Raw genomic sequence first — 135,189 nt, 5'->3', positions numbered from 1 at the left:
CTGTAGAACCCCTTCAAATTAATACGAGCTCCAAACAATCACCTATGGTTTAACTCCATCTTCATTCCTTGCCACTCGAGTTTTGACAGCAACTGGCTTTGGACTCGAAGAACAAATGGGATCTTGCTACTTCAGCGGTGCAGGAAGATTTCTACATGGACGACTTTTTATCCGGAGCTGATTCTGTATCCGAAGCTATCGAACTTCAAGAAGAAGTGCAAACACTGATGTCGCAAGGAGGTCTCGAGTTGCGGAAATGGTGCTCCAACAAGGTGGAAGTTCTGCGTAAGATTCCCAAGGAACTGTTGGGAGGAGAGGCAACATTGCACTTCGACGATCTACAAAAAATAAAAACGTTAGGAGTAGGTTGGGAGACCGGACCAGACCAGTTTTGCATCGAGGTTCAACCACCCACACACGAGGGCTGTTTAACGAAACGCAAAATTTTCTCGACGATTGCAAAGCTGTACGACCCGCTTGGTTTGGTGTCACCAGTCGTGGCATGGGCAAAAATTCGTATGCAGCAGCTTTGGATTGCGAATTCTGGATGGGACGATCAAGTACCGAATGACGTTATGGTGAAATGGGAGGAATTTTCTTCACAATTACAATGCCTGGAAGAATACAAGGTTCCGAGATACCTTTTCTTGCTGGGATCATCATCGATTGAATTTCACGTGTTCACGGATGCATCAGAAGCAGGATATGGTGCATATATCTACGCACGCTCGGAAGACCAGGAAGGAAATACAAAGATTCAACTAATTGCGGCCAAATCCAGAGTTGCACCACTAAAACGCATTAGTTTACCGCGACTCGAACTTTGTGCTGCTTTACTTGGGGCTAGGTTGTACGCTCGAGTATCGAAAGCTTTGCGCATGGAAGGTACTCGATGCTGATTTTGGACAGACCCGACTGTAACTCTGCACTGGATTCAAGCAACACCAAATTCATGGCAAAATTTCATCGGCAACCGTACGGCAGAAATCCAGCAACTAACGCATGGCCATTCATGGAACCACGTGAGCGGAAACGAAAATCCAGCGGACCACGTTTCGCGGGGAATGCTTCCCAAGCTAATTGATCGGAAACACTATTTGGGGGAGTGGACCATCATGGCTATCACGAGGAAAAAACGACTGGCCTAAGAAGTCAAACGTAGTTCCATCCGAAGATCTTCTGGAGCGACGAAAATCGGTTTTTGTGGCACAAACAGGATCGGACCATAATTTTCTGTTCTACCGATACTCTTCCTTCCAAAGACTGGTTAGAATAACAGCTCTACTTCTTCGCTTCAAAAACCAATGTCAACGAAAATTCGCTCCTAGTCCTAATACATTCGTATCAGTCCATGAATTGGAACAGGCCAAGGAAGTCCTTTCAAGGGTTGCACAACAGGAGGTTTTTACGGAAGAGCTCAAGGATTTGGCTAAAATCGACCGGTTTCTAAACGATCACCACTACGCCTGCTTCATCCATTCCTAGACAAGAATAGCCTGATTCGTCTGCGTGGGCGTCTGGATCACTCTTCTGAAAAATACCAAACAAAGCACCCTATCATCCTTCAAAGCATCACCCTCTCACATACCTAATCACCGAATACTACCACAAACTCTATAAGCACTCTGGGCCTCGCATGACACTTGCCTCTATGCACCAAGAATTTTGGCCTGTAAACGGCAAACTAGTCGCCAACTCTGTGTTCCGTAAGTGTTTGCAATGCTTTCGTCAAAACCCTACCCCTATCGTTCAACCCGTTGGCCAATTACCGAAGCAACGCACCGCACCAAATAGAGCTTTCGCTGTGACCGGAGTGGATTTTTGTGGCCCTGTCTACTTGAAGCCTGTACACCGACGAGCTGCGGCACGAAAAAGCCTTCATTGCGGTTTTTGTATGCTTTGCATCAAAGGCCGTACATCTGGAGCTAGTATGCGATCTGTCAACAGAAGCCTTTATCGCCGCACTACGCCGCTTCATCGCCCGGCGCGGCATGCCAACGGAAATACACTCCGACAATGGTACAAACTTTAGAGGAGCAAATAACACCCTGGTTGAACTGCACCGTCTTTTGGAGAACAAGCGCACGAGAGAAGCAATCAACAACGAATGCAGCCTGAAGCGAATTCAATGGTATTTCATACCACCGCGAGCACCTTCATTCGACGGATTGTGGGAGGCGGCCGTCAAAACAGCTAAAACGTCTTTGGTGAAAACACTCGGAAGCACTCAACTGTCCTATGAAGATTTCGCGACCATCCTGACCCAAATCGAAGCCAACATGAATAGTCGCCCGCTCACATCATTGTCCGGGTGATCCTGGGGAGCTAGACGTTCTCACACCTGGCCATTTCCTAGTCGGTACGTCGCTACAAAGTCTGCCGGAGCCAGACTACACCAGGTATCCCCTAGCAACCGATTGCAACATTACCACGAACTGCAGAAGCTGGTCCAACAACACTGGGATCGATGGCGTAAGGAGTACCTCTACGAGCAGAACCATCAAAGGAAGAAGGCTGGAATAGCGACGAACATCCAAGTTGGGCAAATTGTGTTGGTACAAGATGAAGGAAAACCGTCTATATCATGGCCGCTACTTTGAATTGTGCAAATGCACCCTGGAGATGATGGCGTAGTTCGCGTTGACGACACTACGAACTTTGAGTGGAACCTACAAACGTTCAATCTCGCGTATCTACCCATTACCATGCGACCAACAACACAACACTGCTGAGATCTCGACACCTGCCAGCTAAAGTCCTAAAATAAGCAAATATTAGTGTATAATTATAGAAAATAAGTCATTCCTAGTGGTACAACGATGATGCTATGTCTGTTTTCTTGTTTTGCTTGTAAATTTGAAACGTCAAATTTAGGTGGCCGGCTATGTAGATGTTATAGTCGACAAACGCTACTACGGGAGAATGTAGCATGTAGCTTAGATAATATTCATTTGGTAGTGTAGTTTGCAATGCCCAAAATTGCTCGAATGAAAAGCTTTTCCGAGACACACGATTGGTGTCCGAATATCAGCCGAAACGGTTTGAATAGAGCCCGAACAGAAATATTTAGCGCGCGCAATTTTTGAATTTATTTTCGTTATTCGTAATTGGGTCCTTTCCGAGCGCGGTCAGCTACTAAATTGTTAACCTGTATCCGTAGTTTTTAAATAAAGTTAGAATAAGCAATAAAGTGGTTATTGAATAAAACGGAGTGTTTCGAACAAACGGAAGTGTCTTGTGCGTCTTATTTTGGGATCTGATCACTACACCGGAAGGGTCACAACAAACACCTTCACGTCTCAAATTGCTCAATAGCTTTTTGACGTAGAACTACGTCTGTCTTTTCTATATTGGGGTACACTTTACGATTGCAAAAAATCGAAAAACGTCACGAAAATATGATAGACTTTGCTCGTTAATATCTCAGCCGTTTCTCGATGGATTTTAAATTTTCTTGGGCCATTCGATCAAGGAAGAGTCAACGCTCCATACCCGATGTACACTGAAGTCATTTTTTACGCGGTTATTTTTACAGGCATCGCTTTTTATGCAATTTTTTTCACTCGAATTTCGGGATTTCCGCGGTTCATTCAGACATATTTTGGGATTTACGCGGTTTTTTACGTTGTTTTTCTTTACGCGCCCCATATCATCCGCGTAAAAACCAGTGTGTTACAATATTTATGTATGATAATATTTACTATTGTAAACTTTCTAAAAGTTTAGCACTCGGTTTCGGTAAATCAGTTAATCTCGTAAGTGCATCGTAAGCTTCTTCTTCCATAGCACTACATTCCAACTGGAACTTGGGCTACTTTTCAACTTAGTAATCTATAAGCATTTCTTTAGTTATTACTGTTCCAGAGAAAACTTTCCTCTTTCCGGTTCAATTTTCAAACTACAGCAGCTGACACTTCATACTTTTTCTCTGCTGTTTGGCATGGCATTCTTCGATGAGAACGCCAAATAATAAATTTTTGTTTCAGTGTATTGAAGATTTTCAGGTTTACGGTAGAACTTTGACAGCTGCGGAAGAACATTGCGGAATCCGCAAAATAGAAAATTTTAAAAAGATCCGCAATATTAATTGAAAGCTTTCTATGGCCGTCTTTGCATTAGTATGTATCTTGTGTAGCAAAGTCAGTGGATACACTATAACCTGTGTGTCGAGAATGTTCCCCACCCGAAAACACCCTAGATCGGATCAAGAATCGATCTCGCCATCTCCGGATTCTGCGCCTTTGTTCGCAAGGATATCTGGAGACCTCAAGCCAGTATTGAGGTTATAATAATGCAACTTACAAGACTTTGAGCTGGTGCAGTTCGTGTCTGCTAACTTACACGCGTAGAGGTGAGCCAGCCAAGGGCTGAAAACCTCTTTAATAAAGACGATGATAATAATAACCTATACGCGGGTATTTTTTGCTTGGGGGCGTTTGACAGCAGCTTCTCGCTATTGATGCCTGTAGAGTAGGGTGCCAATGAAAATGAAATGTTTTAATTTAAAAAAAAACGACATTGTTCCCAAGTTTCATTACCCCAAAACATGATTCCATGCAAAATTTGAGCTCAATCGGACATGATTTAGGGGTGCCTAAAATTCATCAAAGTTTTGAAATTTTTCTCATGAAAATTTTCCCAAGGGGGGGGGGGGTAAGGTGAAGGTGGGTTGAGTACCAAAACAAAGCTTTGAAAGTATTGGTATAATGAAATCTGTCATATACTGTAGTAGTATTAGTGTCGTATTTATAAAAAAACAAAGAATATTAGTAGGGTGGTTCAAAAACGACCCAGCTCCACCACGCTCAATCGATTCCGTCCCATGCTTCGAGTGTCCTCCAAAAACCGTTTTGAACAAAAACTGGTTGAACACTAGCCGGTTCATGTTTATATGAAAACTAGTATGAGAAACTAAACTTTTCATTACACTGGCTACAGCGCCTTCCCTCCAAACGCGTGTGAAAAGAGAATCCACATAGCTTAAAGCAACATTCCGGAGACTTCACTGAACGAAAACCGCACCGCAGGAAAGATCCATTGATTATGTAACGCAAAAAATAAGCCTAATTATCATGCTAAAGATTCGCAACCTCGATTAAAATCGACTCCCAACCATTGAAACCACCATTCAATGTCCATTGTCTATGGAATTAAAGCTCTTGAATATTTCATCCAGTCATATGGTCTCCCCCTCGCCAGCGCCCAATGACGAAGTGCCACAATCAAAATAATGTAAAATTCAACCTCGCCATATCAACTGTCATACAAACCTGAAACCACCATCTATTCAAACCCACCAAACCATCGGCTGACAAACAAATTATGAATCATAATCGACTGAGCGCGGCGGAGCAAAATAATTTTTTGAACCACCCTAAGTATTAGTTTGCTGCTGCCGCTGCCGGTGTTTACATTCGCTCCGCGGTCAGTTTTTAATCGTTTTTTCGGGCAAAAATAGCAGTTTATATTAGGTTTTCGGTTCAAACGAGTGACTGATTTCAAAAAGTGATGTTTAATTTGCATTCTATCAACATTTCGGGCTGCTCATGTGCGGAGAAGTGAGTAAAACTTGATTTTTTCGAAGCCTTTTGAGAAGAAGTGAAGTGCAGTGATAAGCCCACCGAATCGCGAACGGCTTATAAATTGGCACGAAACTGCTGATTTACGATACAATTCGAGCCGAAATTCATAGGACTCTTTGAAGAAACATATGTTCATTATCACTGGAAGTGAATAAATATGCTGTGAACAGGTTAGTAATTTGAATATTATACTTTTGTTCGATGCTGTTCGATGCATTCGAATGTTGGTGGGAGAGGAGTGCGGGAGGTGTGGGGTTGACCCGTGGAAGTTCCGGTGCCATATTGACTGCCATCGTGGTACTCCTCCAACTATGTCCTTAAGGAAAATTCGAAAATCGAATTTTGTTTTTGATGCCAAATTACTTAAAATGCATGAAACGTCGAGATCTGATGTTACTTCAATTTTTTTTTTTAAATCGGTTTTTTCTCTTAGAACATTTTTGGGACATTTTTTTTAATCGAATTTTAACACCGGACGATACGAAAACGTTTTCGTAGCCAAAAAATATCCCCCTATGCAAAATTTTAGCTCAATCGGACATGATTTAGGGGTGGCTAAAATTCATCAAAGTTTTGAAATTTTTACCCATGAAAATGCAAGAAGTGTAAACCGGAGAACAAGTTGGAGTCCTTCGGCATAAAAAAAAATTATTTTAAAGTAACATTAGATCTCGACGTTTCATGCATTTCTAAGTCATTTGTCATCAAAAGCAAAAATTCGATTTTCGACTTTTCTTTTGGTCGCCCTTTGGAAAAATTTTCATGGGTAAAAATTTTGAAACTTTGATGAATTTTAGGCACCCTTAAATCATGTCTGATTGAGCTCAAATTTTGCATGGGGTCATATTTTGGGGTAATGAACGATTCCAAGCAACAGCATCAAAATTTAAGAAAGTTTTTAATTCATGATTTTCTATTGAGTTGAAACTTTGCACAGTTTTTCAATTTCATCTCATCATCATTTCATTTCATCAAATCTTCATACTGAGTCACGACTAACTTTTCAAAATGGTGTTTGTGAATATGGTTCAAAAATATTTAAAAAGCTGCACAACAAGAACGAAATGTTCGATTGTTATGATTTTTTCAGAAAAGTTGGACAACTAAATTGCGATTCTTAAGAAAATGTACAAAGCAAAAAAAATTTTTTTTTTCCTGCTTTTAAAAATATCATTTTTGTCACAAAAACTCAAATATCTCAAAACCCTATCTTTTTTCGAACGTAATTTTTTTAGGGAAAACGGTCCATTATATTAGCTATCTACCATAAAAATTTGGTGATGGTAAACTAATAAACAAAAAAGTTATGACATTTCAAACATTTCACAATTTTCACATATAGTAAACAAAAAAAAATTTCCGTTTATTTTTTGCCTTTCTCGTATACTAAGTATACGGTAAAGGCTATATGATCGCTCCAAAAACAAACTTTTATAGAAGGCAGGAGACCCATAGTTTTATATACCAATCGACTCAGTTCTACGAATCGAGGTGATGTGTGTGTGTGTGTGTGTGTGTGTGTGTGTGTGTGTGTGTGTGTGTGTGTGTGTGTGTGTGTGTGTGTGTGTGTGTGTGTGTGTGTGTGTATGTGTGTGTGTGTGTGTGCAAAACTACTCATCAAAATGTCACTCATTTTTCGGGCACTTATCCTCAACCGATTTGCTCGCAATAAGTTGCATTCGACGCAGAATCCTGTCCCATTGATTCCTATTTCAAATTGGCCAGATCGGACTATGGGATCAAAAGTTATGGCCAAAATACAAAATCATACGAAAAAATCGCGTAAAAATGTCACTCATTTTTCGGGCACTTATCCTCAACCGATTTGCTCGCAACAAGTTGCATTCGACGCAAAATCCTGTCCCATTGTTTCCTATTTGAAATTGGCCAGATCGGACTATGGGATCGAAAGTTATGACCAAAATACAAAATCCTACGAAAAAATCGCGTAAAAAATGTCACTCATTTTTCGGGCACTTATCCTCAACCGATTTGCTCGCAACAAGTCGCATTCGACGCAGAATCCTGTCCCATTGTTTCCTATTTGAAATTGACCAGATCGGACTATGGGGTCGAAAGTTATGGCCAAAATACAAAATCCTACGAAAAAATCGCGTAAAAAATGTCACTCATTTTTCGAGCACTTATCCTCAACCGATTTGCTCGCAACAAGTTGCATTCGACGCAAAATCCTGTCCCATTGTTTCCTATTTGAAATTGGCCAGATCGGACTATGGGATCGAAGATTATGACCAAAATACAAAATCCTACGAAAAAATCACGTAAAAAATGTCACTCATTTTTCGGGCACTTATCCTCAACCGATTTGCTCGCAACAAGTTGCATTCGACGCAGAATCCTGTCTCATTGTTTCCTATTTGAAATTGGCCAGATCGGACTATGGGATCGAAAATTATGGCCAAAATACAAAATCATACGAAAAAATCGCGTAAAAAATGTCACTCATTTTCGGACACTTATCCTCAACTGCATTCGACGCAAAATCCTGTCCCATTGTTTCCTATTTGAAATTGGCCAGATCGGACTATGGGATCGAAAGTTATGGCCAAAATACAAAATCCTACGAAAAAATCACGTAAAAAATGTCACTCATTTTTCGGGCACTTATCCTCAACCGATTTGCTCGCAACAAGTTGCATTCGACGCAGAATCCTGTCCCGTTGTTTCCTATTTGAAATTGGCCAGATCGGACTATGGGATCAAAAGTTATGGCCAAAATACAAAATCATACAAAAAAATCGCGTAAAAAATGTCACTCATTTTCGGACACTTATCCTCAACTGATTTGCTCGCAACAAGTTGCATTCGACGCAGAATCCTGTCCCATTATTTCCTATTTGAAATTGGCCAGATCGGACTATGGGATCGAGAGCTATGGCCAAAATACCTTTTTTCATGAAAATCACAAAAAATGTCACCTATTTTTCGGCCACCTAACCTTAATCGATTCACACGCAACAAGTTGCATTCGACGCAGAATCCTGTCCCATTGTTTCCTATTGAAAATTGGCTAGATCGGACTATGGCAGTGGTGCTCAGCACTTTGGGCGTTTTTTTTTTCCCTTAATTTACTTCTCACACCATAAAAATGAGCTTAACCCATACAAATTAGCACTTGGTCGAAAGCTTTCAAATATATCTATCTGCTGAGGGTAATAAAACGGATGTTGGTGTTAAATTCACTCCGTACGAAACGATCAAAGCAAAACAAAGCTGCTGCCCGCGGGCTGCAGGTAATTACTTTGATCAAGTCGTACAGGAATGATTTTACCACCAATATTCGTTTTAATATCCTCTGCTGATAGATATATTTGAAAGCTTTCGTCAAGTACTAACTTTCAAGATGAAAGCTCATTTTATTGTGTGATAAGCAAATTAAGGCAAAAACTACACAAAATGCTGAGCACCACTGAACTATGGGATCGGAAGTTATGGCCGAAACACCATTTTAGCCTTTTTATACGAAAAGGCTGTATGTTCGCTCAAAAACCAAACTTTTACAGAAGGCCTGAGACCCATAGTGTTATATACCAATCGATTCAGCTCGACGAACTGAGATGATGTCTCTGTCTCTCCCACTTCATACGGGAGTTTGGCAGAAAGACGGTCATGAGATTTATATCATAACAATTATTGCCCTCCGCTCGCGTGATGGGAATGACATTTTCGTTTTCTTTTTGTGTAGTCGGAGCTTCAGTTCAACTAACATCCAAAAGTGATATCCTTAAAATATATGACTGGGTGAAATAAAACAGGGTTATGTACGTCAAAAAGATTGGAAAAGGAAACAAAAATGTCGAAATTCTTATTAGCATATTGTAGATGTAGATCAAGCTGAAAACCGAACCTAGGTCCCGCGAAATCGCATTTTCTCGCATTTCCGGATGTTGCAACTGCATCGCGAGTAGTGCGCAACTGTGCCATAGTCGGGCACCACTCGCAATGCAGTTGCGACATCCGGAAATGGGACAAAATATGATTTTCGGTTTTCAACTGGATCTACAATATCTTTGCCATAAATAACCTGATTTTCATAGAACGGACAAAGAAATTTGTCTTTTTTACTCCTAGCCACTAGCTCATCTTTTTTCAAGCACACACATTTTACGAAGGTTGAGAAAGGCACCATCACCGCTAGGTGGATTAATCTGGGTTTTTTTTTTTCAAGAATCGCAGTTTGATGCTGATTTTATTGTTAAGGGCCTTGCGTGAGTTAAACAAGTTGTTTGTATGATATTCCATATTTATGTATTCATCGATATTATGTATATTATATGTATAAATATTATATGTAAAATAAATAAAAATGAATTAATATTATCCTAAGTATTAAATTAAATGTGGCAGTTACACAATGTTGTTATAGAAACTCTAAGAGTTTTGGGTTTGAGTTTTGGTATGGGTTATGATATCATGAAAACAGTTTATTAATACTTATTTTTTATTTATTTTTATTCAAATTTTTTAAAATATCGAACACTTTTGAATTATTATCAGCACAGTTTGAGTATAGTTTTGCTTTAATTTTATTTTCCGACAATGGAATGAAACAGTGAAATTTTGGGTTCATTGGATCGTTTTCGCGTTATTAAATTGCTCGCTGAGCTCTGAAGCCTTTATTTCGTACTCTTCAGTAGTAGTAAAACAAAATGATAATTTGGTTAAATCTTTTTCTTTTCTACGATTTGCCCAATTAAAAGTTCTTTCGCAGTTTTAATTGGATGCTCACGTTCTTTGGCCAAACTTGCTCTTGTGGCCATGCGCTTTATTGTTCCTCCAATAGCATCACAAGGACCTTTGCCATGTGATGTAGCAAAAAATGCCATTCTGCATCAATTCCGTACATTGATTTAAATTGACATAGGCTCGAAAAATTCTTACGATTTTTGTACTGCGACGCTGCTCCATCAGACATGAAATATATCTTTTTGACTTCTTTATGCTTATCAACGCGTAAAAGTTAATCATTTTTCAATGAACAAGTTTACGGATACTGAATCGTGTCTTAAATCTTCGGAAATTATAATAAAACTTAAGTGTTCAATTTGCGTACTTCCATTAAAATAAATAACGAATGGATGAATTGTAGCTTGTTGTACGTTCCAGTGATGGGACTGCACTTCATCTTGCAATACAAAGCTGTAATTTTCAGAAAAATCACAAATGACTAAAAATTCACCATTTTGTAATGTATTTTTCGTATTTTTAAAAAGCTGGATTGTTCTGTTTTAATGAAATCGTGAGGATTAAACTTTCTAATTTCAAGCAAAAATATGACACAAACTCATCTACAGGTTTTACAATAGTTTCTATGTCACTCCTATCAGTGGTCACCCATTGCTCAAATTATAACTGATCAATATATTATTCTTCAAACTCAGCGAATAAAGTATTTTCCAATGATGAAGAATCTGGACAATCCTAACAAGATCGTAGATAGCAATTTGATGTTGTATTTTCACACAAAAGACTACCAGTTAACATTTTAATATCCTTTGTTAAATTGATTCTTTTCAAACTATGTAAAATAAGATTAATATTCTCATGGGTTGTGCACACACACACATTATGTGTTCCTGAATTGGAAAGAAGCTTACATTGCCTTGGCCGAAGGCTTGCAAATGAGGAAAAATCTATTTTAATATTATCGTGAATTTCCTTGAAGCGTGTGTACGCTTCTTTCAAAGTCGTCATCATTAATCGTTTTTGGATTGCTTGACGCTTTCCATCTTTTTACTGATACATAATCTTTTGACCAGGCATAGCTCGACTTACTTCATCATCTTCAAAATATTGAACTACTATTTCTTTTGTCTCATCTGTTAATGCAGTACTAGACCTAGTATTTTTGGTTGAAAGACAGTTATTCTTCAATTGTTTTGCCTCTTTTATTGTATTTCTATTGGTTTGAACTCATCAATGGCATCCTGAATAGACCACGAACTTGGCAGCATCGACAAAATCAATAATTTTTCTTTCCTTGTCGTGGCTGCATTCGAGAACCTTTCCTTCATATTTATAATTACCTCATCGTAGTCTGTATTTTCCACATCATCAGGTCCTAATTTGAAGAGGTTCCTTCGTACAGCTTCGTTTATTTCACGGTATTTTTTCTCCGGGTAATAAACGTAGTCCATCTTACTCCATTTAATCGGAGTCACTTTTATCCCAGCTATGCCCTCGTTAAAGCGTTCGATGTTGACCTTTTGGATACACTCATCTTCCGATTGATTTGTTGAAACAGATTTCGCTGATGGTACGGTGGCAAGGCTCTCAGCACTTAATACTTCTGGTAATTCCTCAGTTGTTGTCGATACATCTGGCAATTCCTCAGTTGCTGTCGTTTTCGAACTTCCTGCGCTCTGCTCAACCGATGATATACAGATTGCTCTTTTGTCAACGTTTAGACGGCAGGACGTGCAAATGCGTAAATTTGTATTCAATGTGGACATTGGAGCATAACCAGTCGCTTTCAGTTTATCTATGGTGCTTTCGGTGAGATTTCGTAACTCTTTTGAACACTTATAACCATCAAACTGCCTACAACAGTTGAGAAAGCGGCTACTCATGTTGTTCGTAATATTTCAATAAACAAAATCACTTTTAAGTTTTTACTGACTAGTTTGGTGTCATTTGCTTGACTGAAGAAAAAAATTACTATAAGATCTTTAACAACCTTAGTAGTAGTAATTTTTTGCTTTTCGTGAAACATTGTCATGGTATGTACCTATCATGCATTTGTTGTTGTTGAAGATACCCGTTTCCTCCCGATCATAAAGTCTATTCTCTAAGAGGTATATTTTTGCAGGTAAACTATAGACGTACACGTGTATATAAATCTTTGATTTTGCAGCTTTTGTCTTAAAAATAACATTTCTGATATGTTTCTATCAACGTTATTATCAACAGGTTTCAACACTATTAAAAGAATTTTTCGCCAGTCACGTGCAATGAAAATTATGACACTATCAATACTTTTGATCACAACACTGGATCGTGTCTAAGTTTCTTATAGATGCTATGAATAATTAAATCAAAATATCATGAAAACAACTTGTTTAAATCACGTCCCTTAACAATAAAATCTGCATCAAACTGCAATTCTCGAAATAACTTACACAGAAAAAAATTTTTTTTTCTATATGTGAAAATTGTGAAATGTTTGAAATGTCATAACTTTTTTGTTTATTAGTTTACCATCACCAAATTTTTATGGTAGATAGCTAATATAATGGACCGTTTTCCCTAAAAAAATTACGTTCGAAAAAGATAGGGTTTTGAGATATTTGAGTTTTTGTGACAAAAATGATATTTTTAAAGGCAAAAAAAATTTTTTTTTACTGTGCACATTTTCTTAAGAATCACCATTTAGTTGTCTAACTTTGCTGAAAAAATCATAACAATCGAACATTCCGTTTTTGCTGTGCAGCTTTTTAAACATACACCTTTTGAAAAGTTAGTCGTGACTCAATATGAAGATTTGATATCGAAAAATGACGATTTAGATGAAATTGAAAAACTGTGCAGAGTTTCAAATATTTTCGAAATGGTCGCTCAGGATCGACTGACATGCCCCCGTGGAATGCCTCTAATGAAACTTGTTAGCTTCTTCGCTGTTGCAGTGGATGCGTTCTGGGAAACTTTCTCCAGCTCGTTCTCGCTGATTCCTATGTGTCTGCTGGAGTAAACGCAAAGTCCGACGCAACTCACGTGAAGGAATAATAATTATTATCAATAAGCTTTCAAACTGCATTGTCGTGTCTACTCTGACTTCCTTCATAGGATGATTACCAAACACCGTTGGCAGTCCAGCTTTTACGATGGGCTTTACTGTAATAGGCTACCGGGGTCTTGAACTGACTTAGTGGGGGTGTTTAGTCTCTGCTCCAGTTTGCGTCGGTAATGGTTGTAGCGGTACACTATCAGCCAGGGTTGTGCTGAACCATTCTCATACGATAATTATTGGAAATATCATTTGATAACTTCTCAGGTACGAGACGAGCCAGCCTTGGGCTGAAAGTCTCTTTAATAAAGATATATAAAACTTCTCAGGTGTAAAAGTAGGCGAGTTGTCATCGACGATAACTTTTCAAATTTTGGAATTGTTTGATAATTAACACAAAATTATCCAAGAAATTATCATTTTAATGTAAACCTAACTAATACCAATTTATTGTCAACAATGAAGTTCAATCGGATGTTTGGCATTGTGTTTTGGTGTTATATATGAAAATAAGTTCAATAGTAGTATTTACCAATGATTCCAATCGAGATACAATTATCGAACAATTCTTACTCTTATTTATTCTTAATTCAAATGTGGTTTGAAAATTATATACATCATCAGGGCTCGTAATGTTCACTCAATCTCAGGAGCACAGGATAAACAACGAAAGCTGATTCACACTGGGCTTGAAAAACGCTTGCTTTGGTCTCGTCGCACAGAAAAGTCGAAAACCTGTACATTACATACAGCTACGTAGTTCAACGTCACCTTTGCGTACAACCCGTTTGGGCTGCACCTTTGAGTTTTTGCAGGTAGGTTGTGGTCAAAGTGTTGCTCGGCGTAGCTTTTTTTGGCCTCAAAGTCCCTAGCTTGGAAATCCGCTTGTAACCGCAGGAGATTGATGGCTTGCAAATTTCTAACTCGAATGGTTTGTGGTATAGGCCGTGGTATTCTAACGTTGGTCAGAAGGTAGATCACTTAATCACCGACTCAGGAGAGTCCGTTATGAGCAAGTACGGATTGTAGAAAGCTACAACGCAGATGTTAATTTCGTTTATCATAGCTTGAACAGCAAGGAACTCAGTACGCGATCCAATAGGGATTCCAGGATCTAGAGTTGATTTTACAATGGGTGTGGCTTTTATTCCTTTTTGTACGTAGATCCCAACTCCACCACAGGTTTTGGTTCCGCGTCCTCTACCGGAAGGTAAGAAATGTCTTATGAGGTTGTATGCAGGGATACGAATGGGGCCAATAGGGGATGACGATTTTAGTTTTGTCTCTGTCACGGCAAAAAAGTGATAACGAGTTCTGTCCAGCAGAAGCTTGACGCCGTCGATATGGCGTTCGAGCCCTCTGACATTAAGATGTCCGATTCGAAGGTTTTATAGATTGTTTGGGGGCATTTTGGATGCTCAAACAAAGCGTCGAAGAATACAGAGGAAGAATCGTGGGCTGATTGTGTGACTTTTTGTTCGACCAGTTCGAGAAGTTGGGCAGTACAAGCAATTGGAGTATACCGTTTCTAGCCAGGAAGCAGGACGTTTCATCCGAATGGCGAGATTGCGTATCCGGAAGGTTTGCGGGGACAATACTTCGTTCAGGGTGAACCGATACTCCAGTACGGGGGCATGTTTCAGATGATACAATTTTGCTTGTTGGTGTCTCTCGAAATACCTTTTGAGGACGGTGTCACGGAATTCCCGGTTGTCAAAGATGACAATGATGGTAGGGGTTATCGTTCGATCAGTCCATTTCGACGGCTTTACCTGCAGACAGAAGCAATTAGAGACGTTGCCTATCATATCTTGAACGTCGAGAAAACGCAGGATATCCTGGACGATCACCCGCACGTTCTCGCCTTGGTAGAAAGGGATCTTGTTAATGGCGAGCCGAGATATATTCACCCTTTGAGCGCAAATATTTGCTAGCTTTGCGCCTTCCTCGATGATTTGGAGCTTTTCCTCAACGTTATGGACAAAAGAATCTGACATACCACGTTTGCAATCCGTTTGTTCCGCCTTGTTTATTCTGTTCAGCATTCGATCCAACTGCTTCTTACTGGCGCACCGGACACTGTCCACCTCTGTCTGCAACTTTTTTAACTCAGCTGATAGATCTTGAACAGTCTTCTGTAGTTGCAAAAGCTCATCACTAAAAGGGTTAACGTTCGCCGGTTTCATTAAAAGGTTGCCACGGATGACGTAGTTTTCACAGAATGGGTACTGCAGGATGTCGTTGCATAGGGCGTCGCTAATCCGCACACACACGAGGTGAAACCAAACATTACAACTGTCACAACAAATCCAACGGATATTTTGAGTTTTCTTCGCAGACTTTTTCCCCTTGGTTGGTGGACTGCAAGATTTGCATAGACCACACTTGTCTTCTTCTTTGCTCATGGTGGTAGAAAACCACTACGCGTACAATTCACACGAAAATCAATAATACATTGGCACTAACAAACAGCATACACTTTGAGGTTAGGTCGGGCAGCCTATTTTCCTGCTAGGGGCACTCGCGAATCAAACGACGATTTTTAGAAAAGTAGGGTCTTTTCCTTAGAAACTTCACTAGCTACAGGTGCACGGCGCAAGGGAGGCAACTTAAGTTACCGGCACTCCAGCGGCCACCGGATAATTCGGAAAATTAGAAAAAAAAAATTAATAATATTCACGGAGACGAAAGAAACCGCGTCACGAGGCAGTGCTGCCGATGAATTCGATGGTAATCTAATGTGGACACCGTTTCGACTGCACACGGACAATCTGTTGCTTTCCTCAGTCAAGATCCCCGCTGCTGGAGCCTCAACAAGAGACAACATTGTGTCCCAGCGAGCCGATCCACTATAAGACCCTTCCGATAATCTTTTGTGGATATCGGTTCGCCTTGCACATGGATTGCATGTTGGTCTATGGCCTGTTGAGTGTTACCCAGTTTCAAAATTTTGACTGCAACCCCGGAAGAAAGATTCCGTTTCCCGTTCCAGTTTTTGACGTTGTGCACCGCACAGGTTGTAACAAACAAACGTAACAAGTCTCCAAAAGTAACGGACTCACGAACTTAGCGTTTTCGACAAACGTTTTTAGGAGTACTTTTGCTACAACTTTTGTGAAGACACAAACATGATAAATTGAAAAAAAAAATCATTTCACTATAAGGGGGACTGATCATTAAGCTTTAAGATACTCACAGCGAGAACTGCATACCGGATATGTATAATAAAAAAAAACGAAAAAAGTCATGATCGCTAGTAATATTGCATTACAATATTTCAAAAATATTTAATTTTTACTTTGCAGTTATGTACAAAAAAAAACCTAACTACTATTATACTTACCTGTTTAGATCTTTCCTTTGAACGACCTATACTTTCGGAAACCTTTGACTATCTCGGTATATACGTTCTTCGAAGCTTCGTCACACGTCCTCAGCAGATAGCTGGACGAGTGTTTGTCGTAAATTTCAATCAACCCATAACAGATGTTGTACACAAAAGATATTTTAGTTACTAGATAAAGATTGTCGCTGTCGTCGCTGTCCGGAACATCTTTTGCTGGTGAGGATAGGGGAGCTAAATGTCAAAGAAGGAAAATCCATACGATTTGACAGGTATGTACCACACATGTTTCGGACAGCAGAACAAAGGGAACAGTAGCGACAATCTTTATCTAGTAACTAAAATATCTTTTTTGTACACAGTACGACAAATCTTCTCGTGCAGGGTCGCCGGTCGTTAACTTTGAATGATAAAATGGATAACCTGCGCCAACACGTACGGTGCCATGATGCGCAGATCCTTGTCGACCTTCTTGGCAGCGTGACTCATGATCCTAAAATGATGAACTATGTGTTGGTTTCAAAATTCTTATCACGAGGAAATAAACTTACTTTTCCAATGGTAACAACAGATCGGACAGTGTGAGAATCTCGAAGCTATTCAAAGGCTTCTCAAGTGGGTGGTCCTCTTTGTAGCATATAACGGATGCGATCAATCCGTTGAAAACATAAAAGTACTGCGGAAGACGATTTGCGACGTAGTTGGGTCTAATGATCATCATCAAATATAGAACGTCACTGATTAACCGATGCAGCTGGTAGAATGCTTTCTCGTCCTCATCCTTAACCGTACACTTTTTTATGTTGATGCTACTAAGGAACTCCAGCATGTTGTCCATGATAGATGGAACCAACGTCAACTGAAATAAAAATTACTGTTTAGAAATTGGTGAATTTGCTTTTTGTAAACATTTATCAGACCTTAGGATTGCCAACTACTGCTGCGAAGCAGCTGAGGATTTCTTCCAAAAAACTCCGATCGTCAAAGAACTTTTTCATTACACAAAGGGGAACAACTTCGTTGGCCACAACCGTTCCAAACGACCGTACGAATACTTTGTCGACTTCTTTAGAAACACCGGAAGCAAAAGCATTCTTTGCCAGTGCGGAGTACACTCGCAAGAGCAACTGTTTCGAGCGATAGCTCCGATCAGTAGCAACTTTTTTCTCGAGCTGCTCGAAGCGCTCCGTGAGTTGCTGCGCCGTTTGATGATGAGTGAGAAAAGCGGCGAAAACTTCAACATTGTTCATCTGCATGTTGGTAGCTTCAACGTTTGAGGATGAATAGTTGATAAACCAATGATATTTATTCGAGATATTAAGAGAGGATTAATTATAAGGACATTTATCGTCTGCTATGCTCTATTTTAAATTTTCCTTATTCAACTTTTGAAAAGAATTAATTTCACTTAAATCGCTATTTTAGACAACCGAGATTTAGAATTGTATAGTCACTAAATTTGTATTATGCGCAATTATTGTTCAACTAAGTAATAATTTAGGACATTTAGGTATGCACTTTCCATCGTTAAAACTATCAATAACTGTTGATGCAAAATATCGTAGCCCAAACTCTAATGAAACTCACGAACTACTTTGCTTATATCGATTTGTGTCAACAAATAATCTTGACCAAATTTGTTTTTAAATTTTTATGTTAGCTATGTATACAAGTCACTCCTGGTCGTTCTACCGTTATGCTGTAATTTTGTCAACATGAAAGCCTTTTCCTGTTCATCTTTCCAACAATAGGCAAAGCATGCATGTTTTTGTAATGCTCTTCTCATACCCAGTGGAAAAACACAGAGCAACAATTGTTTTACAAGCTATAGTCCGAGTGTCCCCTTTGGGTTCACACCAGCCGATTTGCATTTCCAGTCCCTCTTTTTTCGTTGAACAAGGTACTGTCATTTTTTTTGCGCATTTTTTTACGTGAATCACGTTGAACACGCTGTTGAGTGGCTTCCGAAGGGACATCAACCAGACCATCATCAATAGACCCGTACTTCATGAGGGCCTGCCGGGAGGCCGAAACCAAACCATCCCACATGGTCCCCACACTGGCAGTCAGCACTGGCAGTGCTGATGAATGATGGAAACAAAGGAAAGCGTGCACAACGGTAAGCTCAATGGGATAGAACTGTGCTCTGCTGCACCGGTGGTTACCAAACAGCGATCCTTAAAAAGTTTTTTTTGCAGTCTAAATTGTGTAAGCAAATGTAGACACACAAATAAAAGGCCTTCCTTGGCCTAGTGATATGTGGCGCAGGTACAATGCAAGACCATGGTGGTTGACTAGATTTGAAATTTTCAGATTGTACATTTTTTTCATTTTAAGTAGTTTATCAACGTGTTACTCTCAGGATACGAATGCAAAAATAAAAACCTAACCTGGAGGTGTTTGTTGAATGTTGAGCTGCGAGGCAGCAATGTTCCAGTGGTGGATGTAATACCAACAAATAGAGAGGAACCACATAATCACTCTGGTACTCTAACGAATAGCGAAAAATATCGAACCATAAACAGTGATATTCTGTTCACACAAAATACGGTAAAAAATGGAACAAAAAGTGATTGATGGAATGGGATATGTTTTCGTGCCAAGCATGAATGGCCGGGCCTGCCTGTGTAGTTAGTTATGAGCAATTTAAATCAATTTTCGCCACAGATTGAAGGTAAGATAATCATTTTAAATGAGTTAGCCTTTGGGGTTTACCGCAAAGGTCACAGTTAAAATGGGCACAAGAAACCACTCATCAGCTGAGCATTGTAGAAGCAGAAAGCATTTTACTCATTGAATAAATTAAACGACATTCTGAGGTTAAGTGGAGATCCTAGAGAAAGCAAATATTTTTTCGTAATTAGAACCAGGAAAAAAATTGGAACGATTTACCTAGAAATCATGCGAAAGAAGTTTTTCTTTATTTAAGCGCAATCTAAATGTCTTATTCAGTATGTAGTTATTGAAAATCAATATGTGATTATTTATGTTGCTATATGGTAATTGTTAATAAATAAATAAAAAAAGAAAGAAAGAAAGATCACATGGTTTACAGATACGTATTTTAAACTCGACAGTAGCAAGTCGTCTTCATTATTTCGTACACTTAGTTCCTACTTCACTAAGTCGAGTCAAGTACGAGGTGTGATTAAAGTTAAATTCAACAAATGCTTATAATGACTCTCCGCTTCATTGCGTGTGACCTAGTTGTCAAAGATACTCTCAAGACAAATATAATGTTTTCGTCCCATTACCCATCAATATCTTTTTGCCTTTCTCGTACACTAAGTGTACGTAAAGGCTATAATACTGCTTCAAAAACAAAATTTTGATAGGAGGCCCGGAGGGCCGATTCTTATATACCGATCGACTCAGCTCGACGAATTGAGGTGATGTCTGTATGTGTGGATGTATGTGTGTGTGTGTGTATGTGTGTATGTGTGTATGTGTGTATGTGTGTATGTGTACAAATTTTGTAGACACACTTTTTTGAACTTCCCATTGTCCGATTTGCTCGCAACAAGTTGCAGGCGACGCGGAATTCAGTCCCATTGTTTGCTATTGAAAATTAGATCAATAGCTCATCGCAATCTGGAGTTATGGCCAAAAAACGGTTTTTGCGTATAAAAAAACAGCAAAATATTCTGCACTAAATTTTCCTAGATTCGAACTGCTGACCTTTGGGGTGGAAAGCGCTTACTATACCACAAAACCATCGGGAGACACATGGTACGAATAAATATAAGTTGTACAGTATTCATCAAATTGGTATACGTTCATTTCTTTTCAAAGCCACAGAGTTCACTCTGCTAGGGTAACGGTACCAATACTGGAAGTGTTATTGAATCAATGAAAGAAAATATATTTGATAAAATCAATAGTGGTTCTAAATTGATAGTTTTAATGCATTAACTGATAGACAAACTTTGAATTTGCTAGACATGAAATTGGATTCATTTCGCCTTGATAATTAATCTAAATTTCTTGGAGGTAAAATGAGCCGTCGCAAGCATAATCGTCCAATATTGATTTTGCATGGAAGAAAATATGGAACAGTTACGCTTGCGGCGGCAGTATATAGGTAGGAAAGCCATTTTGTTGGGGAAATTATTGTTTTCAATTAGTATTCATAATGGCATAATTACAACGTGTCGTATCAGTTAAGAAATGCAATGATGGACAATATTATTAAGAACCCATTGTCTTCACTGAAGGCATGATCGCCCTATAAGTGTTTATTTGGGTAACCTCTAACGAAGAGAAAACTGTTCAATAATTAATAACGTTTCTCTTTACTAAACGTAATCAGGCCCATTTTTCCTATTATTTTGCTATCATGCGCTCGCATACCCTATATACGAGTGAACTTCTCACGTGGCAGCTATTTTTGTGGCGTTCAATCAGTGTGTGGGAGCGCAGCTGGTGTACGTGAGGACGCTATGCAAGCACATTTCGGCGGGAGCGAACGGCACTGCATTCGCTTCAGTCGCTTGCCGTCGGATGAATATCGCAGAAGGAAGCATCACCAACACACCGCTTTGGCCCTGACGGAAGCGAGTAAACAAAATGGGGGCCGGGTGATGCTTTTTTATTTCACCCGGTAAGGGATATAAGGCGTCAATTTTAAAATAATTGTTAAAACGTTAAAACACATTTTAGCCGAAAATAGCTAGATTTTTCGAGTTCGAAATTTAATTTACTTTTAGATTGGCAACATGAAAATCTAATTATTTCGATTAAAAACATGTGTAAATATGTAGCCTAACATTTAGGTGAAGATTTCGGCTATCTGTTGCTGGTGTTGGATTGCGTGGGAGTGCTCTCGGCTCTCAGATTTGACAAATCGATGTTTTAACCTTTAACGCAGAGAAGTCGTTTTAAAAATTTGGTATTGAGTTATATAGAAAAGAAAAATTGTTTATAAATATGTTTTCGAAAAAAAAAGAGAACCGAACGAGCGTCGAACATAGACTCTCTGAGTGAGAGCCTAGAACGATACCCCTCAGCTATCTTTACTTCTTGGAAGAGCGGTGATCGAAGTATAAGAGCTTATACGCAATTTGCACTGATCATCGTCTGCTTGTGCATTCGTGTGGCAACGCACCGGATGCTGTGTTTAGGTTCCGTGGCATATTTAAATCATCTGACGTTGAAAAACATATACGATTGAGTCTACGTTATGTGCTTTTGTGTCAATTCATTCAGATATGTCACCTAATATTCATAGTGTTTTGATGTGCAGGGAAGCAACATCAATTTCAACGTTTAATTTGAATCCTCTGTAATGCAGTCTTCCTGGCGTTACAGCAAATAATCTATATTGGCACAGTATATGTAGAAAATATGTAGAAACAATTTATTTTAGTAAATGGTTTTGATTTTCTACAAATATTAACTTACTATATTCCTACCTTTTCGCTTGCATATCTTCTGTGTTGTTGTGATAGTTAATTAATTCATGCTATACATAAGTCCTAAATCTTGGACTTCGCTAGACCAATTAATTGGAACCCCATTCATAGTGATAACATACATATATGTTTGAAGTTTTCAAATATCACTCGGATTATGTGGGAGAAGCTGAGTTTCGGAAAGATTCGGAGAAAATGTTCCATTCTTGCAAGTCAACGGAAAATATATCCAAACTTTTCTACAATCCAAGCATGTTTTGGATCATGTAGTAATCTCAGTTCGATCATTTAGTTTGTCGATGACTCATCCCGGAGGTTAAATTTCAAAACGTGTTTTATGGTGGACTTCTGGTGCGAAAATTTTTCGACAGCTCTGCCCTACAGTTATTTGTTTTAATTTAACTAATAATCGATTTAAAGCACTAGTTTGTAATAACTTATACTGAATGATAACAATTTTTTTTTATTAGTTATTATTAGTCAGTATAGGTTACTGCAACCAGCGCTATCATTTTGTTATTAGTGCAAAAGAAACAACAATAAGGCAGAGTTGAATAAACCTTCGCACTAGAAATGGTGGACATCTCGTTTGAAATTCAACTTTTGGAATGAGTTATTGACAAACTACTAAATGTACAGGTTTGATAATTAATAAATTAATTAAGTATAATATTAGGTATGCAATCAGTATGATATAAAGTATTACACATTATTGGCCCGACTATGCTGATTTAGGTAACACCAGCTCTGTCACGAGTAATCTATCAGATTGTGTACATGGATAGTTTACCTGTATGGAGTGAACTGATAAATAATTGTGGATCTTTTAGATTTTGGATACAAAAGCAAATTAAAATTAATTAGTTCTAATTCAACCTTCGTACCATCACTGTGAAATGCTCTCCATATGAAAAAAAAGCAACCATAGTAGAATTATCTTCAGATTTTTTAAGGTCGGATCTAATTCGTGAATTTTAGTTGAAAAGTGGTTGAATGTCAATGACAAAAACGAAGCTGCTATCAGCAAAAAATGAATTCTTACCAATATGAAAAGTAGTATTCAAAACAATAATTAAAAGGCTAGCTTATTGATTGGGTGACAGAAGCCTAAGCTGGATTCTGACTTCAAACTGGGAAGCACTCGAATGTTTGCCAACTGGAAACATTTTTTGTTCTATATCCCGGGATGTTTTTGTAATACTAAAATAAATGCTAATACTAAAATAAAACGTCACTGCATTCGCTTCAGTCGCTTGCCTTTGGATGAATATTGCAGAAGGAAGCATCACCAACACGCCCCATTGGCCCATCACCCCGGCAAGGGTGAAGGGCGTCAATTTTGAAATGATTGTTAAAATGTTAAAACACATTTTAGCCGAAAATAGTTAGATTTTTCGGGTTTGAAATTTAATTTTCTTTTAGATTGGCAACATGAAAGTCTAATTATTTCGATTAAAAGACATGTTATACATATGTTATACTTCGGCTACCTAAATACTTCGGCTACCTGTTGGTGGTGTTGGTGTTGCGTGGGAGTGCTCTCGCCTCTCAGATTTGACGAATCGATGTTTTAATCTTAGTTTACAAACGCAGAGAAGTAGTTTTAAAAATGTGGTATTGAGTTATAGAAAATAAAAATTGTTTATAAATATGTTTTTGAAAAAAAAATGAGAACCGAACGAGCGTCGAACACAGATTCTCTGAGTGAGAGGCTAGAACGTTAAGGTTCCCCCAAACACACGCGATGCGACAGTCGCGACGCGATTCTAGCGCTTGGCGACAGCGATTCTGTCGCCGTTGGTATGGAAGCGTTAATAGAACATTGCCTGCAGCGACCCAACGGTAGAATCGCGGCGACTAGTTGTCGCCGTCGCGGCGATAAAATCACTTAGGTCTGGGGGAGCCTTTACCCCTCAGCTATCTTTACTTCTTGGATGAGTGGTGATCGAAATATAACACGTTATACGCAATTTGCACTTATCATCGGCTGCTTGTGCATTCGTGCGGCAACGCACCGGATGCTGTGTTTGAAGATTTCAAATAGCACTCGGATTTTGTGGGAGAAGCTGAGATTCGGTAGGATTTGAAGAAAATTTTTCTTTTTGGCAAGTCAATAAAAAATGTATCCAAACTTTTCTACAATCCAAGCATGTTTTGGATCATGTAGCAATCTAAGTTCGATCATTTAGTTTGTCGATTACTCATACCAGAAGTTAAATTTTAAACGTGTTTTGTGGTGGACTTCTGGTGCGAATATTTTTCGACATTTATCCTCTGGAATGAGTTATTGACAAACTACTAAAAAAAACATCCTTGCTATAATCCATAACAAATTACTCTAAGGCAATCAACGATTTTTGATTTCCTGATAGAATAATATCAGGTATGCAATCAGTATGATATAAAGTATTACACATTATTGGCCCAAGTATGCTGATTTCGGTAACACCAGCTCTGTCACGAGTTATCTATCAGATTTTTTGCAGTGATAGTTTACCTGTGCAGAGTGATCTGATAAATAATTTTAGATCGGTTCATTATAATATATACAAAACAAATTAATATGAATCAATTTTAATAAAACCTTCGGTTAATCACTCCGAAATGCTCTCCATATGAAGAAAAGCAACCATAGTAGAATTCCCTTCAAATTTTATTAAGTCGGATCAAATTCGTAAATCTTAGTTAAAAGTGGTTGAATGTTAATGACAAAAACGGAACTGCTATCAGCAAAAAATTAATTCTTATCTATATGAAGAATCATACTATTCAAAACAATAATTTTAAAAAGGCTAACTTATTGATGGGTGCCAGAAGCCTAAGCTGGATTCTGACTTCAAAACAAGAAACACTCGAAAGTTTGTCAAATGACCAACATTATGGATCATATATCCAAAACTATGGACCATATTACCGAATTGGATCATAATCACGATCATAATCAAAAAGAATAATTGAATTCTTCATGATACTTCTGGATACGCCTGAGCTATTTAATGGATTTAAAGTAGCGTTTTATGGAACATTCAGATGTTTATGGATCGTTTTTCATTTTTTATGGATCGTTTTTGTGCATTTAACGGTACAAAGTAAGGCTGCCATAAACAAATGTGAAAAATATGTTTGTCAACCCTTTTGAACGAGCGAGAAAGGCATCATCACCGCTAGGTGGATTACTCAGGGTTTTTTTTAATTAAATCAATCTTCATCATGTTCGTTTAACTGACCTCTCATTAAATCATCATAAATTCCCACTCAAATTGTCAACATCGACTTCCAAATCTACTCTCGTTAAAATATTCACTTTATTGGGTCCAATGCTGACAACAATCCAGCCACAAATAAGTGCCGTCCTCGACGACAGCGGATTCCGATCAGCGTTCACCACCCCAACTCCCACCTCTGTCTGCCGGTCAGAACTTTGCACATAGAAAAAGGCATGATGTCTCTGTTTGTTTTTCCTCATTCAATTTCCGTCCCGGGCTCAACAGTACATTAGATACCCTCACTTCGGCCACAAGAATGCGTGACAACCTCAGTCACAGCCGAAGTCACTATAGGACGAGAGAAAAAAAAATCACATAACAATTCCTTATTTGCTACCATAAGCACTCTGCAAGAAGTGGTCGGGAATATGAAACAGCAGCAGCTGACGACAGACGGGCATCGTGGTCCACCCGAAGCACGAGGCGATATATTTTGAAACTACGTGAAAATAAAAGGAAAATCAATTTAAAAGCTTCCCATTAGGCAAGATATTTATGAACGCTCCTCGGCGCGATTACGTGCCGGAGTTTATCCATTTTTGATCGTCCATCGTCGGAACGAGCTTGTTTGTCCACGTTCGGAATGCGACAGTCAGTGTGGAGTGTGCTTTTTGTTTAGCTCGTGATCATCGGAATAGACAAACCACAATCTTATAGGATTTATTAATATTATACATTTGCTGCCAGTTCCGAAATACTGGAACTGGAGGTTATAATATATGTAACTATAATTATGTATAACATTTATGTCGAGACATTTTTTAACATTAATTGTTCATTGCTATGCCTGAATCTCGATTTGTACATATGTACAACATGTGAATGATTTAGTTCGAAAAAATATATTGGAGGTAACCACTTTCTTCAATAGGATTGGACCTCAAATAGACCCGCCCTTTTAGGGTTACAATTAAAACCGCTTGGTTCTTGGACCAATTTAGTTCAGACCCCGAAAAACAATTTCGCTTATTTTGTGCTTGTTTTCTGTGCCTAATTTGTATATAATCAGCCCAAAAACTACGCGGGAAGCTAGTCAACCGAAGTTAACCAATCTCTCTCAGGAACACGACTACACTTAAACGATCCGAACAAATCAGGCTATCGTAAACGAGGCTGTTGTAGAGCCCACCCCAAGTGGACACCGTAGCTAGACCACTGTCCAGAGGTGTAGCCAGGGGTCCATCTGACTCTTGCGGTCAGTAAAATAGTTTCACTGGCGCCGAACGCAAAAGAAAAAATGGATTACTCATCAAAAAAAGTAATTCCCTTTTTCAATCGGTTCAGGGGAGAGATTTCCATTGATTTCAATCAAAGTCGATTCACGCGTGGTCATTAGATCATCTGAACTGAGTTGATCCTACAAAGGATATAGAAATGTGTGCCAAACGATGTTCCGAATTGAGAGGTCTGTAAGATGGGGAAAAAGATGATGCAAATAAATGTGTTTTGTAGTACCGTCTCATACACTATGGTGCGTATGTCGTGCGATTTTTGTCTGAATCGCGGGGTTCACCCAATCCACAGGGAATTATTGTTGGTATGGTTGATGCTCTGGAGCAGTTTCAGAATGGTTCTGGAACGCAGACCACAGGTGATGGTGTCGCTGTGGTAATCAGCGAAATACGAGTTGATGAGCAGGAAGAGAGAATGTACGTGAGGAATTGGCCGAGAGACGAGTTAGATTGGATTCACCTACTGGAAGCACGATTGGTAGGTCTAGAGCAAGAACTGGTTGCTAGTAAGGCAGGGGTAGAAATAGCCGTACAGACCGAACCGATCGATTTATTAATGCTTGATTCATCCCAGAATCCCAACACGATTGCAGTAACTTTTCCCATCATTTTTCTTAAAATCCGTTCCGATCTGCAAGAAGTTCCTGTAATTTTCCTGGAATCAATCATTCGGAACAGCAATCCCACCCACAGTCCAATCCGCTTTCCATCGTTGCAGCTTCAGAATTGTATTCTTCGCGAGTACCGTTCAGCCGTACACATACTCTGCCTGCCGTGAATATGTTTTCGAATTTCCAACAGTCACAAAATCCACCGTATCCACGATCTGCATACCTAGCTAGTAAACCATATCCCTTTCAGAATCAATCGCAACAGGTTCAGTATCAAGCTCCGTATCAATTCCGTCATACTTTTCCAGTCTCCTAATGGAATACTAGCAAGTACAGTGACTTTGAACCCAGCCAAGTGCAGACCAATAACGTGCCTTTCGAGTATGTACAAAGTGCTGTCATCGGTGATAGCGAGGAGGGTGCAGAACCATTGTGACGTCAACAACCTGATGACCTGATGACCGATAAACGAAAAGGTTGTCGACGCAACACTCGAGGCTGCAAGGATCAGGTCATCATTGATGCAGTCGTTGTTGGGCAGGCCACCCACAAGCGAAGAAACCTGAGCATGGCGTATACTTGATACTTGATGGGCTACAGCTCTGCGATGAACCTATGCCGAATGGAGTATCCTTCTCCACTGGTCTCGATCCTGGGCCAATTGCTTCTAGTCGCCCTGAACGTTGAGCGCCCTCAGGTTCTCTTCAACTGCAGAAAGCCATCGTGTACGCGGCCTTCCACGAAGCCTGCGGCATCTTTCGGGTTCTCTACTAAATATTATCTTCGTTTGACGTTCTTCTGCGAACAACGTGACCAGCCCACCGAAGTCTGCCGTGTACAATTCATGATTCATGCGACGCCGCCAGATACCGTTCTCCTGTTTACCGCCGAGTATTGTCCGTAGCACCTTACGCTCGAACACTCCGAAAGCTCTTCGATCAGCCTTCTTTAACGTCCATGTTTCATGGCCGTATAAAGCCACCGGAAGAATCAGAGTAGTATAAAGCGCGAGTTTTGTTTTCGTTTGCAGACTACGGGACTTAAGTTGGTTACAAAGTCCGTAATAAGCCCTATTTGCAGCTGCAATACGCCTTTTCACCTCGCGGGTAACATCATTATCGCACGTCACTAATGTTCCAAGAAACACAAATTCTTCTACTACTTCAAATTTTTCACCACCACCACTAATGAACCCACGTTGATTGCCAGCGACCATGTACTTTGTTTTGCTGGTATTGATCGTGAATCCAATCATCGCTGTCTCCCTCTTAAAAGGCACAAAAGTCTCTTCCACGGCACGGCGATCAATCCCGATAATATCGATATCGTCCGCAAATCCCAGGAGCATATCCGATCTTGTGATAATGTTACCTCCTATGTTGCTCTCCTAATCGCTCCCTCGAGCGCTATATTGAACAGTAGATTCGAGAGTGCCTTACCCTGCTTTAATCCATCTAAGGTAACAAATGACGTCGATATTTCATCCGCAACCCTTACACTTGATTCCGATCCGTCCAACGTTATACGAATCAGTCGTATCAGTTTCGCCGGAAAACCATGTTCAAGCATAATTTGCCATAATTCATTCCGTTTCACTGAATCGTACGCCGCCTTGAAATCAATAAACAGATTATGTGTCCGCAAGTTGTACTCCCGGAATTTATCAAGGATTTGTCTCAGGGTAAATATTTGATCCGTCGTTGATCGGCCCTCACGAAAACCATCTTGGTATTCGCCTACGAAGGAATCTTCACACGGTCTCAATCTGTTGGACAGCATACGGGACATAATTTTGTACGCCGAATTAAGGAGGTTATTCCTCGGTTATTCCCACAGACTCCAGTCTGTGCCCCTTCTTAAAGAGAGGGCAAATGAGGCCGTCCAACCAGCTAGCAGGCATTTCCTCGTCTTCCCATATTTTCGACATAATATGGTGCAGAACTTCATAAAGCTGCTCACTGCCATGTTTGAGAAGTTCAGCCGGGAGCTGGTCCTTCCCCGCAGCCTTATTGTTTTTCAGCTCTTTAACAGCTTTTTTAACCTCATCTAGTGTTGGCGACTCCACAGCTTGTCCATCGTCGCTAATATTTATTCTATTCACCGATGCACCGTCACTTCCACTATTCAACAAAGTCTCGAAGTGTTGCTTCCACCTGGCATACGACTAGTACCTTCTTAAGGTACTGCAGTTGTATAAGATAGACGATAACGTCATCAGGCTAATGCATCACGCTATGGGGATGCGGAGCACATCCCTACACATTACCGATGGAGAAGAGGTGTTACGGTCCAGGACTCTCAGCATCAGGAGGAGCATATTGCAAGGCGATACCTTTAGTTCTCTATGACTTTGCCTTGCCATGAATCCTCCTAGCAGAGCACTCAACCAACACAACCATGGCTATGGCTTGAAGAGTGGGGAAAGAAAGTACATTATCCACACCTTCTTTATGGACGACTTGAAGCTGTTTGCAGAATCTGTGGAGAAGCTGTAGCAATTTCTGCGGCTTGTAACGGTATTCCCCAAGTAGCACACGCAACGTCTTCCTAAAAGCACCTTGTTTCTATTCAGTTTCATTAAAGGCATTGGAAAAACATCAAAGCACGAAAAAGTTGCATCAAGATGTCAAAAACTTTCGAGTTGTGATCAATGTTTCATCAAAATTGCAATGCAGTACGTGTTTGACATTTGGAAACAAACAAACAAAGAATACTGCACTTCATGTTGCAAACACGAAACAAAATCATTAAGTTGCATATTGTGTACCATGTAACTTCAATGCGTCTTTCAAAATGTAATTGTTTGTTTCAATCAAGTTGCAGATAAGTTGAATGTTTCTTCTTGTTTAATTTCGCATCGTTTAACGTTTTGACAACTCACATTTTTTTCTGTGATGGTGCAATTAAGTAACAGGAAACCCGAGTACAAAACTTCATTATCTTATGGTTTTTATGGTGAGTCAACTTGCAGTCCCTTCAAAGTGTTGAATGGTGCTGTGGTAGAGTGAAGGACTGTCAATCACAAGATCCATAAATCAAATCCAGTTTTATATTTTTATTTTATTTTTTTCCGCTGTAGTATTTTGCAACATAATTGCAATTTTACTGCATTCGAAGGATGTTTCTGTAAGCTCCACCTCTTGCGCTTTTTAGATTGCATAAGAGAGTTATATTGGAGGCACATACGCAAAGATTGTTTCTTTCCGAATGTTGCAATACAGAGAAATGTTCAGTAGTGAAACAATTTGTGCTGCTTGGGTCAGCAACGACATCCGGATAGAGTTTGGTATCGATAAATGTCGATCCATACATTTACGCCGGGGTCACCTGGTGGATGCCGACATTTTCCACATCAATGAACAGGAGGAGATCGAAACAACTGGAAGGAATTCGCCATACGATGATCAAGCGAGAGCTGCAGGAAAAGTTCTTGCATCGTGTCAACGGTATTTTGAAGAGCCTCTTGTCGGCCGGCAACAAGGTGAAGGCGATAAACACGTTTGCCGTGCCCTTATTGACATACAGTTTCGGGGTGGTGAAGTAGAACGAGCAGTACGAGTGGCGTTCACTAAGCATCGCATGTGCCATCCAAAATCGTCCATTGAGAAAGTCACCCTCACGTACAGTAGGAGGAAGAGGCGTCACCGATATACAAACACTATGTGTTTCCCAGATCCAGCAGTTCCGAAGATACTTCGTGGAAAGCCAGAACCACCACGAAATCTATCGTGCTGTGTGGAAAGCTGACCACGGATTCAGCTGAATTGCAACATCAAATCTGTCGACGAGATGATCGCATCGTGGAAGCAGAAGGAGTTGCATGGGACGCACCCCCATCAACTGGAGCTGGAATATATCGACACAGCGGCGTCTATGGGGCCCTCCTTAGCCGTGCTGTAGGACGCGCGGCTACAAAGCAAGACCATGCTGAGGGTGGCTGGGTTCGATTCCCGGTGCCGGTCCAGGCAATTTTCAGATTGGAAATTGTCTCGACTTCCCTGGGCATAAAAGTATCATCGTGTTAGCCTCATGATATACGAATGCAAAAATGGTAACCTGGCTTAGAAACCTCGCAGTTAATAACTGTGGAAGTGCTTAATGAACACTAAGCTGCGAGGCGGCTCAGTCCCAGTGTGGGGATGTAATGCCAATAAGAAGAAGAAGAAGGCGTCGAAGTGGCTGGTGCGGGGTGAACTCTTTTCAGAAACAGAAGGAGTTTGTCGCCTACTACAAATATGTGCCTATCCCGGTTCTGTGAATAGTTTCGTGAAGCTGTACTGGGATCGCGAGATCATAACGGGTGTCCTCATTCGTGCCATCGGCCCGATATTATGTTCTACGAAAAAAGGATGAAGTGGGTAGCCCTCATCGACATTGCTGTACCGCTAGATCATAGTGTCCAAACAACATTCTCCAACAAGATAACGAAGTACCACGACTTGGCGGAGGAGTTGAAGCAGATGTGGAGGACGTGCGGATAGCATCCAAAAGACAGTGATTCTTGGAACTTGCAGTATTGTGAGAAGGTTCCTGAACCACCATAACTAATACATCCGGCGAAAAGTAAGTAAGTCATGTAAGTCAACCGGCGAATGAGATCCACAGAGCCTAATCCCCTTTGGCATTCAGATTGCCCGGGGTAGGTGAAAATTCCCAGCACGCTTGCTGAGGAAGTGCCAAAACTCAATACAGTCCCCTCTCCGCATCTCGATATTGAAGGGACCATCGGGATAAGGAGAGATCGAGGAATGGAAGGAAAATTGAAATGAGTATTAGATTGAAAAATGCTCGTTGCTATGAAAAACGACAACAAAACAAATGTCATCTCTTGTTGTTTATGTGTTTGTTATTGTCTAAAAATGGTCTAGTAGCCTAGAAATTCGAATATATCGACATAGGGAGAGAAAATTCTTAGCCAAATATGACCAGAACACATCGAGATAGAGAGATATTGAGATAGGGAGGTTATCGAGATAGGGTAAGACGGTATAATACGCCCCCCCTAAGGCAACACCTATGATAACTTTTTACTTTTCAACAAAATTTAAGGAAACATTGTGTTATTTGGTAGTCCAAAAAGTCGCAAATGCATTGCCTGTGAGTAGTCATATTAAAATATTACTGAGAACACGTAGGGTAATTGATCCGATAGTCGTGGGTGTTCCTATAGTTGCGGTTGTGTAGTTTATATCAAATATACGCAAATAACGCAGCAACCCACATTGTTTATCAATTAGTTGACCTGTCATTAAGTGAAAGAGTTGAAAACTGTTTTGGATTTACTAAAAAATCGGTAAAATATCACTGAAATACTGTATTTTATTCTCTGCCTTGTACCAATAGTTGCGGTAGTGTTCCGATAGTTGCGAGTCCCGTATGAACACAATGGGATTCGCAACTATAGGAACACGAATTAGAAAATATCGCAACTATTGGAACATTGCACCAATAATTGGAGGATTCATTTTAGGTAATAATGACAGGAGCTGCTGCCATCGGAATACTTTCTACTAAAAATATAAAAGAGGAGCTTTCGGATGCACAATTTAGGTAAGCGAAATAAATTATAGCTTCTGTGCATGCGAACAAACAGTGGTGGAACGTGCTTAGTTCCTCCACTATTGGGTCATTTACCCTAATAAAGCTTTTTTGAAAAGTCGTGAAATAATGGATTTCAAAAAGTGCCTGGGCAATACGCCCCACCTTAGCCAGAGACGTTTCATAGCCCTCCATTAATATTTTTTCTATCCCATAATAAAAAGGTTACAAATCCTTATGTGCTTGACATTAAAAAAACAACATAAGTCCATTCAAGCAGGTGTGAATTACATTTTAATATTTTCCATATAATTTGGAAGCAACTGCTGCAGGCTCGCTGCGCTTGTGTCCAGTTAGTAAGGGCATACCGTCCTGCCTACACTGGGGCGTTTTGACCAGTGAAACATATTTTCGAAATCCTTTACATTTTTGAAGATGGAAGCAATTTTTTATTACATTAATCACTGAGAAAAGTTATTTTGTTGCCCAACTGAGTGTTCCAGTGCAAATTTTGCGGACAATATGCTAGCATCGCTCCAGAATATTGAGCAAACAAACAATAAAAGTTACATCAAAACTGTCACTTTTTGTATTTTGCTATTATTTTCATTATGTGATACAAAAATACTTCCACATTCACATAGTATGATGGTTTTACAAATATTTAAAGGTACCAACTGATTTTTACCCTTACTTAGTTTTAGTTCTCTAGAAATCAAAGAGGGGCGTTTTGGCCAGGTGGGGCGCATTATACCGTCTTACCCTAATGCCCAATTGTATGTAGCTTCTACTTTTCACCACTGCTGAAGGAATTTTGTCCGAACCAACAGAGAAGGACAATTTCAGGTTGAAACGGCGAAGTTGAGAAAATGGGCCGCAGCATTTTAAGCAACACCGTTGACCAGGAACAATCCGATATCATTCCTCTTAATATTTGTGAAATAAAAATGGCTGTTTATCTAAAGAAATTTGCTTAAAATGTTCTAAAGTTGTGAGAGGTATCTTCTTCTTCTTCTTCTTATTGGCATTACATCCCCACACTGGGAGAGCCGCCTTGCAGCTTAGTGTTCATTAAGCACTTCCACAGTTATTAACTGCGAGGTTTCTAAGCCAGGTTACCATTTTTGCATTCGTATATCATGAGGCTAGCACGATAATACTTTTATGCCCAGGGAAGTCGAGACAATTTCCAAACCGAAAATTTCCTAGACCGGCACCGGGAATCGAACCCAGTCACCCTCAGCATGGTTTTACTTTGTAGCCGCGGCTTACCGCACGGCTAAGGAGGGCCGTGTAGGAGAGGTATACGCAAATTAATTTCAGTCACAAATTTGCATGCCACAAGTTTTCAATCAAAACTATCATTTCATAGTTTTTGAGATACCTCTCGTATAATCCAGTTACGACTATCCTGATACAGTTTATGTACCTTACCCTGTATCTAGACACTATCTAATCAGACCAGGATGTTGAATTTCTACCGATGGAGAACAAAAACGAGCTCAAACCACTTTGGAACATGTGTTTACGACTGAATCGTTGAAAAACTAAAGCTACAACAGACAGTTCTAGATTGCAATGTGGATATTGCTTCTCTTAATTCCGTTCGCGATTTTGGTCTGAAGATGGTCGATCTGCGATGGCAAGAACAATATTTTTCTTTTTAAAAGTTGAGGCGCCTTAAATGATTTTCCAAAGCTGTCAGTCCAGTAATATGCCAGTTACTTCAAGCTACCCTCGAAGCATTCGATTTAATTGCTTTTGCAATCGCAACACATGCACCTGGCTCACACGTTATGGGTACACATGGCCAATCTACTAACTACAGTAATTTTCACCACGTTAGCAGTGGAAGGTCTCGTTATGTGCCGACACACACGTGCCTACACCTGGTGCATAATGCACTGTTTATCGATTTCTTCAGTGGCATCATAGAGTGAACCCCACCGAAGGATGAGGTGGAAATCGTTTCACATCCGCTACCAGTGACACCCTTCGATCATAATTGCACTCAGGCAGTCCATTACCCGCATAGCTGCCAGCTATCGTGACAGAAGCTCATAAATCGTCGCACCTTTAAACAGATTTACCTTCCAGTTCCGATGACGTTCGTTAAACTGATGCTATAGATTGGTGTTGTGTTACAGGTATTAATGGCAATAAAAATATGCTGTGGTTTTTGAGGAGTGTGCAGAGTTGACGTAACTCTTCGCACATTTTCGCATACAAAAAAAACCTTAATGCTACATTTTGACAGGGCAAGTCAATTGAACAACTCAGTTGAATTCAATCGACTTGCCAAAAGTTGAACATGTTCAACTTTCTTTTCGTTCAAGTGAATTGAATTAAGATGTTTACACGTTCCATTCGCGTTCGATTCAAGCGACTTGCTCAATTCACTTGCCTTATCTAAATGTAGCATAATTGAAAGGAAAAAAGAGTCAAAAGGACTTGCTTCCCCTTTTCCTTCTTCCTTTTCTTTCACATTTTGTCTTTTCGTCCTTTTGTCCTTTTCAACCTTTTGTCCTTTAGACCATCTGTCCCTTTCGACGCTTTTTTTCGATCTTTTGTCCTTTCGACCTTTTGTCTTTTGACCTTTTTTCATAGATTCACTACGTTTTATTTTGGAATTACTTCCTTGATACCCCAGTCTTCACGTTTTTTAACACAAAAGGCTCATTATTGGCCTCGTCTCATCTCAACACGTTTCCATCATGATTGCATGAGGCAAGATAAGATCGAAATAGAATTGGTAGAATCTTTGAATTCATTCAGAAATTAAAAGTATTTTTCGATGGCGAGTCCAATCCTGGATCAAGCTTAGAATGTTTTCGAATGCATAAAAAAAAGCAAGTCAAAAAAAGGTCAAGTTCCACTAGAAGTCAGAGCCGAGAAAAAAAGAAAGTCCTCGACTCCTGAACAAAACTTCACGTTAAGGGTCTGTTCACAAATTTCGTTACGGGATAGGTACTACCAAATGTTACGGATAACGCGAATAAAATTCATTCGAAACGTTTGTTTTATCACTGATTGAAGGAATTGCTGACATGCCTAGTTTCAAGACGATGAATACGCATCTACCTATCCTCTTCACCATCACACTACCCATAATTGTCTTTGTAGTTTTTTACTTGTTATCAAAGGGCCTGCTTTCATGTATTTTATTTTTGAAAATTCTAAAAGACAGCGAGTTTTGTTCGAAAAGTTGTTGCAAAATTTCGAGGCATTTTTAGCTCACGATGAATTTTTACGATTTCTTCAGATTAATTTATATACACGGAAACGATGCTTTTATTGGTATTGTATTTCATGAATAGATCTTTCAAACCAAGCCAAAGTTAATAAAGGTAACCTAGAGAGTTTTCATTCTAAGCAATTGCATTTTAGCTCAACCACTTCATTCTTGATATCCGTGTTTTTTGACCATGTGCCATTCCTATTTTAACAAAGTTGAAAAAAAACCAAAACCCACATGTATCAGGAAGGAAAAAAAAATCTGCCTTTAAAATTACGCGTTATATGGGGAAGAGAGGGGGTACCAAAAATGTTACTCTTTGTTACGAGGGGGTCAAAAACTAGGATTTTGCGTTACGTAATTTGTGAACAGACCCTAACGTAAATTGAGAATCTTGTGATTTGATCGGGATTCTTAAACCATGGAGGTTTCGTAGCTTGGCGATACGACTTTAAAATATGTACAAATCAATCCAAGAAGATACTGTAGAATAATCAATGCCATTGAATGTTCATAATTGCTTAATTGTAAGCGTTGCCGAAATAAAACGTGGTTAGAAATGAGATAGATAATTTTTACTCCTACGCAACTACAACACAAACTCATGACGACCAAAAAAACATCTGGCGTTAAATTAGCATAGAAACAAATAAGCAGAAAGAACATTTTCACAGACGTGCGCTTCCAACTGGGGCACAAACAAACGTCTTGTTTAACGCTATTTGCGTCATTCCACTTTTTACTGATTGATAGAAATAGTTTATGTATTAAGCACCAAACAATTGGTGTAATCGAATAGGATTGTACTAAATCGCCTGGTGACGTGCAATCACTAACTAGCATCTGCAATCGCTGAATTTTTATTTGCATCGCTGCTTTCACATTTCACATCTGTTGATCTGTGTCCCCATCCACGGTTCGTTGTTTTTCAAATCCTAATGTTATTGCGACCACGGGATTTCCGATCGTTACTGTTTTGGAGACATTCTTTTGTTCAAATATCACAGTCGGCAAATTTCTTTTGCTAATCAAATTGCAGTCGGAATGTTAATTATGTACACTACCAACCAGAAGCGTGGAAGTGCTAAAATAAGTATGGCAACACCTCCCGAAACAATTTAGCATCACTTTGAAGCTTTCTTATTCGTGATGTTGTATGATTAGATATTTCTCACAGAGAATGATGAAACCTTCTACAAAATTGCGCATGCAAACAAGTGCATTGAGAACAGGTCCACAAGATTGTTGAAGGAAGGTGTTAGACTTTGTCTATAGGGTAAATGATATATTTTGGACATGTACATATTTTGGACAAGCATGAGCTTCTTCGATCAATTTTAAATATAGTGCAGGGGAAATTTTATCGAAAGTATGATCACTTGATACTTTTACCTCGACTCTAGCGGCTCGTGATGAGAATTCACTAACCAACTATTATTTATCTTGAAAATAATCTAAAATGTTAAACTTTCTATCGAAGCGCCTGCTGAACCCAGGTATGCAGGAGAACATGCATTACAGGACTCTTCGTAACATGCACGTGAAACACGTTAAAGTTATTCGAGACTAGAGACTAGAGACTAGAGACGGAGTGACTAAAATATAATGATGCTTTTATGGATCAGACATTTATTAGTCATCCCATGAATGGTACACTACATGTATGCACCATTATTGGCCAACTTTCAGATTGTTTTCGATGATATCGACAAGATTGTGAAAAATGTAAATATTTTATAAAAATATGTCAATTAAGTAAATAAATGCACTTAAATGAATGTGGATACCATAATTTCCATGTCGAAATTATATATTTGATGTCCAAAACCAAATATTCCATTTCGCAGTATATCACAGTTTACACATAGTAAAAGTTATTTACTCCATTGGGTATTATGGAGACACAAGACCAATCATACTTTATGTATTTGGATGAGTTTGTGGCTTCCAATTATTTTATTCTCTTCAATCTCGATATTTTTTCTAATGAATGTCCTGCGCTTGTCCAAGATACATTTTTTACCCTAAGTAACTTCCTACTTGAGTAGGAAGACGATTTTTAATTGATGAATGAAAAGTGTATTTTTCATGAGTTCTGGCACTAATGACTAATAACATGTACGTAAAATAATGTTTTCCTATCCGCCTGTTGCATTTTTTGAAGGAAAAAACTCAAAAGTGCAGCCCAATCGGGTTGTACGCAAAGGTGACGTAGGACTACGTAGCTATTCGAAATTGATGGTATATGCCATGATTATTTGTGTCTTTTCATTAACAAACTACTCGGAGGACAACTGAATCGAGAAGTCGAATAGTTGCTCCCAGTTAGATAGACTTTGAGTCTCCAACCGTGGAATTAACATAACTCATCGGCCTCATCGCTGCTGAAGCCACTCGACTGGTTTTCATTGGAGGACATCACATCCCTAGAGAACACCATCTTCAAAAATGTCCGGAATAAAGGAGAAATAAATTAAATCAAAAGTAGCGTCAAACCAAATCCAAATATAATATTTGAAACTTTTTGTTTTCGCCCGCAATGGAAGCGTACGTGACAAAATGGGGAGAACTTCAAGAATTAATTACAGACAGTCCTCGATGATTTTTCGCTAAGCCTCCACCACTTGGAATAAATTTTTCAGCATTGCCACTACTACCCACGCCTTTGTACTGCTGTGTCCTGTGTCCGCTCCGCAGCATCAAATTTTGTCGAACCGCTCTTTGCGAAATCCCGACCAAAATGGGATTCCGCAGACAACGGATCGTTCGGAGAATAACAAATTATAAGAACCCTATGAAATTTTCTCGCAATATTCTTAATTTGGTTATGAGCTGTTGGTTATCTAAAATGCATATTGTTGGAAAAATAACAACAGAAATTTGACTCAAGACGATTTTTCTTCATACAACAAAACATTATCTCTCGGCATCTGTCTGTCCGAGCGACCTTCGCCGAGGGGTGGTTGCTGTAGATGGTTTCCACTGAGGTGGCTTCTTCATCGATTTTATACAAAAGAAGCTGGATCCGACTATCCGAAACAAACTTTCTTCAAAGTGCAAAACTCAATCGTAAATAGCGAATTCAATAGCGCGTCGGAGGGAGATGATGCAGTAAATTTGAATGGATGGGATCACTAACAGCAACCAAGCTACCACGCCAAACCCGATGCCACCGGAACAGTCCATTTTGCAATTAACTCTTTCTTTCCATAAATTGTTGGTCCTGAGAAGAACGATTTTAAGTGGAGTCTCGTTTTGACCGTCCTCCAGTGCGGTTGGTTTAGCGCTCTACTTTTGTGCGGTGATTCGCACAAAAATAGAACAATAGAACCAGTGCAGTGACCGCGGTCGAAATAAATGTAGTGAAATAAAATTACTTGAAAAGTGCTACAGCTGCTGGAGACGCGCATGTTCGTGCATGCCAGGGTTGATCAATTGTTATCAAGGGCAATGCCCTTGCTAATATTTCGATCAAGCCTATGTAAATGCTCAAACATGTTCAGCGTTAGAATAATTGAGGAGAAGAGGTAAGACTTTACTAAAAAGTAAATATATTTAAACACGCACTCACACAAACGCACACACATTCACATATACACATACACATATACATACATACACTGATGGCCATAGGTATTCGTCATATTTTCATTGTAATCTACATGACAAATACTTTTGTCTATCAGTGTACTCACATACACACATATATACATATATACATACATACTCATATACATGCATACATAAACACGTACATAATTTTTATTATATAATTAGGTATCTATATTATTGAAAGCGTTTGTTTTGGAGGTCCACGCTTTCTTCCTTTCCCCTCGATTCCAAGTTATTGAGTGACTCCAGGTATTCCTTAAGCCGCTCCTTAAGTCATCTTTGCGGTACATACTGCGTAGTTGGCCTGGCCATATGAAAAGAAAAATGACGGAATTCAGAAACCGTCATTTTCCAAGATGCTTTCAAGTATTGGCTACGTAAGTATGAGATTAGATTAGATTAGATAAATTGTTGGTCCTGAGAAGAACCAATTTTTTTTCCCAATACTCCTTTCCAACTAACTGACACCACAATTTGTAATAAATTTTCAGCATCGGCACTGGCGGTGCGGGATCGCCACAGTGCTATTTTTATGGTCAACCCTTCCTTCATATGAAATGCTGGTTCGTTTAGGTTGATGATCTGCAGCAACACATCGAACACCACCACCAATGCGATTGATTTCCGACAATGTTACCAGCGCGTGATGCTGTGTCCGCTCTGCTGCGATCGCTTTGATGCGTCCGCTCTGCGTGAAATATTGTTCAAATTGATGATTAGATCCAAACCCGCAAGTGATTAATTTTTTATGTCTGTGCTAGTGATGCATGTACGTGATTGGTTAGTTTACCTATTTCTAAACTTTTTAACAATTATCAATAATAAATAGTCAAAAAATAGTATCTTCATATGAATACAAAGAAGCGTTGACTCATCCTTGATCGAATGGTCCAAAAAAATTGAAAATCCATCGAGAAACGACTGAGATATTAAAGTCTATAACATTTTCGTGACGGTCCCCGATTTTCGCAATCGTAAAGTGTACCCCATTATAGAAAAGACAGACGTAGTCCTACGTCAAAAACACACGCTTATTCCGTATTTTTGACCAGACCCCGATGTTTGTCATTACTAGTATTCAGCAATGGTATACCGCCGACTACATCAGAGTTGTACCCCCAGACAAAAATCGCCCAAATTCCCCGGAGCTGCGCTTAATCGGAAGGTGTTGGACATAACCTGAAAAAATATCTAATTGGCGTTCAGCATCAAATAAAATTGATAAAACAGTTGTACAAAATCTGAATACCCTGTTTCTTTTAATTCAACACTATTTTCACAACTGAAATAGCGTTGAATTAAGTTGAATTAGTTTCTGAATATAAAGTTACGAAAAGATCATCTGCGTACTACTGTTTCGAAATGATGGTCTTGTAATTATTTTGACAACTTTCATTTTTGTTCAACCCGGTGTAAGGCGAATCGAGGAGATAATGTCTTATTTGAATGATCGAGTTTGCTCGGTATAAGGCAAAAGGAAGAGGTTACACCCAGAGTCTATTATATATAGAGTTGCGCAAAGAGTGAAGCCAAATCTACCTATTGAACTGTCAAACCGTCTACTTATCGAAAACAAATCTCGCGTGATTTTTGAAAACGTCGTATGTCCAATTAAGAGACTATCTTTCATTACGCTCTCTTTCACTAATATCGAAGCTAGTTTTGCATTTATTGCAATATTTCCACCTCTGCACGCTAGACAAAGCTATGTTCTTCAGATCTCTGTTGAAACATCCGATCTAAATGTTAGTATGGCTTCGTAATAATCGAAAGAGAAAGTAAACAAAGAGAGCCTCTCTTTTGGACTTACGACGTTTTCAAAAATCACGCGAGAAATGCTTGTTGGTAAGGCGGAAGTATTGTTATCGCCTAATGATTATTATGGCGAATTGAAACGCAAGAATTGAAATATATTATATTTGTTCTAGAAACAACACTTCAATACACTTCCTAATAAACTAGCAACAAGAAACTCACATGTTTGCACTCTGTGGGTGAATTGATTATAGAATTAAAAAGTTTTAGAAGTGAACACTCCCGTGGAGTCACTGAAAGGGTTGAACAAAAATGAAAGTTGCCAACATAATAACAAGAGCATCATTCAGAATAAGTGTAAGAAGATCCTCTTTGTGCAACTTCATAATCAGAAACATTGGTTATGACTTCTTCGAATCATCGCATCTGACCGGTATAGAACGAAGAGATGCCTCTTAATGTTCATGCCAGTTATTCGGCGTGTAGAACATGACTCCTTCTTTGAAAGAATTCGATTACCGTTGCAAGGATATAGAATATATGATATATTCCTAGAATAACGCGTTTTCTAGCAAAAAACCCAAATTAATCCACCTAGCGGTGACGATGCCTTTCTCGATTAAATCAGGATATACTGAAGGTGGTAACTTCGTTTTTTTTCCAATTCCTATCTACCAAAAATGTTGGCAATTTTGTTTTTCTGTAAAATAAGCATAATACATTATGTTATAATCAAGTTATGACGATCGACACCCCCAGCCCCCTTCGCCAAGGCCCCGATGCCATTTTGAACGATTCCCAAATATAAATAGAAGACAAACAAAACCGCATACATAATGTAATATGGAAATAAGGAGATGTATAAAACGAAAGCTATATTCAAACTTGCCCTTGAAATCACCCAAACTTCACCATAACTCCACACCACCCATCATACCACCCAAACCAAACAGCATGTTGAAGCATCAATGAAACCCCTCTTTTTCCCCTTCCAATGTATGCACTCTAACTTTCACTTACTCAGAGACTGAGTAAAATTGTATTGCCATCTCTTTTTTTCTCATGGAAATTTTACTCAGTTTCCGTCAAAAGCGGGACTACTCATAGCTATGAGTTGTCCTGCTTTTGGCGGAAACTGAGTAAAATTTCCGTGAGAAGAAAAGAGAGGGCAATACAATTTTACTCAGTCACTGAGTAAGTGAAAGTTAGCGTGTGCACTGCACTCTAACTTTCACTTACTCAGAGACTGAGTAAAATTGTATTGCCCTCTCTTTTCTTCTCACGGAAATTTTACCCAATTGGAAATTTCGCCGAATAGGTAATTTAAAATGTGAGATATGAGGTGTGACAAGCGAGCACACTACTTATTACCCACTTCTCACTGTGAAAAGTGAGTAGTGCGAAGTGAGACGTCTCAGGTGGTGCGAATTCTCAATCTCAGTGACTGAATTTTGTAGGAAATTGATACCATTGCCTCTTCACACTCACTTCCTAGCAGTGAAAACTGAAAATGGTTAGCAGCAACAATCAAAGATAAAGTAAACAAAAGACCCCTTTTCTCATTGCACACGCAGCCCGCAGTGACAGTCCATTCAGTTCACTCGCTACTGCGTGAATGTGACGGCTCTATATAAATGCATGGGTGAATACTATCACTTGAAAGACAAAGACAGGAAAGTTGTGCCGAATGATCATCAGCTTCAGCCCGCTGTTGGCAAACCGAGTTGGCTAAGCTACTCCTGCTTTGTCTTTCTGACTGAAAGGCACCGTCATAGGCAAAGAGGAGCAGAGAAAAATACAAAACAAAAGAATCACACTCAGCAGGCATTGTTGATAAATTGCACCAGCTCTCATCACAATGAGAAATACGAAAAAAGAAGTGAGAAGTATTGCGTCTCAATTCTCACTCCTCTTTTCTCACTGTAAAAAGTAAGAAGCGCGAAGTGAGTAGTGAGATGTCTCACTACCCACTTCGCACTACTCACTTTTCACAGTGAGAAGTACGAAATGAGGAGTGAGAAGTGAGACATCTCACTGTGAAAAGTGAGTAGTGCGATGTGAGAAGTGATAACCCTCACTACTCACTTCTTCGTCGGCTTCTCACTTCTCACTTTTTTACAGTGAGCAGTGAGAAATTAGAAATGAGTAGTGAGACGTCTCACTTCTCTTTCCTCATTTCTCACCTCTTGCTGTAAAAATCAGAAGCGCAAAGTAATGAGATGTCTAACTACTCACTTTTTGATGTTAGAAATAAGAAATAAGGGGTGATAATTGAGACGTCTCACTTCTTACTCCTTATTTCTCACTTCTCACTATGAAAATGGAAAAGTGCGAAGTGAGAAGTAAGACGTCTCACTACTCACATTTCACAGTGAAAAGTGAAAAATGAGAAGTGAGAAATGAGATGTCTCGTTTCTCACTCCTCATATCTCACTTCTCACTGTAGAAAGTGAGACGTCTCACTACACATTTTGCCCTACTCACTTATTACAGTAAAAAGTGAGAAATCAGGAGTGAGAATTTAGACATCTCACTTCTCTTTGTGAGAAGATAGAAGTAGAGTGAGTAGTGAGACGTTTCACTTCTCACTTCGGTCAAATGACCTATTAGCCAAATGATCTGTTCGGCCGGTTTCGACCTAATGGTTTGTTCGGCCTAGTGGCATTAGGCCAAATGGGTTTCGGCCAAACGACATGGTCAATACCCTAATAATCTGCGCCGTAAACGCAGAGTTGCCTTCTGAGACCCCCACTCGGAAAGATATGCATTTAAAGAGTAGGAATTGGACATTAGACGACACATATTTCGAATGAAGTCTCGTCCCATACTCAATTTTTCGAACTTCGACAACTGCGGACGAATTATATAGTTATCTCCCCGTTTGTTCATTTCTGCTGCCAGCTGAACAAGGTTTACTGACGAACAAATGTAAAAAAATCATCGAAAGTGATTTGTCGATCGAAAATATCACCTCACGCCCACCTTAGTCAAAGAGTCTGCTTTCTCATTTCCCGGAGTCCAGCAATGTGACGAGACCCAAGTCATGGTTATTATGTAAGACCGTTTTGAAAAAGCACTCAGTGCTTTCCGTATCCTGTTCAGAAAATACGCTGAGTGCTTAGCCGGTTTCATCGACCGAACAGCCTCCAGGGAACTTAGACGGTCGGTAAATAAGAAAAAGTGTTCAGGAGGCAGTGATGCGATTTGTTCGAGTGAATAGTGTATAGCTAATGCTACTATCTCTGTAATATGTATACACGGAACTTAAAGTAGACGCTATGCAAACGCTTAAAATAACCAAACCAGTAGTGAAGTCATCCGTTTTTTGACCCATTTGTGAAAAAGCTTCCCTCCTCCTTGTAAACAATGCCCGTATTTGCTTGTAAACAATGGAGGTATGACCTCCTTTCGCAGGAAACCTGCTATTCCATGAACATCAGCTTCATGGACATATAAAAATAACAGAAGAACTGAAGAAGTTAGCACGATTGTTGTCAAACGAATATGGGCTTACCTGCAGCGTCATGTACCAATGGTAAATAATCATGAAACGAGTTTGAGGGTGTCATTCGAGCACCTTTTCGAAGTTTGACCAATGGATTGAAAACCTCACATCGGATGAGGAACCGGAGCGATAATGGCAAAACATACTTTTGCATATAAACGATGAAGACGGATCCATGAAAAATGAAAAACGATCCGTAAATAACATCCAAATGTTCCAGAAAACGCTACCATAAATCCATAAAATAGTTCATAAGATTCCATAAAGAATAATTTTTCAACCCATGATGATGATGATGATGATGATACTACCATCTATTGTAGCAAGGCACCTGCCGATAGCACTGGTCATATCTGACAAACGATTTGATCATGATTATACTACTGTTTGTATTTCATCATCTGTATGAAGGGCCAAAAATGGGTGGGGTGGTTCCATAAGCAGAGACACTTATGCGAATCCACGGGACGAATAGAGAATCTCCTTCCAGAAGAAAGTTCGTACATACAATAATATAATTTAGCCTTCGTTTCCCAGATTGACCCAATAGATGGGGAGAAGAGCCCGCCCTTTATCCACGAAATGTTAACAATAGGAAGTTGGCGATTCCACTCTTCCTATCCAAATCGCTTCAATCGGGTGCCCTGATGTTTTTTTATATGTATAATAATATAGTTTCATATAGTTTTAATGCAAATTAATTATACATAGAATGGAATTCTCTCACCAAATTTCCTTTTGAAAGTCCTGGACGGATAAGATCTTTTCCACGCCGGTATGTTTAGAAATGAATTGAATTGCTGTCTTCAGAGATGAAAAAACTAGGCATCCGTCGGAGATTATTCTGGTTCAAATCAGGGACTATGTTTCGATTTGATTGAAATTTGGAGGATAGAATTCTTGAATCCTAAAAGATAAGATAAAAAGATGCAGCAGTATCAAACAGAGTAACATAACGTGACAGAAAACACTTTTTAGATAGAGAGGTAACCAATATCTTTCAAGATATGGTTTTGTTTCAGTATTGCGTGATTATGATTAGGTATATGTTCAATTGTTCATCCATCGTGAGGATAAACAATCAATCGCTCAAAATGAACGATTGTTCATAAGAATTTTGATGATGCGTCAACACCATCATTTCATCAACGCGAATAAAGAATAAAAGACAGGACTTGGGATCAAAGGCACAGAGAGATATTATTCTGTGTATGAAACAGGAAAAACAGAAAACCTAGAAATAAATTATATAACATGCTTATTTGAAAAGAACCCGTAAACTGATAATGACTTTTAAGTCTCAACTTTTTGTTTCTTTATTAGAGTGAATTTCAATTAGTAAACTAGTGCTTCACTAATAAGTCGCAGTTTTATATCGTATAAGAACGAGTATTTAAATCATTTCTAGTTCTAGCATACCTAGAATAAATGGAAAATTTCACACTGCTCATACTACTAGAAAAGCTAAAAAAAGCCAAATGTTTAGCGAAAGATTAAATTTAACATGAATAGACGATGAAGAAATATAGAACTCGAGGGAGTACATAATGATACAAATCTTAGTTCGTGATACATTCCAGTATTGGCTTTGCTCTATATTGTTTGAACCTAACAAAAAAAAGAATCAAATTATTGCCCTTGGTAAAACATAATCAAAGTTTCAGATGCAATCACAGAACATTTGCTTTGGTAAATCCATATATAAAAAAAGAAAATTTTTATTGAGTAGATTTATTTCAAATATATCATTCAAACACTTCTGTGCATAACACTGTTTTAAGTATGATGAAAAAAAATAATGGAAAGCTGATTTTCTTTTCTAGCGTTCGATCAATTTTAGTGATTTTTCCAACCATCGGTATATTTATTAATTTTTTAACTCAAATTTGAAAATGAGAAAATTGTTCACTCGCAGCAGGAAGTCACACGTGCGCAGTTATCTTAGAAGGTAATTGAAGCTATATCGATTTTGTTTCATTAGAATAGTAGAATAAGCGAAACAAAACATATTCTCACAAAGATGCTTTAATGTCAACGATATGTGTGCAAGAGAGGTCAACCAATCTAAGTGCTGCCTTACCGAAAAGATGGTTGCGGACATATTTACTTATAGCCATTAAGACCAACAAAGATCAACGTGATTTCGATAAATTTCGGGCTTGCCAAGAAGCGTGCAGGATTCAGTGACTTAATCGATGAGTATTAGAGTCAGACACTAATTACACAACATGTAAAACACCTTGTAGTGCAATCACTACGAGTTTTTAATATTAAGGAAACATAATTGATTCGATTCTATTTGATGCAGATTTGGATAGTTCGCTATGATTCTATCATGCCTAGGAAACTGTTATTGTCTTTGGTGTCAATTGGAATATATAATTTTTAATACAATACTATGAACATTCTTACCTGGGCGACTGTATAAAGATTATGAACAGTCAACTTACTTCACCTCAATAGACACGATCTGATCTTAATAGTGAATTTTCATAGCTTCCCGTACAGTCATTTTTTGATGCATTCTGATTTCTACATTGTTTTCAAAATATATGAGAAATGGACTGCGAGGGCGAGGGAACGAGTTTACTTCTATACGAGCTTCCTGGTGTGGAAGTCGCGCCATTGTTGGTTGCAGTTGTCGCGTGATTTTTGATCTAGATAATTTTTAACAGATTCCAGTCTCCGGAACAGAACATTCCAGCCGTATTTTAGATGGATCTTCAATATCGTTGGATAACGCGTGCTTTGCATTTCATGAATGGAAGCTTGAAATTTTATGGAATTCGTCTTGGATTTGATGGTTTTTCAGACAAATTTCAGCTTTGTGGGAAAAAAATGACACGTTGAAATTTTTTTTTTTTTTTTTTTCAATTTTTCGACCCATAACTAAGCTAAAATTTAGTAGACGAGCTAGCTCGGTGGTCTAGTGGCTACCGCTTCTACCTTATAAGCAGGAGGTCGTGGTTTCAATTCCAGGTCGTCCCTTTCCTACTTTGTATTTCTATCTAAGTTCTTTCTGTGTTTCATGTTCTACCAGAACGGTTCCTACTGTTAAACCTTCAACACTAACAATCCAAAAACCTCCCGTGGCACCTATGAGAGGTCGTAGAGTTCTCTGCATCTTTCTTAAGTAGGTGTCCAACTAACCATCCCTCCCCTTTCTCAGCATTCGCAAGGATGTGGCCAGGACAGATTTTACGCTGTTGTAGTTCCCGTCATTTTTTCAGTTGTCGAATTTTTTCCTCAAGATGAACCGTTAAAAGTTATGAAATGTTCAAGAAAAGCGAAAGGACAGCGTTTGCCGCAGACCAAGCATTATTTTTCATTGGCCGGTGCGAAGATCTACATACAGAAGGAATGTTAAATTTATCACTGCTAGCCTGCTAGTGAGGAACAAACGAAGATGGCAATCTACAGGTTAAGGATCGACCTTTGGGTGAGGATGAGCGCTGGATGAAAATATCGAACTATTGCGGGGGCGGTAAACTCGGCGCCACCCTCAAAAGGCATACGAAGGAAAATGCCTCGAAGTGAAACCTAGAAACGAATTTGTCAAGTCTAGACACGCAGGGCTCCAGCCTCCATTTCCAGCTATCAGTTTTGGTGAGATCAAACCTTTATATACTTCTTAATGATTAGTATTTTAAATTTTATCAATTATATTTCTACTAGCACTTTGTTGCGCATGATAGGTCACACAGTCGATACTGTTATTCGTATTATTGACTTATGCATAGATCTTCTTATATGTATAAACATGTATTGAATAGTTCGTCATCAATGTTAGCGACGAACCATAGAAAATTATGCTTCATTCATTTGATTTGGGATAAGATGAATCCTTGATAATGATATGGAGACAAAAATATTCTCACATATATACTTCATATGCTTATATGGAAGAATCAATCTAACAACCACAAGTAACCATCTGCACAGTCTTCAGAACAAAAAACAATTTCGATTTCAATAATTATTCAATAAGACATATAATTGTTGACAGTTTTATTCAAAGTAAATCAAATATAATATAATATGATAATATAAAATATAATTTTCAGTTCAAAGACACGGTGTCTCTATGGAAAGATATTATTTTTCGGAAGTCAGTATTAGAGATGGTCGGGTTTCACATTTTGTGAACCCGAACCCGACCCGAACCCGATTTATAAATTCCTTTCAAACCCGGACCCGACCCGAACCCGGAATGAAAAATCTTATCAAAACCCGAACCCGACCCGTACCCGACAATTTTTGCAGTCCTAAACCCGAGCTGGACCCGAACCAATTTTTTGGCGGAAAACTCACACTAGATAGTTTATATTTCTCTTTACACTCAAAAACCTAAAACAACAAAAGCCTAAACAACGAACAAGTCTTAAGATCACTCCTGACGGAATCCAGGTTTCAAACTGCTCGCGTTTTCGGGGGCACGCCACTCGATTCAGAGGCGGCGCACAACTGTCATTTTTATTTTTTCACGCATGCTGCGACGCAGTAAAACTAAAACAACAAAAATGACAATTGTGCGTTGCTTCCGTATCGAGTGGTGTGCCCCCGAAAGCGCGAGCACTTTGAAGCTTGGATTCCGTCAGGAGTGACCTTAAAATAACCAGAAATGAATAAAAAAATATTCAATGTTTTACTTCGTAAACTCGTACCCGACCCAGACCCGACATTTTATCATCTCACAAACCCGTACCTGACCCAAACCCGTACCTGACCCAAACCCGACATTGCTCTAATTTTCCAAACCGAACCCGACCCGAACCCGTCAGGTTCAGGTTCGGGTCGGGTTTCGGGTATGAAAACCCGAAACCCGACCATCTCTAGTCAGTATCTCTGAAGCGCCCGCCACGCGAGTGTGTGTGCTCTCCTCTTTCATATAGTGGGTAAACCAAAATGTTCTATCGGGGATCTGGAACAATTTTTTTTCGCTATTTTTGGTGCGAACTCCATATAGAAATCTCTAATGATAGCTGATTTAACCCCCCTAAAAATGTATGGAAAATGACCCCCGATATAACATTTAAAAAATGCACCTACGTGAAATAGGAGAGCCTATACTTTCGTGTGGTGGGTGTTTTAGAGATATTTTAGAGATATTGATTTTTAGAAAGTAAGCCTTGTCGGACAATGACACCGTGGAGAGGCATCCAGGACCTACGCGGAATTCAATCTCGTTAGATTTCTTTACAGCTCTATATCTTTACGTTCAGTGAAACTGCGGGATATTAAAGGCATTTATCACTGGAAGTCCTTTAGATTATTATCAAAAAAATCTTTTGAAATTTCCCGATAAAATTCTCAGGTGCGAGTACGTAATCAGAAAGTGAAAATTAAATTCGCGTCAAGAAGTGTTCCTTAGTAGGCAGAACGATCGGTCGATCTCGGAATTTTTGTTCTCCATAGTGCGGTAAGCAGAACGATCGGCCGGTCGCCGAAATTTTGTTCTGCTTTGTGCGGGTAAAAAAAATGAAAATTAATTTCGCGTCCAGACACCTTCAGTAAGCAGAACGATCGGCCGGTCATCGAAATATTATTCTGCTTTGTGCGTCGGTAATTAAAATAATTAGTGTTCGTTTGATTGTGTTTTTGTTCTAAATCGTTTAAACTACACGCTTTACACGGCATACCGTTTACCAAAACGAACCCTGCCATACTCCCTACCCCATGTATCCAACATCCCAGTGATTTATCGTGGAAGTGCAGATGACTCGTCGGCTTCTATCAAAGCGAGTATCATGTCAACATTTCCTACCTATTCCTTAATTGACCTGCATTCGGACACGACCGGCGCTGGTATTGCTTATTTTTAGGTCACCAGTTCTTACACATTGAAGATGATGTTAATCCCAAACTTCATCTGTTGGTTCTCTGTGTAATTACAGCTGACCTGGCAATAACGGAGGAGCAACCGTGGGCGGTCAATCATGCTCATGCTCATTCGCAAGGATGTGGCCAGGACAGATCTCGACTATTGGAGAGTGCATTGCTTCCATCTAAGAGATATAGTGATTAGTCCCAAATCAATATCTGTGGTAACGGATGGAAAGTGTTGCTACTCTCATACAATAGTCTTGGCTTGTACCACTTACCAATGAATTTAAAAGCGAAATGCTCAATGCTAATACTAATGCTAATGCTAATAACTAAGCTAAAATTTAGTAATAATTTCAGTAATTCATTCATTTATTTAGTTTACGCACGCTCGCCAAGTCGTTTTGCACCTGGTCTGCCCATCTAGCTCGCTGCTTCAGCAGGTCACTTAGTAGTCATCCATGGTCAACTAGTGGTCCTTGCAAGGATATTGCTTTAACAATGCTACAACAAACGATTTGAAAGAAATTGCTGCATGTTGGATCGCATCGTGGATTTTCATTGTTTTGGCGCTTCCGAATAACCATCCGAGGTCAATTAATGCTTTTTAAAATGATTTTTATCCCACAACAAGTGATATAAGAAAAGTTGCAGATTACTTAATCATATTTCAAGAGTTGACAACTTTTTTCCAATATTGCGGAACTACCAAAGAACCACTCAGATACCACTCGTGGTCAATAGAAGGTCCTTACAATGATTTTACTTTCACATTGTTACAACAATCGGTTTGAAAAGAGTCGCATCTTTCTGGAATGAATTCTGGAACATCCGGAGAACCGCTCAGATACCATCCGTGGTCATCGGATGGTCTTGCAATGAATTTGATCTAATATTGCTACATCAGTCCTCTTTAGTCTTGCCTTGACCAAATCACCTAAAGCTCACCTAGCTACACGCAAAAAAAAGTGTTCATGAATTCGTGAACTACCGAGTTTACGGTGTATTTTTTCGTGAACATCAGTCACGGATTCGGGAATACAGTCACGTTTTCTGGAACGTTCTGGAAAACGTGACTGGTGTTCCCGAATTCATGAATTAAATCACGGTGTATTTTTGCTGGTTCACGAATTCGGGAACGCATTTTTTTGCGTGTAGTTTTTACTTTGATTACCCCTTCTACATCGTTGATTGGTCTAGTCGGCCATGAAGCATCGACGTTCAAGCGGGGCAGACAACACGGAGTGTACGACCATCGTACACCGAAAAAATTCTTTATATTGAATATATTTGTCGCACACATAATTTTTTGCAATTTGGCGACCCAAATATATGCAATTTGTACCCACACATAAATTCAATAACTGCATATTAGAGACCACACATACATTTTATTTGATTATAAATTATATTTGTACTTCGCGTGGAGAGTGGTTATGTGTGCACTAATTAGAATCATGAATTAAATTAATGGATTTTTGCCAATAGAAATGTGTGGAATTTTTGTAGTGTAAGAATCCCTAACGTTCATTATGTCAAATATTCTCAGTACGCAAGTTTCAGTGACTCAAACGTTCAAATGATTAACAACGGCGTTGGTTTTCTTTAGAACTATGCTCAAATTTGGCTTGTAGAGTCTCTTCGTATCGAAGATTTTTGTAGCCAAATTTCAGAATGTTTGAACTTGAAAATTATCCCTGAAACTTTAAATTTTCCGATCCGGCGATTTATTCGCTTCAGCACTGGTCGAAATTTCCGAATTTATCTTCAGAGGTTTATTGAGAAAAATATAATCAGAGCTAATAACCGGTCATTGTATGGCTTATGAGTTACTGATTCACCAATCATGTGGAACTTTTTGTGTTCATACTATTGTGGATTAACATAATTAAACGATACAAGCATATACGTATACGTAACAATGTTTGTATTTTGTGTTTGACAATTTGTTTCAATCTTTAAGACACTGAATAATTAAAAAAAAACTATTCCAAATGACCATGCATCCTATGCATAATTGAATCAGAACGTATCCATTTTTCGTTCGAAGTACAGTCTTCTCATGTTTGCCTCCCAAACAAACTTCCATCATTGGTTTTCCCAACAAATTTCATTGTCCCACCGTATGTGATTAGTTCCAAAACTGCATTCCACCTGATACGCGCACGTTGCCTAGTCCGATTATGCTTCCGTGGCTACGTGCAGCGGCTTGCATCATGGTTGAACTTCACTGGAATTCCAGTGCAATGGAGCGAACATCCTCCTAGCCCCGAAGGGAGTAAACCGAACAACAAATATCCACCCAGCGCCAATAAAACTACTCTAATCGGCTTAAATCGAACGAGTGTACGGTATATAAACCGTGCTTAATCGACCTAAAAGTGCGATCGATACCTTCCAGCCTTCTATTGTCTTCTCTGCTGGGCGGAACACCTCCGTAGCACGGCCGAACTGACAACAACGGTTGGAGGTGGTAAATGTACCAGAGTCGCATTTCACTGGCTGATGGACAGTTTCATTCAAGAATAATGACCACACACTGCTGCTGGTCTTACGGTGAGCTGTGGAAGATTGCATTTTGCAGTGATATGTTCTCAATTTAGCAGCCCAGACACAAGCAACACTGACTGGAGTACAACAACCGAGCGAATGATGCTCGGATGCTTGGAACTGGATGCTGAAGTGTAGATGACTGTTGCCTTCGACTGAGGGAACCATATGAACGGTATGCCGAGAGAAAGAAATTTTGATGATTTGAAAAAATATCAGTCATATTCCCGTACATTAAAAAGTAACTATGTATATATTTATTTTTAAAGGGTTATATACAGTTTTTCTTCTTCTTGTTGGCATTACAACGGATATCCGACCCAGACCCAGATATCCGAAACCTTGGGAAGATGTCGTTTCTGAGAACATACAAATGAGTCTAACATGTTTTAATCCTTAATCACACTCAGGCAAGCTGAGCCATCCTGAATGTTATACCTGATGCTCAAGGTACTCCAAAAGGTTCTCGAGTTCAGCCCACGGTAACTACTGGACAAACCAAGGTTTTTGGAATGTCGATATACACCCAATCTGTTTCAATAGGCATCATACAAATCCAATTTTCTTGAATACGGGACTCTCAAGATACTCCAAAACGTTCTGAAACTCATTGAATAATGATTGAGTCTTTTCAACTCATTGGACCTACTGGGATATCATATCATACACCATTCATAGGTTGGTTCACATGATCCGAGCTCCAAAAATGTTCTATAAAACAGTCGATCTTCTATGAGTCGCTAATGAAAGAACTATTGACTCAAGCATACATTGGTCCCGTAACACGGTAGATCACTTTGACGTAGTGTGTTGCGGTGTAAGATGTACCAAACAGAGCCCTACCTTAATCCATTTTTCTAGCAATAAGTTGTGATAATTAGGGATTCATCGTATTTAGTCCTCGCTACCAACAGCAGTATCAGAAATAAAACATAATTAATGTTACCTTGCAGACAGTTGAAAGACTCGAATTCCTTTTGTTTGAGGCTAAACTGTATGCAGCGGAAACAGCTTTTCAAGCAATTAGTTAAAAAACCTCGGTACCCGGTCCTAGGCTGAACTAACTGCTGGAAAAATCGAGTTAGGGGTTTAAATACGTACTGACTCTTCATGAACTGGTGAAAAATGGTAGTGAGAGGAACACACGGAAATTCTTATTACTGAACAAATTCTCTTGCTTGAAATGGTCTTGTAGACAGAGCTAAATCCCGAGTTTTAAGAGTTTCACTGGTGATATTCTAGAAGCAAGACAAGGATGTGGCTAGGGCTCCGATGCATAGCCAAAAACAGTATTACTGTTCTGTTTTCTCAAGAAAGGATTAATTTCCTATTAATAAGGGGCGCGCCTTCAATTGGATTGCTCTATATGAAGGGTCTAAATAGCGGGACCTTGTCATGGTGGTCTTGAGAAAACAAAACAACAGCTGTATCGAAACCGATACTGCATTGCTTCTCAATAGCATTGGAGTAATTCGACATGCACTTAAACACTAAGGATACGGGTAACGCTACAATAGATCTAATAATTGGTCGCGGTGGCACACCCGAACAAGAAAAAAAAGCATACATTGACATGTGGAATGGAAGTTCCTTGGGAATTTTCTCGAAAGAACCATCAGAGTACACTAAAATAGGTTACGTTCATTCAAAAGTCGATAATTTCATGTCTTATGATCACATAGATATTTTTGGACATATTCTCAGCTTTAGACATTTTGTCTCTAGAGATTTTTTCTGATGCTTTCGAGGATATGTACTCCAGAACAGTTTGGACGGCCTAGGACACCCGAAAAAAAATTGTCAACACCTTTTAGTTAGTTTCTAAGACGGGACTTGCAAAGAGAAAAAAATGTAACTTCAGCTGCTGCCAGTCAACTGCTGTCAAAAACTGTCAGGTGCAGCCAGCAGCTTTTTGTGTGAAAGTATTGGTATCCCAAATAAAATATCCCGCATGATTTTTGTTTTATGAAGACTTTTTCACTTTAACGAGTATTAAGAATATGCGGTATTTCGAAAAATTTCGTTTTAAGGCATTCGAAACGAAATTCCGCGGAATTTCGCGGAATTTTAGTGTGGCGAAATCTGATTTTCTGATTTCGTTTCGTATCGTTTAATTTCAAAAATTTCGATATAAAAATCATACTTTTAACGAAATTAAACGGAATTTCGCGGAATTTCGAAATGATTTTAAATATTTCAAATTTTCATATAAAAAAAATTTGGCTGCTCCGCTGAATAAAGCCATTCAAACTCTTTTCAAATTGTATACATATAAATTCCTTCACCAAATCCCACCACGTAACACAATTCTGTATCTTCAACAGAAACCAATTTAGCTTTCCAGGGTTGTTACGGAGATCCTGAAATATCACAATTAACATCTAAGCAAATACACGTGAAATCTCAATTTTGATATCACAATTTACTGATCATATTCTCTCAAAGTTCTTTTTCATAATATTACTGATTTCAAATATTATTTTAAACTGCAACTTTACATAGATAAAGCCCAGGTTATTAAGAAAATGGGCACTTTTAAATGTGTATATTTTTCAAAGTTTTCGTTTAATCGAAAAACTTTCTAAAAATGGAACAAAGCTTATATTATTTTATTCCATATAATAAATAACTGAATTAAATCATACATCGAAGAAATACACGCCATTTTCTATTGATGCCGCTTGTCAGCTGGCGCACACCTTATTTAGTCACGATTTTGCCTAACTGTTTCCACTAATTCTTGATTCTTGAATTGATCTTGAATTGTTGAATCTTGAATTCTTGCATTCATTTGATCAATGTCTATAACTGTTCCTTTGGTCTTTCTGTTTCTGGTTAATTATCGCCCAAAATTTCTCTATTGGATGGAACTGAGGACAATTTAATGGATTCAAATTTTTTGGGAAAAGTGCCCCATTTCTAAATGATCTAGCAGTTGATACAAAAGTATAAGATAGCTAATGTCGTTCCCAAGATGAATACACCACTGTACTGTACACAGGATTTTGTTTTTACACGATTTTTTTTCGCTCGTATTTTTGTTCGTGTGACTTCAATTTGCCACCAAAACCTTCGCAACATGTTTCAAAAAATCCTAAATAATTCAAAGAAAAATCACATGGTAATTAATATGCGTTAAGCATTTAGGATGGAAGAAAAATTAAGAAAGTGTAAATGAGCATGAGCATGAGCATGATTGACCGCCCACGGTTGCTACTCCGTTATTGCCAGGTCAGCTGTAATTACACAGAGAACCAACAGATGAAGTTTGGGACTAACATCATCTTCAATGTGTAAGAACTGGTGACCCAAATATAAGCAATACCAGCGCCGGCCGTGTCCGAATGCAGGTCAATTAGGGAATAGGTAGGAAATTGTTGACGTGATACTCGCTTTGATAGAAGCCGACGAGTCATCTGCACTTCCACGAGAAATCACTGGGATGTTGGATATATGGGGTAGGGAGTGTGGCAGGGTTCGTTTTGGTAAACGGTATGCCGTGTATAGCGTGTAGTTTGATCGATGAAAACAAAACTTATATTTTTTATTAAAGGCCGCACAAAGCAGAACAAAATTTCGGTGATCGGCTGATCGTTCTGCTTCCCGCACAAAGCAGAACAAAACTTTGATGACCGGCCGATCGTTCTGCTTACTGAAGAAAACATGTCTGGACGCGATTTACACTTTTACTTTCTTACTTTACTCACATGCACGAAGCAGAACAAAATTTCGGTTACCGGCCGATCGTTCTGCTTACCGCACAAAGCAGAACAAAATTTCGATGACCGGCCGATCATTCTGCTTACTGAAAAAACACGTCTGGACGCGATCTCCGTTCTTTTTCCAATAAAAAACACGGACAAATCTGTAATGAACGGATTGTTTCACTATCCAATTTACATCACTATGGGTCTCCGATCTCACCAAAAAATCGAAGTTTGGGTCATTTAATAATGACGCCACATGTTTTATGGGGAGAGGGGGGCTACTATTTTGTGACAGTACATATTTTAGGCATACAAGAAAGCATTAGGGGGGTTAGAAATCTCAAAAAGTAGCGGACGGCATATTTGAATCGCCCCTAACGTGATAAAATCGTTCATCACGTCAAAGTTTTAAAAGCTATTTAGATGGCTCGATTAAGACATATTTAAACATAGTTTCATTTTTTAAAACTACATTTTTTGTAAAGTTACTATAAAAGATTTATAATGATCAAAAAGAGATGAATAAATTTTGATTTATTCTTTGCTAACGAAACTAAATAGAGTTAAATCAGCAAAAATATCTAGTTATACACAATATATTCATACAAAGCAAATGATTTGTAAGTAGTAAAAATAATAAAAATATAAGTTCAATTAAAATCTTTTTTTTTTTAGTTTTATTTAATGATCAATCGAAACTAGTAAAATAATTTGGAAAGAACTCACGGGGTTCCGTTGGCGATGATTTCCCGTGCATTTTTGTATCTTCTGTTTCTTCTGCAATCGCAAACAGCAAATTTATCCGTCTTTCATGATGTCTACACATGGATTGTCAAAAATTTGGAAAGCACAAGTTCTGCACACAACGCACAACAAATCTATCTATCTGAAGACTTAATTATCACATTTTAGGTTTAATATTTTTCAAGCTTTTAACAGGACATTTTAGAATGTGTGTGTGTGTGTGGGTCATCCTCTATCCCTCACCCATCTGGGGGCGTTGGTCAAGTAGTTATACGAATAATCTGATCAGATCTCATGCTCCGTAATGGTGCCCTTTTTGTTACGAAGACTAGTACTACAAAAAGGATGCACATCTGAAGCAAGAAAGGTTTCTACAGGTAGTGCAGCAGGGGATGGGATGTACTAGTGGTTCATAACAGGTACAGCAAAACTTCACAAGGACGCCCTTATTCGTACTAACTACTCAGGGAGTAGAAGGTCAAGAAGAGCCACCGTTACTAACTAAAGCGTGAACCGGATATCTGGGATTCCCACAATATCCGCGGCTATAGCAGCAAACGATGCCCTGTACGTATTTAGTGTTAGATTTTATGAAACTCAAATCGATGAATCAATGATAGAAATAAAGGAAAAGTAATGGAACGTGCTCACCAATTAAGTTCGTCCACGTTCGTCCAAGCACTTCAATTTCGAACTGGAAGGATCAGTGATATCTATAAAAGACCGCATAATTTTCTGGAGTTTTGCATTTCTCATCCTCCTTTGCTTCTATATGGAGTATTTACAATTCCTAATTGCGACAGATTTGGCAGCCGCGAAAGTATTCGTGGGGTTCGCAGCTGTGGAACATCTGGTAGCTATTAGTATCATGGCTGCTACTGTGATGGCTCAGTAAAATGCGTTCAAATCTAGTCACTCTTGGGTGAAAATGGACTATCCTGAATAACGCTTGTTAACGAGCTCCACCAGGTATATCCATATACACGGGGCAAGAAAACTCCATTTACATCCCGTAGTAATGCACTATCGAAATCTTCTCACTGTATGTTGAAGTGTGATTATGTCGACTCCACCGATTCTTCTATGTATCAGGTCAGTTGCCGTGGTAGCACCAGAAGCTGCCACTAAGGAGGACTGGGAACTGCTTCCGGATTTGCTGCCAACTGCTGCTACCGAGTTCTTAGTTAAAGATGACGAAACTGCTATAGTATCCATTGCTGACGGTGAGATGACTCTGGCCAAGAAATATCGAACTAATATCGAATATTTTCTAGCTTTCTTATTCCATATTTTTGGGAGATTTGAATATGGATTTGACGGGAGGATTTTTTCCACGTCCATCAGCTACCACAGCACACTACGATCCATTTTAACGGGACATTTTAGAGAAAAGAAAAATGAAAACTGAAAAAATGACACAACGAGAAAAAAGCGCTTCTGGTTTCAGCCATGGCACACTCCAATCCAGGATGGATGAAAAATTAAGAAAGTGTAAATCGTGTAAAAACAAAATCCAGTGTACTATATTCATCTTGGTCGTTCCTGTTCGCGTGACTAACATCTAGATCACTTTGATCTGGCAGCCAAAGTACCGGTACTACAAGTGTCAAACTAATGTCGGTGATAAAGTAAAACATGCATTACAACATGATGCATAATAAACTGCCAAGTTAGGCTTGTGAAAGCATATTTTGGCAAAATACTTTTAATCAGAGCGTTAATGAATAAAGCTTCCAATGAATGATTAAATTTGTTATGATTAAATCATTCAACTCTATGATTAAAGATTATGAATAATGATTTATTCGTTTTTGACAATGATTAATGATTATGATTAACGATTAAATTAATTTTTGACAATGATTAACGATTATGTTTAATGAATAAAACGTTTGGAGTGTGATTAACGATTACTAATCATGATTAAATGTTGACACAATATGTATATGATTTATGATTAACGATCGAAATGATTAATGATTAATGATTATGAATAATCAAATTTAATGATTTGCATAATGATCAAAAAGCAAGTAACCGTTCTTCCAAATTGGATATAAAAATTATATGATTATGATTAAAGATTAATGAATAAAAGCGATGTATCCAATGATTAAAATTGACGATTAATGAATAAACTCAAAACAATTATGAATATGATTAGAGATTAATGATTAAATGTAAAACTCTATGATTAACGATTAGTGATTAATGATTAAATCGTATTTTTTGTATGATTATGATTAATGAATAATGATTAAATAACCCATTATTCATTAATCATGATTAAATCTATGATTAATCACTAATGCTCTGCTTTTAATGAATACAGCGCCACTAGCGTTCTAGTACTTATGCTTTTACTGATCTAGCCTTTATGTTTGTTCCAAATTGAAAATAGAACTAAGAAAACTTCTATTCTGCACTAGAAGTAATGAAACTAAATGAACAAGAGCTAAACAGCCATCACTAAGTAGTTAAAAAAGTATTGCTTTTACATGAGATGATGGTTTTGGCATTTTTTGTTCTGTTATTGTAAGTTGATTTTTTATTGATCGAACTTTATACAATTAGGCAGAAAATGCACTAATATACAAAGAATGTTTAGGCCAGATTTTATCAGAATTGATTACAGATAAACTTTGCAAATAATAAAAAAATGGCCAAATCAGCAACTTCTTCTGAAGTAACAAATCTAGACCAACATTTGAAAAGGGCATAACAGCCAAAATTTATTCCTTCTGATTTCTCGTCTACATATATAGCAATATAAGTAGACGAGGAATCAGAAGGAATAAATTTTGGCTGTTACGCCCTTTTCAAATGTTGCTCTAGAAATTGGGTGACTTTTTTGTAATTATTGATTACAAACAACCTGCGGAAAATCTTCAGAGCCTACTTGCAGAAATCCTTTAATGAATTCCTGCGGCAATCGCTTTAGAAATTGTTGCAGAAATTGATTTGTGACTTCCTGCGGAAAAACTCCCGGGGACTGAGTTTGAGGACTCTGACTCTCTACAGAAATTCTTGTGCTCATCACCATAACCGGATAACCTTCCTGAAATTATTCTGTAAATTTAAGGCGACTTTCTTGCAGATTTGTTACAGCCATTCCTGTGGTCAACGTTCCAAGAAATACCGCGGAATTTTTTTTCAAAAATTTCATTATAAATTTTCGAATTTTAAATGCTGCAGAAATTCTCTTTAGGCTGAGGAAATTTATTTACAATGAATTTATGCAAGGAGATCCTGATCTGTTGGTTATCCTGTAAAAGAACCATCGGTATCCAAAAATATCGAAAACAAAAGCTTCAAACAATTTTTTTTTGGGAATCATTTTCTAATTTTTGAACGAGTTCTGTGAAAGTTCTTAATATAATGAGGCATTAAATCAAAGAACATTTTTTATGATTTCAATCGTTGTATAACCCCTATTTCGTCCTAGATGAATGTTTCATAGCATATAAATATAAAATATAAATAACTCGATACGGAAGCAACGCACAACTGTCATTTTTATTTTTTCACGCATGCTGCGACGCAGCAAAGCTGCAAAGCAGCATGCGTGCTGAAAGCAATGCTGCATCAATGCCCCCGAAAACGCGAGCACTTTGAAACTTGGATTCTTTCAGGAGTGACCTTAATAGCCTTCAAATGTAACATTTGTTCTCAACAACATTTCTTGTTAAAAATAAATCCCATCTAGGTACTTAAAAATAATTTTCTAATTATTATTTTATAAAAATAATTTTCTTTTCGCATTTTATTTATTAAATTTTCACCTAAAACTAAATCCGCGCCAAATCCGCGCGAAACCCGAAAATCGTTATGTAAATCCGCGAAAATTGCGAAATCCTCGTAGTCGTAACAACCCTCCACTTGTCTACTGAGTTTTTCCACTTTCCGTTGTCTTTTGAAAGTATTCGGTTTGAACAACCATTAATTAGAAACAGTGAAATGGAGATGGTGATGTTTCAGTCTTTGTCAGATATTCAGATCTTTGCAGATTTAAGAATGCTCACGATTTGGAGCATTCTCATTTATTTCAAATTCTGGAACTGTTTCAGATCCTAGAACCTGCAGATCCAGATAAGAGTTCGTACACTAATTACGTAAGCACTTATGGGGGGAGAGGAGGGACCTCCAATTTCTCACGTTCCATATAAATAAAAAATGATTTAATAAGAAAATTATTTTGAGCTTTTTAGTGGAATGTCTTCACTTCCACAGTTATTAACCGCGAGGTTTCTAAGCCAGGTTACCATTTTTGCATTCGTATATCATGAGGCTAGCACGATGATACTTTTATGCCCAGGGAAGTCGAGAAAATTTTCAATCCGAAAATTGCCTAGACCGGCACCGGGAATCGAACCCAGCCACCCTCAGCATGGTCTTACTTTGTAGCCGCGCGTCTTACCGCACGGCTAAGGAGTTCATATCCCACTTACGATGATTATCTTGTTGCATTGTACGAACTGCGATTTGCTCGTTCCACTTGGCCGTTCCACCTCGGTGACCCGACTGCCACCAAACTATGAAGAATTTGGTAGTCCTCACAAAATTTCCGAAAATTCCTAGCCGTAAATGCTGTACCCCGGTCGGTAATGATCCTTTGAGGAGTTCCAAACATCGCCATTACGTCACGCATTATCTTCGCCACATGATCGGAGCGTGTTGTTCACACTGCTTGTAGAAAAACAAACTTTGAGAATCCGTCTATTATTACCAACACGTGTACATTTCTGTTGATAAATGACGGAAACGGACCTACATGATCCAAATGTAGGGTCTGGAACGGAACAGGACTCTTTGGAACCGGATTCAACTTGCCTTCCAACTACCCTTGCTTTTGCCATATAGTATGCACATTTCGGAAAAATTAATAAATTTCTTTAACATAATGCCGCACCTCTTAAACCAAAACTTCTACCGCAGGTTTTCAACACTTTATCCTCCGGCATATGTCCCATGTAGTCGTGATAAGCTTTGAGTATTCTCCATCGCACTCGCTCGGGTGCGCTACTTCAGCTCACCCCCAACTCGTCGCATCAATCGGTTACGAACCAACGTATAATCGTGTCGCATTTTCTGGTCGGTGTCCATTTTCGAATTGGCCTGTTCAACGAATTCACAATCTTCCTGAACTTCGGGTCTTGACGCTGCATAGTGACAAGGAAATCACCTTCATCGATCTCGAGTTGCATAATATGAAACATTACGGGCACTTGATCCTCTGGTTCTCTGTGGGATTTCGGCTAAGTGAGTCGACATGCCGCATTTTGGTTCATGCTCGATGCTCTATTTTGAGATTGAACTCTTGCTATTTCAAAATCCATCTGGCAACACGTCGACAAATATCTTTTTTCGCCAATGTCTGCGTTACGGCACTGCAGTCAGTTATCACTTTGAACGTCTCTACGCTGGAGACGATAGCTAATACCTCTAGCTCGTAGCTGAAATACTTTTGTTCCTGATCACTCGTTTTCCTGCTGAAAAAGCTGACTGGTTTCCAGCCTTCGACATTTAACTGCAGCAAAATACCCCCTAATCCAACCGCTGATGCATCAGTATGCAGTTCTACGTCCCTGGAACCATCGTACAGTGCTAGAACCGGTGGCGAAACAAATGCTGATTTCAAATCTTCAAACAATTCCGCTTGCTCTGCATTCCACACAAACTCTTGATCCTGCTTCAAAAGTTTCACCATTACACTCGCTCGCAATCCATAGTTCTCCACAAATCATTTAGAATATCCTGACAAACCCAGGAATTGCTGCACTTCCAGGCTGTTTTTGGGTACCGGAAACATCATCACCGCCTCTAATTTTCGTTGACCGGGTTTCACGCCTTCCTTCGATGCTTCGAAACCAAGAAACTCTACCGAGTGCTTGAAAAATTGACTTTTCTTCAGGTTAACAGTGAACCCATGCACCAGGCCAAAATGTATTCTAACAAAGTGGCTGTCCATTGTTGAGATTGCCGTTAACTGTTTGCTGCTTTCAGCCTCCTGTATTTTATAGTAGCCGCTGTATAAATCAATTGTAATGAACACCACTCCACCGGATACTCCATTGGTATTGATTAGCAACCCTATAGCCAGAGACCGGCGGAGTGAAAAACTGTCGAAATGGCAACGTATGAAAATTCATGACATCGAGAAAATAATACTGGCAACACTTGAACTTTTTGCTTGCTTCTTATGGATGCAAAAAGTAACCAAGTTTCAACTGTTTTCTTGACTGTTTCACCAAAGCTCCGGGTGAACTCTTCGGAGCCCACTAAAAGTGCATCCAAATCACGAATTAGTAAATTCATTTTCATAAGGATGTTTATTCCGGGAACAAAGCACACATCTATAACTGATTATCAATGAGCTAAACGGATGATTCGGAATACTCGTTAAGGGTATGCGATAACACCTTTTTTCCTGACGAAACGAAACGAAATTAGAAATGGTATTGCTGGTTCGAAACGAAACGAAACGAAATTCTGATTTACTTCCGAAACTTCGAAACGAAACGAAATCGAGGTCCAAATGATTCGAAATTTTACGAAACGAAACGAAATATAAACAAAATCATGGAATTTTATTGAATTGTTTTTTTCAGATGTACTTTTATCGATGTTGCACATTTGTTTTTTTATCTGAACAATTCTCACATGTTTCAACAAAGCTTAAATGTAATTGTTTAATCCATTTATTTGTTTTAAATTTTATTTTTCAGGTCTCTGTACTGACTCGATTGAGTCGAGTCAAGGCTAATGAGACACTGAAGACGGCCTTACTGTTGAGGTCGAAATACGTATCTGTCAAGATACAATTAAGTGGTGGAATTCAATGGGATGGTATAAACTCGTCTTATGACAAGTGAATGATTTAATGTAAATGTGTGCGTTCGAGTTTGTTGGCATAAAATTAGTTTACATTTAATAGCTAAAGGCTTATACATTGTTCTCAAGGTCTGCAAAGATTAATAATTGTTTATTTTAAGCATTATATTCATTTTTTGTCATTTTTTCATCTAACAGCTATATTTTTTTCGAGTGAAATCTTTTGTGTTTGTAATGTTCGCTTCTCTTACATAAATAATGGATAAAAATTAAGATTAACATCGAGTTATGAAACATATTGTATGGAAGATTCTGTACCAAATTAATTTGGTTACACTGGCGACCATCTCGTCAGAGCGTCTCAGGTCAGAGCTAACGACTGAATAGTTAAAAGGCAGTCTCGATTGAATTGTCACATCTTTCAGCAAACACGTACCTATTTTTTATTGCTGAAACACAGCAAATAGTTTATTGGAAATCAGCAAATAACCGTATTTTTGTACGGAGATCTGTTGTTTATTATGCTGAGCTGCAGAAATAAAAACTGACTGTGTATTTTTTATATTGCAAAAGTTGTTTAGATACTCAAAATTACCTCCATCCTATAACTTCAGTACACCCACAAGACTCTCAGCTTCGGTAGGCTCAAGTTCCCTATATTCTCTTAATTATTCAGATCTGTTATAGATTTCTTAACATTCATTCATTACACACATTCTATACATTACAATGGTTTGAATCTCCAGGCTACATGATAGCGTAATAGTGTTGCTAGAGTAAGCGCATTCCACGGCTGTTATTGTTAAGGATCGACTCCCATTCGGGCTCTCCTTAGCCGTGCGGTAAGATGTGCGGTTACAAAGCAAGACCATCCTGAGGAAACCATTATTCAAGGTGTTGATTAAGGGTGGCACTTTGAATCTGTAATACTTTTCAAAATGGTGATCAGATCCAATCAACATGAAATCTGTTGATTGTAGTTAAACAATCGGCATTTTTATTGTTACTGAGGTCTGTTGGAAATATTAGGGTAACGGCTGTATTTTGGACCGGGCTCATATTTTGGACCACCTAGCTGAATTTTGCATTTATTTCACACAAAACTAAATAAAACATGCAATATTTAAGTTTTATTGCAAAAAGAAACTATCCATACGGTATCTCCTACATTTGTTTCTTATAAAATATAGCCATTATTAAGAATATTTTCACGTATTTACCCATTCCGGCTAGATTAGACCAAAACCAAGACGACATTGTAAAATGGAATTCAACTTTAAAAATCTGTAAGTTTATTTGTACATAGATTTAAAACATATGAATGATGTTGTTGACCTATTAGAACCTAATTGAAGCAGTTTCAGATCTGGGGCAAACCATTCCAAATTTAAAAACAGTATTCTGAGGCATGTCCAAAATAGGTTAATTTTTCATTGAACCGAACATATTTTCGACATATCTTCTTTTTGAGTTCTAGATCTTATAAACTTTTTCTTTCTTGCTACTAGAGGTGAGCCAGCCAAGAGCTGAAAGCCTCTTAAATGAAAAATAATAATAATAATAAAACTTTCGTATTTATCAATCATTTATTTCGCTAGTATCAAACCATTAATAAATTACCGTTCATACCGAAACTATAAATTACCGTTCATTGATGTAAGTCCTTGAAAATGTCTATAAACCAACATGTAACTGTTATCATTATTTCCATACAAAAATAGTTAAGAAAGCTCCATGACAAAACCAATCTTTGCTAGAGCTTTCCGCCCATGTTGTTTGCCAATGGAACAGAGTTCCGTGTTCTACGATTCTACGAGCAAGGAAGAACCGAGCAACCCACTACTATCAAGGAAGCAAATGGAACAGATCGGTAAACTACATAAAAAATATGGCAGAGTAGGAGTGACTAGGTGCATACATCACGACCATGGGTAATGCACGTTTGTTTTGCTTTGAAGATGCTGTACTGAGTGGTATTGAAATTGATTAGTTCAATACCCTTAGCTATTGGTATTGTTCTAAGCTTTTGAGTACTTATAAAATGTATTGCTTAACAAAGACTTTAAGGATGAAACATCAAAAATACTAAGGATAACTAATTAAATCTAATAGTAACATAACTTTGCAAGCAATTCAAAATTATTCGAGTGGTCCAAAATATGTTAAATAGGTGGTCCAAAATTAAATCTTACATATCTTCAGAATTTTTGATATTTTGGTTCTCTCAGTGGGATTTACAAACATTTTTACCTACAAATCCTACCTAGCATTCATCACTTTTTAGTTCCGTAGGGAATTGATCAAGAATTATTGCAACATCTAACTTTTATTCGAAAAATTGTTTGTCCATCTCCTAAAGTGGTCCAAAATACCTCCCTTACCCTACGTGATGAATATTTTTAAGTTGTTTATGGTAAGGGGTATACTCTTAAAAATGGTGAACAGGTACAAAACTGATCTGTTACTTATGTCCTTTTGTAAAATTAAGCTAGATTCTCCCTATGGCATTTGGGTAACAATATTTTACTTTAAAAATATTAAACAAAATTAATTTTCTTTTATTCGTATTCTTTTTTCTTCGTTTTTTGCATCATGCATATAATGCAAAAAAAAATCAATAAAAATTCCGCGGAATTTGTTTATATTTCGTTTCGTTTCGTAAAATTTCAAATCATATGGACCTCGATTTCGTTTCGTTTCGAAGTTTCGGAAGTAAATCAGAATTTCGTTTCGTTTCGACCCAGCAATACCATTTCTAATTTCGTTTCGTTTCGTTTCGTCAGGAAAAAATGTGTTATCGCATACCCTTAACGAGTATTCCGAATCATCCGTTTAGCTCATTAATAATCAGTTATAAACGTGTGTTTTGTTCCCGGTATAAAAATCCTTATGAAAATGAATTTACTAATTCGTGATTTGGATACACTTTTAGTGGGCTCCGAAGAGTTCACCCGGAGCTTTGGTGAAACAGTCAAGGAAACAGTTGAAACTTGTTTACTTTTTGCATCCATAAGAAGCAAGCAAAAAGTTCAAGTGTTGCCAGTATTATTTTCTCGATGTCATGAATTTTCATACGTTGCCATTTCGACAGTTTTTCGCTCCGCCGGTCTCTGGTTTTAGGGTTGCTAATGATTACCAATGGAGTATCCGGTGGAATGGTGTTCATTACAATTGATTTATACAGCGGCTACTATAAAATACGGGTGGCTGAAAGCAGCAAACAGTTAACGGCATTCTCAACAATGGACAGCCTTGGGTGCATGGGTTCACTGTTAACCTGAAGAAAAGTCAATTTTTCAAGCACTCGGTAGAGTTTCTTGGTTTCGAAGTGTCGAAGGAAGGAATGACACCCGGTCAACGAAAAATATAGGCGGTGAAGATGTTTCCTGTACCCGAAATCCGACTGGAAGTGCAGTAATTCCTGGGTTCGTCAAGATATTCTAAATGATTTGTGGAGAACTATGGATTGCGAGCGAGTGCAATGGTGAAACTTTTGAAGCAGGATCAAGAGTTTGTGTGGAATGCAGAGCAAGCGGAATTGTTTGAAGATTTGAAATCAGCATTTGTTTCGCAACCGGTTCTAGCACTGTACGATGGTTCCAGGGACGTAGAACTGCATACTGATGCATCAGCGGTTGGATTAGGGGGTATTTTGCTGCAGTTGAATGTCGAAGGCTGGAAACCAGTCAGCTTTTTCAGCAGAAAAACGAGTGATCAGGAACAAAAGTATTTCAGCTACGAACTAGAGGTATTAGCTTTCGTCTCCAGCGTAGAGACGTTCAAAGCAGTGACGGGAAATGTCATATCGATGTCATGGGACTAACTTGCTAATAACTTTTCTCACAAGTCATTTACAATTATGTTTTCCATATAAACATGTAGCCCTCAAATGACACGAAAACTTTTTCTAATAGGTAATTTCTCTAAATATGATATTGGAGGCGTGAGAGCCGAATTAGTGTCAGATCACATTAATGTCATGACATTCCGTGACCTTTTTTTCAATCTCGCTCTCATGGCTCACACTTTGTATTTAGAACAATGATCTGTTCGACAAAGTTCTAGGACCCTTTAAGTACTACATGTTAATCAAAAAATCCGAACTGTAGATGACTTTTGGAAAAAGTTATTACGAAATTAGTAATAGCAATGCCATGACATTTTTTTGACATTTCCCATCACTGGTTCAAAGTGATAACTGACTGCAGTGCCGTAACGCAGCCATTGGCGAAAAAAGATATTTGTCGACGTGTTGCCAGATGGATTTTGAAATAGCAAGAGTTCAATCTGTCATAAGACGAGTTTGAACAATCCCATTGAATTCCACCACTTAATTGTATCCTGACAGATACGTCTTCGACCTCAGCTTGATTTTGACTCGACTCGTGTCGAGTCAAGTACAAGACACTGAAGACGGCCTTACTGTTGAGGTCGAAATACGTATCTGTCAGGATACAATTAAGTGGTGGAATTCAATGGGATTGTTCAAACTCGTCTTATGACAGGTGAAAACATTCCACTAAAAAGCTCAAAATAATTTTCTTATCAAGAGTTCAATCTCAAAATAGAGCATCGAGCATGAACCAAAATGCGGCATGTCGACTCACTTAGCCGAAATGCCACAGAGAACCAGAGGATCAAGTGCCCGTAATGTTTCATATTATGCAACTCGAGATCGATGAAGGTGATTTCCTTGTCACTATGCAGCGTCAAGACCCGAAGTTGAGGGAGATTGTGGATTCGTTGAACAGGCCAATTCAGAATAACACCGACCAGAAAATGCGACACGATTATACGTTGGTTCGTAACCGATTGATGCGACGAGTTGGGGGTGAGCTGAAGTGGCACCCGAGCGAGTGCGATGGAGAATACTCAAAGCTTATCACGACTACATGGGACATATGCCGGAGGATAAAGTATTGGAAAACCTGCGGTAGAAGTTTTGGTTTAAGAGAGTGCGGCATTATGTAAAGAAATTTATTAAGGTTTTTCCGAAATGTGCATACTATATGGCAAAGGGAGGGCAGTTGGAAGGCAAGTTGAATCCGGTTCCAAAGAGTCCTGTTCCGTTCCAGACCCTACATTTGGATCATGTAGGTCCGTTTCCGTCATTTATCAACAGAAATGTACACGTGTTGGTAATAATAGACGGATTCTCAAAGTTTGTTTTTCTACAAGCAGTGTGAACAACACGCTCCGATCATGTGGCGAAGATAATGCGTGACGTAATGGCGATGTTTGGAACTCCTCAAAGGATCATTACCGACCGTGGTACAGCATTTACGGCTAGGAATTTTCGGAAATTTTGTGAGGACTACCAAATTCTTCATATTTTGGTAGCAGTCGGGTCACCGAGAGCGAACGGCCAAGTGGAACGAGCAAATCGCAGTTCGTACAATGCTACAAGATAATCATCGTAAGTGGGATATGAACTTGCCTGTAGTACAATGGGCCTTAAACAGTACGCCTAATACCACTACTGGAGTATCTCCAAGCCAGCTGGTTCTAACTAACAATCCGAGAGATTTTGAAATAGTACTACCGATTTATGGTGAATCAGATAAACCGTGTGGAGAATATCGACGAACTGAAACTACGAGCAAACGACAACATCAGGACCAAGGAGAAGCAACAGAAGGGTTATTACGATGCAAGAAGGCGAGAAGCGAAGAAGTATATGTTGGGCGACATGGTCTTGGCTGAAAAGGCGAATTGATAGCTATTGGCGGCAGCCGAAAATTGGGGCCGAAATTTGACGGACCATACATGGTAGCTGAAGCATTTGGCCATGATCGTTATCGAATCCATGATGCTCCAGGGGCACAGCGAAAACAACGGATGATTGTGAAGTGAAATGGATTAATTCTATGCTTCATTATTGAAATATTTGTGATTTTTTCACTTACCCCACTGTACCTTAGTCATAATAATAACACAAAAATGTGTATGTGTGTGTTTTATTAGAAATTTTAATCATTCGAGGGTTCAAATTTTCCGAAAAGAACCAGCGCCAGAATACTAATGGCGCATTTTTCGCCATAAACAGCCGCACAATTGGAATTTTCATGTCTCATCGCTTTGCTGTAGTCATCTTGAAGGTCATCCTTTAATGGAACACTGCAAATATACAACACATTCGAACCATTAAGTCTTCCATCAATCGCAGAACTGAACCATGACCAACCTGAACACAAGCCTGACTATATCCACCATCATGGACTTTCCTTGTGGAAGAAGTAGATTCGCGCTTCACATATGGCTCGCAAAACACACGATTTCATCTGCAAACGGTGGCTGAAAATCGACGGTTCGATTGTATTAGTAAGACGGTTTACAGTCACCGCCACATAATACTACATACCTGTGCCCTAAAATGTGTTCAATTGTATGATACAAATCTCGCCTTTCGCGGTAGTGATAAAAATTTTCCCAATCGCGATGTTGACTGATGTTAAACCTGTCTTCCTCTTCTATAAAATCGTTACCATTTGAATCGTCCACAGCTGCCGCTTTGCGATTGAAATTTGTCTGATCGCGTCGTTTGTTAGACTCATAAATCGGGCTTATGCCTGGTTGCTGATATGGATTGTAGGAGTTTGGTGCGAACCAGTCCGATCTATCTTTGCCATATCCCGGAGGTACCCATGTTTCCGGATGATCTTTCAGATACGATTGTAGCTCCATTTCCGATACTTCATGCCCGAGGTGATGTTCATGCTGTGAATATTTCAACGGAACTGCGGGTGCGGGTGGTTTCGATGTCGTTGTTTGCTTTGGAGCCGTCGGGGGAGGTAACACTGGCCCTTTTGCCTTCACAAATATTTCACCAAGTTTAAATTGCGAAATGCGGTTAGTATAGTCTGGAAGAGGGTATAACAAATCCCACTCTATAAGACCAAAAGACGTCGCTGGATAACGAAATATTAGAATTTTCGCTGCCGCAATGGTCACCTGTAAATAAGTTAATAAAATTAAAATAATTTCGAGAATAACAATTTGTTTCAAACTCACAAGTGCTAAAGCACTTTTTGGGAATAGCAGAAACCTCTTTGCCCTTGACAATGTCTTCTCAGCGTTAGTTGCATTCTGACTATACACAACGGAATCATTTGCTTCATTAATTGTAAAACTAGCGACCTCATAGGTTGCTATTAAAACTAAGAAAAGGATCAGCTTCATCGTTGATACGAATGCTTTATCTCACTGACTAGTCGATCAATACTTTTGAAGCTTATAACAACATATATTTAAAGCAAACCAGCGAGATGTGGGCAAGGCTCTAAACAGTACTTAATCAATTAAACTGTAACACCGCGCAACAACAATTTTATTATCGTTTATTTCTTCTCACAGATGTGCTAAAAACTATTTCATAGACGCTCGAAAATGAGATGCAGTCAATATTCCAAAAGATGGTCTAGTTTCTCCTATGAAGTGCATACAAGACAAATACCGTCAACAGGGGTAACAATGGGACAAGTTGGGGGTGCGAATGGGCTGCTTTTTCAATTACTATGAATGTCTTTATAATTGAAAAATTGTTCCTTTTTTCCATCTCACTGAACAGATATTCATCTTAGTGCGAAACAATGAAATATAGCACCAATCAGTCGCTTCTTTTTGCTACCATACGTACTCATATGCGTGATATTTATGAAAGGTGGCCCAGGATCCGTAACCCTGCATATCTGAGGAAAAGAAAACTAAAATATGAGACACCTATTTGAACGATTCAGATATCCGACCTATACAATGTTCATAAAAGCTATGACCCAATGTCACACCTGTTGACGGTATTCTGATATCTTCTAAACCACTCGCACATGAATGATGATGACGGTGAGGACAGTTTGATTGTCTCAGTGTGGTGGCACTGCTGTATCGAAGCGTCGGAACAACCTGGCTGCAAAATAGATTCATCGACATCCTTTCATTGCAGGACAGATGCTCTCGCAGGAGAATCGCATGTTGTCGTGCTTCTCGTGACGAGTGATTCCTTAACTTTGAAGAATAATTACATTGGAAACAACCGTGATATGACGGAAAGAAACAATAAAATATAGACCAGACGCTGTTTTGGAAGGGTTTTGTTTATTCTAGATTATGTACAGTGAAATGTTTCCAAAACGGTAATTTGGCCTGGTGTGATGATCGTTTGATAAAAGCAAAGCAGCATTGCAGAAACTACAGTCGTGAGAAAAAACGGTGAGTATTGAAATCCGCCCTAATAAAATCAGATGTGTGATAAAATCCACTTGCACAAAGTGCAGCACGTGAAGAATACCGCTCAAAAATGGCGTGTACCTAATGGAAACCGCTGATTGAAGAGAACGGTACGTAAAGAAGACCACCGCACAGTGGCTAAAACCGTGTTTAAAGCTCGATTATTCAAAGATAACCTTCATTATGCAATTCAGCGTAGTGGTGTCTTCGAGACGTTTTATCAGTAAGTTTATGCGCTTCTGTGGAGGTATTCAACTAACTGTTGAATCCTCTAAAAATGAGATGAAAAATTTATTTTTTCCACTTCACAACATATAAGGTTTGATTCTTCATAAAAACTATTTTATGGGGGTGGTGAGCATAAAACGTAACAAATCTCCACAAGTAAACGAAATACGAACTTGTTGTCTTCGACAAAGTTTTCTAGGAGAACTTTTGCTACAACTCTTACGAAGACATATGAACCGTTTGTTTGAAAAACTGCATATGTGGCATTTTTGGCCAAAAATACGTATTCTGGCAAAAAAAAAGGAAAAAAAAATTTTGTTCAGGAATGTATGAAAAAAATTTCGTTTGTTTGAGAAACTACATATGTCCACGTACTTTCAAGAGCAATTGTGGAGAAAAGTCGATACTGCAGCGAACCGCCAGGTGGTCGCTGTGAGTGTAGCCATCATCTACCCTCCAGTTCGAACTACTCCTTTGGCCAGGGCTCCAGAACGTAACGTCGATAATCGACTCGGCCCCGTTCCAGCTGTAGGTACTTTTGGTACCGATATTGGCCAGATCCATATCCAACATGGCCAGTGATTCCAGCAGGATCTTCCCGGTTGATTCGTGGAACGGCTTCCCCACTCCATGGCCCAAGCGTTGAAGTCCCCCGCTATCACCACCGGCCTACGCCCCATTCAGGTAGCCGTAAAACAATCCAGCATACGACCCAACTGCTCGATCGACTATCGAAGAGCCGCATAGCAGCTGCAGAAGAAGACCCCGTTGATTTTGGCAATGACGAAGCCCTCGTCTGTCGAAGACACCAACTGTTGAACTGAATATTTCCCCGGTGTCCATATCGCCGCCATTTTAGACCCATCGGTGACCCAATTACCGTTCCTGGCGGGTACCCGGTAAGGATCTATGATGGCAATATCCGTCCCCCATTCAGCAACTGTCTGACACAGCAGTTGCTGGGCTGCATCACAGTGGTTCAGGTTTAGCTGCGTTACCTGCACTGTGATTTTGCAGCACGCTTAAACGCCGGGCACTTCGAACCCCCCATGGGGTGCTTGCTGTTCACAGCTTTGCTGGAACAAATCAAACAATTGGGAGGGTTCGTGCAGCATTGTGCCTTATGTCCCTCCAATCCGCAGCGTCAGCAGAGCGTACGGGGCTGCGGTGGGCGTCTCCACTTCACACTGTCGCCGCAGTGCCGTGACGAGCTCTTCGACTTGATCTCGTCCAGGTCTTTAACCCTTAGATTCACCTCCGTCGTGAGTGCCCTCACCTTGACCATCTCGACTAGGACTTCCTCCGCCAACTTCTTGTAGGCGTCGCCCTTTTGCGAGACGCCCTGCTTCAGCTCGAGGATTCTCGCCCATCCGGGTATGTCTCATTCGACGTACGTCGGCGCCGAGTTCACCGAGCTTGACGTCACTCCTCATCGCCTTCAAGACGCCTGAGTACTTAGCGTTGTCCGTCTTGAAGACTAGGGCATCGCCCCTGGAGCGATTGGCGCCTACCCTAGGTAATCTGCTCAACAGACATCCTGGGTTGTCCAGGAAGTGCGGGGTTAGGGACCACCTTCAACAGCAAACGAGGGAGGCAGGGCTGCGTCCCCGACCCGCTAAACCGTTTCTATTGCCGCCAAGCCCATCGTCCCTTCGGGACAACCAGAAAGTAATGCTTCAAAGGGGGGCCAGTGCATAACGCACCCTCGAGGTTAGCTACGTGTCCTTGCAACGTCGAACATCGTGACTCGCTTTTTTAGAAGAACACCATGGTATCGTGCCAGCGCATTGCCGGCTTTCCAGGTGGCCTTACCACGCCCTCGGAAGGTGGGAAGGGTCGACTTCGCGCCTGCTTCCCTCTGCATGACTGGTATCAAGAATGATGATGCCGCGTGCACCCCAAATTGACCTCTCTGCGATAGGGCCTATTCGCCAGCACACAGAGGGACTTGCCGACGCGGTGCTTTCGCCTGCCCCAGTCTTGACGAGGACCCCTTTCCGTCCTCGGGCTCGGAACCCGCCCGGTTGACCGACGCCGCGAAAGCGACGATACCATGTTGTTCTTTGCGCGGCCACTTATTCGATAAAAGGATCGAGTTCGACCACAGGGCACCGGTATGACCCATGAAGCCGACTCCGAACCCTTGGACCACCTCTTATTTGCGCCTGAACTAGCCATTCCTCGAGTCCACGCGCCACCTTCTGTGTCGCTCCTAAACGATTTGGACGATAGCCAATAAAACGGCGTTCCAACTTCATCTTTACACATCCTCCGGACTAGGTTGTCCGGGCTAGTGTCCAGACCACATGTGGTAAGCATGTGGTCACGCATTGTGCGAAAACGCGGACACACGAACAACACGTGTTCCGCCGTTTCCTCTAAACCTGCGCACACCGGACACTCGGGCAAGGCCGAGTGTCCGAACCGGTGTAGGTACTGTCTGAAGCAACCATGGCCTGTAAGGACCTGTGTCAGGTGGAAAGTGATTTCCCCATAGCGCCTCTTGACCGCCTATCTCCGGTATCTACCTATGTGTCCATGTACCCTTAGTGGAACTGTCCCACGCACACTGCCATTTGACCATTGAGGCCAACCTGACAGTCCAACGGATGCCTGTCGTGTCGCGCATTTCGAAGCACTCTACACAGTATAAACATGTTACAGCATATATGATGTAACAAAAAGGCTCCGTTCGATTCGACTCAATTTTCCATCACTTTTTAAAATTATAGGTCCTCTTTACTATAGAGCTTGTATTCAATATTGCATACAAGAAAAGGTTGGATGTAAAACTAGAGGCTATTGAACACAAAAACAAGCTTTTAAATATTTCCATGGCATGTAATTTTCAGAATTTTTAACTGTGTATGTCTTCACCGATAACGATGTCAATAGGCATCATACCGGTGATGACGCAAAGTGCATCGTGCGACACGGTACGGTACGCGCTCGCAACTCTTAGGCACATGAGCCTATACGTACTTTCTAACTTCGTTCTGTAGCAGTTAATACGCAGGGCCGTGCCCCAAGCTGGCCCCCCATACCTCAGTATGGACAGAGCAACGCTAGCCAGAAGCTTGCGCTTGCTGGCATAAACCGCAGAGCTATTGGACATCATCCGGGACAATGCCACTATAGCTGTGGAGGCACCCTTGCAGGAGTAATTGACGTAACTACCAAAGGTGAGCTTATCGTCGATCATTACCCCCAAGAGTTTGATGGACCGTTCAGAGGTGACCGTGCAGTTGCCTGCCCTTATCACCGCATGTTGCTCCGACTTTCGGTTGTTAACAACAACCACCTCAGTCTTGTGGTGAGCCAGTTCTAACTTCCTGGAACTCATCCACTCCTCCACAATTGCGATCGAGTGGGCTGCAGTCAACTCCACCTCTTTGATCGATTCGCCGTAGACCTCCAGCGTAATATCGTCAGCAAAGCCGACGATTACCACGCCCACCGGGAACTTCAACCTCAAGACACCGTCGTACATGACGTTCCATAACACCGGACCCAGTATGGAACCTTGCGGAACCCCTAGGGTTATGTTAAAGCACTTCCGACCCGCCTCCGTGTCGTATACCAGTACTCGATTCTGGAAGTAACTTCCGAGAATCTTGTACAGGTACTCGGGAATTCCAAGACGCAGGAGCGCATCTGCAATAGCTGCCCAACTGGCACTATTGAAAGCATTCCTCACGTCGAGAGTCACTACTGCACAATAGTGAACTCCCCTCCTCTTACGCTGGATAGCTATCTTCGCGGATTTGGTAACCGACAAGATAGCGTCTACGGTCGTCTTACCCTTTCGGAAGCCAAACTGGTTACTCGATAGACCATCCTCACCCTCCGTGCGTATCAACAACCTGTTGAGGATGATCTTCTCGAGCACCTTTCCCGCCGTATCAAGCAGGCATATTGGTCTATATGCCGACGGATCCCCCGGTGGTTTTCCGGCCTTTGGCAATAGGAGCAAGCCATAGTGATAAACTCTAGCCTTTTAGAAAAATCACTTTAATAAAGTCATTAAAAAAATAGGGCCAAGCTCTGCCTTTTCCATGCTTCAGGGAAGACTCCCTCGTCCAGGCATCTCTGCATGACAGATCTGAACATCTCGGGAGCCTCAGCAATGTCCGCTTTGATGACCAGGTTCGGAATACCATCCGGTCCTGGCGCCTTACCTACACTAAGGGACTGTGCAATCTCCGCAAGTTCCGCCACAGCTACTCTTCCCTCGTCAGCCACCCTGGCAGCTCCACAAAGGGAGGCCAGGGACTTGGGTCGTGACGTGGGAAGAGCCCCGCGATGATCCTCTCCAGCATCTCTGGAGACCGCTCTGTAGGGGCCATCGCCCCACGTGTCTTGGCCATTACGACCCTATAGGCGTCACCCCATGGATTCGCGTTGGCACTTTGACACAGGCCCTCGAAGCAGGCTTTTTTACTTGATCTAATCTCAGTCTTCAGAGCGGCTCTAGCAGCCACGAACGCCACTTGTGATCGCTGCATCCGCCTCCTTGCCCGTAGGCAGGCGCGGCGCAGGTTCGCAATTGCTTGAGTCCACCAGTAAGCCGGTGGTCTCCCATTCCTAGGGTGGACTTTCCTAGGCATGGTGGCATCGCATGCACGCGAGAGTACTGTTACCAGCTGCTCGCTGCTCAGACCGAGAGTATTGTGCTCGCGGCGGAGCGCTTCCTTAAGCACCTCGTCGTCGAAGTATGATGTCTTCCACATACGAGGGCTAGGCCTCGCCCCTTCTTCCGTCCGCTGAATGCTGGTCGTATAGTCGATACTGTAGCGAACCGCCAGGTGGTCGCTGTGAGTGTAGCTATCATCTACCCTCCAGTTCGAACTACTCGTTTGGCCAGGGCTCCAGAACGTAACGTCGATAATCGACTCGGCCCCACATTGGAACAACTCAGAAAAAAGACGGTCAAAACCTCATTGTGGCGTTTAATACAGATTTAGATCCATGATTTGTTCATAGAATGTGTTCAAAAAGCTGCCCGACAAAATCTAGAGCGTGAAATCCACTATTATGTTTTAATGCGATACCCGAGCAAAAAAAAAATTTTCACCAATTTTTTTTTGTTCGGGTTTTTGACAATGTTTTAGAATATTGTGTTATGAGAAATTTTGCAACGATACTGTATGTTTTCTTCCTAATTTTAAAGATTGAATCGTTGTTTTTCGATACTGCAGTCCAAAACTCATATAAAAATCGATTTTCAGTATTTTTAAAATAAATATACAACATATCAACACGTTTTATATCACAAAATAAAAATGGCACTAATATACGATCGTTTTCAGATAATACGGTCTTTCTGATTGGAATTTCAGTCAAATAGAACGGTTTTATTGAAAAAAATAGGCTATTTTATTGATTAAATATCAGCCTTATAGGCACATTTTGGCAGCTAGATTTCCGTTATTCTGAAAGCTGATTTTGTATAAAAGAAGCCAATGGCTTAAGCTCAGTTGGGTCTGATGAGGCTCTCTGATTTTTGTTCCAATTTTTATAGTGTAGTTTTCGATAAATATTTCTCTTTCTCATCATATACTCATTTCATCGGCCTTATTGTGGATTTATTTAATATTTCTATAAGTAGGGTGAGCGTACCCTTTGCTTATAATTCAGTGCCTAATTTAGCCAACTTTTGAAAAACATTGTTTTCAAACAAAATCGATTGGTTTTAGAAGTAAATTTGGTTAAATAATAAGTGTATCTTTATGAAAGCTAAAACATCGGCAAAACTTCTAAAATATGTTTAATAAATGCTCGAATATGGAGATATGGCCAAAAATCGGTACTGTACCCGTATAATACCTTATTGGTTGAGAAACTTGCACCTTAACGTTAATCGATAATGTGGCAATAACTGCTTCTTAATCAATTAAAGGCAAATTAAATTGAAACAAGAAAATCAGTATGCTTATATTTTACTTACTTATCATGTTCAAGCGCATATTTCTATCTTCCAGATCTTCAATACTCTTTGTGAGCGGGAGCTATAGCATTTTTTAGTACTATTTTAGTACAAACTGGATACAGGTGAAACAAAACCTTTTTTTTGTCGAAAATAGCACTTTAAGAATTGGAACAAAAATCAATTAGCCTCATCAGACCCAACTGATCTTTAGCCACTGGCTTCTTCTATATAAAATTGGCTTTCTGAATATCGTAAATCTAGCTGCCAAAGTGTGCCAATAAGGGTGACATTTTTTCATGAAATTGACCTATTTTTCCGATAAATGTTTTCCATTTGATAGAAATGTCAATAAGAAAATGCCATATTATCTTCAGATTAGCGTATGTCAGTGCTATTCAATGTTTTGTGATACAAAACGGGTCAAAACGTTGTATATTTAGTTTCGAAATATTGAAAATCGATTTTTATATTAATTTAAGACTGCAATATCGAAGAACAACGATTCAACACTTAAAATTAGGAGAAAAACATACAGTATCTTCAGCAAAATTTTTCAAAACACAATATTCTAAAACATTGTCAAAAACCCGAACAAAAAAAAAATGTGGAAAAAAATTTTTTTTGCTCGGGTATCGCATTGAACCATAATAGTGGATTTCACGGTCTAGATTTTGTCGGGCAGCTTTTTGAACACATTCTATGAACAAATCATGGATCTAAATCTGTATTAAACGCCACAATGAGGTTTTGACCGTCTTTTTTCTGAGTTGTTCCAATGTGGGCCCCGTTCCAGCTGTAGGTACTTTTGGTACCGACATTAGCCAAGTCCACATCCAATAAGGTTTCTAGCCGTGTGGTGTCGGCAGCTGGTTATCTGGCTAAGAATAACATTACGGATTGCCTGTTCCAGTGGTAAAAGTCCACCATACAGGTGACCCCTAATTCTCGGTGTGATGCGGCTTTATGCTTACCGTGCCTACGAATGAATGGTTAGGGGGGTCTAATAAGAACCTAACAGCAAACGGAGCCTGTGAAGCACCAGGGCCCCCTTCACAGTATTTTAGCCCTCGCTGCGCTAACCGGAGATATGGCGTAGTTGACTCTTTACTTCTCCGAGATAATCGGCTACTCTTATTCAACCTCATCGTGAGGTTAAATAAGAGTAGGGTTATGAATATGTGTTTTAATTAGTTTTCAACAAATTGTTACCTATATGGATTCGCATTATGCGTTTTTTACAATGTGCTTTGTGTATGTTACCTATATGGATTCGCATTATGCGTTTTTTTCACAGTGTACTCTGTGTTTCGTCTTTGACGTTCGGCTTCAGCTACTCTTGTTTAATCTCAACTTGAGTTTGAATAAGGGTGGGATTATGAATGTTTTTTACTTAGTTTTTCAACAAATTTTCACCTATATGGATTCGCATTATGCGTTTTTTTTTTACAATGTACTTTGTGTTTGTCACCTATATGGATTCGTATTATACGTTTTTCAAAGTGTAATCTGTGTTTCGTCTTTGATGTTTGGCTTCAGCTACTCTTGTTTAATCTCACCTTGAGGTTGAATAAGGGTGGGGTTATGAAAATGGTTTTTTTTACTTAGTTTTTTTTTAACAAATTGTCACCTATATGGATTCGCATTATGCGTTTTTTTTACAATCTACTTTGTGTATGTTACCTTTATGGATTCGCATTATGCGTTTTTCACAGTGTACTGTGTGTCTCGTCCTTGACATTCGGCTTCGGTTACTCTTGTTCAATCTCAACGTGAGATTAAATAAGAGTGGGGTTATGAATATGTGTTTTACTTAGTTTTCAACAAATTGTCACCTATATGGATTCGCATTATGCATTTTTTTTACAATGTACTTTGTGTATGTTACCTTTATGGATTCGCATTATGCGTTTTTCACAGTGTACTGTGTGTCTCGTCCTTGACGTTCGTCTTTGGCTACTCTTGTTCAATCTCAACGTGAGGTTAAATAAGAGTGGGGTTATGGATATGTATTTTACTTAGTTTTCAACAAATTGTCACCTATATGGATTCGCATTATGCGTTTTTTTACAATGTACTTTGTGTATGTTACCTATATGGATTCGCATTATGCGTTTTTTCACAGTGTACTCTGTGTTTCGTTCTTGACGTTCGGGTTCGGCTACTCTTGTTCAATCTCAAGGTGAGGTTCAATAAGAATTGGGTTATGAATATGTGTTTTACTTAGTTTTCAACAAATTGCCACCTATATGGATTCGCATTATGCGATTTTTACAATGTACTTTGTAATTGTCACCTATATGGATTCGCATTATGCGTTTTTACAGTGCACTCTGTGTTACGTCTTTGACGTTCGTCCATTGTTACGTCCTCTGTGTTTTTGTGACACCTCTCTTTAGTCCCTAGCTGAATGCGCCTACATAATTGGCTTTCCTATAAATGGTTCCATTCTCCTTTCCAACTTCACTTCCTCTTCCTTTCCCCTTTTCACTTCCTTTTCCGTCAGGTAAATGATGAGAAAGGCCAGTGAAGGCGATGGCACAAATCTCCCAAATTGAGGGGAACGTGCCTCCTGAGCCGACGTTCTGATACCTGATACCTGATACATTAGCCAAGTCCACATCCAACATGGCCAGTGATTCCAGCAGGATCTGCCCCCGTTGATTCGTGGATCGGCTTCCCCATTCCACGGCCCAAGCGTTGAAGTCCCCCGCTATCATCACCGGCCTACGCCCCATCAAATTAGCCGTCAAAAAATCTAGCATTCGACCGAACTGCTCGATCGACCATCGAGGAGGCGCATAGCAGCTGCAGAAGAAGACCCCGCTGATTTTGGCAATGACGAAGCCCTCGTGTGTCGAAGACACCAACTCTTGGACTGGGTATTTCCCCGTTGTCCATATCGCCGCCATTTTAGACCCATCGGTGACCCAATTACCGTTCCTGGCGGGTACCCGGTGAGAATCTATCCGTCCCCCATTCAGTAACTGTCTGACACAGCATCACAGTGGTTCAGGTTTAGCTGCGTTACCTGCACTGTGATTTTGCAGCACGCTTAAACGCCGGGCACTTCGAACCCTTCATGGGGTGCTTGCTGTTCGCAGCTTTGCTGGAACAGATCAAACAGTTGGAAGGGTTCGTGCAGCATTGTGCCTAATGTACCCCAATCCGCAGCGTCGACAGAGCTTGCTTCTGTCAGGGCCTTTGCAGTCCATTACTTGTGCCCCGGTTCCAGGCACTTGAAGCAAACTTCGGGTTGCTCATATATGCCCACAGGGATACCGACCACCCACCTTCACGCTCCCTAACTGACTACCTTTGCGTCCGCTGCAGATATCCGAACCAATGCTACCTGTGTCCCTGCCGAACCTTTCCGTAGCCGAACGGCTGCGGTGGACGCCTCCACTTCACACTGTCGCCGTAGTGCAGTGACGAGCTCTTCGACTTCGGTGATCTCGTCCAGGTCTTTAATCCTTAGATTCACCTCCATCGTGAGTGCCCTCACCTTGACCGTCTCGCTTAGGACTTCCTCCGCCAACTTCTTGTTGGATCATCTCGGGTACGTCTTATTCGACGTACGTCGGCGCCGAGTTCACCGAGCTTGACGTCACCCAAGCAACACCTCTTGTTTCTCAGTGAGTAACAACAACTGTGGTGTGACTTACTAAAGGTCTGACTTATGCACAACGCGTCGTATTTGGAACTCCTTTGTGACACAAAAAGCGCAAGAGGTGGAGCCTATTTGCAACATCTTGCGGCTACAATGAAAATAAAAACATAAAAACCAACCGGGAATTGAACCATTCCCGGTTGGTTTTTGTGTTTTTATTTTCATTGTCTTTTAGATTTACAACCTGCTACTGTAACTATCACACCATCAATTTTATTTGAAGATTCTGCTATAAGTGCACTACATAAACAACAAAGTCATTGGCAGCCCTTACTTTGCACCGTTCAATGTGGAAAAACGATCCATAAAAGAATGAAAAACGATTCATAAATAACATCTGAACAGTCTTCAAGGTGCAACATGTGTGAGATGTTCACCTAAGTTTGTGCACCCAATCAAACATTGCTTGCTATGTTCGAACTTGCACATAGCAATCTGAACACGAGCCTGAACTCCGATACACCCAGGCGCAATGTACAATGTTCAAACATCGAGTTTAAACTTGGGTTCAAACACGTGCCGCAAACATGTGCGCTTGAACACAAGAAAGGCTTCGTTTCGGTAAATGAATGGGTTGCTAGGGAAACTATTGTTGATTCTTCACGTTTCCCAGCCTTGTTATTCATATCTCGAATAAGAGAATTTAACCAAACTTCAATGAAGGTATGATTGAAAAATTGAAACATGTTGTGCACATTTTTCGCACTTGCATAACGAAGCGTTTATAGAGGTGAGGTCTGATTCAGGCCTTTCATTCATGACGTTTTAGGTTCGAATCTATTCTGAGCGAAGCTTTTTGTTCTATTTTCGAGGTTCTGAAAGCAATTTTTCTTAGTATTTCAGGATTCTGCAACCAACAAAAAACTGATTAGTGCATATTTCTAAAATTTTGGGATAAGATTTTCCTGACACGTTTATATGGGGATAATTCATTCTACTTACTTTGCGATAGTACTTGATAAATATACCGAGAATCTGAAGCGAAGTTCTGGGTTGCATAGAGATTTCTTTATTCCAGGGAGAGGGTTTTCGACCTTTTTGAAGAACCTTATGATCAACGGGGCTTTAATTCCAGTTTCGTATTTTTTTAGATTGTCATAATTGGAGATTTTATCTTTTATGAGAGCCATGTAGTTTATAAGACTTTTATGTTTAAGGATTTGTGGGCTCATTTCTGACCATCTCCATCGTTTTTGGTTAACAACCTCCCTCCCCCACTAAAAGTGTGTCTTAGAAATTTTTGGAATCAAAATCTCTATTTTATTCACGATATGCAAATCCCATCGTATCTAATAAAACAAAATGCATGCTTGCATATGCAACGGATATAAAATAATTAGGGGCTACATTTTAGACAGACGAACAGAGACTTATGTATTTTACCTCGTTTATAACATAAACGCAAGGACACTTTAATTAATCATTACATAGGAGGCTGCCGATTGTCTTACTGGGAAAATACACATAATATTCGGTTGTTATGAACATTAAGAATCTGAAAATTGTATGCAAAATGTTGAGTAAACAAATTGTTGTGATATTGAGATATCGGACTAAGTGCAAACCACCTGACACCACCACCACCACCAGTGGCACTATGACACTATTCATGTGCCATTCCTAAAAAAAATCCAAAGACAAGGATTCAAACACTAGTGCCCTGAGTGAACGCCAAACGAGTTACCACTAGGCTATCACCGCTACTCAAGTAGAGAAACCACTTGACCAATATGAACAGATGAACGGCATGCTGTGTGTAAACTGATGTTTAAACTTCCATGTTCAAACCCGTGTGTTTGAACTTGGGCGCACACTCGTGTTCAAACCGGGTGCGATTTTGGTTCGGTTTATGATGAACTCGGTTTGGATCTAGTATGCATGTTTGAGTGCGAACTTGCACACGGGAAAACTGCACTTGTTTAAACGCGGTTCATGTTTTCGTGAAGACTGCATCTGAATGTTCCATAACACGCTACCATAAATCCATAAAATAGTTCGAGAGATTCCATAAAGAATATTTTTATGATCCATAAATCCATTGAAAAATGATCCATAAAAACTATAAATTGATCCATAAAATTTTAAATTTGCGCTATTTATATCTTGATGATGATCCATGATTTCAGCCATATGATCCATAATTTTGGTCATATGATCCATAATTTTGATAATGTGATCCATAATGCTTGGAAAGAAGGCCAATGAAACTACATTAATTGATCCACACATTTTATAAAATCTATGGATCATTTATCAAAATTTATGGATCATATCACCAAAACTATGGATCATTTGAACAAAGTTATGGATCAAATGGCCAGAATTATGGATCATATGACTAAAATTATGGATCATATTACTGAAATTATGGATAATCATCCCGATAAAAATTGCGCAAATTTGAAGTTTTATGGATCAAAATACAGTTTTTATGGACCATTTTCCAAAAATTTATTTGCCATATGTTCATGAGAAAATAGCAAGAATTTAATTATTTTTCTTGACCATGTTATTGGAACATATTTCCCAATTAATTGCTAAATTTTAGCTTAGTTATGGATCGAAAAATTATTCTTTATGGAATCTCATTACATATTTTATGGATTTATGGTAGCATTTTAAGGAACATTCAGATGTTATTTATGGATCGTTTTCCAGTTTTTTATGGATCCGTCTTTATCGTTTATATGCAAAAGTATGTTTTGCCAAAGTCATTTGTAACTTCATTGTACCTTATACGGAACATGCAGGGGACTGTCAAAAATAAAATACTGATCAGCCGAGCTCAAAGTGTTTTGCAACATATCAGAAACATTGTCGTAACAGCAATGAACCGAAGTGTTATTAATTCTGCAACTTATCTGTTTTGTTTCTGATATGAAACACATCGAATTTAAACCACCCAAGAAGTCAGATGGGTAGAATATTGCGACGCCACTTAAACGGAAATCAAACATTGTGTTTTTGTGAAACTAGGAAGTGACTTTAATGTGACTCGATGTATTGCCAGTGTCTTCAATGCAATTTATTAGGAACAAACACCTATTTGAAAGATGTTGCGCGTGCTGCTTGGGCACTCCTCATCGCCTTCAAGACGTCCGAGTACTTAGCCTCGTCCGTCTTGATGACTAGGGCATCGCCCCTGGAGCGATTGGCGCCTACCCTAGACTTCTTGCTACCCTCATTCGCCTGGGCCTTCTTTTCGGCCCTTGACGTCTTCGGTTTCCTCTTGTTCTTGACCAAGGTCCAGGAGGCGTCATCCTCCTCTATTTCCCTGGTCTGGTGCGGCTGAGAGCTCTCAGCCTGCCGTAACCCCTTACCACCGTCTTTCCTGGGTGGACGGACCTTTCCAGGTCCTTCCTCCTCGGCTGCACACTGAGCTGTCGACTATTGCCTCTGGCCTCCTAGGCGGAGACCTGACCCAAGTAACACAATCTCGACCGATTTGGTTGCAACAACTTATATATGACTGGTTTTGGTCGTATATAAGTGACAGCAACTCGTTTATGACAATTGTGCTGCTTGGGGAACAACCCACCTCTTGCGAAGGGGTTGTCGCCTACACTACTACCACTAATTGAAAAATTGACTTGGTTTTCCATTTTGGTCCCACGAGTTGCTTGGGAAAAGAGGTCCACCACGCCAGAGCCCAGCATGACGCGGTAAGGGACAATTACTGTGGAGGGTGCCCAGGTACCCCACAGGCTCCGTTAAAGGCCTGGCCCATTATTTCACCCCCTGGCCATGCATCCCCTCGGCACGGGTCGCTTAACGCCTTGGGATTAGGATTACTTATTTTATTTTACTTTGTTTTTAATGCGCGAGAAAGGCATCACCAACGCTTTTTTAGATTTCATAATTTCCAATCTTCTAAAATGCAAATAATATAGATAAATTCAAAATAACATCATCTGATCGTAACGAACACATTTTTATTGATATTTTGTTTCTTTTGGTGTCTAGGTGGTAACGAAACTTGTAGAGTTTTTAGACATTCTGCAGAATACACGGTTATTTTTAGGTACTTTTTTTTTCTCTTGCATCTCCCTCCCTCTTCCTTTTGTCATAAAATGAAGAGCAAAACCATTCAACAAGGGCATTAAAGTGTGGGAACCCAACGTTGAGTAATCTCATGTTTACAAAAGTTGAGTGAAATTTATCTAACTTTTGGTTAGTTTCTAATTAAAATTGAGTTCATTAAATTTTACTTAATATTAAGTGAATTTTACTTAATTTCTAGAAAAAAATACTTAATTTTGGGCTCCTCCTACACTGAACCCCTGATTTTAGTGAAAAGTACCTAATATTAGGTAATTTTTTGAAACCTTGTACATATTTACATACAGAGCATCCGCGATTATGAAGAAGAAGTCGAAGGATGATATTTGAAAAAAAAAAATGCTCGTGGAAGCATACAGAAAAATTGAGGAAATTTTTGGTTTCCCGTTTCAGATCATCGAATCACGCATAAAAGTTTCGCTAGTTTCAACAGATTGTACCTAATGCTTGCTATATTTTTACTTTTTTGTATTACGGATGTCTCGTAAATTAAAAAAATCGAAATCCGATAACAGCTACAAAAAATCTATACGGTCAAATATCGAACATAAAAAAATCGATTCAAAATATCGATTAATCGGAGCGATAATATCGATTCCACATATATCGTATCGGTATCGCCCATTACTAGTTTTCAATATTTTATCAAAACAATCACTCAATCATGGAGCAATGTAACGATGTCGTATGATTGAGATACCTGCTCGATTACAGCGACTCGAAAAAGAATTTATTTGCAGTAACTAACCGAAAAAATATGTTTGCGATTGCGCCCTAACACCGGTTCTAAGCTTAGATGCAGAGTACAGAGCTTTGTTCGCCAATGCACTATGGGGCGGCTCCATACAAGTAGGTGGCCGAAAATATTTTCATTTCATTTCTGCAATATTTCACATTTATATCGTAGATTATTGTCTAAAAGATGTGAAATACTTGTTTTGCAGGTCGTTATTACTTCTAAGGTCTCCAAACTCCCTGGAATACAGACCTTTGATCTCTATGGAATATATCCCTTTTATCTACGAATGTCTCATGTACACAGCAGTCTATAGATGTGTATTTTATTGCAGCGCAGACCTGTAGAGTTCAAACTAGAAAATTGTATACTGTTTTTATGTGAATTGAGTTGTACAGATGTTCTAAGTTGCACAAGGAGTGTCAAATACAGGCCATTGCATCTACATACGTAACAGGTTGTCTTTGTAGGATTTTTCAGATTGGTTCAGGCTCTTAACCCGTAAAACAAGTAAAGGGAATACAATATAAAGCTCTATTAAAGCTAAACGAACTCCATGCAATAAAAGCTTCAAGATATATAAGTATACTGCAACAACATTTATTTATTCATTATGTACATGAACATCCTCAACAAAATCATCATTTATTTCTTCAAGATCGATTAAAATATCTGCTATGGTATATTTTTCTGTACTCGAATCTGTTGTATTGCAAGAAGTTTCAGTCACTAAAAAACTTTGAACATCTTCTGGATATTCCAGATTAGATTTATTTTGAAGTCGCTTACCTAAGTTGAGGGAGCTTATCAAAGGATCCGACGAGTTCATAGCACGAATGAAAACGTCATGTAAATTTTCTTCTCTTGAGGCTTTCCTGGCATGATGATTTCGACTTTTTTTTAAGTGCTTGTGTTGACGCTCAGCTGCTTCTTCAGCCAACATTACAAGTGATTCTGGTGAATGAGTTATTATATTCCCGGCATGGGCAACGACTTTATGCAACGTAGCAGAAATTTTATACCAATCATACAGCTGCAAATATAACCGGTAGGTTGCTTTACAATAACTGTCTAGCTTTTCAGGATTGATTGGCTCTTGGCAGTTTATCGCGATCAGAATGTTCCAGAACCGGTTTGCTTGATACTTGATAGATAATGAGTTGCCTCCTCTTGGTGAGCCTACGCCAAATGGAGTATCATATAGCTGCATAAGCTATCGTGTACACGGCCTACCACGAAGCCTACGACACTTTTCGTGTTATCTACTATCTCTATTTTAACTGTTCTTGATGCTCTTTTGACATACGCATGGGATTTGTATCCAGCCCATCACAGTCTGCCGTGTATTATGAGAATAATTATATTTAATGTTTCAAAATTAATGATTTTTTTTCGAAAAAGTCGAAAGTGGTAGTCGCTAAGCGAAACTTTGAGAAACTTTTTTTGTATGGAACTTTTTGTATGAAATTTTTTTTTTTTTCTTCGGGTCAATTTCGGATGTTTCACTACCTTTTTTCCCATAACCAACCCGTTCTTCGCAAGTCCATGAAACAAGCTTTCAGAAACTTTCTAAAGAGTTGGAAAAGAGCTACTGTAGCCGAAGATATTGTCAGTTGAATAATGCATTGATTTTTCAAGAACTAAAAAGTGTCTGGCTCTAATGCCTATATCTTGATAACCATATGGCTTAGAGTGCTGATATGCTGGGGTTTAATGCTCCAAAGCGTTAGCATTTAGTAGGTCAACTTGAATTACGAATCAGAGAAAGTCGATTTTTTTATTTTCGGCCACCTGATTCCCCATAGTGCAATGACAGGCGTACGGACTATAGACACTATAGGTTCCATAGACAAGCGGAGGCACGGTTGAGTCATTTCGATTTAGTGTGTTTTTCCGTTTTTTCACAGTGTACCACGCGAATTTGACGTCACACGCTCCATTGCTTGGATTGCATTTGTGACGTCATGCTCGTTTGGCTACACTAACTGACAGTTCGTTTGGCTACACTCGCCTTCGCCTCAGCTCGTCTATGGAATCTATAGTGTCTATAGTACGGACGGGGCCCTTGTCTTCACGGCTCTCACACGGAGAAATGAAAATGCCCAGAAATGGGTGTTTTTTCACCCATCTTCGAGATAACTGGACTAAGTGGCTTTACCCACAAATGGGAAGAAGGTTTGTACGTCAAAATGTATGTGTAGTTTTCACTCACCTTCCTAAAGCTAAAATTTCTTCAAATGGGTGAAAATCACCCATCTGCAGCAAAATATTTTCAGCGCTGATGAATTTGTCCTCTGGGTCCTCTTATATGTATCCAAATTTCACCACTGTCTTCAAATGCAATGTAATCGTGAGATTATCGTGTTATTGACCCATCCGTTATAGATCCATGACGAAGCAAGCTAAAAATCACAAAAAAGGTTTACTTAAATATCGGAGTCTAGTGGGAGCCGATTTACATGCTCTCATTTTCTTATAAATTGAGCAGTTTTAAAAACACTGAAATACTTACGTTCAATGTCTTGACTGCATTATTATCATTACTCATTACTTAATTGACGTGATTATTTCTGGACTTTGTCTCTTATTTGGTCGTTGAAATAAATTAAAACAATTTACAGTAAGTTTTCTAAGGACTCCATTCTAAAATCTCGCGAAAAACTGCAAACAGATTTTTCATCCATAAAAGGATAAAAAACCACCACACCTTGGATTACATGAAACTGTTTGAAAGTGGGCACTTTTCACCCATTTTCGAAATTTTGAAATCACCCATCTTTTTGACAGCTTCATATAGATCTCGAAGGTGGGTAATTTTAAAACATGTCATGGGTATTCTCAAATCTCCGTGCAGCCAGTGGTTGGGGGTCGTTTAACAATGATGTCATAGGTTTTAGAGGGGGAGGGGGTCTAAGATTTTGTGACACTACATATACTAGGTAATGAGATTCTCACGTCCGAATGTGTGAGTGGCGATAAAAGGAAAACAAACACTTTTAGATAGTGCTACTCAGCAAAGTTTGGGTAAAAATGAGTATATTTCCATATATTTTTTTACTCCTTCGCAACCATTGTGATGACTCGATCAATTTTGAGGTTATGAGCAGAAGGAAAACAAACATGTATTTACACATGCCGAATTGTACATCAGTGTGCGAGCGTTAAACGTCACTAATCTCTATACAAAAAAAGCGTGACACAGGGGGGGGTCTAGAAATCTCAAAAAGCAGTGGACATCATATTTGCATCGCCCCTTGTCAGTCTGGATAGGAATGGGCGATTTTCAAAAAAAAAAAATCTACTGGGTCGATATTTTGAGTGTAAGTGTTTATTTCTCAGTTTTTTCTGGCAGATTATGTAACTCTGAGTAAAAATATCGAAATCCAATATCACTTACAATAAATCGATAGGTCATATATCAAGCATAAAAAATCGATACAAAATATCTAAAACTTGAAGCAAAAATCGCCCATTCCTACCTCAGGAACGCACATGCCATGACGCGCTTTCAATAGTTCAAGACAAAATTTTCAAAACGACTTATCTGCTTTTGTAAACAAAGATTCAAACGACGATTTGACGAATCTGGAAACTCTGCTAACACCATCAACAGGTGGCAGGAGACCTTCTGCAAATCGTCGTTTGAATCTTGGTTTACAAAAGCAGATAAGTCGTTTTGAAAATTTTGTCTTGAGTTGTCAGTAAACTTTATTTGATAACGGGATGATTCTTGTTTTCATTTCGGATCATCTCGTTATGGTCACAACCAGAGACGTTGTTTATAGATAGAGACCCGCAAACAGTGAAGCCGAAAGTACCAAACGAGCAGTCAAACGCGGTACCAAACGAGCAAAGTAAACAAACATTACCAATCGGTACTAAATGCAAGATAAGTATTGTAATCAACATTATACAAATTATAAAAAAAGTTTGAAAAGTTAAGTAAATGAAGATGTTTTCAAAGTTCTCATAGCATATTTAAATAAGGTATTTAATCATATTTATTATTGAATATAAGGTAATGGTGCTAAAGAAGAGAAAATATGTAGTTGGAGCAAACGAAATAACTGCTCACAATGAGAGTCACTTCAAGTTCTCACAAATTTTTACGTTGCCGATCGCACAGAATTTTTTTGTCTGCTGGCCGTGAAGCCAGAATTGCTTTTATTCTCTCCGCGTGTCTCTATATACCCGCATAATTGTATACTATATGTGGATTATAGCTCAGACTGTTATTGATGATAAATAACAATGTCATTACCAATCCGATTAACATATGTAAAAACAGTAAGCATACCTCATCATGAGTGGTTTCAACAACATGATATATTGTTTTCCTCAAATCTATTATTTGGGTAATAGGCGGTTAAGTATAATTACCATTCAAAAATGGCTATTTTCCAGTACATTTTTTTCGGCATACAGCATATGTTGCCGTTGCTAAACAATCCTTGTTCCTAGATTAAAACAATGAGGGAAATAATAATGTTACAATATGACCATATAGATAAAAACGTCGTACCAGAACCTTTCATATTTGTAATTTTTCTTTTTTCCGTGCTTCTCCCGTTTCTTCATGACATAAAATTTAAAAACATTCAATATTATTGTAGTGCTAATTTTTATTTATTACCCATTTTATAAAATAATCCCGTAAATAAAATATTTTAAAATTACACAAAACTTCGTATTCGCAGCATTATCTTGAGGAATCCCGGAGCCGACTGTGATAGATTTTCTTCAGAATTTGATGTAGGCTGCAACGAACATATAAAATCTATTTAATATTATTTAGAATTGAATGTTATGCAAAATATACATACCTTGTTGAAGATAATCAAAAATGATGCACCATGAGTCTAATTGACCATATTATTATCGAGCGAACGTAGATTCTGGATCTGGAAGAAATCATTCGTTATTTCTTTTTAAATTCAAAGTACTCAGTCAAGATTGTTAAATATGTACAATTACGCGAGCATTTACTTACTTGAAAAAAAAAAATATGATGAAAACCTGAATTTTAAACTAATATTTAACTAACCCATTATAAAAATACCAACAAACCGGCCGGGCTGTTGTTTTTGCAACTGATGTCATGGCTACTGCTCGGGCGGTGATATTATGCACACACTTATCGAAGAAGTTGTATGATTGGTAATTTTATCATCCAAAGATATAATTCGACGATGTATGCGTGGCAATGCAATAATTTTTTCGCCGTTGATGGAACTCAACACTATTGGCACACAGTACCATACCATACATAATTTCATAATGCTCTTGTGATGTTTGCTCATTAATTCGATTCTAATATGGAGAACAAGAAATTATAAAGAAATGCTTTGATGTGTGTTAACCACAAGTGGTATCGGTAATTTGGAATCTTGTATAATATGCGTTCTAAATGGACATAAAGTCACAGCATAAATGGATGATAGCATGAATAGTAACAACATGACTTAATTCATGCGAATCATATCGACCAACCCACAAACTGTTTTTTATTATGCGGGTAATACCATCGTCTCTGGTCACAACATTTTTAGTTCACAGCTACCGTCGCTGAGCCCTTCAGCGCTCCAGACACAGTGTCAACTCGATGTAAAATGAGAAACGTCAAGAAGGTTGGGAATTTTACGCCTAAAAATCTTGCTTCGTTATTAGGACTTCAATACATTTCATTCAGAGTTATTATGTCAACGTGAATTACCGGGAATTGTGTCGGTCTGTTTATTTATCATCAGACTAAGGCCGGAGTGGCCTGTGCTGCACATAAAAGACTTCTCCATTCAGCTCGGTCCATGGCTGCACTGTCGGTCTGTTGGTATCGCTGAATTCGACGACTGTTTGAGCCTATTTATCCGGGTAACTCAATCCTGGCCTCTATGAAAAAGCAACAGCCTAAACTCCTAAAAAGAGGGTGCCTGAGCTTCTGCTGTGCATTAAGCTTTCGTTTCAAGTAGATTCACATTTAAAATCCATAAGCATTGAGAATTTTAAATCTCACTCAACGCCGTAACAAGTCTCCAGTTAGCCTTGCGAGTAAAGGCGTAAGATTGCCAATCCGGAGATGGCGAGTTCGATTCTCGGTTGAAAACTTTCTCGACACCCTGGGCATAGTGTATCAATTACACTTGCCACACAAGATACATACTCATGCAATGGCGGGCATAGATAAGCTTTCAAATAATATAACAACTGAGGAAATGCTAACAGAATGCTGCGTTGAAAAGCAGGTCAAGTTCCAGTTGGAATGTAGAGCCATAGATAAAGAAGAAGCATTGCCGTAACGCTCCGAATCGACTTTACTCAGTTAAATCCTTGAACACATTAGTTCTTAAAAAACAAACCCTCCATAGTTACCTGAAGAAATCAGATATGCTTTTAGTTTAAATTTCTGAATCTATGAAAAGCAGCATTATTCCGAAAGCAGGCCCTACTGAATCAACAGTGTCAACAGACCCAATGAAGCAAACTAGCCCTGCCCTGATGTTGATCAGGACTCTAACGTGACGGTCACCGGCGAGGTTGGGCCAGGGCTTATGAACCGTCTATACAATTCATTGTTACGAACCTACTAGATAAAATCACGAGTCGGTACAAACGGTAACAACCAGGTGACGAAGAAAGGATCACAATTGGAAGCATTTAAAATAGAACTGCAAGTCGCCAGGTTTAACGACAAGGGTAATCTACGACGTATTACATCTCCGTAAATTCAACATCGTGGTGCTTCAAGAAATCATTCATATTTATAAGTACGAAGATATCTAAATATGAATAGCGGTTTCGCGGCTATGAAATATACCGTGGAAGGCTTGTATAAGTCATTCAGCGTGTTTTCATTCTTATCCAAAGTGATAAAATGATTACAAATCAATTGGACATTGTCACAGTGTCCGAAATTTAACGTGGACAGGCTTTATCATTTACGTTTTATTTATTTTTATGCTCAGAATATATCTGCTTGCACGTATTGGAAACGGAAAAAGCATCATAAAATGATTTGGATGAATGTTCCATTTGGGAAAATAAAATTCGACTAATTGGTTTTCTGCGAATTGTAGTACAATCATCGTACTAAATCATCTAGCCGCATGGGTCTTAATCGAAATCTTACATATAACATCTAAAAATTTGTAGTCAGGTCGATAGTACTCAGAAGTAATAAAAATTGTTTTTGTTTGTGCATGTGTTTTTTTTTATTTCAATCATTTGAGGGTTCAAATTTCCCGAACAGAAGCAACGACAGAATACTAATAGCACATTTTTCGCCATAAAGCTCTGCACAATTAAAATTGTCATGTCGCATCGCTTTACTGTAGTCATCTTGAAGGTCATCTTTTAATGGAACACTGCAAATAAATAACATTTTCGAACCGTAAAGTCTTCTATCATCCGCAGAATTTAATCAGAACCAACCTGAACGTAAGCCTGACTATATCCACCATCATGGACTTTCCTTGTGGAAGTAGTAGATTTCTTGCTTCACATATAGCTCGCAAAACGCACATTTTCATCTGCACCTGGTTGCTGAAAATCGATAAATCGATTGCATTAACAAGATGGTTATACCTGTCATAAGACGAGTTTAAACAATCCCATTGAATTCCACCACTTAATTGTATCCTGACAGATACGTATTTCGACCTCAACAGTAAGGCCGTCGTACTGACTCGACGAGTCGTTGACTAGTCGAGAGCTCGAGAAGACGGCCTTACTATTGAGGTCGAAATACGTATCTGTCAGGATACAATTAAGTGGTGGAATTCAATGGGATTGTTTAAACTCGTCTTATGACAGGTGAAAACATTCCACTAAAAAGCTCAAAATAATTTTCTTATCAAGATGGTTATACACTGCCGCTAAATACTACATACCTGTAACCTAAAGCGTGTTCAATGGCATGATACAAATCTCGCCTTTCACGGTAATGATAGTAATTTTCCCAATCACGATGATCACTGATGTTGTGCATATCTTCCTCTTCAATAAAATCGTTATCACTAAAATCATCCATAGCTCTCCCCATGCGATGGAAATTTGTCTGATCGCGTCGTTTGTATGACTCATAAATCTGGTTCATGCGTTGTTGCGTTGGATTGTAGGAATTCGGTGCGTACCAGTCCGATCTATCTTTGCCATAACCCGGAGGTACCCACGTTTCCGGATGATCTTTTAGATACGATTGTAACTCCATTTCCGACACTTCATGCCCGAGGTGGTGCTCATGGTGTGAATATTCCAGTGAAACTGCGGGTGGGGGTACTGTTGATATCATTGGTGGCTTAGGAGCCGTCGGAGGAGGTAACACCGGTCCCTTTGCTTTCATAAATATTTCACCCAATTTGAATTGCGAAATACGGCTTGTATAATCTGGTAGAGGGTATAACAAGTCCCACTCTATAAGACCATAAGAAGACGCCGGATAACGGAATATAAGAATTTTTGCTGCCGCAATCGTAACCTGTAAAAATAATTAATTAAGTCAAAATAACTCCGAACATCTGAATTTTTTTTAACTCACGAGTACTAAAGCATTTTTTGGGAATAGCAAAAACCTCTTTCCTCTCGACAAAGTCTTTTCAACATTAGTTACATTCTGACTAAATACATCGGAATCATTTGCTGCGGTAATCGAAAAGCAAGCGACTTCATTGGATATTATTAAAACTAGGAAAAAGAACGCCTTCATCGTTGAAACGATAGCTTTATCTCACTGACTAGCTGGTCGATGCTACTTAAATTTATAACAGCCAATATTAGGCAAGTCATCGAGATGTGGAGAAAGGCGCTAAACTGTACTTAATCAATTAAACTGTAGCACCGCGCAAAAACAATTTCATCATAATTTTTTTTCTCAAAAACATGCTAAAAACTGTTTCATAGGTGATTGGAAATAATATGGTCAATATTCCTACATGTGTTCTAGTTTTTTCCAAATCATTCTGGAGCTCAGACAGTCGATATAGCAGGTTAATTTTACTTGGTACTAGATCAATGGCTATCCATCATGGTTATACAGGACCCTAGAGGCCAGGCAGGCGTTTGATGTACAATTTAGATAAGGCGACCTTCTAAGACAGGATTACGGGGTTTGGCACGTCATGCATTTCAGGGGTCTTGGATTGACGGGATTTGGACACGGAAACGAAATTATCGTCCCTTTAAAAATACATGGGGGACCCAATACCGTGACGCGTTTTCCGAACTGTAAACCAACACTAAGGGTGGCTTACTACCTATTCCTGGTGGTCAGCCTAGGAAGTTTTCAAGTTGTAAATGGGCTCGACTTCTATCAGACAAAAATATCATGTTATGGAACGTACACACGGTCAAGCCGTTTGACCAACATGGACTCCAACTCTCGTTTATTCAAACATTCATCAAGTTTTACCAACAGCGGCACGAACAATCAATTTATTCGAAGAACAATATCACACACGAACGACCGAAGCGCCAACTTGAGCACCAACCATCAAAAAATATATGGGGGTTTGTGCAACTTCACTACAAATGCTCAAACATGTTCGGCAAACATTGACTCCACCCCCTACAACTCAAACCAAAATCAAACCGGTTTAATTTTTTCCAACCGAGCCGCCAACTGTCAAATGGTTGTTCGAACAACTTCACACACGTTCAAACAAAGCAGCAACCGAAGCGTTTTCTTGGGGCGGAGTCAATGTTCGTCAAACTGCTTGACTGGTGTGTACGTTGCATTTCTTAAGCACTTATGGGGGAGTCTGCTGTTTTCTTACGTACTATATAAATTATATGGATTAAAGGAATCTTACATGGAGGGAGAAGGGGTCGAAAATTCTTACGTAATAAGTGTATGACCCCTAGTCACATTTGAGATAATATAATCTGGCAACACCAGGGATGATCGCAACGGATGCTGATGGTTTACCGCTTGTTTGTTTACCGATCGTTACGTTCAATTTCCTGCATCCATGTTCGCTCCGCGTCCGTAAATCTGCACCACCAGAACGCCTCCAGCTTTCGGAAGCAAACACGCAAAGAAGCGGCTCCGACTGAAAGTCCGCCGATGCTAGTAAGCATTAGAGCCTACACAGTTAAAAATTCTGAAATTACACGCTACAAAAGTATTCGAACCAATATTTTTGAGTTAAAACACTTTCAATTTCACATCCAACTTTTTCGTATATACAATATTGAATGCAAGCTCCATAGTAATGACAGCCGGTAATATTAAAATATAATGGAAAAATAAGTCGAATGAAGACTTTTTGCTACATCTGTTACATGTTGTAACATTTTTATACTGTGTACATACTTCGAAAAAAAAACATGTAAATTTACATAGTTTTGGCTCGATTGACGTATGTTCGTCTTCGTTCAATTCGACTCATTTTTCCAACACTTTTTAAAATTACAAGTCATCGTTAATATGGAGCTTGTATTCAATATTGCGTTCAAGAAAATGTTGGATGTAAAACTGAAGGCTTTTGAACACAAAAACATGGGTTCAAATATTTACATAGCGAGTAATTTTCAGAATTTTTAACTGTGTACTATATATTTATTTATTCTCCATTTCATTGATTTCTGCACGCCCGTTTTAATCTACTCAGAGACTGAATAAAATTTTGAGTAGTTCTACTTTTTACGAAAAATGAGTAATATTTCCGTGGGAAAAATAGAGATGACAATACAGCTTTACTCAGTCACTGAGTAGTATATACAACGGGCATGTACTATTATGTAAATTTTTGATTTATTTCTTTTACAAGGGGCATTACGCAGACATTTACGCACGACCCAGCACACGTGCTTAGTAGTTGCCAAGCTACTACACGGAAGTGTACTGGAGTGTCGGACTCGACCAGTGAAAGTATGTAATACCGACTAAACTCCCTTGGGCTGCACCCAACTATTCACTCTGTGGTACACTCTTAAAAATAATAAAACGTAAATGTGACTGAAATGTTATTTGACATAATTATTTAAAGACGTAGCCATTGATAATTGAATTAAAGACGTAGCCAAATTACACGCCAAGGAAATATTTGAACCCATATTTCAATAGTGTTCAATAGCCTCTAATTTTACATCCAACTTTTCTTGTATGCAATATTCAATGCAAGGTTCATAGTAATGACAACCTGTAATTTTAAAAAGTGATGAAAAATTAAAACGAATCGAATGGAGCTTTTTTGTAACATCATATATGTAACATCATATTATACAGTGTAGTTGTGAAGACCAAGGTGGCCACCAGACGGCTTTCCGCAGAATCCGAAACGTTAGTAAATATGGTCATTTTGTGAAGATCGTGCTAGAGCTTCCCAATTTTTTTCTAAACCATTTATGACGGTGAGCTTTGATTTAATTCACAGTTCTTACCCAGCAATGAACACAGGTGGCCACCGGATCGCACTATGGGATCAGAAGTTATGGCTGAAAAACATTTTTTTACGCAAAAAACGAGTAAAAAGTCTCGTCGAAAACGCGTGAAAAAGTCTAGCCCATTTTTCAAGCACCTGGCCTCAACCGAATATGTCGTGTTCGACGCAGAATCCTGTTCCATTGCTTTCTAGTGAAAATTATCCGGATTGGACTATGGGATCAGAAGATATAACCAAATTACATGTTTGCCTTTCTTGTATACTAAGTATAAGTAAAGGCTATATCATTTCATTTTCATTTATTTAGTCTACATCTAAACAGATAACACTGAATCAACAATTTGACGCCACAATACACGGCTCGAGACAGCATATCTCCACCCTCGAACACCATCTTTGAAGGGTTGCTGTCCGGCATTCTTGCAACATGTCCTGCCCATCGTACCCTTCCGGCTTTAGCTACCTTCTGGATACTGGGTTCGCCGTAGAGTTGGGCGAGCTGATGGTTCATTCTTCGCCGCCACACACCGTCTTCTTGCACACCGCCAAAGATGGTCCTAAGCACCCGTCTCTCGAATACTCCGAGTGCTTGCAAGTCCTCCTCGAGCATTGTCCATGTTTCATGTCCGTAGAGGACAACCGGTCTTATTTGCGTCTTGTATGGAAGCTTCCACACTGATATTCTTCCCTCCCCCTTCATACGGGAGCTTGGCAGAAGGAAGGTCGTGCGATATGTGCCATCACAAATATTGCCCTCCGCTCGCTTTCAATTCGACTTCTATAAAAAACATTCTTCATGCCTACCGTATCCTAACGGAACTATCAATTCTATACTTTCGCCTCTAATTCTATCATGAACATGTACGTCTTAGTTTGGAAAATGATATTAGCATTTCCATATCATTGTAAGAAATGTTTCATCAAAAACTTCTAATTCCTGGAATTTCTGAGAATAATCGAAGAAGCATCGTATCGACATTCATTTAAGATTTCCTTCGGAATTTCCTCCAGGGATTCCCTCGGAAAATATTCCAGGAATTTCTTCAAAAATAAATCAAAAAATTTCTTTGGAAACTCCTCCAAAAATCCCTCCAAAAAGTTTCCTTTAAAAAAACTTTTAAAAATTAATTCAGAAATTCTTCCGGAAATTTCTTTATGTATTTCTTCGGAAATTGCTTACGAATTGTCTATGAAGATTACTTCAGAATATACATAACCGATTTCTTTAGAAAAACCTTTACGAAATTCATTCGAAAATCTTGAAGAAATGCATACAAAAATGGTTGCAGGGGTTCCTCCGAATATTGTGTTGGGAATTCCTTCGGAGCTCCTTATGAATTTCTTAGGAAATTACGTTAGGAGTTTCTCCAAAAATTGCTTACCAATTTTTTTAAAGCAATGCCTTTGGACATTTCTTTGAGAATTTGTTCGGCAATTCCTCGTTTTAAATTTTTTTTGGCAATTATTCCATGAATTCCTTAATTCGATTTTTAACATGCAATATCTTGCATAATGAATTTCTTCAAAATTTTCCTAAAGAATTTCTTCAAAACTTCTTCCAGCAATTCCCTTGAAACGTTCTCCGGGAATTCTTTTTCAATTTCTCAATTTCTTCGAAAATGCCTTTATTAATTCTTTCCGAAAATCTTTTAGGAATTCCTAAATCCGAATGTATTGGATTAGTCTTCATTTTTTTTTTTCTAAAAGTCATTTAGTGTTCATTTTAGGAATTCTTTCAAATCTTTAATTATTAACGGAAGTAATTTTTGGATTATTTCAGGACAAAAAGTTCTGGAGGAGTTCTCAAATGAATTTTGAAGGAGTTTTGAAGAAAATCATTGAGAGTTTTGTACAGGAATTTCCAAACGAATTTTTGAAGGAATTTCCATAATAGAACCTGAAAGGATTTTCGAAAATAATTACTGAAAAAATTGCCTCAGAGAAAATGCCTTCTGGTATTTCTGACGTAATTCGTATATTTCTCAAGGAATTTCTTCGGATTTTTTTTTCCAGTAATCTATTCGCAATTTCATCCAGAAATTCCTTTGGAGATTCGTCCGGTAATTTCCTCGGAAATTGCCTCAAGGAGTTCTACAAAAACTACTCCGCAAACGATTTTTTTTTGTGTTTCTTGTGATTTCCCTTAAGCATTAGTTCGGAATTTCCTCAACAAACATTGGAAAATTCGTTAAGTTATTTCTTAATAAATACCTTCAGAAATGATGCTGGGTCATTAGGCCGAAGGCCGTTAGGCCGAAGGTCATTAGGCCGAAGGCCATTAGGCCGAATAGTCATTAGGCCGAATGGCCATTAGGCCGAATACGAACTGGGGAGTGACAAGTGAGGAAGAAGTAGAACGGAAGAAAGAAGAAGGAAGAAGGAAGAAAGGAGAAGGAAGAAGGAAGAAAGGACAAGGAAGAAGGAAAAAGAAAGAAGGAAGAAGGAATGAGAAAGAAGGAAGAAGGAATGAGGAAGAAGGAAGAAGCAAGAAGGAAGAAGGAAGAAGGAAGAAGGAAGAAGGAAGAAGGAAGAAGGAAGAAGGAAGAAGGAAGAAGGAAGAAAGAAGAAAGAAGAAAGAAGAAGGAAGAAGGTAGAAGGAAGAAGGAAGAAGGAAGAAGAAAGAAAGAAGAAGGAAGAAGGAAGAAGGAAGAAGGAAAAAGAAAGAAGGAAGAAAGAAGAAAGAAGAGAGAAGAAGGAAAAAGAAAGCAGAAAGAAGGACGAAGGAACAAGGACGAAGGAACAAGGAAGAAGGAAGAAGGTAGAAAGAAGAAGGAAGAAGTAAGAACGAAGAAGGAAGAAGGAAGCAGCAAGAAGGAAGAAGGAAGAAGGAAGAAGGAAGAAGAAAGAAGGAAGAAGGAAGAAGAAAGAAGAAAGAAGGAAGACGGAAGAAGGAATAAGAAAGAAGTAGGAAGAAAGAAGGAAGAAGGAAGAAGGAAGAAGGAAGAAGGAAGAAGGAAGAAGGAAGAAGGAAGAAGGAAGGATGAAGAAGGAAGAAGGAAGAAGGAAGAAGGAAGAAGCTAGAAAGAAGAAGGAAGAAGGAAGAAGGAAGAAGGAAGAAAGAAAAAGGAAGAAGAAACAAAAAGGAAGAATGAAGAAGGAAGAAAAAAAAAGGAAAAGGAAGAAGAAAGAAAAAGGAAGAAAAAAGAAAAAGGAAGAAGAAAGAAAAAGGAAGAAGAAAGAAAAAGGAAGAAGAAAGAAGGAAGAAGGACGAAGAAACAAGGACGAAGGAACAAGGAAGAAGGAAGAAGGTAGAAAGAAGAAGGAAGAAGGAAGAAGGAAAAGGAAAAAGTAAGAAGAAATAAGGGAGAAGGAAGAAGGAAGAAAGAAAGTAAAAGAATAAAGTAAGACGGGAGAAAGAAGGAAGAAAACGAAGAATGAAAAAGAAAGAAGAAAGAAATAAGAAGGAAGAAGGAAAAAGGAAAAGGAAGAAGGAAAAAGGAAAAAGGAAAAAAAAAAGAAGGGAGGAGAAGAAGGAAAAATTAAGAAGGAAGAAGAAGAAGGAAGGAGAAGAAGGAAAAATTAAGAAGGAAGGAGAAGAAGGAAAAATTAAGAAGGAAGGAGAAGAAGGAAAAATTAAGAAGGAAGGAGAAGAAGGAAAAATTAAGAAGGAAGGAGAAGAAGGAAAAATTAAGAAGGAAGGAGAAGAAGGATAAATTAAGAGGAAGGAGAAGAAGGATAAATTAAGAAGGAATAAAGAAGGTGGAAGAAGAAAGAAGGAAGAAGGAAGAAGGAAGAAGGAAAAAGGAAGAAGGAAAAAGGAAGAAGATAGATAGAAGAAGAAATATGCAAGAAGGGAGAAGGAAGGAGGCGTAAGGTGAAGAAAGAACTTCTCATTTTTCACTTTTTTCTCCTTTTTGCTAATTCGGCCTAATGGCCATTCGGCCTAATGACCGTTCGGCCTAATGGTCATTCGGCCTAATGACCGTTCGGCCTAATGACCATTCGGCCTAATGACCTTTGGCCAAATGGCCTGACACCTTCAGAAATATATCTAAGAACTCTTTTGGAATTTCTTGAAAAGTTCTAGGACAAAATTCTAGGAAATTCGTTAAGAGTTCCTGAAGAAGAAACTTCCAACAATCTTGGATGTCTCCAAGAATTCCTTTGGACATTCCGCCGAGACTTCGTTCAGAAATTCCTCTAGGGATTTCATCGGAAAATCAGCCGAAAATTTTTTTGGAAATAAATCCAGAAATTAAATAAGGCCGTTACAAATATTTAATTAACTTTTTGTCCTACTGGTCTCCGATGGGTCAAGGGGGGGGGGATAATAAAAAATAAATATAAAAATCAAAAAAATCTAAAAACTTCTCGGATTTGTTGAAGAATGTTTGGAAATTCCTCAAAATTATCCGAATTTTATTTTGTTGCCCCCTCAAAATATTACTTTTTGGCTAAAAAATCCGAGGGGGGGGAGACAAAATAGTTTTTAAATATTTGTATCGGCCTAAATGTTGAATTTGCTCAAGATATTCCTCCAAAAATTAAATTCAAAGAAAGGTTTCTTTTTTGCCTTTCTCGTACACTAAGTGTACGTAAAGGCTATAATATTGCTTCAAAAACAAAATTTTGATAGGAGACCCGGAGGGCCGATTTTCATATACCGATCGACTCAGCTCGACGATTTGAGGTGATGTCTGTATGTGTGTATGTATGTATGTGTGTGTGTATGTGTGTATGTGTACAAATTTTGTAGACACACTTTTTGGAACTTAGCATTATCCGATTTACTCGCAACAAGTTGCATTCGACGGGGAATGCGATCCCATTGTTTGCTATTGAAAATTGGCTCGATCGGACATTGCATTTCGGAATTATTGAAAAATCATTGTTTTTTCCCAAAGGTCCCCCCTTGGAAAAAATTTTTTTTTGCGAAAATGGTGGCAATACATTTTAACTAATGCAAAAACATGCAAAATGATCGAAAAAATGTGATCTATTCTTCTAAAGAGCTTTTTTGACCTTTCTAATGTGATTCTTTCAATATATTTTATAATGCACGAGAAAGGCATCATCACTGCTAGGTGGATTAATCTGGGTTTTCTAGAAATATTTCATAAATTTCCTCAGGAATTCTTTAAGAACTTCCTCCATGAATTCTTCATAAATAATAATAAATAATAATAAATAATTCATTTCAAATTTCCATCGGATATAGCTTCCGAAAATCCTCACAAACTTCTTTTGAAATATCCACAGAAAGTGTTTTAGAAGTTCCTTCGAAAATTGTTTTAGAATTCCTCCAAAATTTATTTAAAAATTCCTTCTGTAATTCATTTACGGATTCCTTCGGAAATTTCTTTAGGCTTTGGAAATTAGCTCAGAAACTTCATCAGAAATTAATTTTGGAATTTCTTTGGACGATTATTCAGGCATTCCTTCGGATTTTTTTGAGAAATTACTTTGGAAATTTCTTAGAAATACCTCTAGGGGTTCCTTACAAGCTCCTTGACATTTCTTTCCTGAAATTCCCATAGGAATTCTTTCAGCACTACCTTAAGCAATTTCTGGGGAAATACTTAGGGTAAGCTTTAGAAAATTCCTCTAGTATGTTTGGTAACTTCAGGAACAATTTTTTGGCCATTTCCCTCAAGAATTCCTTTACAATATTCTTCATTTCCCAATTTTTGGAGAGGATTGTGAGATTTAACCATAGATCATTAATTAACGCTACGCAGTATCATACGATTGAAACAAGTTATTTTATTCGGACGAATAAAAAAACTCGTTTATATCGTAAGAGACTGCGTAGCCGTTAATTAATGATCTATGATTATTCATTTCTTTTAATTTTATTCGGGGATCTCTTCAGAAATTCATTCAAAACTCTTTTTTTTTTAAATTCCTTCGAAAATTACCTTTGGGAATGTCTGTAGGGATTGCTTAGAAATGTCCTTAAAAGGTTCCTTCTAATTTTTCTTCGGGAATTCCTTGAGTTTCATAAGTGCTTCCGGAAATTCCTTTACAAAGTTCGCCGGAAATGTCTTCAAAAACTATTTCGTTCATGAATTCTCTCGGAAAGTCCTTTAGGAATCCATCTTGTATGCCCTTCCAGGGTCCAGGTTTCACACCACCAGGTAAACGAAGTAGCTATGCAAACCTAAATAAACGATATATTGAGAAGTAAAACCACTGAATGTATCAAAATCCTGAAGTGGAAATAACTTTTGAAAAAAGTTATTAACAAATTTAGTCCGGTGACATTGCAATCTAATTCTCAACACACTGCTCAGGGATCACGAAAAGTGAAGCAGAATTCATTGGATTTAATTCATCAAAATCAGGAAATAATTAAATAATTTCAATTTTAATAACTTTTTGTTTCAGGTACTAAAAAGTGTCGTCAGCATTTGGCTGTTTAATGTACTGTTTGATGTTTTTTATAGGGTGATTCGTACCGTGTGAATAAAAAAATCCGCGTTCAAATTGATTTTTTCAGCCATTGATTTTTTCATCCACACTGGTTCACGCCGCCGCCGCCGATAAAAGCCAACGGCGCGCCGCCGGGGCTAAAGTGACCACCACGCCGCCACCAATTATATGACCGGTGCACAGGTCTATATACGACCCCTTTTCCTGCTTCACAGATAGTAATCGGGCAATCAGTGGAGATTGTTGAAAGCCTCCGATATCATGGCAGCCAAATGGCGTAACTTCTTCTTCTTCTTCTTCTTCTTCTTCTTCTTCTTCATTGGCATTACATCCCCCACTGGGATATTGCCGCCTCGCAGCAGCATTTCCATCCCATCAAAAACAAAGCAATGGTAAGGAATTTGGTTTGTTTATTATTTTGTGATTTTTTTCAGCAGTGAGCACGCATGTTGACAAAAAGAAGCAACGAATTTGGTGCCGTATTTCTTTGTTTAGCGATGAGATTGATATATGTACAGTGAGATGGAGATCGGAACACTTCCGCTATATCATGAGGCTAAGACGATGATATTTTTATGGCCAGGGACCAAACCAAACCGAAAATTGCCTAGACCGGCACCGGGAATCGAACCCAGCTACCCTCACTCAGCATGGTCTTGCTTTGTAGCCGCGAATCTTACCGCAGGGCTAAGGAGGGCCCAAAATGACGTACCAAGATCAAAACAAGCACACGGAAGCAAGAAAGCGAATGCTGCCTTTGCTAGTTTAACAAAAATCTAGGAAAACAGACCATCAACAACTGCAAGTGCTGCCTGCGGTACAAAGGGGGGCTGTCTGGGTCGGCAAGCTTCAATAAAAACCCCTGATTTATCCACCTAGCGGTGTGTGTGCCTTTCTCGTACATTAGATATACTCAAAAAATTGAGTGAGAATTTCTTAGCGTGCAAACAAATCGGTTTAGGATAAGGGCCTAAAAGATGAGTGAGTTTTATTTTGCACACTACACACAGACACCATTTCAATTCGTCGAGCTGAGTCGATCGGTATTTAACACTATGGGTCTCCGGACCTTCTATCACAAAACCGTCTTGGAAGTGAATATATAACGTTAGGTATAGAACGGATATTCGTTAACGATTGATCAGACTGGAACACCAGTAACTGTTGTTTTTTTGTTGTGTCATTTGTCATGTTATAATCAACTTGTCATGAATCACCATTTATATTTTCCTTTTTCATGTGTTTAGATTATACCTGGCTGCACGTATCGGAAAGCGACATGTATCGTGAAGAACATTCGGAGTGATGTTCCATTTGGAGAAATTAAATTCGAAGAATTTGTTTTCTACCAATCGTCATACAATCGTCTGATCACATGCGTGTCAATCAACATTGCAAAATAGTTAATGGGTAATAGCAACAGAACAGTAATAAAAATAAAGTATTCTTTGTTTTTTTTTAATTGTTTTATTCGATCGATGGTTCAAACTTTCCGAACAGAAGCAACGCCAAAATACTAACGGCGCATTTTTCCCCATAAATTGCTGTACAATCCAAATTGTCATCTCTCATTGCCTTACTATAGTCATCTTGAAGGTCATCTTTTAATGGAACACTGCAAATAGATAACACATTCGAATAATGAGGTCTCTCAACAACCGCAGAAATAAACCGGGATCTGTACCTGAACATAAGCCTGGCCATTTCCACCATCATGGACTTTTTCTTTGTATGGAGTAGTTTTCTTGCTTCACATATGGCTCGCAAAACGCACGATTTCATCTGCAACCGGTGTCTGAAAATCGATAGAGTGATTGCATCCCGAGTAGACGAAAATAGCTCAATAATATCAAATGTTGATCAGATAGCAAAATGAGATATGGACATGATTGATATAAGAGATAGAAGGACAGACAACAATATCAATATTTTGCACTAAAATATCATGATGAGATTGAGTTATGCTATTTGAAAGCAGTGATCAATATAATGTGTCATTAGTTTGCTGTTATCTGTGGCATATCTTGGTATTTAAATGATATTTCGGTACAAATTTTTGATATTGTTTTATCTCTTACATCAATCAAGTTCATATCATGTTTTGTTACTCTATTCATGGCTTCTGACCGGGATTAGCAGAACTGTTACGCTCTGCCGCTCAATACTACATACCTATTCCCTAGAGCATGTTCAATGGCATGATACAAATCTCGCCTTTCGCGGTAATGATAAAAACTTTCCCAATCGCGATGTTGACTAATGTTGTGCCTATCTTCCTCTACTAAAAAATCGTTATCACTTAAATCATCCACAGCTCTCCCCATGCGATTGAAATTTGTCTGATCGCGTAGTTTGTATGCATCATAAGTCGGGCTTACGCGTTGTGGATATGGATCGTAGGTATTCGGTGCGAACCAGTCCGATCTATCTTTGCCATATCCCGGAGGTACCCACGTTTCCGGATGATCTTTTAGATACGATTGTAGCTCCATTTCCGATACTTCATGTCCGAGGTGGTGTTCATGGTGGGAATGTTCCAGTGGAACTGCGGGTGGGGATGGTGCTGATGTCGTTGTTGGCTGTGGAGGCGTTGGAGGAAGTAACACCGGTCCATTTTGCTTTTTAAATATTTCGCCAAGTTTGAATTGTGAAATGCGATTTGTGTAATCTGGAAGAGGGTATAACAAGTCCCACTCTATAAGACCATAAGAAGTCGCCGGATAACGGAATATAAGAATTTTCCTGCCGCAATCGTAACCTGTAAAAAAGGTGATTAAGTTAAAATAATTTTGACCATGACCATTTGTTTTGAACTCACAAGTGCTAAAGCATTTTTTGGGAATAGCAAAAACCTCTTTCCCCTCGACAACGTCATTTCAGTGTTAGTGGCATTCTGACTATACACAACGGAATCATTTGTTGCGTTAAACGTTGAACTAGTGACCTCATAGGTTGTTATTAAAACTAGGAAACAGAACGTCTTCATCGTTGAAACGATAGCTTTATCTCACTGACTACCCGATCTATGCTTTTGGAACTTATAAGAACATATTTTTGGCAAGCCGTCGAGATGTAGAGAAAGGCGCTAAAAAATACTTATTCGATGCCGCTTAAACTGCGCAGTAGGCTGTTCCAAAAATACGGAGCGCGCAACATCAAGTTGAATCTTAACATGTTTGGTGCATTCATGTAAAGAATGTAATCGCCCATCCTCCGGCTGCAAAACATTCCCTATAGTGTGTGACAGAACTAGTGTCAAAAAATTAATAACGTAAATTACATTTGGAAATATGAAGCCGGAAATATTTGCGGCTAAACACATGACAAACCTCCGTACGAATATGGCGATAATTAACCAATTGACTGTCATAGAGCCTTGGAAAAGATCACATCCCTAGATCGAAACGTCGGCGATGAAATAAAATTGTAACGCCATTATTCACGACTGAAAGTCGTCACGAAAATCGAACTATGTAAAAACAATTCTGTTTATTATGATGATGGTGGTTTCGGCTTACATGGCCTTGAGTTAGACTTTTTTATCTTTAGTTTATAAATTGAGATTAATTTAACGAAGTTCACAAAAGTCATTGATTCGATTATCACAGATATATAAATTATATAACATTCCTTAATTATCCAGCTGAAATCATGAAATAAACAAACTGATCAATTGTTCTTCATGAGCTCGTTGGTTTAGTGGCTACCGCTTCTGCTTTATTAGCAGGAGGTCGTGGGTTCAATACCAGGCTCGCCCATTTCCTATTTTGTATTTCTATCTTAGTTCTTTCTGTGTTTCACGTTCTATCAAAAAGATTCCTGCTATTATAACCTGCCACACTAACAGTTCCAAAACATCACTTGGAACCTATGGAGAGGTCGTAGAGTTCTCTGCATCTTTCTTAAGTATGTGTCCAGTTAACCTTGCTCCCATTTCCTCAGCATTCGCAAGAATGTGGCCAGAATAGATCTCAACTACTGGAGAGAGTGCGCATTGCTTCCATCTAAGACATAATGATTAGTCCCAAAGCAATATCTGTGGTAACAGTAGAAGCATTAGAACTGAACGCTAGTGTCGCTGTAGCTATTTAAAGTATTTTGCCAAATTATGCTTCAATAAGATTCAATAGGCCATATATTATGTATCATGTTGTAGTTCATGTTTAGTTTTATCACCAACAACGGTTTGACACTTATAGTACCGATACTTTGGGTGCCAGGTCGAAGTAACCTAGCTGTTAGTCACGAAAACAGGAACGACATAAGCATTCTTGTACTTTTGAATCATCTGTGGTAACGGATGATAGTGATGCTAGTCTCATACAACACGAATTTGTACAAATTGATCAATGCAAATGCTGATGCTCAACAAACTGATCCATTATTCTTCACCAGTTTTTTTTTTTACAAAAAAAAAACTAAATCTATTTAGCACGTCATAGCACCATTCTTCTTTGCACCGTTTATCTGAAGCATCATAACAAACTGTGAGGATCGTCACACTTTTTGCAAATATCTCCCACTAAATTCGTCCGATTTTTCGACACAAGTTTACTGTCGACTGTTTCCAGGCTAGATTTTCGTCGAAATTCTCTTTTTTATGGAGGCTATGTCACCATGAGTCTCTGAGTCTGCTTCTGCTGCAATATCCTGCTGGATTCCAATCTAATGCTTGTTGACAGATATTTCAAGACAATTTATTTTTGAACTCGCAAAGGCAGTTCTTACCTGCTTGATCCGTGCACCTAAATCGAACCTGGTACCAGCGACTAATGCCATTTCGTTGCCACGATTTCCGAATTCTCCACTGATTCTCCATACTGTGAAGCTGGAAGGGGTCACTGTATTCACATCCAACGATTTGCTTTGTTGACTTAACTAAACATGCCCATAAGAAGCGTGCGGCAAGCTCGTTGAGCTCACTCTGCACATAACTTAAATATCAACATGCTAGATGAAGTGCTACGTCATCAAGTCAATTTCAAGTCTTCCAGGTGCTTCACAATAAAAGTCTATCATTGCAGTCCACGGGTTGGATCTCGGTAAATCGCATCTGACAGAATCTCGTCGATTACGTTGAACAACAGTAGCGGTGATATTCCTCACACGGGCTACGACCCGAAGGGGATCGGATAGGGCTTCGTTGTGCGGCACTCTGCACGAGAAGGACTCACACATGTACGATAATTGTATCAAGAACTTTCTTGCGTCTCATGGCGCCTCACACGTACGCGAGACGGTCGAAAGCTTTTGCCTAGTCATCGAAAACCAAATAAAGGGTCTCGGAATTTGTTAACCTGCTTCATAATGAAACGAGCGCCTTAATATTTAGCACCTTCCAATTTATTAACCAAATAATAATATCTGCTGGTAGGGTCTCCAGTTAGCCTTGTAACCGAAGGCGTGAGATTGTCAATCCGGAGGTGGCGAGTTCGATTTTCGAACCGGTTAAGGATGCTTTCGGATGGAAAACATTCTCGACACCTTTGGCATAGTGTTATCCATGGTGCTTGCCATGCAATGGCAAACATGAAAAAGCTTACAATTGATAACTGGAACAATATGTTAAAAGCAGTTAAAAAGCAGGCCATGATTTTTTTTAAATTTCGTTTTTGGGATATTTCACAAAATCGCTGCGTCACCAATAAAACGATTTATCTCTCTATTCACTTTAAGCTGGAGCACCATGACATATCGATTTTGTGGCAGCCTATCGTAAAGCCAGTAGCGTTAAGGCGTAAATTAAAGAGAATGCTGACGGCAAGGGCTGCACGCTGCTGGTTCCATGTAAAGAAGCGCAACAACAAAACAACGATTCGGTCTACAAATTTTGAGGAAAGTTGCTCATTAGAAACAGTATGGGCGAAACAAAAGTAACATTTCGACTTAGTGTTTTTTACCGACGGCTATCTACATCTCAGCGCTCTACAACAGAAAAACGGATTTGTTTAATTGTTTTTGTCCAATACTGTAGCTTCGTGCGAACAATACTTTGTTCTGCCATCCCAATGAAGGGATGCCACGAAGATAGAGGTGGGATGATAAACACGAATAGAAACACGGTTTTAATTATTAACGAATAGAAAGTTTAAGGAATTATTTGCCATCAGTTTGAGACCTCCCTGAAACTCTCTTCGTCGTATTTCTCTCCTAAATGAAAGCGATAAACGCCATTTCAATGATTTTGTCCTTGTTCCCGATGCAGCTTGAACTGCTAGGGTATGCAATTGCATTGCAATTATTTCATGTGGCATTTACAAAAGCCGAAACAGAAATTAGAAACGTCTAGATTTAGACAACCGATAAGAAGCTATCAACTAGGCACAAATCAAATGCTTTGATACATCGATCTTAAAAAGCAAAATGATCATTTGTAACATTACTGAGGTAACTGAAAAGGCTTTCCAGTTAATTTAAGTATGATTCGGTCATCAACACCGAATCAATAACGAATAAAAACGGTACCGTTTTGACCCAAATTCCAATCTTGACTCATATTACGAATACTCTCTTCTAAATGGCTATTTCAGCGTTTCTCGCGTAATTCTTTCCTTTAGGATTTTAAATTCGTGTATAATCTTGATCCTCCGTATCTGAAACCAATAAAAATATGACTTTTAGGGAACTGAAACGCCACTGTTTGAAATGTAAGTCAAAACGACATTAATACGCTTTACATGTGTATGAATGGAAAGAAGGTGCTCAAAAGAGCACGTGACCGCCCAACAATGCTTGACGAAAGTGGTTTGGGTGACAAGCTTTAAAGCTGTGAAACAACAGATCCACTCTAATTTTCTCACACCTGTGGTTCAACGCTTCCATGGAGCTGCGCGAAGATGAGTAGCAGAAAATTTAAATTAGCATGGTTTCGGAATACTGAAATGTGTTTACGAAAGGATGAATATTAAAGAGCCGTGCAAATAACCGATTCGAGATCTGAGTGAATACAGCAACTCCAATCTGAACTGATTTGATCATGAATAAGTCGTAAACCGTCGGTTGCAATAAGTGTCTCGCTCGGGTTGACATATACATTTCTTTATAAATTAAGAATGTAATAATGCATGGTAAATGTAATGCGCAGTTTACTTTTGAAGTTTTTTTTTGTAAAATATGTGTCTATGTTATTTGAACAGATCCGGCATGCCTTGTTGGTCAGATATTTGACTATGAAGACCAAATCTTTCCATGAACTTTAATAATTTAGACTATCCACCGAAATTTGTTTTAAATCCATTGCAGTGACTAATGATTTCTAGAGGAGCTCGTCGCCGAACTTAACAACTCGCTCCTCACAACAAGCCGAGTGAGTATCGCGGCCAGCTTTACCTACTTCATCTATAGAGCATGGCTCCATTAGCTGGAAGAACTCAAAGGTGGTCAGCGTGGTAAACTACACTGTCATCGACTAGGAGCGATACCGGCGACGTGACGCAGTGCACCAACTGTTTCAACTTTGGGCATGACATGCAGAATTGTCACACAGCCGCACGCTGCAACAAGTGTGGCGTACCCCACCCGACCAACGAATGCAACAAGATGAAGGTGACCTATCCCAAGCGCCAATGTTATGTAAAACGGAATTCAAATCATCCAATAATTATATATTGGTTCACTATAACTAATGAGATGAGTGTATTACTTCTGCGTGATGTTAAACGTTTTTTCAATGATATAGAAATGCTAATATCATTATTCCAAACTTAGGCGTACATGTTAATGATAGAATTAGAGGCGAAAGTACAGCTTTCAAAACCACGACAAGCTCAGTGGTCTAGTGGCTACCGCTTCTGCCTAATAAGCAGGAGGTCGTGGGTTCAATTCCAGGCTGGTCCCTTTCATACTTTGTATTTCTATCTCAGTTCTTTCTGTGTTTCACGTTCTACCAAAACGATTCCTACTGTTATATCCTTCCACGCAATCCCAAAACCTCCCGTGCCACCTATGAAAGGTCGTAGAGTTCTCTGCATCTTTCTTAACCATCTCCATCTCCATTTCTTAACCAACTAACCATCCTTCTCCTTCCTCAGCATTCGCAAGGACGTGGCCAGGACAGATCTCGAGATCTCTCGCATTGCTTCCATCTAAGAGAGAGTGATTAGTCCCAAGACTCCCAAGTAAATATCTGTGGTAACGGATGAAGGTGATTCTACTCTCATACAATAGTCTTGGCTTGTACCACCTACGAATTTGTGCGAATTGCTAATGCTAATGCTAATGTTAATGGTATAAATCTCAAGACCTTCATTCTGCCAAATTCCCGTATGAATAGGGAGGGAAGTTTTCCAGTGTAGAAGCCTTTATGCGTCAAACTATTACTACTAACTATTAATAACACGGTTTTACGTTCAAGCATTAACATTAACGAAAAAAAATCAAGAAAATCTGTAACTGAATCTTTCCCTATGTCGGCCATTCATTTCGCACAATATGCCAAAGGTTTGCAAGTAATGCTCTTTTGTCATCCACGGTAGTAGTGACCTCAGTAGAGTAAAGCGGGATAAGAGTGCGCATCGGGGTTCTTCAACAACATGGCATAACAAATTGTCAACACTGTATGAGTTTAACACATCATTAGGCCACTGAATCGTATATGAAATCAAAAACATTCTCATTGTTGGTTCGTGTTAATAAGAGGTAATTTGTATTTTCAACAGTTTTGATATAATTTTTGAATACATTGTTCTTTCGATCTCATCAGTTTAATGATTCGCTATTTAAAACACTTTTTTTGTCTTTATCAGCGAAACTCTCAGCCCGGCTGGCTCGTCTCGTGCTTTAAAACACTATTGTTCGTAGCAGTGTTGTAAAATGTCATTTACATTCGTTTGTATATTTTTTCCAGAACTTGTTCAGAAGTTAGCTATCGGCTCCTGAGGTATGTCGAACTTATAGCCCTTAAATGTGCCTACAACATTGTCTAATAAGACATTGCTGTAAATATGTAATCTGAGGCGTGGGAGGCAAAATGTCATTCAAATGACATTATGTCAAATGACACGTGACATTTTGGAAAGTTTTCACTCTCCAGCCTCAGATGTTATATTTGAGGCATTCCACGGGGGCATGTCAGTCGATCCTGAGCGACCATTTCGAAAATATTTGAAACTCTGCACAGTTTTTCAATTTCATCTAAATCGTCATTTTTCGATATCAAATCTTCATATTGAGTCACGACTAACTTTTCAAAAGGGTGTATGTGAAAATGGTTCAAAAATATTCAAAAAACTGCACAGAGAAAACGGAATGTTCGATTGTTATATTTTTATATATATTTTTTCAGCAAAGTTAGACAACTAAATGGTGATTCTTCAAAAAATGTACACCGAAAAAAAAATTTTTTTTCGCGTTGAAAAATATCATTTTTGTCACAAAAACTCAAATATCTCAAAACCCTATCTTTTTTCGAACGTAATTTTTTTAGGGAAAACGGTCCATTATATTAGCTATCTACCATAAAAATTTGGTGATGGTAAACTAATAAACAAAAAAGTTATGACATTTCAAACATTTCACAATTTTCACATTTAGTAAAAAATTTTTTTCTGTGTAAGTTATTTCGAGAATTGCAGTTTGATGCAGATTTTATTGTTAAGGGACGTGATTTAAACAAGTTGTTTTCATGATATTTTGATTTAATTATTCATAGCATCTATAAGAAACTTAGACACGATCCAGTGTTGTGATCAAAAGTATTGATAGTGTCATAATTTTCATTGCACGTGACTGGTGAAAAATTCTTTTAATAGTGTTGAAATCTGTTGATAATAACGTTGATAGAAACATATCAGAAATGTTATTTTTAAGACAAAAGCTGCAAAATCAAAGATTTATATACACGTGTACGTCTATAGTTTACCTGCAAAAAATATACCTCTTAGAGAATAGACTTTATGATCGGGAGGAAACGGGTATCTTCTACAACAACAAATGCATGATAGGTACATACCATGACAATGCTCACGAAAAGCAAAAAATTACTACTACTAAGGTTGTTAAAGATCTTATAGTAATTTTTTCTTCAGTCAAGCAAATGACACCAAACTAGTCAGTAAAACTTAAAAGTGATTTTGTTTATTGAAATATTACGAACAACATGAGTAGCCGCTTTCTCAACTGTTGTAGGCCGTTTGATGGAAAAAAGTGTTCAAAAGAGTTACGAAATCTCACCGAAAGCACCATAGATAAACTGAAAGCGACTGGTTATGCTCCAATGTCCACATTGAATACAAATTTACGCATTTGCACGTCCTGCCGTCTAAACGTTGACAAAAGAGCAATCTGTATATCATCGGTTGAGCAGAGCGCAGGAAGTTCGAAAACGACAGCAACTGAGGAATTGCCAGATGTATCGACAACAACTGAGGAATTACCAGAAGTATTAAGTGCTGAGAGCCTTGCCACCGTACCATCAGCGAAATCTGTTTCAACAAATCAATCGGAAGATGAGTGTATCCAAAAGGTCAACATCGAACGCTTTAACGAGGGCATAGCTGGGATAAAAGTGACTCCGATTAAATGGAGTAAGATGGACTACGTTTATTACCCGGAGAAAAAAAACCGTGAAATAAACGAAGCTGTACGAAGAAACCTCTTCAAATTAGGACCTCATGATGTGGAAAATACAGACTACGATGAGGTAATTATAAATATGAAGGAAAGGTTCTCGAATGCAGCCACGACAAGGAAAGAAAAATTATTGATTTTGTCGATGCTGCCAAGTTCGTGGTCTATTCAGGATGCCATTGATGAGTTCAAAACCAATAGAAATACAGTAAAAGAGGCAAAACAATTGAAGAATAACTGTCTTTCAACCAAAATAATAGGTCTAGTACTGCATTAACAGATGAGACAAAAGAAATAGTAGTTCAATATTTTGAAGATGATGAAGTAAGTCGAGCTATGCCTGGTCAAAAGATTATGTATCAGTAAAAAAAGATGGAAAGCGTCAAGCAATCCAAAACGATTAATGATGACGACTTTGAAAGAAGCGTACACACGCTTCAAGGAAATTCACGATAATATTAAAATAGGTTTTTCCTCATTTGCAAGCCTTCGGCCAAGGCAATGTAAGCTTCTTTCCAATTCAGGAACACATAATGTGTGTGTGTGCACAACCCATGAGAATATTAATCTTATTTTACATAGTTTGAAAAGAATCAATTTAACAAAGGATATTAAAATGTTAACTGGTAGTCTTTTGTGTGAAAATACAACATCAACTATCTACGATCTTGTTCGGATTGTCCAACATTGTGTAACAACATTGTGTAACTGCCACATTTAATTTAATACTTAGGATAATATTAATTCATTTTTATTTATTTATACATATAATATTTATACATATAATATACATAATATCGATGAATACATAAATATGGAATATCATACAAACAACTTGTTTAACTCACGCAAGGCCCTTAACAATAAAATCAGCATCAAACTGCGATTCTTGAAAAAAAAAATACACGGAAATTTTTTTTTGTTTACTATATGTGAAAATTGTGAAATGTTTGAAATGTCATAACTTTTTTGTTTATTAGTTTACCATCACCAAATTTTTATGGTAGATAGCTAATATAATGGACCGTTTTCCCTAAAAAAAACGTTCGAAAAAAGATAGGGTTTTGAGATATTTGAGTTTTTGTGACAAAAATGATTTTTTTTTACTGTGCACATTTTCTTAAGAATCACCATTTAGTTGTCTAACTTTGCTGAAAAAATCATAACAATCGAACATTCCGTTTTTGCTGTGCAGCTTTTTAAATATTTTTGAACCATTTTCACATACACCCTTTTGAAAAGTTAGTCGTGACTCAATATGAAGATTTGATATCGAAAAATGACGATTTAGATGAAATTGAAAAACTGTGCAAAGTTTCAACTCAATAGAAAATCATGAATTAAAAATTTTCTTAAATTTTGATGCTGTTGCTTGGAATCGCTCATTTAGAGCAATGTACCCTTGGACAAAAATATAGCCTTACTCAAGCGTTATGAGTACATCCAAAAATATGAAGTAAATTTGGCTTCTTAAAAAAGTTATGAAGAAATTAGTCAAATGACATGCAGATGACATTTTACAAGCCTGGTTCGTAGTGATTGCTTCAATGATAAAAATACTAGTGTCGATTAATTTTTCAGGACAAAATTATTAGATTTTTGTAAGAAAAATGTTTTATTAGAAAAAGTACGGATGGGGCAAGTGTGCGCAATACTTCTGAAGAAAATGTGCGCAGCTTTAAACGTTTAAATTGCCAACTTTACGGGTATTGACCAACCATCATAAAAATAATTACAATAATAATAATTTTCGGATTGTTTGCCACATTTAAAGGGAAAGGGTCTACCTGGGCATAACATTGACCAAACGGTTCATAGATCATTACTTTTAACACAGAATGGAAATTGTCACAATAATTATGGACAATCAGCTATTTTTTCCCCGTGCGCACACTAGCCCCGAACAATGCGCACACTTACCCCAGACACGGTGTAGGTGGGCGCATTGTCCCCATAAAAAATATTTTTTTATTGGGCACAATACCTGTGATAGAAAAAGGTGCCGAGTAGTCTTTACATTGTTTTAAAGTAAAAATAAAATTAGTGTAGAGTGTTAGTGTAGATAGTTTACATTTCAGAATGAAATAGTTGTAGATATACATTTTTCAAAGAACTATTTCAGCGCTGTTAATGAATTTGTTCATTATCAGTAATGTAGGAGCGTCCATCATGCTCAACATATCTCTTATGCTGCTAGTTTCCGTTCGTCCATATTTTTGTAATTCATTCGTAAGTGTAGCCCATTGGTCGTTGTATCTTTCGCAACGCCATAAGAGATGATCAAAGTCCTCATGAGGTCCGCATCCACAAATATTTGTTTACTTCTATTCTATGGTCTAAGACGAATTAAGTACTGTCCATTTAATTTCAACAGTTAATTTTCGTTATCTTTGCAGTTACGTATTTCGACCACAACTGTGTGGTCGTAACTGGTGGAATTAAATGGACAGTACTTAATTCGTCTTAGACGGTTGAATACATTCCACTAAAAGAGCTATATATATTTTTCTATTCTATGCTTGGTCATAGAATTCCAACGAGATAAAAACGCGGCAGACTATTACGCATTGCAAGAAAAATTTGGAAACCTGGAAAATTCAAAGCGCTTGCAATGAATATTTTCCTGGTTAATGATCAAAGGAAGCTAACGCTAAATTGTTTTGTTTATATTAATATTTATGACATTTCTATATCTAAATCGTCCCTAATCATTCGGTGGAGAATGAACAATTAGAAAACACATAGTCTATGACAAATAAGATGTTTGGATTTTAGGGGGCGGCAGGGATTATGTCCAAGGGATTGACAACCCGTACCCTGGCCACTGCGAGTTGTGGGGATTGCCTATAGAATGTGATGGGGTTTGACAATGAGCCCTGTTGAACGTCCATGAAAATCTGCATATATAATCAAATATACCCTACCAAGCGAGCGTGCTCAGATCGCACTATCTCAAATCCTGGGGTTAGGTGGGTGACACGATAGACCAGACTCAACGCCCCCTGCGAGATAGAAGGTTTGCGCAGATCTCATAAGCCCTATGTAAAACCAATAATCACGGACACATGAAAGTTTGATGACATGAAACTATATGCTAACGTTCTTTCAAATCCGGCATGACATCGATAGGTTTCATTGATGGTTAGCTGCCATAAACGCTAAGCCATTGCAGATACAATTTTTATGCATACTTTATGCATATTTATGATACATATTTGAAATCAAGTCAGCGCACACTATGTACGATTTGTTCTATGCGGGGATTTACCTCTGCGCGTTATTTCAGCGGAGCCATCGAAATTTTTCTTTTTCTCCGTAATAACTGTCACAGGCTCGATTGCCTGACAGCATTTTTACTAGTTCAGTTCTTGACTACTAGTGGTATCTACTTGCATAGATCACTAGATTTGGAATTTCGGTAGGGTAAAAGTTCCGATAGTCGTGGGTGTTCCTATAGTTGCGGTAGTACGGTTTGCAGGGAATTAACAAATTAAACGCAGTAACCCACATTACCGGCCAATTAGTTGACCTGTCGTAACTATTCTATAACAGCCATTATTCCTCTTCGTAATGGACGAAATTCACCACCTAGCGGCCAAGTTCCAAACTAATCAATGCCTCATGTCAAAGCACACGCCTTCCTGCATAACCTTTTTGAAAAGCTGCAGTTCAGAATGGGTAAGATTTTAAGATAAAAGCAAAATAAGCGAAAAAAAATCACTGTTTTACCCTTTTCCTCGAAAACCACTCCCCACGAGGTTCCCGCCCACCTATGATCAATCTTAGGTAACGACCTTAAAAATGATTGAATTATTTTTTACAAAATTGACCAAACATTAAAAAAGTTATGGCAATTTCAATTTGGGATCAATATGACCCCAGAGCACAAACAACGTTAGTTTTTTTGAGCACAGACAGAAGGTTAAGCAGGTTTCTCAAGCATACCACATCTTTACATTGTTGCATGAATGAGTTTTAATTAATGAGTTTGGTTTTGATAAACTATCGAAAAAAAAGGTGTGCATAAAAATGGTGGTAGAGAATAAACACTGTTGTTAAAATTTTAGAACCAAATCCAGGTGTCGCACATGACAGCGTAGGGCTTCACTGTTCCGCCTTCTCTCCCTGGGGATAACAGGCAAATAAGTGAACGCACCAAAATTCTATCGTTGTTGTCACCAGACGCCGATAGCATCAGAGGTTCAGGAGCAGAAGTGAGGCTGAGACGGCCCCACCTTACGTTAGGGCACATGAATCTCAATCAATATAGTAGCCAAGCAGTAAAAAACCTGAATATATATTTTTTTTATTAGTTTATTCGAACGAAGGTTCAAACTTTCCGAACAGAAGCATCGACAAAATACTCACGGCGCATTTGTCGCCATAAACAGCTGTACAATCCAAATTGTCATGTCTCATCGCTTCACTGTAGTCATCTTGAAGGTCATCTTTTAATGGAACACTGCAAATAAATAACACATTCGAACCGTTAGGACTTCCACCAATCACAGAACTGAACCATGACCAACCTGAACATAAGCCTGGCCATTTCCACAATCATGGACTTTTTCTTTGGACGGAGTAGATTTCGTGCTTCACATATGGCTCGCAAAACGCATGTTTTTATCTGCAACCGGTGGCTGGAAATCGATAGAGCGATTGCATTAGCAGAACTGTTACACACTGCCGCTCAATACTACATACCTTTTCCCTAAAGCATGTTCCATGGCATGATACAAATCTCGCCTTTCGCGGTAATGATAAAAACTTTCCCAATCGCGATGTTGGCTGATGTTGTGCGTATCTTCCTCTACTAAAAAATCGTTATCACTTAAACCATCAGCAGCTCTCCCCATGCGATTGAAATTCGTCTGGTTGCGTCGTTTGTATGAATCATTAATAGGGCTAATGCGATGTTTCTGATATGGATTGTAGGAGTTCGGTGCGATCCAGTCCGATCTATCTTTGCCGTATCCCGGAGGTACCCACGTTTCTGGATGATCTTTGAGATACGATTGTAGCTCCATTTCCGATACTTCATGCCCGTGGTGGTGTTCATGGTGGGAATGTTCCAGTGGAACTGCGGGTGGGGGTGGTGCTGATGTCGTTGTTGGCTGTGGAGGCGTTGGAGGAAGTAACACCGGCCCATTTGGCTTTGTAAATATTTCGCCGAATTGGAATTGCGTAATGCGGTTTGTATAATCTGGAAGAGGGTATAACAAATCCCACTCTATAAGACCATAAGACGCCGCTGGATAACGAAATATAAGAATTTTTGCTGCTGCAATCGTAACCTGTAAAAAAAGGTAATTAAGTGAAAACTATTTTTACAATGACCATTTGTTTTGAACTCACAAGTAATAAAGCATTTCTTGGGAATAGCAAAAACCTCTTTCCCCTCGACAACGTCATTTCAGTGTTAGTGGCATTCTGCCTATATACCACGGAATCATTTGTTGCGTTAAACGTTGAACTAGTGACCTCATAGGTTGTTATTAAAACTAGGAAACAGAACGTCTTCATCGTTGATACGATAGCTTTATCTCACTGACTAGTTGATCTATGCTTTTGAAACTTATAACATCATATTTTAGGGAAGTCGTCGACCTGCATAGAAAGGCGCTAAACAGTACTTAATCGATGCGCCCTAAACTGCGCAGCAGACTGTTCCAAAAAAAAAAAGCGGAGTGCTCAACATCAATTTGAATGTTTGTGCATTCATGTAAAGAAAGTATTCGCCCCCTATAGTGTGTAACAGAATTAGTGTCAAAAAGTTTTTGAAGTTAATTATATTTGGTCAATTAAGCCGGAAATATTTGCCACTAAACGCATGACAAACCCCCTTACGAATACGGCGATAATTGCCCAATTGACTGCCGTAGAGCCTTGGAAAAGATCCCCTATATCGAATCGTCGGCGATGAAATAAAATTGTCAACGCTATTATTCATGACTGAATCCTGAAAATCGAACTATGCAAAACCAATTCTGTTGATTATGATGATGTTGGTTCCGCCTTTCTGCGTAAGACTTTTTTATCTTTAAGTTTACAGGTTGAGATCAATTTAATCAAATTCACAAAAATCATAGATTCGATTATCACACATAAATGAATTCTATAACATTCTATAATTATCCAGCTGAAATTATGAAATAAACAAACTGATCAATTGTTCTTGACGAGCCCGGTCATCTAGTGGCTACTGCTTCTGCTTTGGACCTCCTGACGTGCAACTCCAGGCTCGCCCTTTCCTAGTTTGTATTTCTATCTTAGTTCTTTCTGGGTTTTACGTTCTACCAGAACTCCTACTGCTATAACCTGCCGCACTAATAATTGCAAAACTTCCCGTTGCACCTGTGAGAGGTCGTAGAGTTCTCTGCATCTTTCTTAAGTAGGTGTCCTACTAACCATCCTTCCATTTCCTCAGCATTCGCAAGGACGTGGCCAGAACAGATCTTGACTATTGGAGAGTACATATTGCTTCCATCTAAGGATCGACGACCACGAAGCGTTCTTTCAAACTGCGAGCACGGCGCGTTCACGCAAGGTACCCAGTATCAAATGTAATCGTGCCCACGTATACGTGTGCATTACTCAATTTGATGCAGGGTACCTTGCGTGGAGAGCTTAAAAACCGCTACGAGGACATCGGCCCTTAGAGATAGTCCCAAATGAATATCTGTGGTAACGGATGCTACTCTTAAGCTTTCCGAATTCTTCACCGATTGCCCAGCTACTGTGAAGCTGGAAGGGCTTACCGTATTCACATCCAACGATTTGGTTTGTTGACGTAACTAAACCAGCCGATAAGGAGTGTGCGACAAGATAGTTGAGATCACTCTGCACATAACTTAAATATTATCATGCAAGATGAAGTGCTACTTCATCAGTCAATGTGAAGTCGTTCAAGTGCTCCACTATTGGAGACTATCATTGCAGCCCACGATTTGCTCCACGGCAAATCGCATCTGACAGAATCTCGATGATGAACAGTAGCGGTGATATTCCTCACACGGACTACGACCCAAAGGGGATCGGATAGAACTCCGTTGTGCAGCACTCTGTGCGAGAAGGACTCACACATGTACGATAATGTACATGTACGGTCGAAAGCTTTCACCTAGTCATCGAAAACCAAATAAAAGGACGCTTGGAATTCGCTGACCTGCTTCAGATTTATAGGAGCGCCTTCATATTTAGCACCTTTCATTTCTTCAAACAAATAACAATATCTGTTAATAGCGTCTCCAATTAGCATTGCGACCAAAGCCGTGGGACTGCCAATCCGGAGGTGGCGAGTTCGATTCTCGGACCGGTTAAGGATGCTTTCGGATAGGAAACATTCTCGACACCTTGGACATAGCAATGGCAGCGTGAAAAACAACTTTCAATCAATTACTGTGGAAATTCTTATAGAACACTAAGTTGAAAAGTAGAACCAGTTCCAGTTGAAATGTTGAGCTATTGAAAAAGGAGAATATCTGCAGATAAACTCTCTTATAGTCTATTCAGATAATGCCATTTATGATAATAAACATAATACTTAAGAGTAACTTGATGTAAATTCCCATACAATTCATTTTATATAATAAATGGCGTAATCTCTAATGGAATAAAGAATCATAAAAAAAGATAATTAAATACATGTAATTTTTTGGGTTGTTTCACAAATTCTATTCACAGGAAAGATTTATCTTTTTATCCACTTTTTGGTGGTGCACCATGACACAGCGAGTTTGTTTTGTGGCAGCCTATCGTAAAGCCAGTAGCATAAAGGCGTAAATTAAAGAGAATGCTGACGGCAAGGGCTGCACGCTGCTGGTTCCATGTGAAGAAGCGCAACGATAAAACAACGACAAATTTTGAGGAAAGTTGCTCATTAAAAACAGTATAGGCGACACAAAAGTTACATATCGACTTAGTTTTTTTTACTGACGACTATCTACATCTTAACGTTCTACAAAAGAAAAACCTTTTTTTCATTGATTTTGTCCGATACTGTAGCTTCGTGCGAACAATACTTTGTTCTGCCATCCCAGGGAAAGGATGCGGATGCTATGAAGATAGAGGTGCGTCGATAAGCACGAACAGAAAGTTTTAGAAATTTTTCCATCAATTAAAGATCTGTCTGGAATTCTCTTCGACGTGTTTCCCTCCTTCAAATGAAAGTGATAAACGCCATTTAGTTAACTTTGTCCTTGATCCCGATGAAGCTTGATTGCAATTGTTTTACGTGGCATTGCGCATCTCTACGCAATGTGAGCTTCCGTACAAAAGTTGTCTAGATTTTCTCACATACCCCATGAGTTCGAAGCTCGTAAATTAGATAGAAAGCTAAATCAGAGATTTAGTTTTCTTAGGTTTAATCACTGCTAAGAAGATATCAACTAGGTAAAAATCAAATGCTTTGATACATTGATCCTAGACAGCAATATGCGTTACTGAAGTAACTGAAAGGGCTTTCTAGTCAATTTAAGTATGACTAGACTCATATTCCGAATACAAGCATACCTCGATAGTAAGTATAGGTTTTTTGCCTTTTTGTTTATTTAGGAGTAGCAGAAAGTTAATGAAACCCCCCAGAAATAAAAATTTCGATAGAAGGCTCTGTACTCTATAAATATTTGTATTTGATATAGTACACAACGGACCAACAGAACCCAGATTTTTTTTAAATGGTGCCTACATGTAGCATTGAGCAAAATAATTGTGTTTGTAAATATGGAGCTACTATTTTTCAAGAAATATATTGGAACATTCATAAATTGCGTGACATTGTAGGAGGAATATTCTAAAGATATGTTACACATCGTACATTGTCAGCGACTGCAACCAGGGATGTTGCGACGTTATCGGCCGTACCTGCCGGAGAGAAGGGCCAAATGTCAGCGACTGCAACCAGGGATGTTGCGACGTTATCGGCCGTACCTGTGCTTCTATATTCCGCTTTTGGAATCAAATAAAGTAGGCGATGATCAAGGGGAATGATGAAAATTTTGGTAAAAGTTTGATAAAAACAGCAGGGTAAAAACTTGATAAATAGTATTTCTTTTATTTACAGTTTGAAAAGTAAAATTGTTATGATCCAATCTTGAATGAACTCTTGCTCTGGATGTCGCGGCTTTTATAGCCGCTTCGGTTGACAGGACATAAACATGGGCCTACTTGATCATCTCGGCTACCCGTGACTACTTTGATTGTATGTTATTTTCAACATACATAGTTATGCATGCTACCACAAAAAACAACAATTGTGGGTTATAGATCACTATACGTATTTCATAGATTTCTCCTATAGATTTGATGGGAATAAAAAGCTTTAGGGTTGCACTGAACTGTCACTGTGACTCTATTGGCTCCATTGACGCTTCCTCACCAAAGCGTCAAACTACCAACTATAGCAACAGTCGCATCGCGTTGGTTTGGAGGAACCTTTGTTATGATTCGTAATTTCATGAATATAAGATGTATAACATAAAAGAATAAGATGAGTATAAAGATAACAAGAAAACTGATTTCGAAGATGTAAAAAAGGGATAACTTTCTAAGTTATATTAATCTTCTCGTCTTTTGAATCGTTTTTGCCTCTCTCATACACCAAGATGTAATGGGAAGGCGACATGCTCACTCAAAAAACGAATTTTCGATATGAGGTCTGAAGGGCTGACTTTCATATACCTATCAACTTAGATCGACGAATTGAGGTGATGTCTAAAGATAAAGTCTTTAAATCTAAAACACTGGATTGGGATTTACTCACAACTGCAACTAGCATGGAGCTGATCTCTGACCAAAAAGTGCGTCATGGGAAAATATCTTTGACAAGATGGCCACTAGATCCCTTTCCACATATTCTCGACCAAACATAAAGATAGGTACTTTTCTGAAAATGTGGAAATTGTTTTTCAGAAAACTAAGAAATTGCTCCTAAAATTTCTTCTAGAAATTATTTCGTATTTCAGTCTGAAACTATTTCATAACTTTATTTGAAATTTGTTTGGAATTTCAAAAATATCAAAAAATCCATCAATAAGTTGACCAAAAAATATTCTTGGAACTCAAACCAGGAGTCCCAACGCGGGTTTCTTCGAGAATTGCTTTAGGGTATTCTCTAGGAAATCCTTTGGGAACTCCTTTGAATATTCCCACAAACATTTCACTGGAAATTCTTCCTAAAAAAGGAGCTTCCCGGAGCAGTTCTAGGAGAAATTTTCTGCAGAAAAGCCTGAGATATTTCCGTGGGAATTCCGAAACAAATTTCTGGGGAAGACATTTTCAGGGGACCTTATATGTTTGAAGGAATTGTAGATGTTATTTCCGGGGAAATCCTGACGGAGTTTTTAAGAGAACTCATGGAGGAATTCTGGAAGCAAAAGTGGGAGAGCTTCTAGAAGATTTTTTTTACATGAGAATTTCTAAATGATTTTCTGTTGGTAATTCTGGAATAGGAGAAGTAGAAATTTCTAAGGGAACTCTTAAGCGAATTGCTGAAGAAGTTACCGTGGAAATAAGGGAATTTCTTGAGTATATTTGAAAGAATTAACGGAGAAATACATGGCAATAATTTAAGATGGATATTTGGGGGAATTTTTGAAATAATTCACGGAGATATTTCTGGATAACGCCTATGAGTCCTAGATGAATTTTTGGAGGTACTTCTGCAGGAATTCCTGAAGGTAGTTCTGGATGAATTCCTGGAGGAACTACCGGATGAATTACTGGAGAAATTTTCGAAGCAATTTCTGAAGGAACTTCCAGAGGAATTCCTTTAGAAAATTCCAGAGGAATTCTTGCAGGATCTACCGGAAGAACTCCTGGAGAAACTTGCGGAGGAATTCTTGGAGGAACTTCTGGAAGAATTTCTGGAGGAACTTGTGGAGGAATTCCTGGAGAAACTTGCCGAGGAATTCGTGGAGGAACTTCTGGAGGAATTTCTGGAGGATTTTCTGGAGAAACTTCCGAAAAAAATCCTGGAGAATCTTCCGGAGGAATACCTGGAGGAGCTTCCGGAGGAATTCCTAGAGGAACTTGCGGATATTCGAAAAGGAACTTCTGGAGGAACTCCGGGACGAACTTGCGGAGCAATTCCTGGAGGAACTTGCAGAGTAATTCCTGGAGTAACCTACGGAGGAATTCCTGGAAGAATTTCCGGAGGAACTCCTAGAAACTTCCACAGGAATTCCTGGAGAACTTCCGTACAAATTGCTAGAGAACTTCTGTAATAATTCCAGGAGGAACTTCCAGAGGAATTCTTGGAGGATCTTCCGGAGGAATTCCTGGAGGAACTTGCGGAGGAACTTCTGGAGGGATTTCTGGAGGAATTCCTGGCGGAGCTTTTGGAGGAATTTCTGAAAGAATTTCCAGCGGAATTGCTAGAGAACTTCCGAATGAATTCCGCTGACGGATCTATCACGCCACCGCCGATAAAATTTCAATCGGCCCACAGGTATAGATTGAATATCTAGTGAAATACTGTATGGAATTTTCGAACAAACTTTTATGGTATCCCAGGAAGAACCCTTGGGAGCAACTGCTGTTCAAGGAGAAACTTTCTTGGGAATTTCGGCAAGACGAGGAATCTTAGAAAGAACTCCTGATTGAATTTCTAGTAAAATACAGGGATGAGTTTTTGTAGGTACTCCTGAGAATAGACGATAACTTGTATCTCAATATATAAAAATTAGTTTACATTATAACTTACGAATGGATTTACCGATTAGTAGATTTGTGAACGGTTCGATTCGTGCTAGAATGGGCTGTGTTTATATGCAGAAAAAGACATGAATTTTCACTGAGATAGTTCAAAAATCAATAATATGCTAAAAATTGTTGAGTTGTCAAGAAATTCAATTTTACATAAATCGATCTAGAGTGCATTGCTGCAATATTTGACATTTACCAACCAAAAGTGTCGATCCCGGGCCACGCATGGTCCGATCTGCTAGTACCGTGAGGCATCAAAATCCGTACCATAATCACCATAGTGTGTGTATGTGTGTATGTCATCCTCTATCCCTCACCCAGCTGGGAGTGTTGAATAAGTAGTACTGCGAATAATTTGATCAAATCTCATGCTCTGTGATGGTGCCCTTTTTGTTATGAAGACTAGTACTTGAAAAAGGAAACACTTCTGAAGCAAGGAGGTGTCTTCAGAATGTGCAGGGAATGGGGATGTACCAGATGTTCACAACAGGTGCAGCAAAACATTGCAAGGACGCCCTTATTCACACTAACTACTCAGGGAGTAGAAGGCCGAGAAGAGCCACCGCTGCCTACTAAAGCGTGAACCGGATACCTGGGACTCCCACAATATCCGCGGCAATAGCAGCAAACGATGCCCTGTGCGTATTTAGTTTTAAATTTTGCATAATTGACATTAAATAGAGAATAACTGGAACATGCTCACCAATTGATTTCCTCTGTTTGCGTCTCTTATTTCCCTGCCATCTTCCCTTCCTTTACCATCGCATCGGTTTGAGGCAGCAGTGCTCGACTTAAGTGTGATCCCGGTAAAGTAAAAAATCGACAGATACTCCAGCTCAGCACCGCGACGATGAAACGCATGTGATGTTCGGGATTTCTTCCTGGTGTCTGGTAGATGAATGTCACGATTGCTGCAAACTTCGGCAGTACTTCCCTGAGCCATATCTATGTTGGTCCAATGTTTTTCAGCGTTCCTCTTTTCTTCACAATCTTCCGAAACTATTATGCCTTCTTCACTTTCCATGCTTTGACTGAGAACAGTTTGATGCAGGAATAACATTTGGAAGCTCACTCGAAAACGCGTTTAAAAAAAATCGGGAGATTTTTTTCCATAGGAAAAAAAAACATCAGCCGCAAAAAAAACGTCAACTTGCGATCGTTGACTACTGCGATCCCACCTGAGTTTTATCTAGGTATCACCGTACCATAATCACCATAGTATATGAAAAAGTCATTAGAAAATAGGAAACGTTTGTCATTGACACAGGAGCATGAAGGCTTCTACTTCTGAAGTGTTTCACATTTACTTATTAAAAACTACAAAAAAACATGATAAAAAAATTAATTAAATCAACTACTCCTGAATCGAACTCCGTCCACCGTGGACGGATTTCGAATCAAAGGACCAAAATCCGTACAGTAATTTTTAACTGAATATTTAAATTGAAGCAGTTCGATTGACTAAACTACCACTGTAAATAGTTCAAAACGCACCTTGAGAAGCGATCGCAATTAGCAATTAAAACACAGTTACTTTTGGTGCAATTATGCTCTACCCGAAAACAAAATGGCGGCAGAAAATCCGTGTTTGGTGGGTGGCGATTTGTTTTAGATTTTGTTGTTTTAATTTCAAAGCCTTCTTTCCATTTCTATGCACTAAAAGCTAACTGTCAAGTATCTGATGAGGATAAGATAAATTATTTTTAAATTAATTACCTTTAACCCCCCCTTAATTTATTGATATCTCATAAGGTGGACGGATTTCGGTGCTGTACGGATTTCGGTCCCCCACGGTATTGAATAAATAAGTAACTGAAAAAATAGCTAAATAAAAATTATTATTTTACCAAATAAATTTATCATTTTAGTAAAGCTGCTAAACTGAATTAAATTGTTAAGAAAATTATTTTGAGCTTTTTAGTGGAATGCCTTCTTCGACTCGAGTCGAGTCAAGTACGAGACACTGAGGACGACCCTACTGTTGAGGTCGAAATACGTATCTGTCAAGGTACAATTAAGTGGTGGAATTAAATGGGATTGTACAAACTTGTCTTATGGCAAGCAGTGTTGGTAAAATCACTCATAAATCTCAATCAACGAGCGCTCCCGTGCGAACGAAATCGTCTGCGATTTTAAAGGAATGCATCACGCTTGAATTTTTCATGCTAAAACGCACTCATTTGCCAAAAAATCATTTTGGTTTAAAAACGCATTTGAAATCAATTTGGGGGCAATTTATTGTTTATACACAAAAGAGTGTCTAATATTTGATGCGACAAACGCCAATTCACTGTTTTTAACGAAGGAGAACAAAAGAAAAGCTACTATGATTCAAATGGATGATTCAACTCATCCATGAGTTTTTAGGTGCTGAGTTGGGTGCGTTTCAACTCACGCTTGATTTGAATCATCCATGAGTTTTGAGATTTTGAGTTTTCACCAACACTGATGGCAAGTGAATTAAATTAATCTTGTCGCAAATTCAATTTTATACCATCTACCCAAATCAATTACATTCGAAAACAAAGAGTTGGTGCGCAAATTGTTTTATTTCTCATTTTTGTGATTTTTTCAGCAGTAAACACGCCGAATAACAATAAAACACGACACAAATTGAGCCTAAACTTCCTGTTTTGCGAATGTTATTGATATATAAGCATGTTATTAATATTGGAACAGATATCCTATTATCTGATCTTTCAGGTGGATTAAAGCATGAGAACTGGAACTAACTTCCTTGGTAGATAACGGAATTCATAGACATAAAAGTTGTTTAATTAAGTTGATAGTTATTCTGCTTTTTTAATAAAATCATTTATACTTTCATTCCCATACAACTTTAATCATTGCTGATAATACGCTTAGAGTATCTAATCAGCTCCTCCCTTAGCCGTGCGGTAAGACGCGCGGCTACAAAGCATGACCATGCTGAGGGTGGCTGGGTTCGATTCCCGGTGCCGGTCTAGGCAATTTTAGAATTGGAAATTGCCTCGACTTCCCAGGGCATAAAAGTATCATCGTGTTAGCCTCATGGTATACGAATGCAGAAATGGTAACTTGGCTTAGAAACCTCGCAGTTAATAACTGTGGAAGTGCTTAATGAACACTAAGCTGCGAGGAGGCTCTGTCCCAGTGTGGGGATGTAATGCCAATAAGAAGAAAAAGAAAAGAAGATCTAATCAGCTGTTTCACACGTTCCTTGAATTGTTTAAAATAATAGTATAAATTGTGTTATGTAAGACGTGACTGACTGTAAAGCTTTGCTACTAAATTCGTTATAAGCTCACAATGATGTTTGAATCAAATGTAAAACTATTACGTAGCATATGATGGAGTCGAAGTCGAGTCAAGTACGAGACACTGAAGACGGCCTTACTGTTGAGGTCGAAATACGTATCTGTCAAGATACAATTAAGTGGTGGAATTCAATGGGATGAACTCGTTTTATGACAAGTGAAGACATTCCACTAAAAAGCTCAAAATAATTTTCTTGTAGAAATTCAAGTTTCAGGGAGCTGAAACGTGAGCGTTCGTGACATGAGTAATGTTCGGAATTTAAGTCAAAACGGCATTAATACGCCTTACATGTGTATCAATGAAAATAAGGTGCTCAAAACATCATGTGACCGCTCCACATTGCTTGACGAAATTGATTTAGGTGACAAGCTTTGAAGGTGTTGAACAACAGATCGACCTTAATTTCTTACACCTGCGATTCAACTGAAGCAGCGCGAAGATGAATTGCAGAAAATTTAAATTAGCATGGTTTCCGAATACTGGAATGTGTTTACGAAAGGATGAATATTAAAGAGCCATGGAAATAAGCGATTCGAAATCTGAGTCGAATCTGAACTGATTTGGCCATGACTCATTAACAAGTCGAAACCTTCGGTTGCAATATATGTATTGCTCGGGTTCTATATTTATCTAAAGCATTTCTGATGGGGTAATAAACATCCATGTTAAGTAAAATGCTCACTTTACTTTTGATGTGTGTGTGTGTGTGTGTGTGTGTGTGTGTGTGTGTGTGTGTGTGTGTGTGTGTGTGTGTGTGTTTTTTTTGTTACAAGGGTTAATGGCCACCAAAAATCTGCATCGACAGACACCTCGAGCATCCACACTATGCTCGAAGGCGAACAGGGATGGGTTCCTCCGACCTGCTAAAAATGTGCCTCGGATAAACCGGGTCCACTATCCTCCGTGACTCGATCACCTCGGGCGCACGGGATGCTGCGAATACTTCTGGGGGGGCTGTGCTCATGCACTTCTTCTAAAGTTCCGGCCCCTAGCTTAGGCTAGTTCGCCGACTGGCTGACTAATCCACTGCTCCACTGCAACGTAGTCTCGATCCCTCGACGGCCATGCACCGAACTTCCTGATTCGAATCCTCCTGACTCCCCCCGGCGTCGAGGGTGGTCCACCAGTTCCGGTGAAGGAAACTTCCGCACTGGTGGTGCCCCGACTACCGGCGGCTATCGCAGGGACACTTTCACGCATTGCCTCGACATCGTCCTCGGGTGCCCTACGTACCCAAATCGCTTTCTTCTTCTTTCTTCTGCAGGTTGACTGTTCGAGTGCCGAGGTCGGTCCGACGATTCCGGTTGGCAGAAAACTTCCGGTTCACCGGCGCCGCGACGACCCGAAGCCAAACACTGCTCACCGCGCTGAATACTCCCCAGAATTGGCACTTATTCGCTGATCTCGCCTCCATCTACGCTGCAGCTCCGACAGTATTTGCGTCACGACTCTGCTTACCGAATTCCACGTGTCTTCCTCGTGACACATTCGCTCTGCGATATTATCCGCGCTTGGGACAGGCATTTCTCTACGAATTTCCGCAAACCGCGGACAGTAGAACACCACATGCTCCGGCGTCTCTTCAACATTCTCACATTCTGGACATAGCGGGGAATTGGTGTGTCCGAACCGATGTAAATACTTCCGAAAGCATCCGTGACCCGACAGGAACTGCGTCAGGTAGAAGTTTACTTCGCCATGCTTTCTGTTCATCCACGTCGACAGATTTGGAATGAGCCGGTGGGTCCACCTTCCTTTATCAGTACTGTCCCACTTCTGCTGCCACATCGCCATCGAACGAATTTTCGCCACCTTTCTCATGTTTCCGGTTTCTCTCCACTGGTAGCACTCGATGTCTTCCGCCAGGGTGATGCAAATGGGTACCATCCCGGCGATAACGCATACTGCCTCCGACGATATCGTTCTATACGTGTGTGTGTGTGTGTGTGTGTGTGTGTGTGTGTGTGTGTGTGTGTGTGTGTGTGTGTGTGTGTGTGTGTGTGTGTGTGTGTGTGTGTGTGTGTGTGTTTTTGCCTTTCTCGTACACCAAGGTGCAACGAAAAGGCTCTACATTCTTTTCCAAGACGAATTTGCGATAGAAGGCTCGGAGACCCATAATGTTCAGTGGAGTTCGGCCATATAAGTAATAATATGAAAACATCAAACGGCATTGATGTAGGTTCTCCTTATATGATCTATTACTTTATAAACCCTCGTAAAACTTTTATATCGTAAAGAAAGGCTTTTCCATATGCGGACCATCGTTCGTATGATCGATTCGCATTTCTAAGCAAAGTACTGTTAAGTAAATATAGTTAAAGCTCAAGCAATACTAAGGTGGATTTAAAAAGTTCCACATAATCCATTAATTTTATCTACATAAATCTTCATCAATTACACCGCGTTCCTAAGCCAAGCAGTACGTTCGGTTGTTAGCATGGTTTGTTCCTTCTCTCCTATTTGTCGGACCTGCTCGAGCAGCCATCGATAGATATACATAGAAGGCATTGAGCACTACTAACCCATTCTTCGTGAACATCCCTGGAAAATACTCGACATTGCTCAGTCCGCACAACCATCGCACACAATCCGTAGCGTAACCGAAATCTGATATGATTCGCAAGCATCACCGCCCTCCAGGACGCAACGAATTAGGAAATTTTATCACTGTAAATTGATGTCAAACCTAATTAATTGTTTTTAAGATCGTAATTGAAAACAAATTAGACGCTCCTTTATGTTGAAGGTTTGATTAAAACTCGTAACTGTTTACCGGAAATCACGTTCAAACAAATAACTTTTCAACAGCAAAGCAGGGTACTTCGAAAAATCGAGATACTGCAACTCTTATCTTGTTTTTACTATTGAGAAATTTTCAAATAGTTCTCGCTCTCATTAAAAACTGTCTCTTTTATGAACTTCTACTGGACTTTACCGAGGGGGCGCAGATGAATTTCCACTTTGAAAATGAATCATTATTAAAACTTTCGATGGGACCTTATCCTTATCTTTTAACCTCGGCGCACCCGGACCTCATCCATCATTCGTGTTGTTATCTGCTAAAAGGAAGGGACAAACTTTTTCACAAGGAGGGAAGAAAATCAACTGCTCTTGTCTCTACCTTCGCGCGCAAGAATCGAAAGTCCAACAGCTGGCATAAGAAGTAACAAAGTGTCGTCTTTTAGTCGGTGTAAAAAAATAAATAAAGCCCCGTAAAACCATGAACTGTCAGCAGCTCCAGAAGCTCACTTTCTCTCCTCCGTTGTTTATAAAACTGCCCTTCCATCACTCAAAGTTGACTCAGCCCTGAGTCATCATCCCCTATACCGAAGTTGCTGTGCTCATAGCCCGCGATTCAAATACCACACAGTGATACGAGACGACAATTTGGCGATCTATCTACATGTCATGAGTTAAACAAATTCTATTATGAAATTTGTTACATGCTTGTTTAGTAGAGTGTATTTACGAGCTGGTATCTGCCTACAAAGGTGGAATAAACTTGATTAGCATAAACTTTCTGCTGGATTTGTTCTGATAGTCATCAGTTTTTTTTTTTGCAATTTGCTGCGGGAATGCGTTGATTATTTTAAGTAGCAGGTTTTTGGTGCAATACAAGCTGCACTAGTCTAATTTCCGCCAACATCCCAGGCAAGATATTATGTGGGTGGTACACTACACTGCCGCTCTACACATAACTGTCCTATGTTATGAGAAAATAAATCAAACTAGTGCCAATTTGTCTCACTTATTTCAGAATCGATTGGATCCGAGATATTTACCATGATTGAACTATTAAAATAAGTTTATCATTACTTTCTATATCAAATAACATCCTTTGAGCCGTTAACATTAAATATGCCTGCCTGTTGAATGCATGAATCAAATAGCCATAACTTGTTTTGTTATAAGAAATAGCAAAAAGCGGGGACTGGTGAAGTCATTTATTTGAAATGTGTTGTGCGATTTGTTCCAAAATCAGTTCGATAGATATCTGAATAAACTTATATATTTGTACATATTCGTTTGTACTTATACGTTTTTCAGTCAAAATTATCAATTTTTTATTTTTTTTTTTTTTGGTTGAAAAAATTGACTTGAGTTTGAAATCTTTTGATCAAAATGAGACTTTTCCGCACGACAGTACAATGAATCACTAAGTGGAATCTGATCAATTTTGCATCTCATGATCACAAATGCATCTCATTTCGAAAAAATTATGCGCAAATTTCGATGGTTCTTAATATTAACTTTGGGAAAAGAAAAAAAAGCAAACCCATCAATTCTCAAAAATGCACGGTTCCAATCATATTTTGTAAGCAGCGTTTCTTATTTTTGAACAAAATAAAATGTTACCAAAATCTTTGTCAATTTACTCAAATTTAGTAAATCTTGTACCAAGGCTTCGCTATTTATTTATGACAGAGATTTTCACCGGGCTACCAGCAACGATTAACTATGTTTCGATAAAGGTAACTGAATTTTCCTCAACATTTTAAGGCTCCCCCAGACCGAAGCGATTACATCGCCGCGATTCTATCGTTC

The 135,189-nt window shown here is 39.0% G+C and overlaps 6 protein-coding genes across 6 annotated transcripts; 1 reads left to right on the top strand and 5 right to left on the bottom strand.

Annotated features, from left to right (window-relative positions):
* Positions 1–1,991: 1,991 nt before the first annotated feature.
* Positions 1,992–2,600, top strand: LOC134204935 (uncharacterized). The gene is made up of 2 exons (XM_062679749.1): positions 1,992–2,311; positions 2,357–2,600. The coding sequence occupies exons 1-2, from the start codon at positions 1,992–1,994 to the stop codon at positions 2,598–2,600; spliced, it is 564 nt and encodes a 187-aa protein (XP_062535733.1).
* A 13,988-nt stretch (positions 2,601–16,588) lies between these two features.
* LOC134204934 (uncharacterized) lies at positions 16,589–63,365 on the bottom strand. The gene is given in 5 exon segments (XM_062679748.1): positions 16,589–16,840; positions 17,035–17,162; positions 17,221–17,528; positions 17,590–17,964; positions 63,099–63,365. Coding segments are annotated over 5 exon segments (1,245 nt in total). The 3' UTR covers positions 16,589–16,673.
* Positions 63,366–70,701: 7,336 nt separating this feature from the next.
* On the bottom strand, positions 70,702–71,668 carry LOC134204933 (uncharacterized). Its single transcript, XM_062679746.1, has 3 exons — positions 71,501–71,668; positions 70,851–71,440; positions 70,702–70,783 (listed from the first exon to the last, which is right to left on the bottom strand). Exons 1-3 carry the CDS (start codon positions 71,666–71,668, stop codon positions 70,702–70,704), a joined length of 840 nt encoding a protein of 279 aa, XP_062535730.1.
* Positions 71,669–94,541: 22,873 nt separating this feature from the next.
* LOC134204932 (uncharacterized) lies at positions 94,542–106,359 on the bottom strand. Its single transcript, XM_062679745.1, has 4 exons — positions 106,333–106,359; positions 95,215–95,801; positions 94,757–94,867; positions 94,542–94,689 (listed from the first exon to the last, which is right to left on the bottom strand). Exons 1-4 carry the CDS (start codon positions 106,357–106,359, stop codon positions 94,542–94,544), a joined length of 873 nt encoding a protein of 290 aa, XP_062535729.1.
* Positions 106,360–106,545: 186 nt separating this feature from the next.
* LOC134204931 (uncharacterized) lies at positions 106,546–109,958 on the bottom strand. Its single transcript, XM_062679744.1, has 4 exons — positions 109,807–109,958; positions 107,251–107,836; positions 106,763–106,873; positions 106,546–106,693 (listed from the first exon to the last, which is right to left on the bottom strand). Exons 1-4 carry the CDS (start codon positions 109,895–109,897, stop codon positions 106,546–106,548), a joined length of 936 nt encoding a protein of 311 aa, XP_062535728.1. The 5' UTR covers positions 109,898–109,958.
* Positions 109,959–119,940: 9,982 nt separating this feature from the next.
* On the bottom strand, positions 119,941–121,111 carry LOC134204929 (uncharacterized). The gene is made up of 4 exons (XM_062679743.1): positions 121,000–121,111; positions 120,349–120,938; positions 120,174–120,284; positions 119,941–120,106 (listed from the first exon to the last, which is right to left on the bottom strand). The coding sequence occupies exons 1-4, from the start codon at positions 121,054–121,056 to the stop codon at positions 119,959–119,961; spliced, it is 906 nt and encodes a 301-aa protein (XP_062535727.1). The 5' UTR covers positions 121,057–121,111; the 3' UTR covers positions 119,941–119,958.
* Between the last annotated feature and the right edge of the window lie 14,078 nt (positions 121,112–135,189).

The sequence above is a fragment of the Armigeres subalbatus genome, unplaced genomic scaffold (genome assembly GCF_024139115.2).
Source record: "Armigeres subalbatus isolate Guangzhou_Male unplaced genomic scaffold, GZ_Asu_2 Contig982, whole genome shotgun sequence".
Lineage (NCBI taxonomy): Eukaryota > Metazoa > Arthropoda > Insecta > Diptera > Culicidae > Armigeres > Armigeres subalbatus.
Note: the sequence above shows the minus strand (reverse complement) of the source record. Positions and strands in the feature narration are given on the sequence as shown.

Excerpts from the sequence above, each read along its gene's own strand:
- LOC134204935 (XM_062679749.1), top strand. The coding sequence starts at position 1,992 with ATGCCAACGGAAATACACTCCGACAATGGTACAAACTTTAGAGGAGCA. Across the intron at positions 2,312-2,356 it reads CCGCTCACATCATTGTCCGG|TCGGTACGTCGCTACAAAGT; the intron begins GTGATCCTGGGG and ends GCCATTTCCTAG.
- LOC134204933 (XM_062679746.1), bottom strand. The coding sequence starts at position 71,668 with ATGAAGCTGATCCTTTTCTTAGTTTTAATAGCAACCTATGAGGTCGCT. Across the intron at positions 71,441-71,500 it reads CAAAAAGTGCTTTAGCACTT|GTGACCATTGCGGCAGCGAA; the intron begins GTGAGTTTGAAA and ends ACTTATTTACAG. Across the intron at positions 70,784-70,850 it reads GAACACATTTTAGGGCACAG|CCACCGTTTGCAGATGAAAT; the intron begins GTATGTAGTATT and ends GTCGATTTTCAG.
- LOC134204932 (XM_062679745.1), bottom strand. The coding sequence starts at position 106,359 with ATGTCGCTTTCCGATACGTGCAGCCAG. Across the intron at positions 94,868-95,214 it reads GAACACGCTTTAGGTTACAG|CAACCAGGTGCAGATGAAAA; the intron begins GTATGTAGTATT and ends ATCGATTTTCAG. Across the intron at positions 94,690-94,756 it reads ATAGTCAGGCTTACGTTCAG|TGTTCCATTAAAAGATGACC; the intron begins GTTGGTTCTGAT and ends ATTTATTTGCAG.
- LOC134204931 (XM_062679744.1), bottom strand. The coding sequence starts at position 109,897 with ATGGAGAATCAGTGGAGAATTCGGAAATCGTGGCAACGAAATGGCATT. Across the intron at positions 106,874-107,250 it reads GAACATGCTCTAGGGAATAG|ACACCGGTTGCAGATGAAAT; the intron begins GTATGTAGTATT and ends ATCGATTTTCAG. Across the intron at positions 106,694-106,762 it reads ATGGCCAGGCTTATGTTCAG|TGTTCCATTAAAAGATGACC; the intron begins GTACAGATCCCG and ends ATCTATTTGCAG.
- LOC134204929 (XM_062679743.1), bottom strand. The coding sequence starts at position 121,056 with ATGACGTTGTCGAGGGGAAAGAGGTTTTTGCTATTCCCAAGAAATGCT. Across the intron at positions 120,939-120,999 it reads CAAGAAATGCTTTATTACTT|GTTACGATTGCAGCAGCAAA; the intron begins GTGAGTTCAAAA and ends CTTTTTTTACAG. Across the intron at positions 120,107-120,173 it reads ATGGCCAGGCTTATGTTCAG|TGTTCCATTAAAAGATGACC; the intron begins GTTGGTCATGGT and ends ATTTATTTGCAG.